The following is a 144,179-nucleotide window of genomic DNA, read 5'->3' on the forward strand; positions in this document are numbered from 1 at the left end:
CCAAGTGGAGAGCATAGCACATTGGCTATTTGTTCACGAGCTCTGGGCACCGCAGCACAGGCCTGCAAAAGGTGATGGAGAAATGACCACACACCTGGAGTTGGAGAGCTCTCACACTGGCCCCTGCCAATTCTTTTTCTTGAGCTACATAATTTTCACTTGTTTGTGTTTTTGTCTGCAATCTTCCATGATTTAAAATTATAACAATAAATCTTCTCATGCAGCATATCACTTATAATTATTTAATTTTTACTTTCTGTGCATTGGTGTTTTGCCCCAATGTATGTCTGTAAGTGTGTCAGATCCCCCAGAACTGGAGCCACAGGCATCCATGAGCTGCCATGTGGGTTCTGGGAAATGAACCTGGGTTCTATAGAAGAAGTCAGAGCTCTTAACTACTGAACCATCTCTCCAGCCCCCACAAACTTTATTTTAATCATATATTTTCTCTTCTTCCAACTCATCCCAGATTCTTCCCACCTCATAGCCACCCAACTTCATGGTTTTTCTCCTTCTCAAAACATAAAGTAAAGGGGGCTGGAGAGGTGGCTCAGTGAACAGAAGAACAAGCACTGACTGTTCTAAGGATCCCAGCAACCACATGGTGGCTCACAACCATCTGTAATGAGATCTGGTGCCCTCTTCTGGCCTACAGGCATACAAGCAGGCAGAACACTGTATACATAATAAATAATAATAATAATAATAATAATAATAATAATAAACTTGCCACCACACCTGGTTTTTGAAAAGAGTAAAAAAATACAGGGAGGGGCAACTGGAATTGCTATGCAAAAAAATGTAAAAAAAATTAAATTTTTAAAAAGTGAAAATTAAAAGAAACATACAAACAAACAAAAACCCCAGCAGGATAGACTCCATGTTTTTGTAAGTGCAGATTTTGTTTTGCCTTGTTTTGTTTTAGTTGCAGAATTTATACTTTCTCCCTGCTAGGAAAACTCTGGAGGGGGAACGTGAGGCATATTTCAGTGCTTACAACCGTGAGCCCTCCTCACAAGAATGATGCCACCTTAGATCAAGTCACTTTACCTATGTAGGACTTGGTTTCTGCACTTTGTGCAGTGTTAGCAACAATGACAGTTAATGTTCTGTTCTATGGTGCTGCTTTGCATCATACAGGATAAGGTGATGGGGGTCATTGTGCCCTTGTACCCAGTAACTGCAGCATTGGTGTTACCAGCTGTGTTTACTATGCTGCATTTCGCTTTTATTATTTTATGGAATTTTTATTGTTTTTAGTGAACTATTTAGTTTTCTCTACTCCTTTCCATTCCTCCCTGCTTCTTTTCTATCCTCTCCCCAAATCCCCACACTCCTAATTTACTCAAAAGATCTTGTCTTTTTCTATTTCCCATGTAGATTAGATCCATGTATGTCTCTTTTGGGGTCCACTTTGTTGTCTAGGTTCTCTGGGATTGTGAATTGTAGGCTGGTTTTCCTTTGCTTTATGTCTAAAAGCCACTTCTATTTGTCTTTCTGGGTCTGGGTTACCTTACTCAATATGATGTTTTCTAGACCTGTCCATTTTCTAGATCTGCCCACAAATTTCAAGATGTCATTATTTTTTTCCTCTGTATAGTATACCATTGTGTGAATGTACCATGTTTTCTTTACCCATTCTTTGGTCAAGGGATATTTAGGTTGATCCAGGTTCTGGGTATGACAAACAATGCTGCTATGAACATAGTTGAGAACATGTCCTTGTGGTACGATTGAGCATCCTTTGGGTATATATCCAAAAGTGGTATTGTTTGGTTTTGAAGTAGGTTGTTTCCTAATTTTCTGAGATATTGCCATACTGATTTCTAAAACAACTATACCAGCTTGCACTCCCACCAGCAATGCAGGAGTGGTCCCTTTACCCCACATCCTCTCCAGCATAAGTTGCCATCAGTGTTTTTGATCTTGGCCAATCTTACAGGTGTAAGATGGAAGCTCAGAATTGTTTTGATTTGTATTTCTCTGATGACTAATGATGCTGAGCATTTCCTTAAGTGTCTTCCAGCCATTTTAGATTTCTCTGTTGAGAGTTCTCTGTTTATGTCTGTACCTCATTTTTTTTGGATTATTTGTTGACCAATTTCTTGAGTTTTTGTATTTTTCTGAGATCAGACCTCTGTCTGATGTGGGATTGGTGAAAATCTCTTCCCATTCTGTAGGCTGTTCTTTGTCTTGCTGACTGTGTCCTTTACTTTACAGAAGCTTCTCAGTTTTAGGAGGTTCCCATTTATTAATTGTTGTTCTCAGTGTCTGTGCTGCTGGGGTTATATTTAGGCAGTGGTCTCCTGTGTCAATGCGTTCAAGTGTACTTCCCACTTTCTCTTCTATGAGGTTCAGTGTGTTTGGTTTTATGTTCAGCTCTTTGATCCATTTGGACTTGAGTTTTGTACGTGATGTTAGAGATGGATCTATTTTCATTCTTCTACATGTTGACATCTAGTTATGCCAGCACAATTTGTTGAATATGTTTTTTTTCATTTTACATTTTTTGCTTCTTTGTTCGTAGGTGTGTGGATTGATATCCTGGTCTTCGATTTGATTCTATTGGTCCTTCTGTCTGTTTTATGCCAATACCAGGCTGTTTTTAGTACTGTAGCTCTGTAGTAGAGTTTGAAGTCAGGGATGGTAATGCCTCCAGATGTACCTTTATTGTATAGGATTGTTTTGGCTATCCTGGGTTTTTTGTTTTTCCATATAAAGTTGATTATTGTTCTCTCAAGGTCTGTGAAGAATTTTGTTGGGATTTTTATGGGGATTGCATTGAATCTATAGATTGTCTTTGGTAGAATTGTCATTTTTACTATGTTAGTTCTACCTACCCAAGAGCATAGGAGATCTTTTCACTTTCTGGTGTCTTCTTCAATTTCTTTCTTCAAAGATTTAAAATTCTTTTCTTACAAGTCTTCCACTTGTTTGGTTAGAGTTACTCCAAGATATTTTATGTATTTGTGGCTATTGTAAAGACTGATGTTTCTCTGATTTCTTTTTCAGCCCATTTATCATCTATATAAAGGAAAACTACTGTTTTTTGAGTTAATCTTTTTTATGCTACATTACTGAAGGTATTTATGAGTTATAAGAGTTCCTTGGTAGAATTTTTGGGGTCACTTATGTAAACGTCCCACAGAGGTCGCTGACACAGGCCTGCTCTAGCAGAGGTCAGTGACTCAGGCCTAGTCCCATGGAGGTCATTGGCTTGACCTGGTACCACAGAGGTGACTGACTCAACCCAGTCCTGCCGGGGGTCACTGACTCAGGCATGATCTCTAGCAGGTCTCTCCCTCCTACCTGCTCCTGCAGAGTTCTGGAGATCACTGGATCAGGACTGCTCTCACAAAGGTTGCTGGGTCAGGCCCAGTCCCCATGTCTTATTTCTTAATATTAAATCAGGCTACAACAATATGCATTCATTGAGCTATTTGAGGTTTAACCTATATTGCGTAAATTCTGTATTGGTGACTCAGAGGTTAAAAGCACATACTATTCACAGCACCTGAATTTGGCTCCCAGTGTCCTCACTTGGCAGCTCCCAAAAGTCTGGAACTAGAAGGATCTGAGACCCTGTTCTGTGCTCCCCCACATAGTTCAGCCTTGTGTACAAACCCACACATTAGCATAATATAGATCATTTAAAAATAATAATTAAAAATCAAATTCAAGTTGGACTGTGGTGGTGCACACCTTTAATTCCAGTACTTGGGAAGCAGAGGCAAGGGGATTGAATTCTGTGAGTTCAAAGCCAGCCAGGTCAATAGAGTGAGTTCCAGGACAGCTGGGGATACACAGAGAAACTCTGTTTTGATGGTCAAAAACAAACAAACAAATATCTAATTAAAGATTATTTATTTTAGGAAAAAGATAAAGTAAGCGTGATAGGCTAAAAGGACCAACACTGGTATTTCTGTATTCCCAGTATCTCAAGAATTGGACTTTATGCTGTTTGCCTTCCTGCATTTGCAAATACACACCGCTGATGCAATGGTTTCTCAGTTTATAAACCATTACTGATAAACATGAAGCGTTAATGGTACTAGATAGAAGTGATATAATTAGAGTCAGGCAGTTTAAGAAGCTTGAGAATTATGTGCATATATACAATGAAATATGATCACATCCACTGTCCATTTTCCTCCTCAAGGTCCTTCTGTATCTCTAACCAAGTAACCCATTTCCTGCAAAACTTCATTTTTTGATAACACACTAAGTGCAATCAGTGCTGCCCACATGTACATAGGTGTGGGGCTGTCCACCAGAGCATAGGAAACCATGCCACACCCTTGAAGACAATGATTTTCCCTCTCAGAGTAGCATTCAACTCCCAGTAGCTTCTCACTCAGGCAGGAGACCTGGAGAGCACCTGACTCATTAACACCAAAGTTAGGTGGCTTGACTTTGTTTAGATCTCGTGCAGTTTCCATCAGTTTATCAGTTTGATAGCCTTGTCATGTCCAGAAGTTTCAATTCATCACAATCTTTCTCTGGATCCTTCTGCCTTTCTACCTCCTCGCCCACAATCCTCAGTGAGGCTGTTGATAAAGATGGCCCACTTAGGGCTGAGCTCTCAGTCTCTTATTCTCAGCACCCTGAGCACTTATGAATCTACACTGATGGTTTCCCACTGCAGAAAAAAAGCCTCTCTGACCAATGCTGGGAGCAGCCCAGGGCTATGGACATAAACATAGTTAGAAGGCAATTCGACAACATGACCAGTTAGAAAAATAACAATATCACCTTCTATCTCAGGACCTATGACCTCCCCAGTGGTGCTAGAGAGTTTTATGTCAACTTGACACAAACTATAGTCATCTGACAAGAGGAAACCTCAATTCATAAAATTAATTCATAATATCAAGCTTTAGGCAACCCTGTAGGGCATTTTTTAAAATTAGTGATTGATAGGGGATGGTCCAGCACACTGTGGGTGGTGCCATCCCTAGTTTGGTGATTCTGAGTTCTTTAAGAAAGAAGGCCGAGCAAGCCACATGGGGAGTAAGTCAGTAAGCAGCACCCCTCCGTGGCCTCCACATAGGCTCCTTCCTCTAGGATCCTGCTGTTTGAGTTCCTGTCCTGACTTCCTTAGATGATGAACAGTGACATGGAAGCATAAGCCAAATAAACCCTTTCCTCCTCAAGTTGTTTGTTCATGGTATTTCAACACGGCAATAGTAGCCCTCACTAAGACATCAGCCACGGAACTTTGGCTAGGATTACAGCACCAGGCATGGTGGTAGCCTATAACAGTCATGCCACCATTTTACCAGTAAGCATATCTTGCCCATTGCAGGCAAGTTTCCCCAAACCAATCTGTTCAGTTAATTTATGTTGTCACTGTTTACATTTTTGCTATTATTAAAAATATGTTTTTCTGTAAAAACAAAAAAAATAAAAAATGTTTTTTTAATTGAAACAGAATTGTAGCACTTTTGCCCCTCACATGTCACCCCACTCTCAGGTTTATGGCCTCTTTTTTATTTATTATTGGTACATACATATGTGTGTGTGTGTGTGCCTATGTGTATGCAGAAATATATATACTACAACTTGTTTGTTCCATTCTTATTGGTAGTGTATATATGATTTCAAAGCTTATCACTCTAGGTTTGAGAACCAACAGGAGGGCTGTAGGCCCATATTTCTACATGGTGCGGCAGCCAAGCCATAGGCCCCATCTGAGGTAGTCACATAGCCTTCCAGACAGGCTGCAGCTGCCCTAACCAAAGGTCAGGATGTTGTTTTGCTCCTTTCTTTGTAATTTGGAGGATGCCTGATAGAGATGCTGATTCAAGCCTACATGCCAGCTAGCATACAGAGCGCACAGGTAGTTTTGGACATGACTGAAAGCCATTCACCTAGTTACCTAGGAAATAGAATGCTAATGTATTTCCCCTTGGTTAAGTTTTGGTATAAAGACTGTTAGGAGAATAAACAGAGGAATTCTTCAGGATATGAACTCAGGACTTCATGAGGGATCACTGAGAATCTCCTTCCCGATAAAGCCATGTGTGTTGTGTTTTTATCCCTGTGCTTCCATGCCGGTCCAGAGGGAAAAGTAGTTTATGTTGGGGCATCGGACCCCGACAGAATGCTTATCACTGGGAGAGGCTAAATCTTTTTCCCCAACAGTCTTGAATTGCCTGTTGTTCTTTGCTTAGGGCTGGGACCCAGTGAGAATCACCCTTTCCATGTCAACGTGTCTGTTGACATCCCCATCATTCCAGTCTTGTTTATAAAACCATTTCTAATAGAAACTGTTTCACAACAGACTTCCTGGTACTCTACCTCCCCCTTCCTTGATGTTCCCTGAGCCATAGATGCAGGAACTGTGATGCAGATGTATCCATGGGAGGAGGATTCCCCATGAACTGTTCGTCTTTACATTATGTCCTTTGTGGTTTTCTATGATGGTCTCCATTTTCTGTGAAGAGTTATATAGCATGGCTCACTTATCTGTGGGTAAAAGGATAAGATTTAGAACGTAGTAGGAATTGGTCCAAAAATCAATGGAATTAGATTCTTTTCTGAGGTCCATAACCTCACTATCCCTTGGAAGTTGTCTAGGTTTCCAGTACCAGGTGTGATTTCCCTTCTGTTGCATGGGCCTACTAAGGAGACCCAAGGCAAAGAAGGAAATTAAAATAGTAGTAAAAATATTTCCGATACAAAATGTCTAGGCTCAGATGGATTCACCAGATTTTCAAAGAGCCACAACCAGTCTTTCTTAAACTGTTTTTAAGAAAAGAAAGAAACAGAAGAAGCACTCCAAACTTGTTTTATGAAGCCAGCATTACTCTCATTCTCTAACCAAGGAGAGATGCAGCAACAATAACAACAGCAATACTAGACCTATATCCCTGATAAAAACAGATGGAAAATCCCTCAGTAAATCACCAACAAACCAAATACAAACACATATTAAGGAAATCATCCATCACAAACAAGTTGACTTCATCCCCAAAATGCACTTTGTTCAATACACACAACCCAATAAATAAATCATAAGATGAAGCAAAAATATCACATGATCATCTCAATAGATGCACAAAATATCTTTGACAAAGATCCAACATGTTTTCATATACTACAGAGACGTAGTAATACAAACAGCATGGTACTGGCCCAAAACAGAGATGTTGAGTAAGGGTATAGAACAGCTGGCAAGATGAAAGTCTGCACAGCTATGGCCCAATGATTTTTGATGAATGAGACAAATATGCACAGAGACAGCATCTCCAACAAGCAGCACCAGAAAAACTCAATATCTATATGTAAAGAAAGAAATGACAAACACAACACAACCCAATCAATTCCAGAAAGATTAAGGACCTCAATGTCAGACCTAAAACTCAGAATCCATTCTATTTCAAAGTAGAGAGTACCTTCTGAGGCTGGTATAGGCATAAGTAAGGACTTTACAAATAGACCCTGGTCACTCAGGAAAAAAAGACCAAGAAATGGAACCTCGTGAAATTTAAAATCTGTGCAGCAAAGTAAACTGTTAATTGAGTGGAGGGTCAGCCTAAAGAATTGGAGAAAATCTTTGTCAACTGTTCATTTGACAGAGCATTAATGTCTAGAGTATACCATACATAAAAACATCAAATACAAGAACAATCTGTTAAAAAAAATGGGCTATGGAACTAAACAGAGAGTTCTCAAAATAAGAAATATAAATGGTTAGGAACTATTTCAAAAAGTGTTTAAAATCCTTAACTACCAGGAAAATACAAAATAAAGCCATCTTAAAATTCAGTATCAACCCCAGTCAGAAAGTCTACCATAAAAATTGCAACATAAGGACAAAAATAGACCTGAGCATGACCCAGCTATAGCACTCCTGGACATTATTTACCCTACTACAAAGATGTGTGTACAACCATCTTCAATCACAAAAGCTAGGAAATGGAATCAAACTAGGTGTAGTGGTCTGTCCTGTCTCTTTAAAAGACAAGTCACACCCACTCCCTCCCCCATCCATTGAGGAAAGAAGATCTTCAGCTTCCAGCCTGAGTCCTTTCCTTCTCTCTCTTGAAGAGGCAGCTTCTCCCCTTCTCCCTCTCTGTTTTCCTTCCTCCCTCTCCCTCTCCCTCTCTCCCTCCCCTCCCCTCCCCCTCCCTCTCTCTCTCTCCCTCCCCTCCCCTCCCCCTCCCCCCCCCCTCTCTTCCTCTTTCTCCCCTTTATCCAACTTCACTCTGCAAGACGTTTCTATCCATCTTGGCCTCTCACCTGCCACATGGCTTCCTGTCTGGGACCCAGCTGCTTTTGTGGCCTGCCGTGGTCTCAGGACCCACTGCCCACTGTTTGCCACCACTCAGGGATCTACAGCATGGTCTTATAGCCCACTGTCCACTGCCTCTGATGTAGGTGGACCTTCTTTCTATATGTTGCTTTCATTGGTTAATTAATAAAGAAACTGCTTGGCTTGATAGATCAGAACATAGGTGGGTGGAGTAGACAGAACAGAATGCTGGGAGAAAGACACAGAGTCCGGCAGATGCCATGAAACTCTGGCCTGAGATGGATGTTGGTTTAAACTCATGCTGGTAAGCCACAGTCAAGTGGCAATACAGATGATTAGAAATGGGTTAAAAGAATATGTAAGAGTTAGCCAAGAAGAGGCTAGATATAATGGGCCAGGCAGTGTTTAAAAGAATACAGTTTCCATGTAATTATTTCTGGGGTAAGCTAGCCAGGATCCAGGTGGGAACACAGCCCGCGGCTCCTCTCAGAGCCTACGGAAATTCGACAGTCCCACATTGGTATGCTATTTGTAACCATAGAATTTTCCACGCCCTGCCTGGTCCCACAACCAGTCATTCTGAGGCTTACTATTAATTATAATTCCTTGGTTGATGTCTCAGGCTTCTTACTAACTAGTTCTTACATCTCAAAGTAACCCATTTCTAACCATCTGTATATTACCTTGTGGCCCGTGGCTTACTGGCAATGCTCTGGCATTTTACTCCTCCATCAACTCCTGGCAGCTACCCTACTCTTCTTCCTTTCTCCCTGTCTCTTTGCTTGGTTTTTCTGCCTGGCTCTATTCTATCTGGCTATGGGCCAAATCCATTTCTTTATTAACCAATGGTAATAAGACATATTCACAGCATACAGACAGGTATCACACAACAATGGCAATATCAATAATGGGCATATTTTGTTTGAAGGAGAAAATGTCATGGGGTCACATACTATTCAAAGTATTACATGCAACTAATGGCTGCTGGGAGAAAGAAAACCAGTCTCTGCCAAGGATGAGACTCCTTATTAAGAAAGGAATATGTGTGTCAGTCTCATCTTACATGTGTGTCTGTATTCATGTGTGGTGCATGCATGTGGAGGTCAGAGGTTGACCTTAAGTATGTCTTCCTCTATTGCTTTCTGTAAATGGAGGTGGAACTTTTTTTTTTATCTCAACCACCTGGTCCAAAACAAACACACAAAAGCTTATATTAATTACAGAATATTTAACCTATAACTTTTAGGTCAAATAATAATATTTTATTTTATTATTAAAATATTATTAAATAATAACGCTTATTATTAACTAGCTCTTAATATTATTTAAGATTAATTATATTTATTTATATTTAATTATTATATAATAATTATATTTATTACAACTTAATATTAATTATTTAAGATTTAAATATTAATTATTTAAGATTAATTATATTTATTACAACTTAAATTAACGCATTTCTATTCATCTACTTCTTTGTACATGATTTCGTGTCTTTAGCTGTTCTCTAGCATCTTGCTTTCCTGGAAGCTAGCTCTTCACTCTCTCTCAACTCCACCCTTCTTCCTCCCTGTATTTCCAGTTTGGTTTTCCTGCCTAGCCTCATTCTGCCTTGCTATAGGTCAAATCAGCTTTATTAGCAACTAATGAGATTAACATATATTTACAATATATAGAAAGATTATCCCACACCAGCTTTCCATTAACTTTTTTTCCCACTTTTGTCTTTGACACAGGGTTTCTTTATTTAGTTCTGGTTGCTCTAGAACTACCTACATAGACTTAGACTGGCCACAGAGATCCTCCTGCCTATGCATCCCGAGTGCTGGGATTAAAGACATACGTCGCTACGCCTAGCTTACCACCATTGTTTTGGAGACGGGTCTGTCACTGATCTGAGAATGCAGTGCTTACACTGGGCTGGTTGACCAGTAAGCTCCAGTAATCAATCTGTCTTTGCCCTCCCAAGCACTGGGATTACAGATGCCCACCAGCATGCTTGGCTTTTTACATGGATACTGGAGATCAGAACTCAGTTCCTTGTGTTCACACATCAAGAAGTTCTACCAACTAAGTTATCTTCCTGGTCCTGAATCTGGTTTTAAAGGTACAGAGTTTGAGCCAGCGCATCAGTTGGTCCCTCCAGGAACTATCACCGACACCTGCCCCCAACCACACACTCACACCAGGAAGACGAGCATTCTGTCCTTGTTGAAACCCAGCAGAGGTGTGCTAGGAGGAGGCCAGGCATGCCTTCTGTCTTCAGAGATCATAGTTTGAATGCTTAGAAAATGGAACAGTAGAACCTGACCATATAGAGGACACCCTTTAATCTCCAATGATGCCTTAATTGTATCACTCTGTGCTTTTGCTGGGAGTTGGAGAGGAGTCTTGCCTTTGTCCTCTAGGAAGCTCTACCTGGCTGCAGGGCTGGCCCTTGGAACACATAGTCCTTTTAAGAACATCCCACGTGAGAGAGATAGTCATCTGATCTCTCGGCCCAATCTAAGAAAAGAGGTGTGGGAGGGTTTTGGAAGTCCCATTTGGGGTTGTCTTTGTTTTGTTTTTGTGATCCTGGAGATTGAATCCACGGATTCACACATACTAGGTAAATCCTCTGTTATAGCGACCTCTCTTCCCATAAGCACTGAGTCAGAAAGGAATGGATCTGAACCAAGAACACCTAGAGGCAAGAAGATACCAGGAGAAAGGGCTTCTGAGAACACAGGCAGCAAGAGAAAGGTAGAGAAAGAAATGAATTGTTGGCTCAAAAGCTAAAAGATATTAGGGGGAAGAGGTAGGAAATGAAAATATGAGAGGGGGCCGGGGGATAAAGTGAATAACTGGGACTCCAGAGAAACAGGGAGAAGCCACCCAATAAAGACACAAAACAGGTTGGGGATATAGCTCAGTTGGTAGAGTGTTGACCTAGTGTGCATGTCCTGGGTCTCATCCCTACTACCACAAACACCAGGCATGGTAATGCGTGCACAACTGGGAGAGGCAAGAAGGAAAGAAGTTCAAGATCATAATCTGCCAACTAAGAGTTCAGGGCAAGCCTGGGGTGCATGTGAGTGGAAGAAAAGAAGGGGGAAGGAAGGAAGGAAGGAAGGAAGGAAGGAAGGAAGGAAGGAAGGAGGGAGGGAGGGACCGATGGAGAGAAGAAAGAGGAAGGAGGGAGAAAAGGTGGGAAGAAGGAAGAGGGAGCAGGGAGGGCATAAGTGAGAGGAAGGAAGAGGGAAGGAGAGAGAAAGGAAGGAGGGGTAGGGAGAGAAGGAAGAGGAAGGAGGGAGGCAAGAAAGAATGGAGGAGGGATGGAGCGAAGACACAAAGCACAGAGGACACATGGAGATGGAAAGAAAGACAGAGGCAGAGAGAGATGCACAGCTAAAGAGACATAGATAAAGAAAGAGACTTGGAAACATGGAAAGATCTCAATAATAAAGAAACAGAGATTCAAATGCCAGAGACATTTGAATGGACGACAGGGACACAGAGAATGGGGAAAGCAGGGAGAATGCAATTGGGCAGAAATAGCGTGGAAGCAGGGAGGGGAGGTATAAATCAATCAGTGGAGCAAGCCCCATGCCAGCTTGGCCTCAGATGCCCTGGGAGCAGCCAGCACAGTTGATTCTCTGGTTCCTGTTTAGTGTCAGGCTAATGCAAATAAAATCTCACTTAACACCAACAACAGGCTTCAACACCATGAGTACAGTCCGTTCTTCAGTGTGCTGGCTGGATCCCAGATTCATGCAACTACAGCTAATCTACACACTGCAGCTAATCTCATGAACGGCTCTTCCATGTAAATAAACCCTGTTATATCCACCACTTTACAAATGGCTTAACTTAGTAGCTCAGATCCCACACTGAGATAATGTAGGCAGAACCTGTCACCGTGACTCCTGTGCTGAGGGAGAGCTGAGAATGCTAGAGACGTTCTCTCCAAGTCTGTAGACGTGGAAGACAGCCTGACCTCCTGGTCTGCAGACATGGAGAGAACCTAGAATCTAAAGATCTTCCAAAGAAATCTACGAACGCCCCAAGACTCCAGTCCACCTGAAGAAAACTGTGTCCAAGTATATTTACATTTCTTGAGCACATGGCTATTGTTACTTCATTAATACCTATTGTGGGCCCCTCCATGTGCTGGCACTTTCTCGACAGTGAGGGGTCTATATAGGTAAATAAGAAAAAGCAAGCAGCAAGAAATTAGTGAACTGAGCCAGGCACACTCCTGTAACACCAGCATTCAGGCGCACAGTTTCAAGACCAACATGGACTTCCTATTTAAAAAAATAACAGAAATAAATAAATAAATAACACTGCCCTACACTGGCAAGATAGTTCAGACTGTAGAGTACATGGCATGAAAGTATTAAGGATCACTTTTACTATGGTGACCATTTCCACAATATTAATCCAAAGATTGTAAGAGTCAGAGGTGGTAGAGGGTTTAAAGGAAGCAGAATTTTCCAGACACACCATGGCAGATGCACATATGAATGCAAAAAGGCTGTGACAGCAAGCCAGGAGCTGCACAAGCTAAGCCAGACAAACTCCCAGCGTGGAGGGGCCGTGGGCGCAAAGTCCCACCCATTGCCAAGAACCTATTCACAAATGATGTCTGCTGGGAGAGAGAAAAATGTTTTTCTTCAGTGAAGTGACACTTCAACCACACTCTAGGGCAGTCCCATGCTCAGGAGGAGTTGATCAACTCAAATCAGACTCCATGTTTTTAGTTTTGTTTTTTTTTTAAGATAGAAGATGGAGTTGGATGGGTCGGGAAGGGGAGGAAGTCTGAGAGGTTGGGGCTGACTGGAAAGAATGTGATTTTTAAAATACTTTGTTAATGAAAAGAGCAGACAAAAGCACCTTGGCCTGAGTACTGCCATTTTGACTGCAGACTCCATCTTACCTGTACGGTGAAATAAGCTTTAGGTTCCCAAACCCTAGAGGAGCTGACAACTTTCCAATGGCTGACTAATCTCCTTAAACCATAGACATAGTCATCATGCATCTTTCGTTTTTTAGAAACTTTATGGCTGCTGCTAACCACAGAAAGAACAAATGAATCTGATTGTTTGGACTTCAAGGCTGACGTTGTATGATGGTTGACAACGATGGAACACATGAGGAAGCCCCAAATCTCTACATCCTGACTGGTGAAATTGTAACTGTAACTTGGCAACAAGTGTGGATTTTAAGCTTATCAATGCCACTTCTGCCCCCGCTCGGGGCTGTCAGGAGAAACGAGGCTCCCGAGTCCTTGTCTACAGTCACTGTCCATCAATGACCCACTTATGTGGTGGGTCATTAAAGTCTTTGGAGCCCATAAGTGGTGTCTCTCTTCTTCCTCATGGCGCATAGCAGTTTATGTGCAACAATGAAATTCTCAAAGAATAAATTGTTTCTTAAAAAGAAATAATTGATTGACCACAATTGGCTTCCAATGGAAATGGTCTAGAGGATTGCCAACCTGTAATTGGCTGAAGGTCCAATGCTGTGATTGGCTGAGACTCAGTTGCTTAGTTACCCCCAGAGTAGATTCTTAGGTAGTTATTTTATTTGCCCACAGTGTAAGGTAGGGCTCACTCTATACAGAGACCAGGTTTAATTAAGTTTTATCACCCTGGCACACATGGATGTAGGCCAAATTTATTTATTGTGACTTTCAAGGATGGAAATGGAATCATTAGCAGAGCCCCTGCCTAGAATCCCCCAGTAAAGGGCTGGGGTGTGACTCAGTGGTAGAGCACCTTTCTAGCATTCTCATGGTCCTGGGTTCATTTCATCTATAGTGCCACAAAGAAAAAGAGCATTCATTGAGTTTTCTACAGAAAAGCAAGGTAGGACAGCACCAACAAGTTAGGGTAATAATTTTGAACAATCCCCCCCATGTGTGTGTGTGTTTATTGCAATTATGCTATCAATCTCCATCTTATTCACTTCAAACTCGGTCTCCCATTGAGAAGCCCAACCAACACTCTTGTTCTTCTCCGCTTACTAGTGCTAGGGCTAGAGGTGCACTTGGACACACTCAGCTATGTACATGAGTGACGAGGATTTGAACTCGGGTTCTCATGCTTGCATAGCACTCTCTGTTAACCAGAGAGACACATTTCCACCCAGTTTTTACTCTCCCTAGCATCCAACGCCTTCCCCAAAGCCAATTAAGGACAGGAGAAATAGCAACTAGGTGTCTAACAGTGAGGTTTTTAAAGGGTGGGCAGTTGAATGTCCCATATAGGTTTCTATGCTAACTAGATCTTTGGGATGGCCCTATTTGGAGACGGTGGAACTCTTTGGAAGTGAGGCCTTGTGAAATGTCCTTAGTCCTTGGTGTATCTTTGAGGAGACTTTGGGAGCCGTCTCTTTCTGTCTCCCTGTTCATGAAGTGAGTCACTTTCTGCACCAAATGTCACTGCTGTACAGCATGTCCTTCAGAGGGTCCACAGCAATGGTTCCACCTGCTTACACTGGGTCCTTCAAATCTGTGAACCAAAATTAACTTTTCTCCCTGTGTGTTAGTTGTCTCAGGTGTTGCGGTCATAGTGATGAAAAGCCAAGAATGGATCATCTGAGCTCCGCTGGGGCTCTCCTGGGGCTGGTGCTCCCCCTGCAGGGCAAGTCCTGGAACTGCAAGAGTATCTGAGGGAAGAAAGGATTCTGGAGACAACAGCACAGGTTCTTAGACTGGGAGAATGTGGTTTTACCTATTCTATAAAGATTTAGGCCACATCTATCCTAGAAAGGTAGCTCTGGCCTATACTACTAGCGCTCATGAGAATGAGGCAATAGCATTTGAAGACAGCCTGGGTTACACAGCGTGACCCTGTATTTATTTACAATACGTCTCTATAACAAATTTTCCAGGGACCCAGCAATGTGGTAGGTTTTTTGTTTGGTTGGTTTGTTCTGTTTTGTGACAGGGCTTCACTAGGCAGAATCTCTTGGGAAGAAATTCTTCATGAGGGATTGTCTGCATTGGGTTCTTCTGAGTGGGGAGATAGTCTTGATTATTAATTGGTTTATTAAGACCCTGGCTTGGGGACCTGAACTATATAAGATTAGAGAAAGTTAGCTATAAGCAAGCAAGCAAGGGTGTGTGTGTTCGTTTCTTTCTGCTTTTGACTGTGGATGTGATGTGAACCTGTCTGAAGTTCCTGCCTTGACTTCCCCTCTGGAACCTGGAGTTGAACGCAGAAGAAACCCTTCCTCCACTGTGTCGCTGTTTGTCGGGGAATTTTATTATGGCAACAGAAATGGAACTAGAACAGAGTGTCTTCTTGGTTTAACTGCCAAATGTCACGCTTAGCTTCTTGCCTGCCCCCTAGTGGACATTCAGGAAGCAAGTCAAGTCAATGTTGGAAGACTGAAAAAAAATTCCCTCCCTTCAAGGGTGTTGAAAATTTTTAAGCTACCATCAAGTGGTTTTCTGTTTAATGTGCTTTGTGGGCAAAATAAAGCCCTTTATTCATGGCAGCTTCTTTGTGACCATTACAAAAGGGTTAGCAAAATATTTACCCTATGAAATGGAAAATCACTTCATAAGAATGAGTGCTGCCAAAGGAGTTTTTCAAGTGAAACTTCTTTGTCTGTTGTAAAACTCTTTATAAGCCACAGCATATTTATGAGGTTTCAGTCCTGTGCACAATATAGAACTTTCCAGAGAGTTTAAAGGGCTTTGTAAACTTCTAAAAACCACAAAATGTTCTACAAACACCAGAAGTTTTACATTGCAGAGTGATCTGTTGTAAACACCAGGCAGGTGCATGAAAGCGACAGGTTTGGTTTTTTTGTAATGAAATAAAATTCATCTACATTAAATCCCTTTTTAATTGTAAAGCGTTCTCTAGATTTTTATTAAATTTAATTTTTATTTATATGTGTGAGAACATATGTGTGTGTGTGTATGTGTGTGATGTATGTGTGTGCATGTTTGGTGTGTGTATGAGTTGTGTGTGTGTGTGATGTGTTGGTGTGGTGTGGGTATGTGTGTACATGTTGAGTGTGAGTGTGTACATCTGTAGTATGAGGTGTGTGCATATGTGTGTGTGATATGTTGTATGTGTATTGTGTGGTGTATGTGGGTGATGTATATTATGATACGTGGTATGTGAATACTTTGTGATGTGTGTGTGGTATGTGGCATGTGTGATGTGTGTATATATGTGTATGGTGTGTGTGTGTGTGTATGCATGCACTGTTTTTTTCTTAATGTGGGTACTGACAATCCAAACTCAGGTCCTTATGCTTGCCCTACAGATGGTCTCATCCCCAGCACCACCATCCTCCCAGCCTCCTCCACTCTCTTCCTTCCCTCTCCTTTTCTTTCCTCTCTTTCTGTCTTGTTTTGCTGTGGCAGAGCCAGGTCCCCTGCAGCTGTATTTACTGGCAATCATCAGTCGCCATGCGTGGGTATAGGTAACTAAATTCCAGCCCTCTGCAAGAACAGCAAGTGCTCCCCTCTTCTGAGATGCCTCTCCAGTACCGAATTGCTAATGGCAGTGCCAACACTAAGTCTACGGAAATGTTTCTCAACCCTGAAATCCTAAAACTTCCTCCTAGGTCAACCATGGTGTCTGGGTCCAGTGGGATCTGGAAACAACGTTAGACTGATGGACAAGAGACATTACTCAATCTAGAACAAGAATCAGGGAGCTTAAGAGGCTCTCATACATTCTTCCCTCCCTTTTCTTTAAAAACAAGCCTGTGGCAGAGCTCTAAACCTCCTCTTGTTTCTTTTCACTCTACCTCCCAGGTACCCATGCTCACCTAGAACTCCAGTGTCTGCCACCAGAGGGCCCCAAAGAGCAGCGTACCTCACATAGGTCTCTCTCACCATCTGCTGACCCAAGCCCTCACTTCCTGAACACACGGTCATAAAGTAGCAGCGACCATCTACCGACCCAGCCCCTACCACCTGAGGACCCCTCTTACTGGCACCACAGCTTCTGAGAGTGGGGAGATAGAATGCAGACAGCCTGGAGGTGAAATGGGAGGAACGGAGCGTGAAGGATTAAGGGACTTGAGGCCAGGGTAAGGGAGGGAGTACACAGAGGTATGATTAAGCTATAGATCTTTGGGAAAGCCACAACTATTACTTTAGCCACTACTGCAGGGGAAGATTTCTGAAGTATATATACACTGTTGAAGCATTTAAATGGAGGAGATACCCATACTAGACACCATAGGCTATCCAGTTGAAAAAAGCCAAGGGTAGAGGCTTGAATTGGAATGGCCCCTTACGCTCACATATTTGAGTGCTATGGGAGTGGCACTATTTGAAAGGATCAGGAGGTGTGGCCTTGTTGGAGAAAGTGTGTCATGGGGTGGGCTTTGAGGTTTCAGAAACCCATGCCAGGCCCAGAGTCTCTTGTAAGGAGCCACCTGAAGAAATCGCCATTATAAGATGGCGCAGGTGGTCCTGCAGCTTGGAGGTAAACAAATCCTTTAAAGTTGCCGAGTGGGCCTTGGTCTGTTTTTGCATAACTGAGCCTTGGTTCCCTGGCCTGTCCCGAGGCCCCGAGCTTCAACGGAATGGTATTCACCAATCAAAACAATGCCCAGTCTCTCCACCCTAGAAAAGCAGCTGCCGCTTGGGCTTCTTTCTCTTTCGCTTTCTCTCTCGCGCGCCTGCTCTCCCTCTCTCTGTCTTCTCTCTCTCTCTCTCTCTCTCTCTCTCTCTCTCTCTCTCTCTCTCTCTCTCGTTCCCCATTTCCCCTTCAACCGAGTGGCTCCAATAAAATATGATCAGAAAAAAATCCTTGATTTCATGGTAGTCCTTGCTTGCTGGCCAAGCAGCATGCCACAGTCTCTCTTCCTGCTGCCATCAGAGCCGATGGAGAACTCTCAGCTACTGTCTGCCAGTGTGCCACCATTCTTCTTGGCATGACAATAATGGACTAAACCTTTGAAACTGTAAGCCGGCCTAATCAGATATTTTCTTTTAAAAGAGTCGCCATGGTCACAATGTCTTCTTAGAGCAATGGAACACTGATCATGTCAGCAAGTGATGGGGTGGCCTTGGCTTGCCTCTCTGAAGGCAAGGATTTCATAGACCCCCAGACAATACGGGTTATTGCCATTGCTCTTGGTTACCCTCCAGACTTGATGGATGGAAAGACCCTATTGCTGAAGACACTACATATTAGAATCATAGAACATGGAGAAATCAAACTGGTATCCACCAGGAAGCTCCACCCCCACTGGCTAGGTGGAAGGTACTATGCACTTTACTGGAGAGACATGACATCATCCGTCTTACTCAGCTGTGAACCCTGTGAGCGACAGTAGTGACCAGCCTGGAAAGACATGCCCACTGCGCACTAGGAAAACTAATGTTGTGGGTGTTAGCACTCGGGCTTTTACACTGGCCTGCTCTCAGAGTCCTAACAGAATTCATCATCAATTGCAGTCAGTAAGAGCACTTCCTGTGCACATGTCCTTGTTAGTATTCAGGCATTTACACTGGTCAGCTCTCAGGGTCCTGACGGAATACCTACCTCATCAACTGAACTTGCTATGTAGAACTCTCTCTCTCTCTCTCTCTCTCTCTCTCTCTCTCTCTCTCTCTTTCTCTCTCCCTCCCTCCCCCTCCCCCATGCTCGATGTCCCCCTTACAAAAGGCAAGTTCCTCCTGTCCTTTGCTCTCCTTTCCTCAGTTCTGCCCCTCAGAGGCCACTTCTGAGCCTCCTCCCCTCCCCCCAATAAACCTCGCAGGCGAGTTCTGTTGTATGGTCTGACTTTCCTTCCCTTCACCACTTTTAAACTAAAACAATGGGAGTGACCCACTGGGTTTAACAGTTTATGGTTGAATGTAAGGTCCACTTCACAAGAAAAACACCCATGCCTAGCACCAGTAAGGATGCCAAGAACCCATGTTCATGTAGATCATCGACCCTAGGGGAGAACCTACTGCTGTTCTGCTAACTGGATAGAGAATTAAACCCACTCCTAAAGATGTGTTGTATAGTCACATATCAGACTTTGAAGCTCCTCCACCAAACACTCATCTTCCGCCCAATCCACTGCTCCATGCTCCATTTGTCCATCCTGAAGCCCTTCATGGTGTTCAGACAGAAACACTCAAGAGCATCCCAAGGCTTTCCGCTGGGAAAGACCCATCTTCACTGGCGTGGCAGAGCAGGAAGACATGAACACACACATTGTTTTACCTCCTCCAGCGACTAACCCCCGACTCATTGCTTTCCTGGAAGATGGGACAAATGACAATAATAGGTTTTATCCAGCAAAAGCCACAGCTGCTCCATTAGGACCTCCCATTTCACCTCATGTTCACCCAGGACTAGAATAGGCTGAGGCCCTTGTAGGCTGTGACAGTATCTCCATATTTCCCCTCAGCAGCAGAGTCAAGGCCCAGACTTCACAAGCTGACCCAAGTGATGGGTCCTTCTTCTCACTGGATCACACTTTCTGGTATTGGGTTGTCTGGGTCTCGTGAGATTAGAACCCAAACCTGAGCTCTGTGGTTTCACGTGACCATCTCTCTCATACCCTTCCCTGAGGGCCTGGTCTCAGCTTTTCCGAGAACCTTCCTAGGTTTGGACACTATGAGATCCACAGACTCCAGATATGAAATGCTGCTCTCCACGATAGAGGCTACAGTACATCTACCAGAACCTATCTCCCTACCTACCTTCCCTCTGATCCTTCTCAAAAGAATTCTAAAAGCTTCTCTAGTACCACACCATGACTAGAAGAAGAGAATTCCCAACCTGATCTGGAGATTCCTGTTGAACCATGGGGTTGCAACCCTTTGCTGCCTGTGAGCACCACTTCCTTCCTCCCACCTGCTGCCTCCTCACCCTGACCTCCTCCACATCTCACCCCTTAGAAGGATTTGAGAAAGGTTGCAGGGTCTGTTTGGAAATGTTTTCCAGCAAAGGCAGATGCCACTGTCCAGGAGAGAGACAACCCTTGACCTGGAGACACCCCGGATCCAGACTAGCAAGATGCTGAGGAGTGAGGCTCAGAAGGAGAAAGCAGGGGGAACATTGTGGAAGACAGGTGGAAAGATTGTAAGAGCCAGAGATTCAAGGAGTTTGTTGTGAAATCGTGTTTCCAAGGAATGGCAGAAGCTACACATATAATGTCTCACCAACATGAACAAGGACAACGATAAACATGCTATTAGCAGAAGGGGAAACCCCACAAGGTCTCACACTGCACAGAGAACTACAGGTAGTTAAGGAAAGCTAGAGAAATAGCCTTCCCAGGAAAGAACATACCAAGTCTTTCACCGCCAAATGGTCAGCCCTGAACACACACAGACAAGAAACACTTTACAGACTGAGCAGGGGTAGTTATGTCTTTAGAACTATATATGTGCATACATAGACATATATGCAAGTAACGACAATTAATAAAACAATTGAACAAGGAGGGGCACATGGGAATGTTTGGATGGAGAACAAGGAAGGGGTAAATGATGCAAATATAATCTCAAAAAAATTTTAAAAAGCTATTTTAAAAATAAACCAGAGCTTTGCGGCCCCCCACGGCCCTCCCTCTTCCAGTCCCGTTTTTCTTGAAGGGTGGGCTTTGCTGTTGTTTTATTTTTGTGGTTGGTGGAGGAGGGTTTGTCAGGAATCTACCTTGACAAAGCTCCTGGTAACTCTCCCTAGGCTACAGGGAGCCCAAGCAAATATTTAGTATCTCGGATTTAAGACTGACAGCCAGCTGCCCATTGGTCAATGGTTGGTTATAGTAAGAGGCTGCTTGTTTGCTCCCAGCCACTCAGTCCCGAAATAACCACACAAAAAATTATTAATTAAATCACTGTTTTGGCCTATTAGCTTTAACTTCTTATTGGCTAGCTCTTACATGGTAATTTAACCTATTTTTTATTAATCTGTGCATCGCCATATGCATGTGGCTTAGCGTCAAGGTTCCCTCCAGTGTCTGTCTCTGGTGGGGCTACATGATTTCTCCCTGACTCTGTCATCTTTCTTCCAGCATTCAGTTTAGTTTTCCCTGCCTAGCCCTGTTCTGCCCTGCTATAGGCTCAAAGCAGTTTTTTTATTCATTAACCAATAAAAGCAACACATACAGAAGGACTTTCCACATCAGTTGGTTGGAAATATCATCATAGTTGTGAATGTTAAATGAACAGTACTTCTCTTAAGGGTGCCTGTGAGTCCCAACAGTGTGGTATATGGAGGCTGAGAGTTTCAGGTGGCTCCAAAGAAAGTGTGACTCTGGGCCACTTCTGTCAGAAAGTGACAAGACAAAAAGAGGGATCAAGTGTGAATGTATTTTGGAAGAACTGGGGCAAACCTGGACCCTGGAGAGACTGGAATTAATTCTGGGCATCATCAAAAAGTGAAACAGATTAGAGATAGGTCTGCCACACAATGGGTGAGCTGAATGAGTGGATGTTTCATCACCTTATTTGTGTATTTACTCATTCTTCCCTTGGCAGAACAAGACAGTATGTTGACCCTTCACAAACCTGGCATGGCTATGATGGAGAACTTCTCACTGAAAGACCTTCTGGAAAAATCCCTAGGTATTTGAGAATCAATAGATTACATACAAAAACAGATGTGGAGGGATGTCTCAGTGATTAAGAGCTCTGGTCGCTCTTCCTGATCTTCTAGAGGACATGGGTTCAATTCCCAGCTTCCATATTCACAGCCATCTATAACTCTAATCCCAAAGGATAAGATGCTCTCTTTTGGCTTCCATGGGCACAAGACGCTCATGACACAGATATACATACAGACAAAACACCAACACACACACCGAAACAACAACAAAACAAAAAGGCAACAGTGTTTAAGCAGAATGTGGTGGCTCAAATCTTTAATCCCAGCACTCAGGAGACTGAGGCAGCTGGATTTTAGTGAGTTTAATACCAGCCATGGCTACACAGTGAAACCCTGTCTCAAGAAACAAGTAACCCCCACCCCAGAACAAAACACAGCAAGGACACCCCCAGAAGCAGAGAGAAGGCTTTGTGTGTTTGTGAGATCCTTGGAGAACCTAAAGGGGACCGTAAGAGAATCTAAGTAAACTCACACAGCCCAGAGCCACGGGCTGAGAAGGTCCTTGCCTAGAGAGGAACGTTTTAAGAAAGAAAATGGGGAAGGCATATGGAGGTGTGTAATTATTCCCTGAAACATAGGAACCTGGAAAACATGGTGTGACATGTTTTTTAAGACAGCTGACATAAAAGATCACACATTTATTAGTTTCATTTTTATGAGACAAGTCAAGCAAATCCATTGACACAGAAACCAGATTCTGCAGGGGCTATGAGGAGGGGGACCTTGGGAGATTTCTTAACAGGTCAGGGCTGGAGTCGGGGAATGATTACGTGTGACAAAATACCTGGAATTAGATACTGTAGTTGTACAGCATTGTGAATAAATTAAAAGACGATATAATGTAGACGATAAAATACAGTCAGTCTTAAATCTGGATGTAGGTCCACATGCCTATAATGCCAGCACTTGGGAACTGGAGAAAAGCAGGTCCAGAGTTCAAGTCATCTTTTGGCGTATATAGGATTTTGAGGTCAATCTGAGTTCATTAGACTCTGTCTTGAAATATTAAACTAAACGAATTAGTCAGTTTTGTTATACAAATTTCATCTTAATTGAAAAATATATAAGGGAGGGGAGTTGCCATAGCAAAGCTTGCTCTGGAGTCATGGTGTGATCTTGGTGCCCCACCACTTGCAGTGTGATGCTGTGTATGACCTCTGTTACTCATCGGTAAAGGGAATCATGCCTCTAAACACACACATGGGAATACGATGGAGATGACTCAGGAGAGACCATCTACAGCCCATTAGCACAGATCACAGAGCACAGAGTGTGGATAAGTCGGGACTGCAGCAGTTAAAAGCATGAGAGAAATGACTCAGAATAAGTTGTGGTCTCCAGAAGCCTCTCTGTTCAAGAAATGCACTTGACTGTCTATTTTGTTTTGTTTTTCTCAATTCCATTCACAGACGAGAACATGACGCATAGTTAGGCAGAAGTGAGGACTCTTGAAAACACTGAAATCCATTGACTCTCTTTCCTCAGTCCGTTCAGCGGGGCAGGAAGTAAATCTGGTACTTTGGGGGTATTTTGCTTACACCACTCTCCTTGGGCCTGAGGTCAATGTCCTTAGGAGCCACGGAACTGGACACAGAGAAGTTCTGAAGGATGGTGGTGAAGAAAAGGAACAATTCGTTGCGGGCAATGCCTTCGCCAAGACAAATGAGCTTTCCTGTGGGCACAGAGAATGAGCCATGTGAGCCCCAAGGCAGTGTACAACCTTCAGACTGTCCCTTCCCTAAACCCAGACAGCTGTATCCACTACAACGAATAATGTAAGTTTAACTCTTAACCTGCAGTTCTGAGAGACTATAAAGAAATCCTCCACACCTCAAAAATTAAGTATGAAATATTAGGTGGATGACCCACATTCATTTATGACAGAGTTGGATTTCCAAAACATCCATTGCCCCAGAGGAAGTATGGACCAACCCGGAGTTGGGTATGGATACTTGGGTGGAGGGATATACATTTATAGCAAGATATCATTAGTATTCTTAACTTCTCTCATGAGGACAATGGTACCCAGCTCATAAGGCTATTATGTGCACAAAAATAGATATTTGTACTGACTCTTCAATTGACACCTGACTGATATTAATAATTCTATATGAGCAAGGCATGATGGTACATTGCTGTAATCATAGCATGTGAAAAGTTGATGCAGGTGGATCGTGAGTTCAAAACTGCCTCAGTTGTATATCAAGATTGCATCTTAGAAACCAACAATAAAAGAAGGAAGGGAAGGAGGAGGAAGAGGAAGGGAGGATGAGAGAGGAGAGGAAGGAAAAGGAAGACGCTCCGGATCTCCCCTACTTTCCCCCACCCCTTTCTGGTCTCAGCACTAGAACTTCAACATGCTCCCCAACACAGTTGCTCATACAATTGAGAATGGACAGGGGCACATGATGAGGGCTCTATGGCACCCATCAGGTTCTCAGGGGTGTAAGGAGCCCTCGTTGGTTTGTAATGTCGGGCATGGAGCAGCACAGAACAAGGGAGCCTGAAAGCCCAGGCAGAGGCTCCACCACCTTCCCTGTACCTCCGTGATTCTTAATCTGCAGCTGGCTGCCTCAGGCCTCCAGGTGGAGGAGGGATTCCCAGCAACCCCTGTGCCCTCCAATTGTTAGGGAGCTGCCTATGTAGGGGTGTCTAGGGAAAGCACCTTATTCCTTTGGGCACCTCCTTTCCAGAATTTAGGTGACATGAGTTTGGAAATTTATGGAGTATCTCTCTGAGATGGTTCTCCTAGAACTGGTTTTGTGACCCAGATTTTTCCAGAGCAGCTTTTAATGACTTATCTCACTCTCAACACAAAGTCCCCATGCCTGGAGCTGGCAATTTGGACACCGTTCTTGTCTCTTTGGCTCTAACACTTTTGGGCTATATTTTTTTCTTGCTGGCCAGGGCTGCCAACTTGTATCTCTTCACCCACCAGATATTATTTTTCTTTCATTTTTTTCCTTTTCTGCTTATTTGTGTCTAAATTTTCTATTGTTTATCTCCCCCTCCTCCTTCTCTGTCCCTGTCTCTCTCTCACTCCCATCCTCCCCTCATCATTCAGTACTTGTTCATTCAGTACTTGCCTCTGTATGTCCCTTCGGTCTATTTCTCATTCGGGTCCTCTCCCTTCATTTTCCATCCTCCCCTCCCCCCTGTTCAGACACCTCTCCCTCCCCTTCTTCTATTATCTCAGTTCACTATCCATCTCCCATAAAATGTCTCTTCCTGCATGGTCTTCTTGTGTCCCAATTTCAGTTCTGCTGTTTGTCCTGACCCCTGACCAAAAAAAAAAAAAAAAAAAAAAAAATCAAAGTTACGGAAAGGGCTTCTCTTTGAGTGACAAGTCCAGATTATTGACTGTCACACCAGAGGAGTCAAAGAAACAAGAACTGGAAACAATTGGTCAATTGGTCAACCCACATCTATAAGAAGAACATGCTGTCTACTTCCTTGGAGCTCAGCTTAGGCCTTGCAGCTCTTACACAGGCCTGGGCCCCAAACAAGGAATAAAATCTCCCGCAATAGGCTGCATCTTCCAATAACAATTAACAGTCAAGAAAGCCTCCCACAGACCGTCATAAGACAGGTATTTCTCAACTGAAACCCTCTTCCCGGGAGATTCTAGATTACCAGGTTGACACTTAGGACGAACAGTACACCTTGTCCCAATCTCACTGTGCCTCTCTATGTTAAGATCTCTGCTTCAGTTCCATTATCTCTCCATCTCCTAGATGCTTCCAGATGTAATCCTCTGCATTCCCGCTGTGCTGTAAGCTTTCAACTGTGGAATGGAGAAATGCACTTTACACATCCCCACACTGAATGAAGATTCAACTGGACATTTCAGGGTGGAGCTGAGCCCTGGGTCACTAAAGTCACTAGGACACTCAACTCTAGATACTTTTTGCCAGAGATATATGGTTTAGTGGTAGAACACCTGCTTAGAATCCCCCAGTGAGGGGCTGGAGTGTGGCTCAGTGGTAGAGCCCCTGCCTAGAATCCCCCAGTGAGGGGCTGGGGTGTGGCTCAGTGGTAGAGCCCCTGCCTAGAATCCCCCAGTGAGGAGCTGGGGTTGGGGGCAAGGCTCAGTAGTAGAGCTCCTGCCTAACATTTGCAAAGCACTAGGTTCAAAATTAGCAGACAAAGAAAAGTTTTAAGGAATCCTTTCTTTGACTTTCCTTTCTCCCCAAAGATAAGGAATTTATCCACATAAATGGAGTTTTTCATGACTAGAACTTGTTAAAAATGAATTCAATTTGGAATAAGGTTGCCTATAGGTATAACAAAAAGTAACCTAACTTTCATTAGTCGTGAAATACAAAATGAATCTGGATTATACTGTGCCAACAAGTAGCTTTCTGCCAGTAAGTAACTGGGTCAGAGCCAAACATAGCAGCAAACCAATCCCAGGATGCCAACTATTATAGCATGGCCAGGTAGGAGGAAAGTGGAGCTGGCACAAATCAAGTTGTATTCATACGCTCAGCTCCCCATGCTTCGCTTCCTACCTGCACTACTGAGAACTTCTGTGGTTCAGGAGATTATCCATCATGGACGGTTTCTTGGCTCAAATAAATGCTAGTAATTTTGATTTCTCTTACAATTAAACAAGCCAGAGTACTTACTGCCAACAGAGACAAGCATGTCAAAACATGTCCCATCTCCCCAGTGCTCACAGCTAAAATCAATGCCTCCCCAACCATCAAGTCCCTACCCAGCTCAAAGCAGTGTTCATAGACGATGTTGGTTGGTCGTGCTGCTGTTTCTTAAGAAAATGCATTTGCTCAGGTTTAGGGATTTTAAATATTTCCCCCAAAGTCCTCCTGATGAGGGCTCCTTTAATCAAGAGCCCCTAGTGGGATTGTAGCCAGGGTGAATAAGATGAGGCAAAGCAGCTGGAATAGACTCAGTAAACATAGACCTAGTCCTGACTGTGTCCTGGAGGGTGAGCCTGCCTTCTAGTGTCTGGAAAAGGAGGCACAGATCCCTCTCACCTATAGAGAAGGGCATAAAAGCATCATTTTTCTTCAGAGCCCCATTGGCATCCAGGAAGTGGTCGGGATTGAAGGTGTCTGGTTGTTCAAAGTACCGTGGGTCATGTAGAGCTGCACTCAGGATGGGGTACACTTCAGTGTTCTAGGAGACATTGTGAGAGGGAATGGTATTAGCATACCCTGGCTCCCATATGCAGTCAATCAATAAAAACTAGGGGACCCTGGGAAGACACAAACAGGCTGATACTATTGTTAAAGGGAATACAGGGGACTCAAGGCATAGAAATGCAGCGTCACAGTTGGTCTCACCTTGGGGAGCAGGTATCCTCGGAACAAAGTGTCTTTGGTGACTTTGTGCGGCACTCCAATCGGGGCGAGATCTGAAAATCTCTGAATCTCATGGATGACAGCCTCAGTGTAAGGCATTTTGGTGCAGTCCTCTAGGGTTGGTGGGCGGTGTGAGCCAATCACCTGATCGATCTCCTTTTGGACTTTCTCTGCACAGAAAGGGGAGACAGCAGACAATGTTTGCCCCCTTCACAAAGGCAATGCACAGTGACCCTGTTTTCTGTGAGCCATTAGCTTAGGAACAGGGCAGAGGCAGGAGACTCTGTTGAGAGAAACACAGTGCACTCTTGGACACGCACACCTGCACTTCTCTCAGGTATCTGTCTCTCCAGCCATGCTTAGAGCTATGTTAGAGGCTGTCTCCAAAGCTCCAACTTTGCTCATAACAGAGAGAAAAGGAAAACCCACAGTAAGGGCTATTTTCATCTATCAGTCTGAGGGCTTGAGGAATAGATAGTAAAAATTCTCCCCATTTGAAATGTAATAAACTGTATTCCTACATAGCACGTGCTCACACACACATACACACACACATCTTTGCATGAAATTCATATTTAAAAATACACGGAGCTGAAGAGATGGCTTAATGGTTAAGAGCACTGGCTGTTCTTGCAGAGGACCCAGACTTAATTTCCATATAGCTGTTCACACCCTCTTTGCCTCAAGTTCAAACCACCTGACACCCTCACACAGACATACATGCAGACAAAACAACAATGCACATTAGTAGAGATAAATTTAAAAATCCAGACCAAGAATCTGAGGCTATAACCTCAGGAATAAAAGGGAAATAAATTAATCTATGTATAATTGAATACTAAATATTAATACATTGGCCAAGGAATACATCAGCCAGAAAATGCACTTGACTTGCATCCTGACAGTCTGAGTTTGACATCAGAACTCATGTGAATGTGCAGGAGAGACCCAACTGCAGAAAGTTGTCCTCCCACCTCCACACATGAGCTGCAGCAGAAAACTCACAACAACATCACATCAATTTTAAATTCTTACAATGTGAGTGTGTAAGTCAGCCAAGCAATGGATGAGTCAGTTAATAAAGGAAAGATTGCTGGGTGAGTGAAATGAGCAAAGCAAAACTAGACATCTACATTCCACTTCTCACTCACTGTATCAACCAATTAACAAGTCAGTAAATGGTGCATACAGAAATAAATCAATGACTACAACTAACCAAAAATCAAGCAAATATGTGGATGAATAAATGAGTAAATATAGGAATAAACAGGTGGATGTGTTGAATGATGAATAAATCACAGATAAATGAGTGAGTTATTAAATAGATACATGGAGAAATTGATGGACACATGAAGGTTGTCCTTCAAAGGCCAATTGGAAGGATTAAGGAATGAGATTTGTATATGAATGAACCAATGAATCAATGATCAAAGAATAAAACTCACAAGCAAATTAATTCAAATAGATTAAAGAAATATATGTCCTTGGGTGAAACAGAGATGAAAGAACCAAGGATTAATAATCTATGGATATAGAAAAGTGGGCAGATGACTACATGAGTGGGTGAATAGTTGTGTAGAGTGAAGAGTAGGGAAAATGGATAAATGGTTGAATGGATAATAGATGGACGGAAAAATTAATAGAATGAATAAATGGATAAAAAGGTGGATGAAGAGAAAGACAAGTAAACAGAGGAATGCAAAGACAGAAGGAAAGAAGGAGGGAAGGATGGACAGATGGATGGATGGATGGATGGATGGATGGATGGATGGACATTTAAGATACAGCAGAAAACAATGGAAAATGGGCCAGCTGAGTGTTCATTCATGCACCACCCACAGCACAGCCCTAGTTTAGAAATAGGCCAAAGCCTTCAGGGCTCCAGATATAAGAGGCCCATGGCTCTCTCATCCACACAAACCTCCACAGCCAATAGGGATCTAGAAGATTCCCCAAATGGTTGTCTGTGGCACACCTGCAACATGGGGGTATTTGAGCAGGAGCAGGAAGCCATAGCGGAGTGTGGTGCTGCTGGTCTCGGTGCCAGCAAAGAAGAGAGACATCATGGACATCATGAGGTTCTGGTCATGGAACTCTGTGTGTTGGTTCGACTTCTCCTGGTTCCAGATGAGAGAGAGAAGAGAGGGTCAGGGGTGCCTGGAGCCTTGCAGGGAGAGGCACACACATCCTGGGAACTGTCCTTTTGTCTCCCATTATTTGGACCACATGGCATTTCTCAGTCCACGACAATATCATTTGATCTCTGTTTGTTCGGTATTCTCTTTCTACTTTGCTTTCTAGTAGTTTATCAAGGTTTGTCTTCCAGATTCTTTATTAGAACCTCTGTGGTCTTTCCTGCTTTTTGTCCTTTGCACAGTGTTTCTTCCCAAGCCTTCTTTCTCCCTACTTCATTTTCTCCCCCACCCTTTCTCTATTCTTTCCAGATGCTTCTGCATCTCCTCCACTTCATTTTTTCTCTCTCCTCACCATCCTCTGTCCCCTTTTCCTCCACTCACATCCTCAGCCTCACTCTTACCCATCCCCTCTCATATTCATGCAGGATTTACCTTCTCCATGCGTAGAAGGTAGGTATCAATGAAGTCTCTTGGGTTGTTGGGGTCCAAGATTGCCTGGTGTTTCTCCACACTGTGGCCAATGTAGTCGAGGACTTCCTGCAGGTTTTTGCAGATATGCCTGTGGGTACCAGAAAAGTACTTCAGGAAACCAGAGAAGAGCTCAAACACCTGCAACAAAGATGGTCCTGGAGGTCACCTGGAGCTATCAGGTCACAGGAAGTGGGCAGTGTTCCTAGGTCCACAGATATCACGAAGGAACAAACACACATATACACACCTCATTTATGTACACCATACACATGCATGCCTTGAACTGTATCTTCAAATCAGTCTCTAACCTTCATTTTACATTCTCTGTATCTCCCTTGTCCTTTCCTCTGCTCTCTCTCCCTTTCTGTTTTGTCTTTATTTTTTTAATTTATGGGCATTGTATTCTGGACACACTTATGCCAAACTTACTTTAAACTCAATGTATAGCCAAGGATCATGGCAAATTTCTGATAGCACAGCACTCACTTTCAAAATGTTGGAATCTCACATATTGTACACCATAATATCCTAGAGATAAACCCAGGTGCTCACTCATGAAATATGATATCCTCTGTCCTCTAAGATACAGTCGTCTCACTGACGTCATCATTTTCTCATGTCTGGATGACTATGTATTTCTATATTCAGGTTTCCACCCTACTAAACATCCCTCTCTTCCTCCCTCCATCCAAGCCTAAGGTTCATTCCTTTACATGTTGTCTTTGCCTTTCTTCCAGCCCTTAGACACAGCCTTCTTCCCTCAAAGAGCAGCCTCTTTTTTCCCCTCTACCCTGGATGCTCCTCCCTTCCCGCCCACTGACCTGGCTGGACAATGAACTGATGAGTGAGAAGGTCTGATAGATCAGGTCCAACAGGTGCAGGAACTGGCGGTCTTTGTAGTCAAAGTGCTCTCCAAAGACAATGGAGCAGATGATGTTGGCTGTGATGCACTGGAAGAGGAAGGTGGGGTCCAGGGGGGCTCCTGGAGGGTGAGGATGCAGGACAAGAGACAGGAGATACAGAACTATGGGAATATTCGACTTCGGCCCTATCTCTGTAAAGTTGTCCCTTCCACTCAATGAACACCAACAGCTGCTACCACATTTGCACATATGATGCACATATGAGTCTGGGTCCTTCACTCAGAGATGCATGTATGCTTTTATTTAACTCCCCTCAGTACTATACAGATTTTGGGATGCTATTCATATACACAGAAGGGGAGGCACCTTCACCAAGGAAATTTGTAGAAGGCAGCAGCCACATTCTCCATCATCAAGATGGCGCTGACATCCGGCTTCACCACCAGGTGAACGCACACGTGTTGGTATCTTTCCACTTCTATGTCCCCGCCTACTCCCGAGGCATCACCTGGGACTGGGAGCAGCGGACCAATCCAAGAGTGACACGTCCGAAGCAGGGTCTGTTTCCTATATAAGGGATGGGTTCCATCTTATCTGGGTCTCCGCCATGTGGCTTATGCTCTAGCTCCCAAGAGGATTAAAGCTATTTCTGCAGAAGAATCCTGTGTCCTGCATGGTTCTTGCAGGCGAGACGGTAGCGCGGGACAGAAATTCAGTGATTCGTGGCTGGGACAAGAACGGACAGACCAAGACGTGGAGTGTGTGTAGTTGTCTCCACACTGCACCTCCTCTCAGGACAGCATCCTGACTCTGAGCTGATAGTTAACTCCCCCTGACAGGAATGGTGCAGAGAAGGGTTCAGGGATGGTTGGGTGGATTTACAAGCTCTGAACACTCCTCTCATATCAGCCAGTCTTCCTCCATCCCTTCTCTGACTTCTGAGCTCTGTGATGTTCCAGAAGTCATCAGCACCAGCTGTCTGCTGCCTTTGTGTGCCAGGCTCACTCATGGACCCTGGTGGTTGGAGAACTGTTGTCAGTCCAACATTATTGGGCCACTTTTGCCCTTCACCCTGGGACTGGCTTGTCTGTGGTCTCTGATCCTGTGTGGATCCTTCCCTGGGGCTCAAGGGCTTCACTCTCAGCCTTGAGACTCACTTCTCTTCCTCTGGGTCTCTCCATGTCTCACTTCTTTCTCCCATTATTCTTCTCTGCACTTTTCTTCCCTCCCCCTCATCCACACTGACCTCTCAGATCTCCTGAGAAAGGTCAATAAGAGATGAACAAATACCCCGTGTAAAGAAATAGAGGAGCAAACAACACTCATGTCATCAATGTGCCCTTGATATAACAAACCTTAAAGTACCCAGGGGTCCTCTGAGTTCTACCAAAGTCAAACTTCCGTGAGCCTTTGTGTTCACTCTGCTCACCAGCGTGCACTCACAAAGAAGAAAACACAGTTCCCTGCTTAGACCATGTCTGCAGGTCCTCCTGCTCCATTCCCTTTCATTTACCTAGGGTCCGCATTTATCTTTGACTAAGATTACCAGTTCTTAACCTGTGGGTCATGACCCCCTTGAGGTTCAAATGACATAGGGGTCTCATAAGACCACCAGACAACACAAATATTTACATTACAATTTATAACAGTAGCAAAACTACAGTTATGAAGTAGCAATAAAAATAATTTTATGGTTGGGGGTCACCACATCATGAGGAACTGCATTAAAGGGTCAGAGCAATATGAAGACTAAGAACAGTTGAATTAAGATTATTGGGATGATGGTGAGACAAAGGTTAAGCCAACATAGCCTTGACCTCTGTATGCAATAGATGACCTTGAAAATCTCACCATCTTGGCTCCACCTCCTGAGTGCTGGGATTGCAAACACGTATGATATACTCACTGTATGTGATATTGAAACACTCTACAACTTACCTATACACACACACACACACACACACCACTGTCTTGAGACAGGACCTCACAATGTGACAGGACTGTCATTGAATTGATGGCCACCATTTTTTGCCTTCTGAGTTCTGAGGGGACCAGTGTGCACCACCATACCCAACTGACACAGAAAATTAATCCACGAATTAATTTTTCTAAACCAAAGAGATCACTGTGGCCAATCTATGTCTCTGAGTTTATTTATGCACAATCTGAAACTCACATTTATTTTTTGTCTCTGTATTTCTCTATCCACACCTTTGTCCATAGCTACTATTCAAACACACACACACACACACACACACCATCTCTCCTCTGTATGTAATGTTCTTTCTCTACGTTTGTCTGTCTTGACTGTCTGTCTGTCTGTCTCTCTACCTTTGTGTCTCTTTCTCTTTCTTAGACTCTGCACTCAGGTCCCTGTGTCACCATCTTCCTTTCTGCTCATTCTCCAGGACTCACCCTGGGATTTCCTCAGCTCCTCCACCAGACATCGGGCCTCCTCCTGAATCCGCACCTCCACACTCTGCTTCCCCATCCCTAAGTCCTTCATGGTGGCCAGAGAAAATCACCGCAGGGCCTTCCAGCGTTCCCCATTGGCAAAGATCACACCTAAGAACGTAGGGGAAGGATGAGTGAGTTATAGAGGAAGTTCATAGAGACCTTTGTCCTTTCCCACCCCTTGCCCTTCCTTCTATCAGATTCTCCTCTCTCTGTGCCCATTCACCATTCCATCTCATCCCAGACTTTGAGACTCCCACCATAGTCCTTGAAGATTGGCTGAACCACAGCAATTGTCCCCCGGCCAGAGAAAGCCTCTGCTTGGTCCACCAGAGCCTCCCTTATGGCCTCTGTCCCACACAGCATGACCACGGGCCTCGGTCCCAGGTGCACTGTGAACACATCACCATATTTTTTTTCGAAGCTGCCAAGCATAATCGCACCAGGATTGTGGTTAGTCAATGCAGATGTTGTTACACTGTGAAACACACACAGATTGGTAAATAGGAACGCCTCCTACCACCCTTCCCTTCTGGGGACCTACGAATTGAAGAGTTAATTCATCAGGTAAGCAAGGTCTGCACTGATTGGTTGGATATTCTACTCAGGATAGCAGTACAATAGAGTTGGGGTGGGGCTCTAAACACATGACTTTAATCCTAACCTTGGGGAGGTAGAGGCCAGGAAATTAGTAGTCATGTTTGGGTATTTATCTAGTTAGAGGCCAGTGTGGGCCTCAAAAGAAAATAAATAGGTATGGATCTAGATATAGATATGTGATGTGGGATTTCTGTCTGTATGCTGTGATTACCATTAATGAATAAAGAAAACTTGCTATAGAGATTTGCATTGGCATGGATCTTTGTTTATTGATACAAACTTAAGGTCAATTTTGTTTTATGTATATTTCTGCTCTTGATTAAGATATTGTGATTGTATAGCTCATTTTAAAACGTACTATATAATTAAGAAATACAGGTTAGTAGATAATCATCTATAATAGTCAAGCTTGTAGTCATGTTAGTTAGATTTTCTAGATATATAGAGATATATTTCAGTTAGATAGGTATTCTTCAATTCTTTCAGAGACCTTCAAAATATGGCATTTAAAATGTTTTAAAAACTTAGGATTTTTCATGACAATGAGACACATCTGCTCCTGGTAGTACCAATCTACTTCAAGAGAAAGATGGGCATCAAAGAGGCTCCTTATGGAGTTGGTTGACCATTTGGCAAGAAACTGCTCTTGCCTAGACTGCTTGATAAACTGGACATGCAGGACCCACGGAGAAATTACTGCCGAATTTGCTTAAAGGTGAGATGATTCTTTAGGGTTCCTGCTTCATGAAAGAGTCTGCCAGACATTCTGCGGGGCACAGAAGAAAGTAACTGACAAACTGCCAATATAGGCAGAACTGTCATTGAAATTTCCTGCTTCATGGAAATGTCTGCTGGATACTATGGGCCTGAAGGCCAAAGGTGGATGTCCCAATGATACAGAAGAACTTTGGATGACTGTCCAGGTAGCGAGATGTCTCTATCAATTCTAGAGTTTTGGAAGTTGCTTACAAAGCACTTCCTGTTTACTTAGATGATATTATATCACTCTGGAGTCTTTGATGGAGCTGAAGAATTTATATAGTTTTTCTTAGTTATTATAAAAGATAGATATAAATATTGTAACTGTAATTCTTCCTTGATAACTGTTTTGTTAGATGTAATTTTACTATGTTAAAGTTAAAGCCTTTCTTTTTGTTTAAACAGAAAAGGGGAAATGATGTGGGAGGTCCTTCTGTCTACATGATGCTTTTATTGGCTAATGAATAAAGAACTACATTGAGCCCATGGAAGGGAAGAACAGAACTAGGCAGGGAAAGCTAGACTGCATGCTGGGAGAAAGAAGGGCAGAGTCAGAGAGAAGCCATGGATTATTCACCTGAGACAGATGCTGGGAACATTACCGGGTAAGCCACTGCCATGTGGTGATACACAGATTAATAGAAATGGGTTAAATTAATGTAAGAGTTATCCAATAAAAAGCTAGAGCTAATGGGCCAAGCAGTGATTTAATTAATACAGTTTATGTGTGATTATTTCGGGTCTGAGCTATTCGGGCAGCCAGGAACCAACAAGCAGCCTCCCTCCAACAAAAACTGGCTTGACCTGTGATAGGGGAGAGCAGAGCTAGGTGGGGAAAACTAAACTGAATGCTGGGTGAAAGAAGGCAGAGTCAAGGAGAAGCCATGTAACCCTGCTGGAGACAGATGCTTGAATTTTACCTGGTAAGCAAGCCACAGCCACATGGCAATACACAGATTAATGAAGATGGGTTAGTTTAGGATATGAGGTAGCCAGAAATATGCTTAAGTTATTGGCTAAACAGTATTGCACATAATATGGTTTCTGTGTGATTATTTCAGGTCTGAATTGCCAGGTCACTGGGAAACAAACAAATGGACTCCTACAACAGATATGGATACAGATATAGATATAACCACAGAACCTTGCTTGTACCATACAATTTGGCTGTCTGTACCTGGAATATCAATCAAAAATCTTGCTTCCTGTGGTCTTGCTTCCTGACAACATTCAGAGCAAATGGCCCTGACCCATCCACTGGGTTACAAGGAAAGGAAAGTGATAGTCACCTAGTAGTGGTCCTGAATGTGAGTCATGACTGCAGTATGAACAGTTGGGAAAATGTCTGGCAATGCAACCATCAGGGCATCTACAGGGAATTTGTCCCAGGAACATGACAACCTTCCAGTGCTGAGAGCCCTTGAGGAGCATGGTGAGGTGTTTGCAAACAACCCTCCCTCGTCCTCTTGTAACCTTTACTCTCTCTAGATTGCACTGCAGCTAATCGAAATGAAAGGCTATGAAAACGGTCAGTTTCCAGTGTTGTCTAGGGGAAAATGATAAGAAAAAGTTCTGCACATGTTTGATGTTGACCTATTCCTTTTTCTGTGCTGGGGGACAGCAAATCTTATGCATCAATGTCCTAATCATCCACAGATCAGATCAAAGATATTTGAAAATTGAAGGAGGATCATGAGTTTGAAATAAACCTGCAGAAAATAGGGGGACCTTGTCTCAAAAGTTAAATAAAAATAAATGAATACACTTTTGATCCATATGGGCAGTCTGTTATTAAAGAGTAGCAGGAAATTGGGATTGTTGCCACACTATCAGCTCTCTCTGCGGGAACTGGAGCCAAGGATGTGAACTGATTATCAATAAACAAGTGGTAATTGAACATAAAATCTCACTAATGAAGACTAGTTAAGACAGCACCAGGATCAGCTCCTAAGATGGTTTGTGTGTTTATGACTGTTAAGCTTTCCCTGCCTACCCCACCTCCTGACTTGCCACTCCTCCCCTTTGTCCCTGAACACAGCAGGCTAATCCCTTGTGCTGGCAGAAGCTAACCTTATCTGTTGATGCCTCTTATATTATCCTTTTTCTTCTGGAACAAAGAAGCACCAGATAGGAAAATTGTAAACACTTGGCACACACCTCAACTCCTTTCACACTCCAAGCACAGTGCCCCACACGATTCCAACATAGCAAGGACACACCTGTCGATCTGAGCACCATCCATCACCAATCAGCATCTCACCTTTCACTCAGCAACCTTCCCACCTGCCTGGAAGAAGTCTCTTGCTTCTCCCACTGAGTGATCTCCAGGAGCAAACATGGGGCTAATCCCATAGGGAACAGGCCCTGTGCGTGTCTCACCTGCATGAAGGAGTTGAGAAGGCCTCCTCTGTCCATCTGCAGGAGATTCCCCAAGAGGGGCAGGGGACGGGGTCCTGGAGGGAGATATCCACGAGACTTTGTGTGGCCTCTAATCAGGAGTAGCAAGAAGCCCATGAGGAGAGTGAGGAGAAGCAGGACACTGGGCTCCATGGTTCTGGCCTAAGCACCGTCCACTTCACTGCACACTCCAGCAGGACTTTTATGCTGGACCTGGATCTCCACCCAGTTGAGCAACTCCAACTGTTCCTGCCTTCTGTCCCATCACTCTCCAGTAGTTTGAGCACACACACTTCCTGTCTGGGCTGCTGGAGACTTATTCCATAGATGTTGGCAAGGATGATGAAACAGATACATAGGACATAAAGAACATTGGGAATAATTCATTTTGATTTCCGGGACTGAGTGTGTCCTTATCAGATCAGTTTTGTCTGTTTATTTACTAAGATGTGAACCTGTTGTGTGCTGCATATGTGAAGGGATATTTCTTATGTCAATGTGCATGTGTGTGCTTTTCTGTGTTCCTCAAGAGGTGTGTGTGTGTGTGCGTGTGTGTGTGTGTGTGTGTGTGTGTGTGTGTGTGTGTGGTGATAATGTGCCTTTATTGATTTGTTTTCAAGACAGGGTTTCTCTGTGTAGCCATGGCTGTCCTGTAACACACTCTGTAGACCAGGCTGGCCTCCAACTCAGAGAACCTCTGGCCTCTGCTCCTGAATATTGGCATTAAAGTACATACTGGCATTGGGGAGGTACTCTGTGTGTTCTTTGTGACTTGAGTGACAAGAGTACAGTCGCGTGTTACTGTGTGACTCTCCGTGTGTTTGTACATACATAGCCCAACCCCAGTGCTGATGTGATTTCTCCAGAGTCCCCATGTCACTCTCTTGCCTGTGACAACCAAGGAAGGAAGAAAATGGAGAAGTAGGGAGATACAGGAGGTGTGAGGCTCAGCAGTCAGGTGGAGAGAGAGGCTCCAGCCTGACCGAGGAGCAGTTGGAGCCTCTGGGTCTCTGATCCCTGTGACTGGTGATCACTTCCTCCTCCTGGCTGTCTCACAGCACCTGAAGCTCTCTGGTCTTCCCCCTGACCCACCTCTCTCTAACGGTGTCTCTATCCCCTGTAGACTCAGAGCTTCAGGGTGCTGAGACTGTCTAACTCTGTTTTCCTACTGAGGCAGAGTACCAGGGAGCAGAGCAGAAAACTATAATTAGGAGACATTTTACATTTGTGCTTCTGGAAGCAGTTATTTCCCAGAACAACACACTGGTGTCTGGTGAGGCATTTGCTGCTGCATTATAACATGCCAGGGGCAAGCAAGTGCACCTAAGACTGGGAATGCTGAAAAGGAAACTGGACACTCCATAGAGGACCCGTTCCTATGACAATGATGTCAATCCAGTCAAAAAGTGTTGTGGTTAGAATGTGAAGGATCTCCCACGACTCCATGTGTTTGAATGCTTGATCTCTACCAATAGTATTTTAGGATGTTCTCAGACTTGGTAGGAAGTTACTTGAGGGAACCTTTCCTTCACACCCTCTTCTCTCCCCTTCTCACCTGCCACATGCTCACACAGCAAACCTAGGGGTTCAGCTGCCTCACCTTCCTGTCTTGAAACTGACTCCATACAAATCCTTCACACTTGCTTCTGAGCAGATATTTAGCTACAGTGATAGACAAAGCAACTAATGCAGAAAATCAGTAGCAGGAGTAAGGTTGCCATGTGATAAAACTCACCATTTTGTTCCTTGCCTGAAATTCTTTAGTAGTTTGGGACGCATTTTTGTTATGACGAGTTATTATTGATCACATGGCAGTAGCAGAGAAAGAACAGAGAGAGGGACAGAGAGACAGACACAGAAACAGATATAGACAGAGAGACTGAAGCTATTCTACTCTCATACAACATCTTACCTCTATCTAGAGATTGAAGACACAGAGGCAAAGACAGAGAGGCTGACTTGAACTGGATCCAGGGCCAGAAGGTAATGATTTTGCCTGGCTGCCCTTACTTGAGTTCATCTAACCTTTGCTGTTGCTGGCATGAAATCCAAATTCTTCTAGATTTCAACAGAGACTGAAAACCATCAGCTCAACAGGCAGTTTCCAGGACCGCAGCAGCATGTGGGACAGCTGAGGCTTATGGACTCTTGCATGGACAGCTACCAAATTCTCAGCCTTTCCATTATGGAACAGTCATTGTTGCACTAACCTGCCACTGATTGTAAGCCAGTCTAATACATCCCTTAGATAGATAGATAGATAGATAGATAGATAGATAGATAGATAGATAGATAGATAGATGATAGATAGAGATTAGATAGATAGATAGATAGATAGATAGATAGATAGATAGATAGATAGATAGATAGATAGACAGGCAGACAGACAGACAGATAGATAGGCAGATATGCAGACAATGATTAATTTAATTCTGTCGGTGCTGTTCTTTTACAGAACCTTGGCTAATGAAGTCATTGGTGTGATTCTTGTAAGAAACATAAGGGAACCTGAGATCAGTGTTCAGAATCACATAGCTCAGGGTGTATCATCTGAGGAGGCCTCTGCCTATAGAGAGGATGCTAAGAAAGGATAAAAGCATGTGAAGGTGTTTGACTGTGGCCTGCAAAGCACAGGAACCTAGATAATACTGTGTGAAGTAAAAAAGACGCCAGACACCAAAGATCACACACTATGAGACTCTGTTTACATGAACCATACATATTAGGCAAACCCATAGACATAGAATTCAGACCACATACAGAGTCCATTGGTGTATATCATAGAGCACTGGAAGCTAATACATGGGAACTGTGGCTGTTAGGAGCTATAGGGGACTGACTCAGCATGAGATGTGGCCTCCAGAAGTCTCTCTGTTCACACATCAAGAAAAGCTATTGATTTCTCCAGTGCCATTCTCAGAGCAGAAGGACACACCTCGGAGCTTTGCAGAAGTTGCAGTAAGATGGAAGGGTTTGAGCAGTGACCTACAGCCTGGTTTGCAGCAGGTCTCACAGAGGAAGAAAGATGGGGCCATTCTCAACAGGAGTGGGGACACCAGATCATCTTAGCCCAGTCAGCGGGCCAAGAAGCAGATCTGGTATGTTGGGGGCACTTTGCCGAAGCCACTCTCCTTGGGACTGAGGTCAATGTCCTTAGGAGCCACTGGACTGGACACAGAAAAGTTCTGGAGGATGGTGGTGAAGAAAAGGAACAATTCGTTGCGGGCAATGCCTTCGCCAAGACAAATGCGCTTTCCTGTGGGCACAGAGAATGAGCCATGTCAGCCCCTGGTCAGTATACAACCTTCAGACTATTTCTGAACCTAAACCCAGACAACTCTGCCCATTGCAATGGAGAAGAATGAGTTTGACACTCCCACGTAACTCAAGTGAAAATGGTAAGAGATTCCCAAAACCTTAAAGAATTAGTGCAAGGGCCAGTGAGATTGCCACCTGCCGTCAGTCCTGAGTACTTGAGTTCAATCCCTAGGACCCACATACTAGAAGGAGAGAACAAACTCCCACAAGCTGTCCTCTGACACAAATATAGTACTCAGTCATGATAAACTTAATAGGAACAGACCACCCAAAGGAAGTTCTTAACTTCCAGCCATTCAGCTGCCAGTATAGGACCCAGCCAGGATAAATTTAATAGAGGCCTGAGTCTCAGAAGTTTACCCTGAGGCAATACCTAGTTGCAGGAAGGACTACAAACTGAGATTACCCAGGCACCACCCAGGAAATTCCTTACGTTCCAACCATATTAGATAGGAACACCTGCCAGCATACATTCACCAGGACACCCCTAGACAAATGTCAGCCAATCAGGAGTCCTGAACCTTAGAAACCCCTCACCCCCACCTTTACTACTATAAAAACCCAACTCTAACTAAACTCGGGGCTCTCCTGTTATTCCAATAAATTGGACACACAAAGAGACTTTATACAAGTTTGCAAACTTGTATAAAATAAAGGCTCTTTGCTTTTACATACGGGACTCAGTTTCCTTGTTGATTTTTCGGGGCCTTCGCAAATCTGGGTTTATCAATAAACACACACACACACACACACACACTATAGCACATATGTATACACATACATCCATGTACACAATGAATAAATAAATTGTAACATGTGTGCAGTTTGTTGGTGGGTGTCTCATGGTCACTTCTGACAAATTTTGTGAGGTTGCCAGAGTCCTTTATCCAGAAACGTAAGGACCTACTTAGAGTAGGAATGAACTGTTTATGTCTACACATCTATAATACAACATCTTTAGTGTTCCCTCCTTTCTCATGTGAGGGGATTGGTCCCTATCTCATTGGCTGCCCTGAGAGTGAAGGTGCTGTTTACAAAGACTCCTAGATTAACAACTGGATGATATCAAGGGCTCTAGATGAGCCAGGCATGGAGGCACATGCCTGCAAGTGCAGCACTTGGGAGACCAGGGCAGGAAGATTATGGACTGCATACCAAGAGCTCTCTGTCTGTCCCATTTCTCTGTTCCCTCTGTCACTTGTGCGCACCCCCTTTCTCTCTTTCTCTCTGCCCCTATGCTTCTACAGTTTGAAATCAAAGAACGTCAACAAATTCCCAAACACAATTAATTGTTCATACAATTGAGAACGGGCAGGAGCACATGACGAGGACTCCATGGCACCCACCAGATTCTCGGGGGTGTAAGGAGCTCTTGTTGGTTTGTCTCCTTGGGCATGGAGCAGCACAAAGCAATGGGAGCCTGAGAGCCTAGGCGAAGGCTCCACCACCTGCTCTGCGCCTCACTGATTCTTACTCTGCAACTGGCTGCCTCAGGCCTCCAGGTGGAGGATGGATTCCCAGCAACCCCAGTGTCCTCCATTTGGGAAACTGTGCCTGTGTAGGAGTATTGAGGGGAAGCACCCTGTCACTTGAGGCACCTCCTTTCCAGAGTTCAGGTGACATGAGTTTGGAAATTCACGGAGTAGCTCTCTGGTTCTCCTAGAACTGGTTCTGTGATCCAGATTTGTCCAGAGCAGCTTTTAATGACCTATCTCACTTTCAACTCAAAGGCCCCATGCCTGGAGCTGGCGATTTAAACACTGTTCATGTCTCTTTAGCTGTAACATATTTTGGCATGTTCTCTCTCCCTCTCTCCCCCGCTCTTCTCTCTGCCAGTGTCAGCCTACATGAACCCATGCCTATCACTGCTATGTGTCCTTTGATCTATTCCACCCACTCATGTTTTTATAAATTCCCTGGATACCTCTTAGCCCCTCCCCATTCTGTCTAAGGACTCCTTGTCATATGTTCCTTCTGAGCTTTCCCTCATGTTCCTCTGTTTATTTCTAGTTGTGTCTTTCTCTCACTTCCTTTTCCCTCCTCTTCCTCTCTTCCTGTTTTATTCCTTTCTCCCCTCCGGTTCCTCACCCTTCTTCTCTCTCCTGCCCACGTTCTGATTCTTACCACACATCTCCTCCTATTGCAGCTTCCTTGTGTCTCTGTGTGCCTCTCTTTATTGGAATCTGTCTTGATGTCCTTACCTCTCTATTGTTTATTTGTCTTTGTCCCTCTTCTCTACATTCCTGCCTTTCTAGACTTGGGACTATTATATGGACAATTCAGGAGGCCAGGGTGACTGAAGTCACTTGGAACTCAAGACTAGACAATTCTTAGTTGAGACATGGCTCAGCAGGAGAACACTTGCCTTAAATCCCTCTGTGAGGAGATGAGGACAGACATGCTCAGCAGGAGAACATCTCTAGAATGTGGGCTCTTTGGAAGAGAACTTGCTAACCATAGTAACATACACAGCCCTGGGCTCCATCCCTTGCATGAGGGTGGAGGGGACAACTAGAGGGTAAGGAATTGTCTCTAGAACCTCTCTTTCTCCAAAAGATAAGAAACCTGAGCACAAAGATTCCATGTTTACATCCCATAGAGTCCATTCAACTGAATTAAATTTGGCTGGAGGCAGCTTCTGTATGTAACAAACTAAACAAACACAAATGACATTTGAACCACACACTAACTTGAGGTAATATTCTTCCAGTGAAGAACAAATCTCAGTCACTCACAGTGTAATGGTTGTTCTGTCTCTTTAAGGGACAAGCCACGCCCACTCCCTCCCCCATCTGCTGAGACAGGCTGATCTTCAGCTTCCAGCCCGAGCTCACTCTCTTTTTTCATCTTCCTCTTGGAGGGGCAGCTTCTCTTCTGCCCCTCTCCCCACTTCTCTGCTTCCCCTTTTCTCGGTCTCTCTCTCTCTCTTTCTCTCTCTGCCCCTTTCTTTCTTCCCCCTCCATAACCCCCTGAATAAATATTCAACCTCACTCTGCATGTCATGTCTATCCATGTCTCTGTTTCCTGCCTGCCCACCATGTGTCTCCCTGCCTGGGGACCAGCAGCCATCTCTGCCTGGGACTGGCTGCTCCCAGGGCCCGCTGTTTGCCGCCACATGGCCTGCTACCACCATTTGGGACCTACAGCATTTCTGCTGCCAACTGCCACCAGGGATCTTGCAGCATTTAAAAAAAATCATAAAACACAGCAGTTAACCTACCCCAATCTGCCAACTACAACAGCATAACCAAGTAAGGTCAAAGCAGAGCTGGCACCCATCAAGTTGTGTGTTCATGCCCAGCTCCCTCTGGTCTACAGACACCATGTGCTAACACTGCTGGGTGCTGTAACTGAACTTTGTCTGGTTCAGGAGATTATCCATTATGAGTGGATTCTTGGCTCAAATACATTCTACTAATTTTGATGTCTCTTACAATTTAAAACGTCAAAGAGTATTTAATGCCAACAGACAAGTGTGTCAGGACATACTCCATCCCCCTCATGCTCACATGTAAATGTCTCCCTAACCTCCCAGGGGGACAGAATCCAGGCTCCCCCAATTCCCTAAGCGTTTCTGACCATCCAGTGGGGTGTGTTCCTGCTGCTGGGCTTTCTTTACCCATCCCACCCTGCCCCCAAGCCCACCTTTTCACCTGTGAGGTCCTTGGAACCCTGCAAGAGACCCTGTTCCAGTGTTGAGGGGACTGAAGAGGTGAGTCAGTGGCCACAGGGCCCAACAGCCAGAAGCGCCACTCTCTGGGACCTTCCCAAGGAGATAGAATCCAGCCCCCCCCCCAATTCCCTAAGCTTTTCTGGCCATCCAGGGGGTGTGTTCCTGCTGCTGGGCTTTCTTTACCCCATCCCCACCCTGCTCCCAAGCCCGCCTTTTCGTCTTTGAGGTCCTCGGAACCCTGCAACACAGCTTGCTTCAGTGCTGAGATGATTTCAGAGGTGAGTAAGCACCCACAAGCCTAGATAGCTGGACGCCCCCACTCTCTGGGGCTTTACCAATGGGCCAGAACCTAGAGGCCCCTCCACAACTCCCTAGCTTTTCTTGCCAGCCAGCTGGGAGTATCCCTGCTGCTGAGCTTTTCCCCAACCCACCCTGCCCCCAAGGGTGCCTTTTTAGCCTGTGAGGTCCTTGGAACCCTGCAACACAGACTGCTTCAGTGCTGAGGGGACCTAAGAGAGGGCAGAACAAGAAAAACTCCCAAGTACACAGTCAGCCACAGCAAAGATTGGACCAAGACACCATGACTCTTTTGACCTCGTTTGAAGGAAGAGATGGGTAGGCACCAATGCAAGAATTCCTCCAACATCCTGAAATGCAACATGATAACACCAGAATCCATCGAACACGCAACAGGAAGACTTGAACATCCTAACCCAGAGAAGTAAAAAAACAACTTTAAATGTAACCGTATAAAAATGAAGGAGACCAGGCTGGGCGGTGGTGGTGCACGCCTTTAATCCCAGCACTTGGGAGGCAAAGGCAGGCGGATCTCTGTGAGTTCGAGGCCAGCCTGGTCTACAAGAGCTAGTTCCAGGACAGGCACCAAAAACTACAGAGAAACCCTGTCTCAAAAATAAAAAAAAAAAATGAAGGAGACCCTTAAACAGGAAGTGAAAAACTCCCTTAAAGAAATAGAAGAGAAGACAAGCAAAAAGTTAGAAGAAATTAATAAATCCCTCAAAGATACCCAAGAAAATCAAGAAAAAGAATCAACCTGGTAAAGGAAACAGTTCAAGACTTGAAGACTGAAATGGAGGCAATAAAGAAAACACAAACCGAGGGATGGCTGGATATGGAAAATCTGGGTAAAATAACAGAAACTACAGACACAAGTATAACCAATAGAATACAAGAGATAGAAGAAAGAATCTCAGATTCTGAAGATACTGTAGAAGAAATAGACTCATTGATCAAAGAAAATATCAAATCCAAAAAATTCTTAACACAAGACATCCAGGAAATCTGGGACACCATGAAAAGACCAAACCTAAGAATAATAGGAGTAGAAGAGGGAAAAGAACTCCAGCTCAAAGACACAGAAAATAAACTCAGCAAAAGTATAGAATAAAACTTTCCCAGCCTAAAGAAGGATATTCCTATGAAGGTACAAGAAGCTTACAGAACACCAAATAGACTGGATCAAAAAAAAATCCCCTCACCATATAATAATCAAAACACAAAACATACAGAATAAAGAAAGAATATTAAGAGCTGCAAAGGAAAAAGGTCAAGTAACATTTAAAGGTAAACCTATCAGAATCGCACCTGACTTCTCAATGGAAACCATGAAAACCAGAAGGTCTTGGATAGATGTGCTGCAGACACTAAGAGACCATGGATGCAAGCCCAGATTACTATACCCAACAAAGCTTTTTTTCACCATCGATGGGGAAAACAAGATATTCCATGACAAAAACAAATTTAAACAATACATATCCACAAACCCAGCCTTACAGAAAGTACTAAAAGGAAAACCACAACACAAGGAAGTCAACAACACCCACAATAGCACAGATATCTGATAACCCTCCACCAACACAACTCAAAGAAGGGAAATACACAAACAATACCACCAAAAAATAACTGGAGTTAACAACCACTGGTCATTAATATCACTTAATATCAATGGACTCAATCACCTATAAAAAGGCGCAGGTTAGGAGAATTGATATAAAAACAGGATCCAACATTCTGCTGTTTACAAGAAACACACCTCAATCTAAAAGACAGACACTACCTCAGAGTAAAAGGTTGGGAAAAGGTTTTCCAATCAAACAGACATAAGAAGAAAGCAAGTGTGTCTATCCTAATATCTAACAAAATTGATTTCAAACTAAAATCAATCAGAAGAGATGGAGAAGGACACTTTATACTCATAACAGGAACAATTCACCAGGATGAAGTCTCAATCCTGAATATCTATGCCCCTAATATAAAAGCACCCAATTATGTAAAAGAAACATTACTAGAACTCAAATCACACATCAAATGGAACACACTAATAGTAGGAGATTTCAACACTCCTCTCTCAACAATGGACAGGTCAATCAGACAAACACTTAACAGAGAAATAAGAGAACTAACAGATGTAATTAATCAAATGGACTTAACAGACATCTATAGAACTTTCCAACCAAACAGGAAAGAATATACCTTCTTCTCAGCACCACATGGAACCTTCTCGAAAATTGATCACATACTCGGTAACAAAACAAACATCCACAGATACAAAAAAAAAAATGGAGTAACCACCTGTGTCTTATTGGATCAACATGGAGTAAACTGAGAATTTAACAACAATACCACACCCAGAAAGCCAACAAACTCATAGAAACTGAACGGTCAACTACTGAACCACACCAGGATCAAGGAAGAAATAAAGAAAGAAATTAAAGTCTTCCTTGAATTCAACAAAATTGAAGACACAACATACACACACCTATGGGACACTATGAAAGCAGTGCTAAGAGGAAAGTTCATAGCACTAGTTGCCCACATAAAGAAAATGGAGAAAGCTCACATTAGAGACTTAACAGCATACCTGAAAGCTCTAGAAAAAAAAGAAACAAACTCACCGAGGTGGAGTAGAAGATTGGAAATAATCAAACTGAGGGTTGAACTCAACAAAATAGAAACACAGAAAACCATACAAAGAATCAATGAAACAAAGAGCTGGTTCTTTGAGTAATTCAACAAGATTGACAAACCCCTATCCAAACTACTCAAAAGGCAGAGAGAGAACACTCAAAATAACAAGATCAGAAATGAAAAGGGGGACATAACAACGGACACTGAGGAATTCAGAGAATCATTAGGTCTTACTACAAAAGCCTGCATGTCACAAAATTGGAAATTTTAAAAGAAATGAACATTTTTTTAGATAAATACCATATACTAAAATTAAATCAAGACCAGATGAACAATTTAAATAGACCTATAAGTTGCAAGGAAATAGAAGCTGTCATCAAAAACCTCCCAACAAAAAAAAAAGCCAAGGGCCAGATGTTTTTAGTGCAAAATTCTACCAGAACTTCCAAGAAGAGGTAATATCTATACTCCTTAATGTGTTCCACATAATAGAAACAGAAGAGTCATTGCCAAACTCTTTTTATGAAGCTACCCTGATACCAAAACCACACAAAGACTCAACCAAGAAAGAGAAGTAAAGACCAATCTCACTCATGAACATTGATGCAAAAATTCTCAATAAAATACTGGCAAACCAAATCCAAGAACACATCAAAACAATAATCCATTATGATCAAGTAGGCTTCATCCCAGAGATGCAGGGCTGTTTCAACATATGAAATCTATCAATGTAAATCCATCATATAAATAAACTGAAAGAAAAAACCATATGATCATTTCATTAGATTCCAAAAAAGCATTTGACAAAATTCAACACCCTTTTATGATAAAGGTCTTGGAAAGATTAGGGATACAAGGATTATATCTAAATATAATAAAAACAATATACAGCAAGCCAACAGCTAACATCAAATTAAATGAAGAGAAACTCAAAGCCATTCCACTAAAACCAGGAACAAGACAAGGCTGTCCTCTCTATATATATCTCTTCAATCTAGGGTTTGAATTTCAAGCAATAGCAATAAGACAACATAAGGAGATCAAGGGGATTCAAGATGGAAAGGAGGAAGTCAAACTTTTGTTATTTTCAGATGATATGATAGTGTATATAAGTGACCCAAAAAACTCTACCAGAGAAATGCTACAGCTGATAAATACCTTCAGTGATGTGGCAGGATACAAGATCAACTCAAAAAAATCAGTAGCTCTCTTATACACAAAGGATAAAGAAGTTGAGAGGAAAATCAGAAAAACATCACCTTTCATAATAGCCACAAATAGCATAAAGTGTCTTGGAGTAACACTAACCAAGGAAGTGAAAGATCTATTTGACAAGAACTTTAAGGCTTTGAAGAAAGAAATTGAAGAGTATACAAGAAAATGGAAAGATTTCCCATGCTCTTGGGTTGGTAGGATCAACATAGTAAAAATGGCAATTCTACCAAAGGCAATCTATAGATTCAGTGCAATCCCCATCAAAATCCCAACAAAATTCTTCACAGACCTTGAGAGAACAATAATCAACTTTATGTGGAAAAACTAAAAACCCAGGATAGCCAAAACAATCCTATAGAATAAAAGTACTTCAGGAGGCATTACCATCCCTGACTTCAAACTCTATTACAGAGCTACAGTAATAAAAACAGCTTGGTATTGGGCATAAAAACAGAGATGTTGACCAATGGAATCTAATCGAAGACCTGGATATTATTCCACAAACCTATGAACACATGATTTTCGACAAAGGAGCTAAAATTATACAATGGAATAAAGAAAGCATGCTTAACAAATGGTGTTGGCATAACTGGATGTCCTATGCTGATGAATCAGTAGGATTAGCATAGTAAAAACAACCATCCTTCCAAATAAAATCTACAGATACAATCCTGTCCTCATTAAAATTCCAAGGGAATTTGTCATAGATCTTGAAAGGCAGTTCTCAGCTTCATGGAGAAACACACACATACACAACAACAACAACACAGGATAGCTAACATAATCCTGAAGAATAAAAGAATTGCTGGAGGTCTCACCATTTCATATTTCAAGTTGTACTACAGAGTTGTAGAAATAAAACAGTATGATACTGTCATAAAAAGACATGTTGATCAATGGAATCAAATCGAAGACTCAGACATAATTCACATACCTATGTGAAAGGTTTCCATACCCCGATATTAGGTCTCTTTGCTGACACAGTAACCTAATCAAGCCAAATTAATAAGGCCAAGTTTAATAAGCAAAACAAATTAACTCCCTGGTGATTCTTGGGGAAAGAAAGCAGGAGAGAAATCTCATGGCAGGTTAGGGTCCAGGTCTTAAATATCCTGTAGGGTTGGTTTTGAGCATCTCAGAGGGAGGAGCCACCCTTTGGTGGCCTTGCTCAGAAGCTGGGCTTGGAGAGGGAGGAGGGGGACCGAAGTGAACTTCAATAAAGAAGCAAGAAAAAACTGGAGAAAACAGACAGCAGCCTCAACAAATGGTGCTAGTCAAATTGGATAGCTGAATGTAGAAGGATGCAAATAGATCCTTACTACCCTGCACAAAACTCAACTCGAAATGGATCAAAATCCTCAACATAAAACCAGATACACACTGATGGGCAGTGGTGGCACATGCCTTTAATACCAGCACTCAGGAGGCAGAGGCAGGTGGATCTCTATGAGTTCAAGGCCAGACTGGTCTACAAAGTGAGTTCCAGCACAGCCAAGACTGTTTCACAGAAAACCCTGTCTTGAAAAATAAAAAAAAAACTAAATAAATAAATAAACCCAGATACACTGAAGCTAACAGAAGAGAAAGTGGGGAGCAGCCTTGACCTCATTGGCACAGATGCCAACTTCCTGAACAGAGCACCAGTAGCACAGACACTAAGGTCAACAATTCAAAAATGGGATCTCATGAAACTGAAAAGCTTTGGCAAGGCAAAGGACACCATCATTTGGACAAAGTGGCAGCCTACAGAATGGGAAAGATTTTTTTTTTAGCAACTTCACATCCAGTACAGGACTAATATCCAAATTATATATTGAACTCAAGAAAATAGATTTAAAAAATGAAAACCCAATTAAAAATGGGGTATAGATATAAATAGAATTCTCAATAGCTTAAACTCAAATGACTAAAAGACACTTAATGTTAAATACCCTTAACCATCAGAGAAATGTAAATCAAAATGACTTTGAGAGTCTATCTTTACCTATCAGAATGACTAAGATCAGTAACACAGTAACAATTCATGCTGTCGAGGATGTGGAGCAAGGAGAACACTTCTTCATTGCTGCTGGGAGTACAAACTTATACAGTCACTATGGAAATCAGTGTGTCAGTTTCCCAGAAAGTTAAGAATCGACCTACCTCTAGACCCAGCTATATCACTCTTAGGCATATACCCAAAGGACGCTTAATCCTACCGCACGAACACTTGCTCAGTCATGTTCATTGTTGCTCTATTCATAGTAGTCAGAATCGGAAACAAACTACATGTTCCTCAACAGAAGGATAAAGAAGATGTGGTACATTTATACAAAGGAGTGTTATTCAGATGTTTTAAAAAATGACATCATGAAATTTTCAGGCAGATGGGTGGAATTAGAAAAAAATCCTGAATGAGGTAACCGAGACCCAGAAAGACAAACATGGTATATATTCAATTACATGTGGATATTAGACATTAAATAAATGATTACCAAGCTACAATCCATAGACCCAGAAGGGTTAGATACAGTCAAAACGACTAGGATGGAGACATGGATCTCCCTGGGAGGGAAAAATAGAGTTCATGGGTGAACTAGGCGCATCAGAGGGGACAGGAATGGGAGGATCAGGTGGGAGGAGAGATGGGCTTGAGGGATAGAGTGTGGGGAGAGTCAGTTAGAATTGAGGGACTTTGAGTGCTGGTGTGAAAACCTAGTGCAGTAGAAACTTCCTAAACTATATGAAGACAATCCAAATGAAGTCTCTGAATAATGAGGGAGACAAAGCTCCAACACTCAGATATTGTCAGTAAACGAAGCTTCTAGTACCAGGATGAGTTACATTCAATTAATTGTTGGCCAACGGGGTCCCATGGAAAACCCCAAACAATCCAAGGCTGCTGTCAAGAGACACAGGATAAAACCAAATGCTACAAGATCCGAAAAGAAAAAAGTAACAACAAAATGACCCCTAAAGATATTCTGCTACACTCATAGATCAGAGCCTTCCTTATTCAGCCATCATCAGAGAAGCTTTCCCCTGCAGCAGATGGGAACAAATTCAGAGACCCACAGCCAGATGTTTCACAGAGAGAGAAACCTTGGAACACAGAGCTCTAAATGGAATGTCTTTGTGAAAACTCTCCCCTCAGAGCTCAGAGCACCCAGAGGAAGAGGATGCGGAAAAAAGGTAAGAGTCGGAGGGGATGCAGGACACCAAGAGAACGAGGCTCTGAACCAACTGAACAAAGCTCATATGAACTCAGACTGAGGCAGCAGGCACAGGGCTGCTCGGGTCTGCACCAGGTCCTCTGTGCACATCTTATAGCTTTCAGTTTAGTGTTTCCATGGATTCCTGAGTGTGTGAATGAGTGGGTCCCTGGTTCTAGTGCCTTCTCTTGGGCTCTACTCCTTCTTTTGGTTTGCATTGTATGTCAATGTGATAGTTTTTGTTTAATCTGATGTTTTATTTTGTTAAGTTTGGTTGTTATCTCTTAGAAGCCTGCTTTTTTCTAATGAGAGACAGAAAGGAGTGGATCTGGGGGGGGGGAGACTTTGAGGAGTACAGGGATGGCAAAACAGTAATCAATATATAGTATGGGGAAAGAATCTATTCTTAATAAAAGGGGGAAAAGAAAAACAGCAGAAGTCTAACAGGAAAAAGAACACACTGGGTGGCTTTGATGAAACTGAGAAAGAATTGGTGGATTTTTATCACTGCACTTTCTACAGTGGGGAAAGTGTCTTCTGCTCTTTTGAGGACTTTATGTGGGAATTACTACATTGGCATCTTGGACATCCTGACCTGGGAATATCTGTGCTCCCATCCCCTCAATTAATTAATCTGTTGTTTATTGTTGGCAGGGGCGGGAAAGATCTTGTTTTGCATTTAATCCATTTTTTTCTCTGTGAACATCCTTTACTCTCTTCTGTTAGGCATATAGTCATACTTAAAGACAAATGTTTTCACTCGTTTAAAAAGATTTTCCCCGAAAAATAAAATTGGAAAGAAAATCAATTGCCCGAATTTAAAGGCTTTTAAATACGTCTCCAAAATCCTCCTGAGGAGAACGCTCCTTAAGTCAGTAGTCCCTTCATGGGACAGTAACCAGGTTGAAAGTGATGGTTTGGGCAAATTTGGCAGCCAGTATAGCACTGAGTAATCACGGACCTAGTCGTGTATCCTGGAGGGTGAGCCTGCCCTCTAGTGTCTGGGAAAGGAAGCACAGGTCCTTCTCACCTGTAGAAAAGGGCATAAAAGCATCATTTTTCTTCAGAGTCCCATTGGCATCCAGGAAGTGGTCAGGATTGAAGGCATCTGGTTGTTCAAAGTACCGCGGGTCATGGAGAGCTGAACTCAGGATGGGGTACACTTCAGTGTTCTAGGACACATTGTGAGAGGGAATGGTATTAGCATACTCTGGCTCCCATATGCAGACAGTCAGTCCTTAGGGAACCACAGAATGCTGGGAAACCACAAACAGGCCTAGGGTGGTGATTAGGAGAGTGGAGGATGACCATGGGGCATAGAGATGTGGAATCGCAGCTGGGCTCACCTTGGGGAGCAGGTACCCTCGGAACGAAGTGTCTTTGGTGACTTTGTGTGGCAATCCAATAGGGGCGAGATCTGCAAATCTCTGGATCTCCCGCATGACGGCCTCAGTGTAAGGCATTTTGGTGCGGTCATCAAGGGTTGGTGGGCGGTGTGAGCCAATCACCTGATCAATCTCCTTTTGGACTTTCTCTGCACAGAAAGGGAGGCAACATAGAATGTCCGTCCCTTCACAGAGGCAATGCACAGTGACCCTGTTTTCTGTGAGCCAATAGCTTAGGAACAGTGCAGAGCCAAGAGACTCTGTTGAGAAAGACACCGTGCACTCTTGGACATGCACACCTGTGCTTCTCTCAGGCACTTGTTTCTCCAGTCATGCTTAGAGCTATGTTAGAGGCTTTCTCCAAAGCTCCAACCTTGCTCATAACAGAGAGAAAAGGAAAACCCACAACAAAGGGCTATTTCATCTATCAGTCTGAGGGAAGGCTGGAGAGAGAGAGAGATGGTAAGAATTCTCCATATTTGAAATATAATGATATAATTTGTGTTCCTGCATAACACACACACACACATTTGAATGGGATTTATATTTTAAAATTCAAGGAGCTGGAGAAATGTCTCAATGGTTAAGAACACTGACCACTCTTTCAGAGGACCGGGGTTCAATCCCCAGCACTCACATGGCAACTCACACTGTGACTCCAGGTCTAGGGAATCCAACACCTCACACAGAGATACATGCAGACAAAACAACAGCGCACACTACTAAAAACAATTTTAAAAATCCAGACTAATCACCTGAGGCTATATCCTCAGGAATAAAAGGAAAGTAAATTAATCTATGTATAATTGAATACTAAATATGAATACATTGATGAATACTTTGGCCAATAAAATGGTTCAGTCAGCAAATGCATTGATTTCCACCCTAACAGCCTGACTTTGACATCAGAACCCATGTGAAAGTGCAGGAGAGACCCAACTGCACAAAGTTGTCCTCCCACCTCCACACATGAGCCGCAACAGAAAACTCACAACAACTCACATCGATTTCAACTTCTTAGAATGTGAGTGTGTAAGTCAGCTAAACAATGGATGAGTCGGTTAATAAAGGAAAGATTGCTGAGTGAGTGAAATGAGCAAAGCAAAAATGGATTCCATATTCCACTTCTCACTCACTGTATTAATCAATTAATGAGTCAATAAATGGTTCATAGACAAATAAACAATGAATACAACCAACCAAAAATTAATCAAATATATGAATGAATAAATGAGAAAATATTGGAAAAAACAGGTGGGTGTGTTGAATGATTAATCACAGATTAATGAGTGAGTTATTAAACGGATACATGGAGGAATGGATGGACACATGAAGGGTGAATTCGAAGGTCAATTAGTAGGATTAAGGAATGAGAATATTTGTATATGAATAAACCAATGAATCAATGATAGATAGCCCACTCAACTAGATCTGATCAAAGGATAAAACTCACAGGCTGATTCATCCAAATAAATGATTGAAATATGTGCCCTTAGGTGAAGCAGAGATGAAAGAATGAAGGATTAATAATCTATGGATACAGAAAAGATAGGCAGAGGAATACATGAGTGGGTAAATAGTTGTGTAGAGGGATGGATAAATGGTTGGATGAATAATAGGTGGATGAGAGATGAATAGAATGGGTAAATAGATGAAGAAGTGGATGAAGAGAAAGGCAAGTGAATAGAGGGATGTAAAGACAGAAGGAAAGAAGGAGGGAATGATGGATGGATGGATGGATGGATGGATGGATGGATGGATGGACATTTAAGATACAGCAGAAAACAATGAAAAATGGGCCAGCTGAGTGTTCATTCATGCACCACCCACAGAACAGCCCTAGTTTAGAAATAGGCCAAAGCCTTCAGGGCTCCAGATATAAGAGGCCCATGGCTCTCTTATCCACACAAACCTCCACAGCCAATAGGGAGCTAAAAGATTCCCCAGCTGGTTGTTTGTGGCGCACCTGCAACATGGGGGTATTTGAGCATGAGAAGGAAGCCATAGCGGAGCGTGGTGCTGCTGGTCTCGGTGCCAGCAAAGAAGAGAGACAGCACGGACATCATGAGGTTCTGGTGATGGAACTCGGTGTGCTGGTTGGACTTCTCCTGGTTCCAGATAGGAGAGAGAAGGGAGGGTCAGGGGTGCCTGGAGCCTTGCAGGGAGAGGCACACAAATCCTGGGAACTGTCCTTCTGTCTCACATTATATGGACCACATGACATTTCTCAGTCCTTAATATCACTTGATCTCTGTCTGTTCTGTCTTCTCTCTCTACTGTGCTCTCTGGTAGTGGTTTCTCTGGCACAGTTTCTCTTCCAGGCTCTTTCTTCCTCTGAAGTCTTTCCTGTTTTTTGTCCCTTGCCCTGTATTTCTTCCCCACCCTTCTTTCTCTCTATTTCACTTTCTCCTCCTTTTATTTTCATCATTTTCCAGACGCTTCTGCATCTCCTCTACTCCATTTCCTGTCTCTCCTCCCCATCCTCAGCCCCCTTTTCCTCCACTCACATCCTCAGCCTTCACTCTCAGCCATCCCCTCTCACTCACACAGGACTTACCTTCTCCATGCGTAGAAGGTAGGTATCGATGAAGTCTCTAGGATTACTGGGGTCCAAGGTTGTCCGGTGCTTCTCCACATTGTGGCCAATGTAGTTGAGGATTTCTTGCACGTTTTTGAAGATTTGCTTGTGGGCACCAGGAAAGTACTTCAGGAAACCAGAGAAGAGCTCAAACACCTGCAAGAAAGAAGGGTCCAGGAGGTTCTCTTGAGCTTTTAGGTCACAGGCAGTGGAAGTGCTCTTAGTGTTCTGTTGCTGCACCATGCCCAGAGAAGAGATAACCAAGGCAACTCTTACAAAAAAAAAGCATTTTTGAGGGCTTGCCTACAGTATCGGAAGTTAGTCTATTATCATCATGGCAGGAAGGAGACAGGCCTGGCATGTGCCTGTAAGTTTTCATCATGACATACATGTAGACAGACACGTTCAGTCTACATACATGACATACGTGTAGTTCAGACAGTTCAGTGCCTAAGAACTGACATCATGATGTACAAGCAGAAGGGCATATGCCTGAGAGCTGACTTCATGATACCCACGAAGACAGGCATGTGCCTGAGAGCTGACATCACGATGTACAAGCAGTAAGGCATGTGTCTGAGAGATGACACCATGGTATACAGGCAGATGGGTAGAACTAGAACCCTGGCTTTGCATGGGATTTGGAAACTCAAAGTTCACCCCTAGCAACACATCTCCTCCAATGAGGACACAAATCCTAATCCTTGCAAACAGCTCTTCAAGCATGCAAATACACTACCCTATGCAGGGCAATCTCACTCAAACCACCTCATGCCCCTATGTCCCCATGTTAAAGGGATAAGTGCACAACACACACATAACTATACACATCTCTCTCATATGTATACACTATACACACATGCATGCTTCTGAACTTTGTCTCTAAATCTGTCTCTCACCTTAGCCTTGCATTCTGTGTCTCCATTTTTCTCTCCTCTGCTCTCTCTCCCAATACCCTGTGCTGAATTGTCAGTGTGTGTTTTAATTTGGGGTTTTGCTTATGTATACAAGGTCTCATACTTGCATGAGTGGCCTTAAACTCAGTATAACAAAGGATCACCCTGAATTTCTCATCTCTCTGCCTCCATGTTCTGGAACTGCATGAGTGGTGTGCCACCACACCCAGGAAATGCCCAAAAGGACCTCACGCATGAAAACCAAGTCCTCTACCCTCAGAGCTACAGCTGCAGCACCCACATCAACATTTTCTGCATGTGTAAAGGACTCTGTATTTCTGCATTTGCATCTCTGCCCTGCTCCCCATCCTATCTCCCACCTGCTTGCAACCTCTTTGCCTCTCAAAGTTGTCTCTGCCTTTTGTCCAGCCTGAGATGCTCCCTTCTTCACCCACCCAACAGCGGCTTCTTTCCTCTGCCTTGGATGCTCCTCCCTTCCCGCCCACTGACCTGGCTGGAGAATGAGCTGATGAGTGAGAAGGTCTGATAGAACAGGTCCAACAGGCGCAGGAACTGACGGTCTCTGTAGTCAAAACGCTCTCCAAAGACAATGGAGCAGATGATGTTGGCTGTGATGCACTGGAAGAGGAAGGTAGGGTCCAGGGGGGCTCCTGGAGGAGGATTCAGGACAAGAGACAGGGGATATAGAACCAGGGAACATTTGCCTTCGGCCCCATCTCTGTAAAGCTGAACCCCCCACTCACCCACCACTCAATGAACAGCAACAACTGCTACCACATTTGCACATATGATGCACATATGAGTCTACACTCAGAGATGCATGCATCCTTTTATTTAACTACCAGATTATGTATATATAATATACTATATATATATATATATAATAGTACACAGATTATGAGATGCTATTCATATACACAGAAGGGGAGGCACCTTCACCAAGGAAGCTCAGCTAATCATGACTGGAGCTAGGATGCTGGGACCGAGAGGTGGAGTGTGTGTAGTCAGTCTTCACACTGCTTCTCCTCTCAGGACAACATCCTGACTCTGAGCTGATAGTTAACTCCCCCTGGAGGGAATGGTGCCGAGAAGGGTTCAGGGATGGCTATGTGAATTTACAAGCCCTGCACACTCCATACCCACTCTGCCAATCTTCCTCCATTCCTCTCTGACTTCTTCCATCCCTTCTCTAACATCCTCCATCCCTTCTCTGATGTCCTCCATCCCTTCTCTGATGTCCTCCATCCCTTCTCTGACTTCCTCCATCCCTTCTCTGATGTCCTCCATCCCTTCTCTGACTTCCTTCACCCTTCCTCTCTCACTTCTGAGCTCTGTGGTGTTCCAGAAGCCATCAGCCCCTGCTGCCTTTGTGTGCCAGGTTCAGTCATGAACCCTGGTGATTGAAGGGCTGTTGTCAGTCTAACAGTATTGGGCCACTGTTGCTGCTCACCCTGGGGCTGGCTTGTCTGTAGCTTCTGATTCTGTGTGGATCCTTCCCTGAGGCTCAAGGGCTTCACTATCAGCCTTGGAGATAGTTTCTCTTCCTCTGGGTCCCCCCATCACTGACTTCTTTCTCCCATCATTCTTCTCTGCAGCTTTCTTCCCTCCCGCCCTCTGCACTGACCTCTCAGATCTCCAGAGAAAGGTCAATAAGAGATGACAAATACCCCGTGTAAAGAAATGTAGGTGCAAACAACGGCCTTTTCACCAATGTGCCCTTGATATATCAAACCTTAAAGTACCCAGGGGTCCTTTGAGTTCTACCAAAGTCAAACTCCAATGAGCCTCTGTGTCCACTCTGCTCACCAGAACACTCACAAGGAAGAAAGCACAGTTCCCTGCTTAGACCACCTCTGCAGGTCCTCCTGATCAATTCCCTTCATTGATCTAGAGTCCGCATTTGTCTTTGATAAGACCTTGGGGGGCAGGAATAAGGGGGCAACTACGATGGTTGAGTCAAAGTGGCTTTGAACTCTATGTGCAATGGAAGAGGACCTTGGAACCCATTCTCCTGCTTTTACCACTGATGTGCCAAGATTACAAACATGCGGGACCATGCCCACTGTATATGATGCTAGAAGCTCTACAGCCCAGCCACAGTCACATTCTAAGACAGGACCTAAAAACATAGACAGGACTGGCCTTGAACATATGACCATCATGCCTCACCTTCAGAGCTCGGAGAGGACAAGTGTGCACTAGTTGACAGAAAATTAATTCACAGATTGATTTTCTGAAGAAAAGTGACCACTATGGTCAGTACATATTTCTGAGTTATTTTAGACACAAGACATCTGACATTCCTTTCCCTGCCCTTGTCTTTCCACCTCTGCCCTTATCTTACCCTCCCCATACATCGTGTGTGTGTGTGTGTGTGTGTGTGTGTGTGTGTGTGTGTGTGTGTGGTGTGTCTCTGTCTGTCTGTCTGTCTGTCTGTCTGTTTCTCTACCCTTCTATGTCTGTTTCTCTTTCTTTGGCTCTGCACTCAGGTCCCTGTGTCACCATCTTCCTTTCTGCCCATTCTCTGGGACTCACCCTGGGATTTCCTCAGCTCCTCCATCAGACATCGGGCCTCCTCCTGAATCCGCTCCTCCACACTCCGCTTTCCCATCCCAAAGTCTCTCATGGTGGCCAGAGAGAATCGCCGAAGGGTCTTCCAGCATTCCCCATTGGCAAAGATCACACCTAAGAAGGTAGGGGAAGACTGATGGGTTACAATGGAAGTTCAAAGACCCTGAGTCCTTCCCCACGGCTCGGGCTCCACCTCTCACATATCTTCCCTGACCACTTCCTCCACTCCACCCTGTCCCATATCTCACCATATCCCTGTACAATTGGCTCAACCACAGCAATTGTCCCCCTGCCAGAGAAAGCCTCAGCTTGGTCCACCAGAGCCTCCCTTATGGCCTCTGTCCCACACAGCATGACCACAGGCCTCGGTCCCAGGTGCACTGTGAACACGTCTCCGTATTTTTCTCGAATCTGTCAAACATAATCACACCAGGATTGTGGTTAGTCAGTGCAGACGTTGTTACACTGTGAAAACACCTAGACACAGACTGGTAAATAGTTACACACACACACCCGGCCACCCCTTCCGTTTGAGGACCTAAGAGGTGAAGGTTAATTCACCAGATATTCAGGATCTGCACTGATTGGTTGGATTTCCTAATCAGTACACCTGTAGAGTAGGGCGACAGGGCAGCACATGTTTATAATCCTGGCACTAGGAGAACAGAGACCAGACAAGCAGTAGTCATCCTTGGCTACACATCCAAATTGAAGCCAACTTCAGCTACACATGACCCTAGCTCAAAAAAGAAAGATAGATACAGATATGTATGCAGGTATACATGTAGTTCCACGCCCATAGTCTTCAGACTGGCTGTTTACCGCTGAACTCTGAATCGAACCATGCTGTCACTAAGGCTGTCCAGTGCCTCCTGACAACATCCATAGAGAACGGCCCTGACCAACCCACTGGGTTACATGGGAAGGGAAAGTGATAGTCACCTAGTAGTGGTCCTGAACGTGAGTCTGACGGCAGTATGAACAGTTAAGAAAATGCCTGGCAATGCAACCATCAGGACATCTACAGGGAATTTGTCCCAGGAACATGACAACCCTCCAGTGCTGAGAGCCCTTGAGGAGCATGGTGAGGAGTTTACAAACAACCCCCTGCCTTGCCCTCTTGTAACCTTTACTCTCTCTAGATTGCAATGCAGCTAATAGAAATGAAAGGCTATGAAAATGATCAGTGCCCAGTGTTGTTTAGGGGGCAATCCTAAGATAAAGCTCTATACATGTTTGATGTTGATGTATTTGTTTTTAGATGGGGGTCACAGTACTGAATCTTATGCAACAATGAACTAACAATCCTCAGATGATATCAACAATGTAGATGAAATTCGCCAACTCAATGTTGACACAAAAGCAAGCTTTGATTCCATCTGCTGCACCTAAATGATGTTCAAACACAGGTGTGGTTGATGGTGTGTCAGGATAGTGGGAAGGTAGTGACTACAAGGGGCTGAGACAGGGACCAGTCTTGATGTGAGCCTGTCTGCACATTGATGATAAGAATATGTTCCTCTTTCAAATTTATTGAGGTGTGCTTTTTGAAAGATGACCCACTTCAACCATATCTTAACTCAAAATTTAATAGTCGGAGCTGGAGAGGTGGCTCAGTGGTTAAGAATACTGCCTTTATTGCAGAGAGTTTAGTCCTGCCTCCCATGTCAGATAGCTAACAACTGCCTGTAATGCCAGCTTCATGGGATTTGACATCCTCTAGCTTCTTCGGATATCGGACATGCATAAGGACCACTTAAAAACACACATAAATACATGCAAAACGATGATGATGAAAATAAAAATAGATAGAGGGTCGGTGGATGGATGGATGAATGGATAAGTAAATAAGTAGGTAGATGAGTGAATATATAGACAGACATACAGATCATTTGAAAGCATTGTACTTTGGGCACATCAGATAAGAGCACTTGGTCACAGTTGTGATGACCATGGTTTGTATCTCAGCACCAATATAACAAGACAGTGCATTCATGCATATCTATGACTTCTGAGCAAAGTGTTGGACAGTGAAGATAGGATTTCTGGGACTTGTTGACTTCCAGACCCAGTTTCAGGGAGGGATCCTTCCTCAAAGTAATTAGAAGAATTGATGGAGAAGGACACCTGGCACCCTCCTCTGGTCTCTGCCTCCATGAAAAGGCGTGTGCACACAGTTAGAAATATACTCATACAGACAGACATACAAACCAACTCACTCATAAAATTGCATGTTTTAGAAGTTAGGTTAAGGTTACTTTAAATGCTGTGCACTGCCCTCTGCAAGCCCCCTCCTGGTTCCCTACTTCTGCTCTTACATCCCTAAGAACAGTTTCACCACAACCCAAGTCACAACATTCACTGAAACATACCTCACTTAATACCCTGAGCCTTCCCCAGGCCTCTCACTGTACCCATGCTGCTGAAAATAAGATCAAGGTCCCTATCATGATGGCACAGCTGTGCCTGACAGGGTCCCATCAGTCCTCTGCTTCTCCGTTCCTCCCTTGTTCCTCTTTTCCACCAGCCCCATGTTGTTCCCTGACCCTGTTCCCCTTCAGGTCCTTTCTGCAGCACCTGACTATCTCAGTGCCACCATCTGTGTCTCTCAGAATTTTTGTTCACAAGCAAAGCAAGACATTGTGTCACCAACTCCCACCATTTGCTGAAACACCACACTGTTTTGTTTGATTCATTGCTCCTGTCCATCTGCCATGTCTGTCTGTCACTGCCAGGGTAATGTTCTGTAGGCGTGGTGACCTTATCCGCCTCTGAGATGTCACAGCTAGAATGTTCCCCCAGGACAAAGGGACCAAATAAATTATCAGTGATTTGGTAAATAAGACAATGTATGAGCAAAGGGAGTTGTCATTTAATAAACACGGAATGTCACACCCTTGAGACCCATGCATTCTTGTTGTCACCAGAAGAGAAAGGCAATATTCAAGAATACTCAAAACTGAGGCACAATCCCACGTCTTTCTGACTTTGATGAATGGAGAAGAATTTATACCAATCCTCCTCCCCATTACCAGGACACACATGTGTTCATCCCTTCTCTTTTCACTAGTCAAAACATACTGGGCGATTAGATGGCCCAAGAAAGACCTGGAACAAGTCTAATTATTCTCAAAATAATATTGTGGATTGTTTTATTCTGAGACAGAATCTTTTATCCCAAGATGGTCTCAAGTTCTCTCTGTAGCTAAAAGATGACCTTGAACTCCTGATTCTCCTGCCTCCACCTCCTGTGTGTGTCACAAGACCTGGAAAATGCTCAAAAGTTTATCTTAATTTCTGTATGCCTATTTACAAAAGAGGTGACCTGAACTCTTAACCTAATTCTGAAAAGTTTCAGCGGTAGTTACATCATGAGGTGGCTTTATTCCAGGAGCATTTCGGAGACTTAGGAGCTGCAGATCTGTATGCACCAGATCTCAGCCTCTCCTCTCACTGTTTGTTCCTATGCCTGTGAACCTTCCCCAAGCTGAACCTTATTTTCGGTCTCAGCTCATTTTCCAAATGTCGAGAAGGGGCAATTTATATAGAGCACAGATTTTTTTTCTTACATTTTTTGAGACCGGGCATTTTTAGTATGACATGCATCTGAAAGGAGTTTCTTCCCATGTTATCCATGTTTTTTTTTAAAAAAAAAAGGCAACAAAGCATGAATCTGAGAAAGAAGGGGCTGAACTCACTTTGATGATAACCCCAGTCCTGTGACAGACACATTGATCCATTCATAAGGCAGGTCTCAGAAGAAGAAAGGAGGAGGCAATAGTGATGGCCAAGGTGATGATAAGAAAAAGAAGAACAGAGGAGAACAAAAGGAAATGGGGGAGGTACATTCTGAAGGTCCTTCCTCTATTGGCTGAGGATGCATTTGCTTGGCAGAGTGCTTGTCTGGCATGCGCCAGTCACCCAATAAAAAAGGCTGTAATGTAGCACCACACCTAGAAAAATACGTATGTCTAAAATGATGCTGAAATAACACTCCTCAAAATAGTAACACCATAACACAGAGTTTAATTATTAAAGACAAATGAATTGTTATTAAGACACCATAGAATACTGGTGACTTTAGGTATGGAGGGTCTAGCAAAAGAATGTCATCATTAAGACCCCAGTCTTTGTAACAGACACACCATGATTAAAGCCCACACAACCATCTGAGAACACAGCTGCCTAGAAGAGTTCTCAGCTTCTTGAGCCACCAGAGAAGCTTCCAAGAAACATTCCAGAGGGCTTGCCAGCTGCTGCCTCAAGTGCATCCACACATGGGTTGGACCTTATGGAGCTGACACAGCCTTTAGCAGCTGTGTTTGAGTCAGGCTTCGGCCTCATCCATGACACACCTGAGAGAGCCGAGCTGCTTGCTTCTGGGCTTCACTACAGGACATCACTACCACTTGGCATCCAGAGCCATCCGTCTGGACCACCTGCTCTTTCTTCTTGCCTGTTCCATATGTTATGCCTTGAACATGATTAAAGTGTCTTCTGTGCACTCTCTGCTGGAAGTTTGATCCCCGATGTGGTTGTGTTGAGAGGTGGCAGAGCCCTCGGGAACTGGAGCCTAATGAGAGGGATTGGGTCTTCAAGGTAGAGCCACAGAATAGGTTAATGCTGGTCTCACAGAGAGGTCTGGATTCTCAGAGAATGGATTATTATAAAACAAGGCCAACCCACATGGTTATCGTCTTCTACATGTGACAGGTTTTCCTGCCCTCTACTGTATTGTGACACACAAAAAGGGTCGCTATCAGAGGTTGGAAGAATTGGCTACTTGATCTTAGACTGTCACTATTATGAGCTGGATAAGCCTTTAATTTATAAAGAACTTAGCCTCTGGACTTCTGTGGCAGCAACAGAAAACAGATGAAGACATTAGGGGACTTCCTCTTGCCTGCTTAGTTGAATCACTTCAGTTCTTACCATCCTTGGCATCAGTTAAGCCGGCTCATCCCCATGACCTGAAGATTCAGTGCCGGCCTCTCCCCTGTCACACCATGGGCTCATCCACCTGGCTCCACACTTTCCCTAGCACCAGCTGCTGATCAGGAATGGTTTTTTCTAGAGTGCCATCATTCTAGAATGTCTTTGTGATTTATTCAAGTCCTGCCACTTACATGGGTCTGTTTGAACTCTCAACCAATCTTAAAATTCCTATTGCTTTGCTTGTATCCAATGTCACCCAGGTGAGCAGATAACTTGCCAAATTAATTTTTATGAGTTTATTCTATATCTTCAAACAGACTCTCAGCTTCTGAGGGCCAAGGAAGGCAACTTGGCTCCCTGACATTGCCACATACATTGGATCGCTGATTTGAACAGTTCTCTAAGGAGCTTCATAGAGAGTAGGAATTCCCTGCCCAGTGCACATCACCTAGCCCCTGGGAATCTTGTTTGCAGATGACATGATGACTGTCCCTACAGGGAAAAGATGCAGCATGTCGTGCTATCATGACAGGATATCACCAACCCTCACTGTGAGTTCTGGGCGTAAGGATGCTGGGGGAGGTGCCACTTTCTTCAGTGATGTAGCTGTACATAAGTTGCTCACATGACAGTAAATAGCTCCCACATCCATAATTACTCAAGCAACCCTAATTACCTCCCTCCAAGTAGGACTGACCTTTAGACACAGAGACGTGGACAGCAAAATAAGAAAAAAAAGGATCAGATTTTCAGAGAATGCAAAAATATTGAATAGGAAGCTAAGTGGAATGGTCTGGCATGTGTGAAGCACATTTGAAAAACACTTATGGCCAGATGTACCACACATCTGTCAATCCAGCACATGAGATGTTAGCTCAAAAGGATTATTAGCCCGAGAAAAGGAGGATGATCTTATTCCCCCTCCCCCCAAAATGAAATTGTCTCAAATTTTAAAATTCAAATGGTCCAAATATATCACCCACCATTGGCCCAGGTGGGTGAAATATTAAAAAACCAAGGGGTAGCAGGAAGTTGGGATTGTTGCCACTAAATCAGCTCTCTAAACGGGAAGTAGGGCCAAAAATGCTAAGTGATTCCTAATAAAGAAGTGGTAATTGAAGATGAAATCTCTCTTGTGGAGACTGTAAAAGATGGTGCCAGGGTCAGCTCCTTGAATGGTCCATGTGTTATAAATATAAAATGTGTTTTATGTTATAAAAACATAAAAATAAGCATTCCCTACCTATCCCACCTCCTGACCTGCCTCTCCTCCCCTTTGTTTCTAAATACAGCAGGCTAATCCCTTGTGCTGGTAGAAGCAAACCCTATCTACTGCAATATCTGACATTTTTTCTTTCTCTTCTGGACCAAATTGTAAGCCCTTAGCACACATCTCAACACCTCAACTCCTTTCACATTACAAGCACAGTGCCCCACCCAATTCCAACGTGTCAACCGACCTGAGCACCACCCACCACCAATCAGCATCTCACCAACGCTAAGCCACAGGGCACAGGCCCTGTGCATGTCTCACCTGCATGAAGGAGTTGAGGAGGCCTCCTCTGTCCATCTGCAGGAGGTTCCCCAAGAAGGGCAGGGGACGAGGTCCTGGAGGGAGATGTCCATGAGCCTTTGGGTGGCCCCTGACCAGAAGCAGTAAGAAGCTCATGAGAAGAACAAGGAGAAGCAGGACACTGGGCTCCATGGTCCTGGTCTGAGCACCATCCACTTCACTGCACACTCCAGCGGGACTTTTATGTTGAACCTGCCTCTCCACCCAGTTGAGCAACTTCAGTTATTTCTGCCTCCTATCTCATCATTGTCCCATAGTGTTAGCACTCATACTTCCTGCTTGGGCTGTCAGTGACCTGCTCGCTCCCTATTCCATAGATGCTGGCAAGGACAAAGAAACAGGTACATAAGACAGAAAAATATAGTGAGTCAAGCATCTTGATTTCAGGGGGTTTATGCACACATGTCAGCTCAGCTTTCTCTGTCTATTTACACAGGTGTGGACTGTCTGTGTGCTGCATATGTGAAGGGTTATTTCTTATGTGAGTGTGCATGTCTGTGCTTTTGTGTGTTTCTCTAGATTTGTGTGTGTATGTTGTTGTTGTTGTTGTTGTTGTTGTGGTGGTGGTGGTGGTGGTGGTGGTGGTGGTGGTGGGTCTGTATTGATTGGTTTTCCAAGACAGGGTTTCTCTGTGAAACCATGGCTGTCCTGAAACACACTCTGTAGACCAGGCTGGCCTCCAACTCAGAAAACCTCCTGCCTCTGCCTCCTGATATTAATATTAATACAAGTACATCCTTGCATTGGGAATCTACTCTGTTTGTTCTTAGTTTTGCATGTGATTTGAGTAACAGGAGTAAAGTTGTATGTTACCATGTGACTCTCCGTGTGTTTGTACATACATAACCCCAACCCCAGTGCTGATGTGATTTCTCCAGAGTCCCCATGTCACTCTCTGGCCTGTGACAACCACATATGGGAAAAAATGGAGAAGTAGGAAGATACAGGAGGTGTGAGGCTCAGCAGTCAGGTGGAGAGAGAGGCTCCAGCCTGACCGAGGAGCAGTTGGAGCCTCTGGGTCTCTGATCCCTGTGACTGGTGATCACTTCCTCCTCCTGGCTGTCTCACAGCACCTGAAGCTCTCTGGTCTTCCCCCTGACCCACCTCTCTCTAACGGTGTCTCTATCCCCTGTAGACTCAGAGCTTCAGGGTGCTGAGACTGCCTAACTCTGTTTTCCTACTGAGGCAGAGTACCAGAGAGCGGAGCAGGAAATTATAATTAGCAGACATTTTACATTTGTACTTCTGGAAGCAGCTATTTCCCAGAACACCACACTGGTGTCTGGTGAGGCATTTGCTGCTGCATTATAACATACCGGGGGCAAGCAAGTGCACCTAAGACTGGGAGAGCTGAAAAGGAAACTGGACACTCCATAGAGGACCCGCTCCTATGACAATGACGTCAATCCAGTCACAAAGTGTCGTGGTTAGAATGTGAAAGATCTCTCACGACTCCATGTGTTTGAATGCTTGATCTCCAACCAATAGTATTTTAGGATGTTCTCAGACTTGGTAGAAAATTACTTGAGGGAACCTCTCCCTCACACCCTCTAGTTGCCCCTTCTCACCTCCCCCATGCTCACACAGCAAACCTAGGGGTTCAGCTGCCCCACCTCCCTGTCTTGAAACTGACGCTAAATAAATTAGCCACAGTAACAAAGCAACTAACACAAAAAATAAGTACCAGGAGTGGGGTTGTTATATGATAAACTCACCATTTACTTTCTTCTTTTAAATTCTTTGGTAGTTTGAGCCCCAGCATTGACATGGGAAATTGGAACTAATTACATATTAGTAGCAAAAAATGAATTGCATGTGGGAGAGAGAGACAGAACCTGGCTATGAATGTTAGCCTAATCTAAGTAACTTGTTATCACCAGCCACGCCGATCTTTAAATATTGTACAACTCTTAAAAAAATCGCCACCAACTAAAGACCAACTGATCAAATAAGTAAGCTGGAAAGGAACATTCCACAACCAAAATATAACATAAAGGCAACGCCTGAATCACATTTAAAACATCTCATTTCTTCCTTTGTTGTTGTCTTAACTTAACTATATTATAAAACATAACACAGAGAAATTGACCAGGTCCACAGTCTATACACCGCAGTGAACATCTACTCACTTAGAATGGGCATTACAAAGCTGTAGAGCTTCACATTGTCATTTTATTCTTTTGTTTTGTTTTGTTTTGTTTGTTTTTCAAGACAGGGTTTCTCTGTAACTTTGGAGCTTGTCCTGGAACTTGCTCTGTAGACCAGTCTGGCCTCAAACTCAGAGATCCACCTGCCTCTGCCTCCTGAGTGCTGGGATTAAAGGCGTGTACCACTACTACCCAGATCCTTTTTTAATTTTCATTTTATGTATATAAGTGTTTCATCTGAACATATTTATGTTCAACACATGTATGTCTTGTGCCCAAGAGGTTAGAAGAGGGTACTGTATGTTCTCAAATTAGAGTTGTAGATGGCTGTAGCCATCATGTTGATGCTAGGAACTTAACCTGGGTCTTCTTCAAGAACAGCAAGTGCTCTTAACTATTGAACCCTCTCCTAGTTCACATATCACTTCTTGATGTAGTTATAATGGCATTTAAATTTCAATTTGAATTTTAGAAAGAATATTCAACCATTAGTACTCTGTTTCTGCTCCTTCCAATATAACCCACCCTATACTCTCAGATAAAAAGCATTCATTTCATCCCAATACCCTAAACTCTAAATTTAATTAAAGCCTTTCCCATAGTTCACCACTTTTTTTTTACTAACTTTGTTGGTCACCATTCAATTGTAAACTACAAACTAGTATAAATCTGGATATATAATGTATACACACTGGGGTCAAGTTAAATGCATATCTGTGTCTTAGAAGAGAACCCTCATTCTCTATGGCATAAATTGTATCTCATCTTGACATTTTGAGAAAAGAAGTGATGAGAGATGAGGAACCTAGAAGGATGTGTTGAGTCGTTTGCAGGGAAGAGAAAGAGGGTCAAGAAACTGAAATAGAACCAGCCATTTGGATAACACTGACATCTAATGAACTACATAGACAGTCAAAGGCAAGACTGCCTGGAGATGGGCTCGGTTGATAGACTATATTCCTTGCATCCATGAAGACTTGAATTTTACCTTCATCACTGCATGAAGTGAGTGTGATAATGAATGAATATATACAGTCTCAGGACCCTAAAGTTTATTCTTGACTAAATCAGGATCATATTCTAGTTATAGACCTTTCCAAAGTATCTCAACACAAGAAATATCAGCTATCCAAGGCCCAGAACCATCAACATTATCTACCCTCACATATGTCAGTGTCGTTGTGGTCCAGTACCCAAGGTGTATTGTCATCCTGATAGACAAGTGGATTCAAAGCAACCTAAAGCTTCAAAAGATGTCCTTTGTTCTTTCTCTCTTGGTGTGAAGGTCTCATGAAACCCAACCTACCCTGTATCACAGTGTAGCCAAGGATGCAATGGCTCCTTTATTGGTGCTGAGCACATAGCCATGAATCTCAATGATTATATTATATGCTGCTGGGCGTTGAACTCAGGGCTTCATTTACACTGGGCAAGTCAGCATTCCCCAACTCTGCCAAATCCCCAGCACCCATTTTTTTTTTGTTTTGACTTTCTTTGTTTTTAGGAAACATAATATCACTATGTAGTACAGGCCGAACTTGAATTCCTGATTTTCCTGCTTCCACATCCCAGCACTTAGAATGCAAGTGTGTGCCAATGTGTCAAAGATATTTGGGGTTTTGCTCTGCCACCCAGGCTGACTGTGAACTTATGATCTTTTCTCTTGAGTGACTAAGATTACAGACTTAGGCCATGTGATCTTATGATTTTGTTGTTGTTGTTGCTGGTGGTGGTGTTCATACTGTGTGTAAAACTCTGGTGTGTACTTTTGAAGTGATAAAAAATTAATTTGTATCATAATTCCAAGATTTTTGAATTATATAGAAAATGATTTGTGTATCTCTGCTATTTCAAGAATATATAAAACTTCCAAGTTTGAATTTGATTCTCCATACCACATTTTAAATTGGTTTGTTTATCTGTCTTAGACAAGTTCTCCCTATGTATCCCAGGCTCATCTTGAACTCATAAAGCTATTCTCACAGGCTCCTAGTGCTGGTATTACAGATGTGTGCCATCATATCTGGCACATTTCATGTTTGTAAAGCAGCTTTTCTATTGCACAAAGTAGTTCTAATTCACTGCATGACCTTTGACAACGCCCCAATCTCTCTTTCTATTTCCTCTGTATATTAATAAGGGAAGGTGATATACCTTCCCAAAGTGTAAATTGTCAGCTACTGCATGGAACATACCTCATGGCTCCCACCAAGAATTCTGGGTTGGAAAAATGGCCCATGTTCAGTATCAGATCACCCAACTTGGCAAGAACAAAGGTCTGGTTTCAGTTCAGTCTAGGGTGGCACCATTCCAAGGTCAGGAGAGTGCAGGTTCTGTGTCTGAAATCTGCATGCCTTTCTTCCCTTCCTCTCTGGTCACTGGAATGTAACTCTGCTATTAGGTCATGTCCTAGATGTAGACAGGCACTGTATAAATGTAGAAAGAAGAGTGTTCTCTGTGTGTGTGTGTTTGTCTCTGTTTCTCTCTCTCTCTCTCTCTCTCTCTCTCTCTCTCTCTGTGTGTGTGTGTGTGTGTGTGTGTGTGTGTGTGTGTGTGTGTGTGTGTGTTTCTCTCTCTAGTAAAGAGATGTGAAGTCTTGTTTTTAAAAGAGAGAGAGATCCAAGGATAGGCCCATGCTTCTCATTTCAGCAATTGGGAGGCTGAGATTAAGCATCAGTCCTTGCCTGGGTAACTTAGCAAGACCCTATCTCCAAATTAAAATTTTCTAAAGGGCTGGTGATGTACCATAATGGTAGAGCTCTTGCCTGGCCTCTGACAGTCATGGATGAATGATCCTGGATGTGCCTTAGGGTTAGGATACTTTACAAGCAGGTCCTAGGTTCCATCTCCATGCAGGAGAAAGAGAGATGATGTATAGAGGGAGCAGGAGGGACAAAGAGATTAATCACAGAGATGGGTGACACAGAGATATAGAGAGAAACAGAAAAAAGAAAGAAGCCTTGAGTCTGGGAGAAGAAGAAAAGAGTAAATTAAGGCCAGAGACTCAGAGACTCAGAGAGAGTATTGGGAATACCACTTAGTCCCTGCAACTGTGAGAATCCACTGGGCTATGTTGGTTCACCTCAACTAGATTTGGGATCATATTAACCATACCCCTGGGGGTGCCTTCTTAAGAGAACTACAGATTTTTAATTGATAGGGAATCCCTACCCTGTCTATGGGTACCATCCTTTTGTGGTTCCCAATCAAAATAGAGAGAAGACTACATGTTGAACACAAGTACACATCTACCTCTGGCTCAAGACCAGGAATACAGTGTGACATACAGTGTAACCTCTGACACACTCCTGTCCCAACACCTTCCGTGTCATCATAGATGGTACCTTCAAAACATCCCTTTCTCTTCCTGTTGACCCTTGTCAGGCCCTTTGTCACAGCAGTGGACCAGCCATTCCTCCTGAAAATTTGTATTCTTTGTTGTCACTGTGATACACCTAACCATACGGTTCTTGGGCCTTTGGAGATGATTTATGGAAAGAACATGAAATTATAAAGAAGCCCAAAAGTGGCCTGTATTTGGGTGCTCTGGTGGGACTTTGGAAAACCAGAATAGTAAAAGAAAGGGAAACAATAGTGGGAGCCTTAAGAGAGCAAGGCTAAAAGCTATTCAAATAGTCTAGAGAAATCTGGTTTGTGCTTTGTGCCCTGAGAACTTGAGTGAAGCTGAATTCTAAAAGAATGGACTCCAGAAGTAAAACATGTTTCTTTTTACAGATACGATATCATACTTACTAAATGCAATATAATGACAAAAAAAGAATGGACTCTAGACTGAGGGCCATGTCTGGGTCTGCATCCTGTGACAGAGTCAGTGTCGATGTTTGTGGCCCGTGTTACCAGCAAGGGTTATGGAAGATCCTGGTGACTTGGCTACCAGAGAACTGGTTCTGCCTCTTGCAGGCCAAACCATTAGAAGAGGCACTCCTCGGAAAAACTGGGTCAAATGGTGTGGGCACTGAAGAGTTGGTCCTGACCATCCATGACGCTAGGAGATATGTCCCTCCCCTTCCCTGCCTCCACAACGGGAGAGCCCATCCCACACTCAGTAGAGCTGCTCTCACCCCTCACTATACGTGCGGGAGAGCTGGCCCTGACCCTCGGCTAAAGGGGTCGGTCCCAGTGGAGGTCCAAGCTGACCAACTCAACTACCCTGACCCACATCTGGGCTCTGAGTTGGCGTACCCCAATGTCTACCCCATGTATGACCTGCTGGAGCACATGAAGAGTATAATCCCATGGAACCATACATGCAAGGCCTCCATGGCTTGAGGCACTAGCAGGATATCAGAGAGGTTTCAGTGAGGGTTCATTATTGATGGTGTACCAGAAGTCAGAGGCCTTAAACCAGACCAACAACTCATTGCAATGAACATTCACAAGTAAAGCTGTGCGGTATCCTGCGAGACACACTGCAGCTCTCAAGGCCATGAGGACAAATGAATATGTGATGGAGAAGACAGAAAGATGGAAAAGTGAAATGTTTTTCTTCATTTTGGGGAGTGGGGAGGCTACAAGGATGGCGAGTAGACATGAAAGGACTGGGAAATGAATGGGCTTGGGGGGCATGGTGTGAAATTCCCAAGGGATCAATAAAAAAGAATTATGTTAAGAAAGAGAAAAGACGGGACTCATTTATTTGGTGAAGCAGTAGAGCAGTGACATGGTTACCGCCTACCGCTCTGATTCAAGTCCACGGTAATAAGGAGCAAAGTGGAACAGGAAGACAGGGGAAGTGCAATTTTCCAGAAGAAAACTAAAAGAAGCATGAGAGAGTTTGAAGTTGCAGACTATGTGGGTTCAGAGGAGGCAGCTATACTCGTTAAGGAAATCACCAGCATTGAGGACAAACTTGTGTGAAGAACCAGTCTGCCTCCATCTTAGGCTTACAAGGCATCTCATAGCAAATACAAACTAGCTTCATTCCTGATTATGCTTAAACCTCTGTTTCTCAAGGATTCAACCATACCTCACCTGCAACTTTAACTACAAATGATTCTGTACTCCCTGTTCCTGGAATACCAATCGTTTATTTGTTTCAAACTGTTTTATAACGGCCTTGCAACCTACCTTTGTTTCAAAAGGTTATAAGACCCTCGTGATGAACTTATTAAGACCACCTGTTATGTTCTACTCCTATAACCCTGCCTATTTTCCCTCCATCCCTGAGTTCTGTAAAAAGCCTTGTCTCTCAGGTCTAATGCTGATATCTTGAACCCTGCATTAGGGAGAAGCAGCCTGTGTACATGAATAAAAAAGCTTGCTTTAATTCATTTGGCCATGATGATTTGGTCAGTGGTCTTTCTCCTCCCATCTTTGGGATTAATGGTGCTCAACACTGGGGCAATAGAAAAGCTGCCCTGAGGGCAAGACTTCACCCACTGTAGCTCGGGTTTATGAAATGCAAGGTTCCTTTCTAAAACAAAAATGTCACCTAGTAAGTGTTACCCCAGGGTCAGAAAGCAGTGACCAACAGTTCTTCAGGCCACAGAACCCTGTGGTCCGGGGAGCAAGGCTATGACTAATCTAGCATTAGAACTTGGCCGCAGCATCATGTGGCACTGGTTTGGCAGGCATGAAAGACGCAAGAGTCATGGAATCCTGGAGGCTTCCACCAAAGTTCCAGAAAACTGCTGAGGTCCAGCACCAACTGGTATGGTTGAATTCCCTTTATGAGTCCTTGCCTCATAAGCTACTACATGAAGCAGGGGAGGTGAAGCCTAAGTTGAAATAGAGACCCCTAAAATGCTGGAGATGTTGGAATCACAGAATGTCCACTGAGGAAAATGAAAATGAAATTGAAATGTATGCCCTGCAATGCTGAAGCATGCATGAGCAACCCGTATATGGCAGTTCTGTTGAACTTGTTCATAATACGTTTCATGGTCTAAGCTGATGAGGATGACTGACCAGGTCTCTTCCTCAAGAGGGCACCAGATCTCATTACAGATGGTTGTGAGCCACCATGTAGTTGCTGAGAATTGAACACAGGACCTTTGGAAGAGCAGGCAGTCAACCCAAGAAAATAGTCCTGATGCTGAGGTGACAGAGCTGGAGAGACAGGGCTGTCCCAGACCACTGAAGCCCAGGTGATTCCATCACCCTTCCCAGGTGTTGAATATACAATTTCAGAATATGGAGTGGGGGAGGGGTCCTGTGGTTATGGGGGCATTTTCTCAATTGAACCTCCCTGTGCCCAAATTACTCTAGCTTGTATCAAGTTCACATAAAAGCAACCCACACAGGGACACAGCAAGAAGAAATCAGCTGAAAGACCCACACCCAACAGAATCAAAAATGGATACAACCCACCAGACTTTGTGATGTATAAATCCAGCTACTTGGGGAATGAGGTGGGTAGATTAGGAAGTCAAGAACACCCTGGGCTGCATACTGAGACTGTGTGTGTGTGTGTGTGTGTGTGTGTGTGTGTGTGTGTGTGTGTGTGTGTGTGTAAGTGTGCATGCATGTCCCCACTGGGAAAACATATCAACAAAATGTGGGGAACATTGGATTATCATTCAGCTATTATAAAGGAATGCATTGTTGACACATGCTGCAATGAAGATGACCCCTGAGAACCTTATGTTAAGTGAAAAAATCAGCAAGCATAGGGGTCAAGGGATTGCATTTATACTCAATTTTCCAAATAAGTCCATCCATGAACATAGAAATGATACACCAGTGGCGCTGGGTTTCTGAGAAAGGGCAAATTTGGGCTGACTCATTGGAGGTAAAGAGATTCTTCATGAAATTACAAAACAATGTTTCTGTAATCACAGCCTCCTAGAGATATAGTCTGTGGCCCCTCTTGGGATTGAGTAGCCAAAATGATCTACATACCAAGTTCTAGACCACTCAGACCTACACAGTGAGACCTTTTTATTTGAGTCCTTTCTCCAACAAGTGCAGAAAGGAGCACATGGCAGTGTGGTTGAGAAGTGGTAGAACTTGATTTTAAGCTAAGGCTTTTCAAAGAACTAGGATCAGAGACTTAATGAAGATACTTTGGAGGTACATGACAAATAGGTTGGGAAAGAACAAGCCCTCTCACTTGAGGAAGGAGAGGGAGGTTGTGGGATGTGAATGGTAAAGAGGGAGCTGGCATGACTGATCTTGCCCTCACGTCCCCGTTGTACACACTCCTCTAACGTTGGTCTCAGTTTTCCTCATCATAGAGTTAAAATTCACATTAATTCCCAAAGGTATTCTCTCAACCCTGAAACCACAAGAGTTTCTCCTTGGTCAACTGTGAAGACCATCTAGGTCAGCAGTTCTCAACCTGTGGGTCACAACCTCTAACACAAGGGTTGCCTAAGACCACCAGAAAACACAGATATTTACAATTCATAAATACAGCAAAATGACAGTTTTGAATAACAATGAAAATAATTTTATAGTTGGGAGACTAGAAGACCCAGAGATCCATCCACTAAAGGACTGGGAACTGAGCTAAAGATCCCAAGGTGATCGGATGCCCTCTTCCTGTATACCACAGGCAAGAGGCAGAGCTCCTGGACATGGGGCAACTTCCCAATCCAGTCAGCTTTGGTGTGGGTCCAGATTTCTGTGACTTGGGCAGCCCAAGGACAAGTTCTGCAGTGTAGTGATCAAGAATGAGGGCTCACATCGGGCCAGCCTCTTACACAAACACATATTTTTTTTTCTAGGAGGTGAGGGAGAAGACAAGATTTGAGAAGTACTTGTAGAGTACCCAGTTATCCAATGGTGTATTTTGGTGCTCATTTGCATAAATTTAGATGATACACCTTCTTTTCTATTCTGCTCATCAATACAAGTAGTATGAATCTCTCTGTCTCTCTATCTCTGTCACTCTGTATCTCTGTCTCTCTCCCATGTATGTATCTTTGCTACTCTGTTCCATCAAATCCACCTTCCAATATTGTACATTCTCTCTAGTCTGTCTTTCTCCAGGTGTTTCTCGTTGAGTATATTTTCAAGGGTTGTGGAACTATTTCCTCTGTACTGAAGTGTCCTTCCCTGGAGGGAGAATCAAGAATCATAAGTTCAGAAAGGTGTCAGATTCAAATGATTATAGAAGCAAATATTGCCTTCAAGGCTGGTAGTGAGTGCTAAGGTTGCCAGTTTAATGAGTTGTCCCTCATAGTAGGGTGGGATTTGGGGTAATTCAGTTACCTTTGAGTCACCCAAGACCCTGTGAATTTAAAATCCTCTCCATGTTCCTGTAAGTGATTTCAATAAATCATCGATCTACCAAGACAGACTCAGTTGGGGTTTTTTGTTTGGTCTATCACCTTTCACATATCTGATCTGAATATGTTTGTTCACATCTCCCTAGGAAAGTCACACAGTGTCAAATAAGCCAATTTTTGAGGGAACTGTGAAGGGCAGAAGAATCTCTGCTAACACTCTGTGGTGGTTTGAATAGGTGTGTGGTCCCTATAAGTGTTTCTGAATGCACAGCCTATAGTGATTGGCACCATTAGGAAGTGTGGCCTTGTTGAAGGAAGTGTGACACTCTCGAGGCAGGTTTGAGTTATCATGCATGCTCAAGCCATACTCAGTGTGACAATCTTCTGTTGCCTGCAGATCAAGATGTAAAAACATCAGTTCCTTCTCCCGAATCAATTCTGCCTGCACACTGCCAAGTCACGCCATGATGATAATAGACTTTACCTCTGAAACAGTAAGCCATGCCCAGTTAGATATTTCCTTTTATAAGAGTTGCTGTGGTCATGGTGTCTCTTCACAGCAACAGAAACCCTAACTAAGACAGAAGTTGGTACCAGGAGTGGGGAATTGCTGTGAAAGCCTGACCATGCTTTTCTTTGTAGTAATACAGACTTTGGTACTTTGAGTTAGGAAAACAACGAGACGCTAACAGGCCACACTAAAGGAGTATGGAAGACAGTAGTCTTGAGGACGATTTGAACTGTGGGGGCCTGGCTCAAAAGGTATCAGAGAAGAAGAATTTCAGTATGTTATCTAGAGATCATTCTTGTGATATTCTGGTGAAGAATGTGGCTGCTTTTTGCTATTGTCCAAAATGTCTGCCTGAGGCTAAATGAAGAATTTTGGATTACTTACACTGGCAAAGGAAATCTCAAAACAGCCTTGTATAGACTCTGCCATGTTGTCATTTGTGTTGACTCTTAAGAAGATTTGTAATGAAAATGGGCAAGCTAAGGAAGTAAAAATACAAAATCCACAGACTGAGGAGAATGGAGACACCAAGAAATGGAATGGAGCTAAGTCCTGTGTTCAAGGAGATAAACAGATCATGAAATAGAATAAAGGAAATGGAGACCTCAGGGCAAGACCCCACCCAAATAAGCTTCCAATTTGTGAAAGCTTAGAGCCAGGTGTGGTGGCACATGCCTTTAATGCCAGCACATGGAGACAGAGGCAAACAGATCTCTAAGTCTGAGGTCAGCCAGCTCTACAGAGCAAGTTCCGGGAATGACAAGTTTAAGCAGTGAAGGAAACATGAACAAAAAGTTGAAGATGTAACTGAATGAGGAGCCATGTTCAAGCTCAGAACTTGGCAGATTCAGCCATGTGATTCTGGCTTTAGAGCCAAGGATAGAAGAAATGAATTATGGAATCCTCCTTGCTACTAAGGAAAATGTCTGAGGCCAGTCTAGTATCGTAGGTTTCCCTGCAGAAGGTTCAAAGAAGCTATTTCATGAAGCTGTAAAAGTGAAACCTGGACTGCCCTGAAGGCCCCAAGATTTTGGAGATGCCACTTTCATGAGAAACCAGTCAAAGATAGCTGCTAACAGGAAGTGGAACCAGCCCAAAAGAGAGAAGTATATTGTGGTCAGCAAAGCTGAAAGGAGTTGAAGATCTGAAGAGCTCTTTGACATCACATTTGGAGACACAGAGTTTGGAGTTGCCCAAATGGATTTTTTGGTCTTACTTTGGTCCAGTGTTTCCACACTATGCTCCATTTCCTCCGTTTTAGAAAGGATATATATGCCATTTTATTAGGAGTATGTGATCTGTTTTATTTTGATTCTATAGGGGGTTATAGTTAAGCAATTACATGAATCTCAGAAGAGACTTTGAATACTGGACTTTAAAACATTGTTGATAGACTATGGGGACTTTTGAAGTTGGACTTTATTTAGTGTCTATATTTCTATGGGACCCAGGGAGTGGACTGTGATAGTTTAAATAGCTGTGGCCCCCATAAACGCATGTGCTTGAATGCTTAGCATTTAGGGAGTGACACTAATAGGAAGTATGCCTTTGCTGGAGAGTGTGGCACTGTGAAGGTGGGCTTTTAGATCTCCTCTATGCCCAAGTCAAGCCCACTATGGCAGTTCACTTCCTGCTGCCAGTGGATCAAGATGTATATATCTCAGCTCCTTCTCAGAAACATGTTTTCCTGCATGCCACCATGTACTACCATGATGATAATAAACTAAACATCTGATACTGTAAGCCAGCCCCAATTAAATGTTTTCCTCTATAAAAGTTACCATGGTCATGGCAAATGGATGGATCTAGAAAACATCATATTGAGTGAGGTAACCCAGAGTCAGAAATACAAATATCATATGTACTCACTCATAAGACATAAAGCAAAAAGAAACCAGCCTACAATTTTCAGTCCCAGAGAACCTAGACAACAATGAGGACTCTAAGAGAGACATACATGGATCTAATTGACATTGGAAGTAGAAAAAGACAAGAGCTCCTGAGTAAATTGGAAGCGTGGGAACCATGGGAGAAGGTAGAACAGGAGGGGAGAGAAAGGGAACAGAGGAAATATATAGCTCAATAAAATCAATTCATTTTTTTTTTTACAAAAAGAGTTACCAGGGTCATGGTGTCTCTTCAGAGCAATAGACCAAGATTAAGACACATAGCCTATGGGGCTTATAGGAAAGCAACATGTTTGCATTAGATGGTAGAGGAATCAATTACCTCTAAAGATATTCACATGCACCTGGAAGTATGTTCTGGATGACACAGTGAGAGACCAATTGGGATGAGGTCACTGTAACTCTGGAAGGGTAGCAGCATGAATAGGAAGCATATTTTACCCAGTGTTCGAAGGCTGGAACACCGGTGGCTGCTAACCACACTATCAGTTTCTGCCTGTAATTTTCCTGAGATGGACAGACAGGGGAAGAGGCACATGAGTAAGCACTAATAACAGTGCTCAACAAAGGTCCCTAGAATTGACAAGGAAGCCAGGCATTGTGGCTCACACTTCTGATCCTAGCATTCTAAAGGGTGAGACTGGAGAGTAGTCATGAGATTGAACCTAGCCAGGGCTACTGCAAGCTCAAGAAAACCTGGACTACACCAACATACACATATATAAACACATACAGACACAGACACACACACACACACACACACACACACACATACGTCACTGAGGTGAGTCTTCAGAACTCTTCACAATGGGACTGGGAAGATGGCTCCACCAATAAAGTGTTTGCCACGCAAGCATAAGGACTAAAGTTCAGAACACACAAGTCACATAAAAGCCAGGAATGTTTGGCTCCCTGTGTAAATCCAATACTTGGAAGACAGACATGGAACCTCTCGGGGAAAGATAGCCCTGGGTCCAGTGAGATCCTGCCTCAATGAAGAGGGGCATTATCCAGGAAGATCTGATACTAACTTCGGGCCAGCAGGCAAACGTGAATGTAGACTTGAACTTCTACTCACAGGTGCACCTACATACATGAAAACCACACAAACACACATGCATGTATACAACACACATGTACCAAAGAAAGAAAGGAAGAAAGTATCTTAGTTAGGGTTTCCATTGCTGTGAAGAGACATCAAGACCACAGCAAATATTTTTTTGTTTGTTTGCTGTTTTTTATTTTTTTCAAAACAAGGTTTCTCTGTGTTACAGCCCTGGCTGTCCTGGAACAAGCTCTTGTAGACCAGACTGGCCTCGAACTCATAGAGATCTGCCTGTCTCTGCCTTCTGAATGCTAGGATTAAGGGTATGCACCACCACTGCCCAGTCCACAGTAACTCTTCTCAGAAACACATTTTGAGTTTCTCTAACCAGTTAGCAGGCAAGCTTCCTGAAGGTAGCCTTCTCCAACACCCCCACCCCATCGATGAGACCCTGCAAGCTACAAATCGCATTCTGTCCCCAAACCCTCCTATACCTTCAACTTCAGTGGAACTCTGCAACACAGCCTGCTACTACACAGAGAGGACCAAGGTGTGAGTGACCACCTACCAGGAGGGACACCTCACTCTCTAGGCCCTCCTACAAGGGCAAAATCCTGGGCCCCTCCTCCACCTGCATCAGCTTCTCTAGCTAGTCAGTATGCAGGTTTCCTATAGGTAGGCTGTTCCAACATCCCCATCCTATCAATTAGACCCTGCAAGCTACAAGTCCCACTCCACCCCCAAACCCTCCTATCCCCTGCAATCTCAGAGGAACTTTGGAACACAACCTGCAACTACAAAGAGAGGAAAGAGAGAGGAACTCTGAAGCTGTGACCAAGAGAACAGACCAAGAGAGCAGTCCAAGAGTGGCCTAAGAGAGATCACAGTGGCTCCCTGAGCCACAGACAGCGACAGTACAGAGCAGACCAAGAACAGTTCCCAAAGACACAGACAGCAACTGAAAGGATTGGACCAAGAGGCAAAGACCCTGCTGGCACCAATTGGAGGAAGAGATGGGTATGTGCCAATTCAAGAAATCATTCAACAACTTAAAAAGCAACATGGTCACACCAGGACCCAACACGGTAACACCAGAAGCCAGTGGTCACACAACATGAAGACTTGATCACCCTAACCCAGAAGAAGTAAAAGAAAATGATTTTAAATGTAACTTTATGAGGATGATGGAGACCTTTAATAAGGAAATGAAAAATTCTCTTAAGGAAATGGAGGAAAAGACAAACAAAAAAAAAACGGAAGAAATCAATAAATCTCTCAAAGAAAACCATGAAAACCAAGAAAAAAACAGTCAAACAACTGAAGCAAAAGTACAAACAGTTCAAGACTTGAAGACTGAAATAGAGGCAATAAAGAAAGCATAAGCTGAAGGAATTCTGGATATGGAAGTTTTAGGTAAATGAACAGGAACTACAGAGGCTAACATAACCAAAAGGATACAAGAGATGGTAGAGAGAATCTCAGGGGTTAAAGATACTATAGAGGAAATAGATTCATCTGTCAAAGAAAACATTAAATCCAACAAATTCTTAACAAAAAAACGTCCAGGAAATCTGGGACACTATAAAAAGACCAAACCTAAGAATAGCAGAAATAGAAGAAGGAGAAGAACTCCAGTTCAAAGACACAGAAAATATATTCAACAAAATCATAGAAGAAAACTTTCCCAAACTAAAGAAGGATATTCCTATGAAGGTACAAGTAGCTTACAGAACACCAAATGGACTGGATCAAAAAAAAAAAAGGACCCTCACCATACAATATTCAAAACGCAAAATGTACAGAATAAAGAAAGAATATTAAGAGTTGCAAAGGAAAAAGATCAAGATCAAGTAACATATAAAGATAAACCTATCAGAAATATACCTGACTTCTCAGTGGAAACAATGAAAGTCATAAGGTCCTGGACAGATGTGCTACAGACACTAAGAGACCACAGATGCAAGTCTAGACTACTTTACCCAGCAAAGTTTTCAATCACTGTTGATGGAAAAAAACAAGATATTCCATGATACAACCAAATTTAAACAATACCTATCTACAAATTCAGTCCTACAGAAACTAATAGAAGGAAAACTCCAACCCAAGGAAGCTAGTTGCATCCATAAAAACACAGAAAACAAATAACCTCATACCAGCAAACCCCCAAAAAGGGAAGTACACAAACACACTACCACTGAAAAATAACAGGAATTAACAATCACTGGTCATTAATATCTCTTAATATCAATGGACTCAATTCACCTATAAAAAGACACAGTATACGAGAATGGATATGAAAATAGGAACCATCCCTCTGCTGTATATAAAAACATGTCTCAACCTCAAAGATATACATTACCTCAGAGTAAAGGGTTGGGAAAAGATTTTCCAATCAAACAGACCTAAGAGACAAGTGGGTGTAGTTATCCTAATATCTAACAAAATAGACTTTAAACTAAAGTCAATCAGAAGAGATGGAGAAGGACATTTTATATTCATAACAGGAACAATCAATCAAGATGAAATCTCAATCCTGAACATCTATGGCCCAAATACTAGACCACCCACATATGTAAAAAATAAACAAACAAAAAAATTACTAAAGCTTAAATTGCAATCAAACCCCATACATTAATAGTAGGAACTGTCAACACCCAACTCTCCACAATGGACAGGTCAACCAGACAGAAACTTAACAGAGAAATAAGAGAACTAACAGATGTCATAACTCAAATGGACTTAACAGACATTTGCAGAACATTCCATCCAAACACAAAAGAATATACCTTCTAGAAGAAGCACCTCATGAAACAATCTCTAAAAATTGATCACACACCCAGTAACAAAACAAACCTCAGCAGAAAAAAATTGGAATAACCCCCTGTTTCTTATCAGATCACCATGGTTTAATGTTACAATTTAACAACAATACTAATTGCAGAAATCCTACAAACTCATGGAAATTGAACAGTACTCAATTGAACCACCCCTGTGTCAAGGAAAAAATAAAAGAAGAAACTAAAGACTTCCTAGAATTCAACAAAAATGAATGCACAACATACCCAAACCTACTGGACACTAAAAAGAAGGGCTGAGAGGAAAGTTCATAGCTCCAAGTGCCTACATAAAGACAGTGGAGAAATCTCACACTAATGACTTAAAAGCACACCTGAAAGCTCTAGAACAAAAAGAATTAGACTCACTCAGGAGGAGTAGATGACAAAAAAAACTAACAAATTGGGAGTTGAAATCAATAAAATAGAAACAAAGAAAACAATACAAAGAATCAATCAAAAAAGAACTGGTTCTTTGAGAAAATAAACAAAATAGACAAAATCTTATCCAAACTAATAAAAAGGCGGAGAGAGAACATCCAAATTAACAAAATTAGAAATGAAAAGGGGGACATAACAATTGACACCAAAGAAATCCAGAGAATCATTAGGTCATACTACAAAAACCTGTACTCCACAAAATTGGAAAATGTAAAAAAAAAAAATGGATAATTTCTGGATAGGTACCACATATCAAAATTACATCAAGACTAGGTGAATGATTTAAATAGACCTATAAACTGAAAGGAAATAGAAACTTTCATCTAAAGCCTCGCAATCAAAAACAGACCAGGGCTGGACAGTTTCAGTGCAGAATTGTACCAGAACTTCAAAAAGTAGCTAAAACCTATACTCCTCAAAGTGTTTCACATAAAGAAACAGAAGGAACATCGTCAAACTCTTTTTATGAGGCTACAGTTATCCTAATAATGAAACCACACAAAGACTCAACCAAGAAAGAGAATTACAGCTCAATCTCACTCAAGAACATAGAAGTATAAATACTCAATAAAATACTGGCAAACCGAATCCAAGAACACTTCAAAAAAAATCATCCACTATGGTCAAGTCGGATTCATCCCAGAGTTGAAGGGATGGTTCAACATACAAAAATCTATCAATGTAATCCACCATAGAAATAAACTGAAAGAATCATATGATCATCTCATTAGATACTGAGAAAGCATTCGACAAAATCCAATACCCCTTCATGATGAAGGTCTTGGAGAGATCAGGGATACAAGAAATGATCTAAGTATAATAAAAGCAATATACAGCAAGCTGATAACTAGCATCGAATTAAATGAAGAGAAACTCAAAGCAATTCCACTAAAATCAGGAACAAGACAAGGCTATCTGCTCTCTCCATGTCTATTCAACATAGTTCTTAAAGTTCTGGCTAGAGCAATAAAACAACAAAAAGAGGTCAAGAGGATTCAAATTGGAAAGGAAGAAGTCAAACTTTTGCTATTTGCAGATGATATGATAGTATACATAAGTGACCCCAAAAACTCTACCAGGGAACTCCTACAGCTAATAAATATCTTCAATAATGTGGCAGAATACAAGATTAACTCAAAAAATCAGTAGCCCTCCTATAAACAAAGAAGCTAAGAAAGAAATCAGAGAAACATCACCCTTTACAATAGGCACAAATAACATAAAGTATCTTCGGGGTAACACTAACCAAAGAAGTAAAAAACCTGTTTAACAAGAAATTTAAGTCTTTGAAGGAAGAAATTGAAGAAGATACTAGAAAATGGAAAGATCTCCTATGCTTTTGGATGGGTAGGATCAACAATAAATATGGAAATCCTATCAAAAGCAATCTATAGATTCAATGCAATCCTCATCAAAATTCTAATACAATTCTTCACAGACCTAGAAAGAACAATAATCAACTTTATATGGAAAAACAAAAAAAAAAACAGAATAGTCACAACAATCCTGTACAATAAAGGAGTTTCCAGAGGCATCATTATCCCTGATATCAAGCTCTATTATAGAGCTACACTAATGAAAACAGCTTGGTATTGGCATAAAAACAGACAGGCTGATCAATGGAATCAAATCAAAGACCCGAATATTAATCCACATACCTATAAATGCCTGATTTTTTACAAAGAAGCTAAAGTTATACAATGGAAAAAAGAAAGCATCTTCAACAAATGGTGCTGGCATAACTGGATATCAACATGTAGTAGAATGAAAATAGATCTATATCTATCCCCATGCACAAAACTCAAGTCCAAATGGATTAAAGACCTCAATATAAAGCCACCACACTGAACCTGATAGAAGAGAAAGTAGAAAGTAGCCTTCAGTGCATGGGCACAGGAGACCACTTCCCAAATATAATCCCAGTTGCATAGAACTGAGAGAAAGTAAATAAATGGGACCTTCTGAAACTGAGAAGCTTATGTAAAGCAAAGGACACAGTCAATAAGACAAAAAGGCAGCCTACTGAATGAGAAAAGATCTTCACCAACCCCACATCAACAAAGTACTGATCTCCAAAATATATAAATAACTCAAGAAATTAGACATCAAAATTCCAAATAACCCAATTAAAATGGAGTACAGAATAAACAGAGAATTCTCAACAAACAAATCTCAAATGGCTGAAAAACACTAAAGGAAATGTTCAACATCCTTAGCCATCAGTAAAATGAAAATTAAAACGACTCTGAGATACCATCTTATATCAGTCAGAATGGCTAAGATCAAAAACACCAATGATGGTTTATGCTGGAGAGGATGTGGAGTAAGGGGGACACTCATCCATTTCTGGTGGGAATGCAAACTTGTACAACCACTTTGGAAATCAATATGGCAGTTTCTCGGGAAGATGGGAATCAATGGACCTCAGGACCCAGCAAAAACACTCTTGGTCATATAACCAAAGAATGCTCAATCATACTACAAGGACATCTGTTCAATTATGTTCATAGCAGCATTATTTGTAATAGTCAGAACCTGGGAACAACCTAGATGCCCCTCAACCAAAGAATGGATAAAGAAATTGTGATACATTTACACAATGGAGTACTGCTCAGTGGTTAAAAAATAAATGACATCTTAAAACTTGAATACAAATAGACGAAACTAGAAAAAAACATCCTGAGTGAGGTAACCCAGACACAGAAAGATGAACATGGTATGTACTCACTCATAAGTGGATACTAGCTATAAAGTAAAGGATATTGAGCCTATAGTTTATGATCCTAGAGAAGCTAAGTAACAAGGTGAACCCTAGGAAAAACATATATAGAGCCATCTGGAAAGAGGAAATAGACAAGATCACCTGACAAAACTGGGAGCATGGGGATGGGGGGAAAGAGAAGAAGGGAGGGAAAGAGGAGCAGAGAAGGGGAGGGGGAGGGGAACTTGAGGGAATGGGATAATAGAGATGGAGGGAGGACAGAGATGAGAGCAAGGAAAGAGATATCTTGTTTGAGGGAGCCATAACAGTGCTAGCAAGAAACCTGGCACTGGAGAAATTCCCAGGAATCCACAAGGATGACCCCAGGTAAGACCCTAAGCAATAGAGGAGAGGGAGCCTGAACTACCCTTGCCCTGTAGTCAGATTGATGGATATTTTAAATGTCACCATAGAACCTTAATCCAGCAACTGATGGAAACAGAGGCAGAGACCTACATTGGAGCACTGGGCTGAGCTCACAAAGTCCAGTTGAAGGGCAGTAGGAGGGAGAATATGAGCATAGAAGTCAAGACCATGATTGGGACACCCACTGAACAGTTTATCTGAGCTAATGGGAACTCACCAACTCCAGCCGGACAGGGAAGGAAGCAGCATAGGACCAAACTAAACCCTCTGAATGTGGTTGACAGTTGTATGACTAGGGAAGACTGTAAGGCCACTGGCAGTGGTAACAGGATTTATCCCTACTACTTGTACTGGCTTTTTGGAAACCCATTCTCTTTGGATGGACATCTTGCTCAGCCTAGATATAGTAGGGAGGGCCTTGGACCTTCCCCCAAAGCAATATGACTTACCCTCTCTGAGGAATGGATGTGGGGGTGAGGTAGGGAGGAAGGTGGCAGGAATGGGAGGAGGGGAGGGAGTGAGAACTGGGGTTGGTTTATAAAATAAAAAAGATTGTTTTCTTTTAAAAAAATAAAAAAAGGAAAAAAGCTATTCCCATCCTCCCCTTCTCCCTTCTCTCCCCCCATCTCCCCTTAACCCCACCTACACCCTACCCCCGTGCTCCCAACCCCTGCCCGGCACTTTTGTCAACTTCCAACATCCAAGAGGATAACTATATGTTTTTCTTTAGGTTCACCTTCTTATTTAGCTTCTCTAGGATCACGAATTATAGGCTCAATGTCCATTATTTATGGCTAGAATCCAATTATGAGTGAGTACATACCATATTCCTCTTTTTGGGTCTGGGTTACCTCACTCAGTAAAGTGTTTTCTATTTCCATCCATTTGCATGCAAAATTCAAGATGTCATTGTTTTTTACCGCTGAGTAAAACTCTAATGTGTATATGTTCCACATCTTCTTTATCCATTCTTCTCTTGAGGGGCACCTAGATTGTTTCCAGGTTCTGGCTATTACAAATAGTGCTGCTATGAACATAGTTGAACAAAAGCTTTTGTAGTATGATTGGGCATCTCTTGGGTATATTCCCAAGAGTGGAATTGCTGGGTCCTGAGGTAGGTTGACTCCCAGTTTCCTGAAAAATCGCCACACTGATTTCCAAAGTGGTTGCACAAGTTTGCATTCCCACCAACAATGAATGAGTGTTCTCCTTACTCCACATCCTCTCCAGGATAGGTTATCATTGGTGTTTTTGGTTTTAGCCATTTTGGCAGGTGTAAGATGGTATCTCAGAGTTGATTCCATTGATCAACCTGTCTGTTTTTATGCCAATACCAAGCTGTTTTCATTACTGTTGCTCTATAATAGAGCTTAATATCAGGGATAGTAATGCCTCTGGAAACTCCTTTATTGTACAGGATTGTTGTGACTATTCTGGGTTTTTTGTTTTTCCATATAAAGTTGATTATTGTTCTTTCTAGGTCTGTGAAGAATTGTATTAGAATTTTGATGAGGATTGCATTGAATCTATAGATTGCTTTTGATAGGATTTCCATATTTATTGTTGATCCTACCTATCCAAGAGCATAGGAGATCTTTCCATTTTCTAGGAGGGGTGGATGTGGGAGCAGGGAAGTATATATCTTAATTAAGGGAGCCATTTTAGGGTTGGCAAGAGACTTGACTCTAGAGGGGTTCCCAGGTGTCCAAGGAGATGTCCCCAGCTTGTTCCTTGAGCAGCAGAGGAAAGAGGGCCTGAACTGACCTTGTCCTATAGCCACACTGATGACTATCTTGCATATTACCATAGAATCTTCATCTGGTGATGGATGGAGATAGAGACAGAGACCCACACTGGAGCACTGGACTGAGCTCCCAAGGTCCTCATGAGGAGCAGAAGGAGGGAGAACATGAGCAAGGAAGTCAAGACCATGAGGAGTGCGTTCACCCACTGAGACGGTGAGACAGATCTAATGGGAGATCACTAAGGCCAGTTGGAATGGGCCTGATGGAGCATGTGATCAAACCGAACTCTCTGGATGTGGCTGATGGTGGAGGCTGACTGAGAAGCCAAGGACAATGGCGCTGGGCTTTGATTCTACTTCATGGACGGGCTTTGTGGGAGCCTTGTCTGTTTGGATGCTCACCTTCCTGGACCTGAGGGGAGTGGGGAGGACCTTGGACTTCCCATAGGGTAGGGAACCCTGACTGTTCTTTGGCCTGGAGAAGGAGGGGGAGGGGGAGTGGAGGGAGGGGAGGGGAGGGAAGTGGGAGGAGGGGAGGAGGTGGAAATTTTTAATAAAAAAATAAAAATAAAAATAAAAAAATGAAAAAAAAGAAGAAGAAAAGAAAAACATTTCATTAGGGTGGTTGGCTTACAGTTCTAGAGGTTCCATGCATTATCAGCATGACAGGGAGCATGGCAGCGTGCAGGAAGACATAGTTCTGGGTCTGAGAGTGCTACATCTTGCAAGCAGCAGGAAGTCGAATGATTGTCACACTGAGGGACCTCAATATTTGTGTGCACAGTGACACACTTCCTCCAATAAAACCTTACCTCCTAATACTGTCATACCCTTTGAGGGCCATTTTCTTTCAAACATCACAGGAAGGGAGGGAGGGAAGGAGGGAGGGAGGGAGGAAGGGAGGGAGGGAGGGAGGGAGGGAGGAGGGAAGGAAGGAAGGAGGGAAGGAAGGAAGGAAGGAAGGAAGGAGGGAAAGGAGAAGGGGAAGGAGGGAGAGAGAGTGGGAGATAGAAAGGAACTCTTTTCTAAGATGCTGGTTGTCACTGTCAACATAACACCTAGGACCGCCAGTGGACTCTTTAAGAAGATGCCTAGTCTAGTGTTTCTGTTCTACTTGTGAGAGAGATTTGCTTATGGAATGGCTGGTGGGTGGACATTAACCCAGGCCCCTTGTGTTTTATCAAGTGTGAGCTGTGGATATGATGAAGATCCCAGCCCTTTTTTCACACTGACCTCACTGTGTGACCTTGGATAAATCACTTCCCCTAAAGGTGTTATATTCATTAATAAAATAAAGAGTTTTGATTTGACACGGATCTTTCCGAGTCCAGTTTGAAGAGATCAGCACAGGAATCCAGGAGGGAGCTTTTGTGTCTGTGGAGACCTCTGCTCCTTTTCTCATCCAAGAGTTTATGTGAAGGAGGAGTCAGTGGGAACCTGATGAGCACTGGGGCTCAGTGATTCCTGGCACCTCTCACATGCTTAGTAATGAAGCTGTTCAGTTCTCAGCGGTTGCTGTTCAAGCAGGTATGGGGCCCAGGGAAGTGCTTCAAGATGCCAGGAAGGAGTTCACACACCCAGAGGAAGGCATGAACACCCTAAAAACATGTTTTGATCCCATAAATGGCTAGCGCTTAAGCCTGTGCCTTGCACAACACATCTCAAGAACACCTCAGAAACTTGGGGAGTGTGTTCCCAGCTGAGTGTAGGTGGTCATGTGGGCACACACACACACACACACACACACACACACACTGCTACCTCTACAGCTCCAGTTACCTAGAATCACCGCAAGATCACTACAGCCTCTTCTCCCACAGTCCATCCTTTGGATGCCTAAATCTATGCCCGGTATGACTTGTTACCCCACTTGGAAGGTAAAGTATTTTCATGGGAGTCTATGGATATGGGAATAGGCAAACTGGAACCAGAAATGCTTTCTCAGATTTCTGTAAACACGTAAACAATGTATTTCCTTGAGAAAGGAAAGGATTTTGTATATTTTTTTCAGATAGAGTTTCATGTATTCTAGACTGGCCTCCTTGTAAGGAACTGAGGATACCTTGAACTCCTAAGCTCAGGCCTCAACCTTCCAAATCCTGGAATAACAAACTTGCCCCAGCACAATCACTTCGTGCAGTTCCATGGCTCCGCCCCAGGGCTCCATGCAGCTGTGCACACTCTTCCATCTGATCATGCCTTAGCACATCTCCTTTTCCTCGGTCGCTATGGATCCTGCTGGTTACCCACTGAGTGAATCCACACTCAGATGCACGGACAGACTAAAATAATCTCTACTTCTCTGGGAATCTGACCTCTGAGGCTTTCTTGCCTCTGTTTTCTAGACCCCTGGTCTCTTCCCAGAATCCACCCACACTGATTCCTGGCTCATGGTGGAATCTCTGACCTTAGCTAGTTATTCAAAGAACTGATGATAGTGAATCTTTCGCTCAGTGAACTTAGTGAATGTACAAATTTGAGATCCTAGAAATTAAAGCACTCACTAAAAATCATAAAGCAGGTAATGTTGGCCATGGCAGAGTAAAAGAAGCTTAGAAAGGTCCCTGGGAACAAGAGGTATACCACCGAGCTCTAGGTGTACCCTACCCTGTCCCTCTGACTGGCTCTCACCTGGCTTGGGCCATATCCTGCTTTGCCTGTATTTCTGTAACCGTGCTGTGTCAATTATTCTCCAGGCATCTGCCGTGGTGGGACTCCCTGTGCATCTCTCTCTCTCTGATCTCATCTCTGACTGTCTCTTTGAGAGTCTGTCCTCCTTCATGCCCTTTGCCTTAGTTATTTTTCCATTGCACTACTAAGACAACATGACCACCTCAGTCGAGATATGTGGGATTCCCTCTGTATGCTATGAATATGTTTTATTACCACTGGTTAATAAAGAAGCTTCTTGTGCCTATAGCAGGGCAAAATATAGCTAGGCAGGACATCTCAACTGAATGCAGGGAGAAAGAAGGTGGAGTCGGGCAGACACTATGTAGCTGACAAAGGAGAGAGACATCAGAACCTGACCAGTAAGCCACAGCCTTGTGGCAATCCAGAAGTCAATAGAAACTGGTTAATTTAAGATGTAAGAGCTAGCTAGGAATACACCTGAGTCGTTGGCCAAACAGTGTTGTAATTAATATAGTTTTGTGTGATAATCCAGGTCCAGGTGGCCAGGAAACAAAAGCACAGTCTCCATTTATAGGATTTATCGGGGCTTACATTTTCAGTAAGTGATCATCTTGATGAGTCCGTGATCATCTTGTTCAGGAACATGAAATCAGGTGGACATGCTGAAGAAGTAGCTAAGAGCTTAGATCTCATCCATATTAGGAGGTGGACTGAGCACTAACTGGGAAAGGCTTGGGCTTTGGAAACCTCAAAATCCACCCCCAGTGACACATCTCCTCCAACAAGGCCACACTTCCTAACCTGTCCCAAACATTTCCACCAACTGGAGACCAGGCATTCAAAGATCTGAGCCATGGGGATTATTCTCATTCAAACCACCACAGCCAGTTACTCTCACATCCATCTGTCCTTCCCACCAAGACATTTGTGTCTCTGTTGACTCTTTCTAGTATCACATATTTTAGTTCTATTTTTTCTGTGAAATTTCTATATTGAAATATATCCCTGGATCTTTAGCTTGTCATTCTCCCACACGTCTGAACCTGTCTCTATGTCACTCTGTCCAGATCTTTAGCAATCACACTCTCCATTTCTATGTCTTCACCATGGTGACCTCCTGCACAGACCCCTGGGACTCAGCCCAGGTTTTCCGAACCTGTGCCACCAGACCCAGAGTCTCCAGTCTGATTCCATTCTCCATGCTTAGTTTTCTGATACAAAGTCCTTCGTGGTGATCAGACAGACTGCTTGAGGAAGTTCCAAGTCTGTCTTTGTCCAAAAAGTAAAATAATATTAAAACAATTATACCTAAGAGTGGGGTTGGTGGGATCATATCTGCCCCTACCTTTGGGACTATGCCACTCAACACTTTCTGGAAGATGGATCAATAATGGTCATGAGTCTCTATCCATGGAAAACCTCAGCCTGACCCATTAGGGCATCCCATATCACCTCATGGGCTAGAATAAGCTAAGGCCTATGTAGGCTGTGTCAGTATCTCCATATTTCCCCTCAGCTGCAGAGTCAAGGCCCAGACCTCACAGGCTGACCCTAGTTATGGGTCCCTCTTCTGACTGGATCACACTTCCTGGTGTTAGGTTGTCTGGGTCTCATCAGGTTAAAACCCTATCCTGAGCTCTGTGGTTTCATGTGACCATCTCTCTCATACCCCTCCCTGAGGGCCTGGTCCCAGTTTTTCTGAGAACCTTCTCAGGTTTGGACACTATGAGTTTCACAGACTCCACTCGTGATTTGTTGCTCTCCACACTAGAGACTACAGTACACCTATCAGAACTTATCTCCCTGCCTACCTTCCCTCTGTTCCTTTTCAAAAGAATTCTAGAAGCTTCTCTAGTACCACAGCATGGCTGGAAGAAGAGAATTCTCAACCTGATCTGGAGATGCCTGTTGAACCATAGACCTGCAACTCTTTGCTCCCTGTGAGCATCGCTTCCTTCCTCCCACCTCCTGCCTCCTCACCCTGACCTCCTCCACATCTCACCCTTTAGAAAGATTTGAGTAAGCTCATGGGGTTTGTTAGCAAAATATTCTCCAGCAAACCAGAAGCCATTGTTCAGGAGAAAGACAGCCCTTGAGCTGGAGTCACCCCAAGTCCAGACTATTAAGATCCAGGAGAAGGTAGAGCGCCATGGTCCTACCTTGGCATGCTGCACATTCCCCTGTTTTTCTTGAAGAGTTGGCTGCTCTGTTTGTTGTCCTGTTTCTTGTGGTGAAGAAGGGTGTGCCAGGATTCTACCTTGGCAAAGTTCCTGGTAACTCTCCCTGGGCTACAGAGGGCTTGATGAGGCAGGTGGAAATCTAGTATCTCAGAGGTGAGTTGAGAGCTGCCTGCTGATTAGCCAATGGCTGCCAAGAGACATCTTTCTAGGTGATGGTGTTAAATGAATGGCATTTCCCACAAGCACCTGCTTGTCCCAGTAGTGTGGTGTGTAGTTTGTTTTCCTGGGACATTGCTCAAAGGGTGGTACCCAGATACTTGTGTCAGAGCGTGGCATCATCAAGCTCTCTGTAGGCCAGGGGGAGTTACCAGGAACTTTGTCGAGGCAGAGTTGTGACACACCCTCCTCCACCAGCAACAGAAACATGAGCTGGGGTCCACCTGGACATTTGGGGATGAGGATTTTCTCTGGTTGCCAGAAGACAGTATAGAGACTGGAGACAGATGAGGTCTGTGCATAGGACAAGTTTAAAGAATGACTGGTTGTGTCACTTTATTGAGATGTTTATTTACTTATTGGTTACTGTTCCCCGGAATTAAACATCTGGCATCAGCCACCTGCCGTTCCGGGTTCTCACAGTGGAACAGAGAACAAGGCAACAAGTTGTCCTTCCACAAACCTGGCATGAATGTGATGGAGTTGGCAGTAAGAAGCCCTTCCGGAGAGAACCTTCGTTACCAGACAATCAGGAGGTGACATGTAAGAATAGCAGGGAGATCAGGAGACTGGGCACCATGGTGGCTGCTGTTGCTGGGCATCCAGTAAGGGTTTTCTTATTAGATTATTAGAAGCAGAAAGACCCACCCTAAGTCTGGACCACTTTTTCTGCTAGCAGAACACATTAAAGAAGGTATTGTGCTTTTGCTAAGAAAGATCATGACAAAAGCATGTGAAGGTATGTAACTGTGGGCTGCAAAACACAGGAACCTAGATAATACTATATGAAGTAAAAAGACACCAGACACCAAATATCACAGTTATGTGACTCTGTTTATGTGAACCATACATATTAGGCAAGTTCATAGACACAGAATTCAGACCATGTACAGAGTCCATTAGATTAGCTCATGGAGCACCAGAGGTATTACATGGGGACTGTGGCTGTTAGGAGCTGCTATAGGGGACTGACTCAGCATGAGATGTGGCCTCCAGAAGTCTCTCTGTTCACACATCAAGCAAGACACTTGACTGATTTCTCCAGTGTCATTCTCAGGGCAGAAGAACACACCTCGGAGCTTTGCAGGAGCTGCAGTAAGGTGGAACAGTTTGAGCAGTGACCTACAGCCTGGTTTGCAGCAGGTCTCACAGAGGAAGAAAGATAGAGTGGGGACACCTGGCCACCTCAGCCCAGTCAGCGGGCCAAGAAGCAGATCTGGTATGTTGGGGGCACTTTGCCGAAGCCACTCTCCTTGGGACTGAGGTCAATGTCCTTAGGAGTCATGGAACTGGACACAGAGAAGTTCTGGAGGATGGTGGTGAAGAAAAGGAACAATTCGTTGCGGGCTATGCCTTCGCCAAGACAAATGCGCTTTCCTGTGGGCACAGAGAATGAGCCATGTGAGCCCCAGGGCATCGTACAACCTTCAGACTGTCCCTTCCCTAAACCCAGACAACTCTGCCATTGCAATGGAGAAGAATGAGTTTGACTCTAACCTGCAATTCAAGTGAGAATGTTGAGAGATTCCCAAAATGTTAAAGAATTGGTTTAAGGGCCGGTGAGACTTCTTAGCATGGAAAGTCACCTGCCATCAATCCTGATAACATGAGTTCAATCCTCTGGACCCACATGTTAGAAAGAGAGAACCAACTCCCACAAGCTTCCTCTGATATGAACACACCCATACCCACCATAGCGCACATATATATGCATACAACCATGTACACAAGGAATAAATAAATCGTAACATGTGCCAATTTGTTGGGAATTTCTCATGGTCACTTCTGACAAATTTCTACTTTTTATTAGATTATCAAAGTCCTTTGTTCCTGGACTGTAAGAACCCACTTAGAGTAGGAAGGAGGTACGAATGTGTACATATGTATAATGCAGCATCTTTAATGTCCCTCCTTTCTCCTGTGAGGGAATTGGCTGCCCTAAGGGTAAAGGTACTGTTTACAAAGACTCTTAGATTAACAACTGGATGTTGTTAAGGGTCCTATATGAGCCAGATGTGGAGGCACATGCCTGTAAATGCAGCACTTGGGAGACCACGGCAGGAAGATGATGGGTTCAGAACAGGCTGGACCACATAGCAAGATTTCTGTGTGTGCATTCCTTCTGTCTCTCCTTCTCTAAACCCAAGAATGCTTATTAAAATGAAATCAAAAATCTCTGTCTCATATCAGAAGAGCCACCTGATATGAGACAGAAGAAAAACAAATATTTATGGACTATTATATTACCACTAATCTCATAATCCTATGGTTTTATTTTGACTCTTGAACTGCATTTCTTAAGGTATAAGATTTATAAGATTAATATATACATTTAAACTTTTTGCCATGATATTAATGATCTTATAGAGTACTAATTAATTCTATAAAAAAGTCTTATCTACCTCCCTGTACATGATATCGGGTTTCAGACTCTAACAGTTTTCTTCAGTGAACCATGCATAACAGCAGCCTTTGGAGTCTCCATAAGGAGGGTAGGGCCCAAAAACTATGATTCCCTCAGGACTATGATAACACCACTAAGCTGAAAAACACCACCTAAATATCAGCTTTGGACTACAACTACTCAGAACAATTTTGCGATGTCTAGTTGAGATGATCCAGCCTAACAGACTACTCTAGCCAGGACTTGAGACAAGTCCTACATTTCCCATAACGCAGAGACTGTTCAACAAATAACACACCACCTCTCCCAGGACTTGACAATTAACCCAAATTTTTCTTTTCGGAATCCCCTAAAGATGCCATCACCCCCAAACATCAGGAAGTAAATTTAAAAACACAACGCCTTCATTCCCAAGAGGTGGGGAGGGTGGTTTTTGGTCTTTCATTGGGTTATGGATATTTGTTAGTGTTTACAGGGGTTGGTTATAAGTTGTTACTACTACTGGTAATGATCAAGGAAAAAGCTAAACAAAAAAAATTAGATTCAAGGTTCTTGTTTTGAAAGAAAAAAGGGGGATATAGATATGATAGGATAAAAGGGTAGATTATTGAATCTACTTTTTAAAAGCAACTACTAGTTTTAAATGTTTTTCATTAGATTGGACTTTTGCATATTGCATACAAATTTTGTGTATTGATACAAATTTGAGATTAATTTTGTTAGAACATACTGTAAATACATTTCTACTCTCATTGATTGTAACCCTTTGTGATGGGAAGGGGAAGCGGGTGGTGAGGTGGCTAACTGGGTAAAGGAGTTTAGTGCCAAGCCTAAGTTCTTCACTTCTATCCCTTCGACCTTGTGGAAAGAGAACTGACTCCCACAAATTGTCTCCCATCCTATATACGTACAATTTTTAAAAAGGGGGAAAGAGCCGGGCGGTGGTGGTGCACGCCTTTAATCCCAGCACTCAGGAGGCAGAGGCAGGCGGATCTCTGTGAGTTCGAGGCCAGCCTGGTCTACAAGAGCTAGTTCCAGGACAGGCCCCAAAGCTACAGAGAAACCCTGTCTCAAAAAACCAAAATAAATAAATAAATAAATAAATAAATAAATAAATAGAAATAAAATAAAAAAGGGGTAAGGAGTGGGTTGAGAGGCCTGAGTTAGGGTAAACAATGGGAGGAAGAGCCAGTGGCTGTCTGCCTTGCTTTTCTAATCTTCAGGTTGAACCCCAATATCTGTCTCTGGATTATTAATCATGCTATACTCCTCTCCCTCCCTCTGCTCCCCACCTCCACTCTCCCTTCCTTCCTTTCTTGTTCAGCTTGATATCAACAAGTTCCCAAACACAATTGCTCATACAATTAGAAATGGGCAAGGTCACATGATGAGGGTCTATGGCACTCACTGGGTTCTCAGGGGTATAAGAAGCCTGTGGTGGTTTGTATCCTTGGGCATGAAGCATCACAGAGCAATGGGAGCCTGAAAGCCCAGACGAAGGCTCCACCACCTGCCCTGTATCTCAGAGATTCTTAATCTAAAACTGGCTGCCTCGGGTCTCCAGGTAGAGGAGGGATTTCCAGGAACCCATGCCCTCCAGTTGCTGGAAAACTGTGCCTGTGCAGGAGTGTCTAGGGAAAGAACCCTACCCCTTTGGGCACCACCTTTCCAGAATTTAGGTGGCATGAGCTTAGAAATTAATGGAGTATCTCTCTGAGATGGTTCTCCTAGAACTGGTTTTGTGACCCAGATTTTTCCAGAGTAGTTCTTAATGGCTATCTCACTCTCAACAATGACCTCATGCCAGGAACTGTCAAATTAGACACCGTTCATGTCTCTTTGGCTCTCATATCCTTTTAGCTTGCTTGCTCGCTCATTCTCTTGCTTGTCTGCTTGTTTGCAGCTTGCATTCCACAGCAGTATACCTGAACATGTGCCTGTAACTATCATCCCTATATGTGCCTTTTTATCTATTCTTTTCTGCTTGCTTTTTCTAAACTTCCTAGCCAACATCCTAAGCCCTCCTCCTTCTCTGTCTAACCATATCTAGTCATGCATTTCTTCATGTCTTCTTCTTACATTCCTTTTCTCCACATCCCTGACTTTCTAAACTTGGGATTATTGTAAAGATAGTTTACTTATATCTCATGCCCACATTGATGTGGTATTCCCTTCTGTATGCTGTGAATACCATTAGTTAATAAAGAAACTGTCTTAGGCCTGCACAGGGCAGAATATACATAGATGAGGAAAACTAAACTGAATACTGGGAGAAAGAAGGCAGAGGAAGAGAAGCCATGGAGCTGCTGCCAGAGACAGACATACCAAATCTTTGCCAGTAAGTCACAACCACATGGCGATACACAGATTAATGGAGATCGGTTAAATTAAGATGTAAGCATTAGCCAATAAAAAGCTAGAGCTAATGGGTCAAACAGTGATTTAATAATACAGTTTCTGTGTGGTTATCTTGGGAGTCTGGGTAACTGGGACATGAACAAGCAGTCTTATACAATAAATTGACACACAAACGTGGTTGACTAAATCCATGTAAAAGCTAAGAAAGCTTGGAAAGGAATTCTAGACACTAAAAAACAAAGTTTAGCTACATTTTTTTCCAGATGGGCTCTGCTTGCTGTTGGCATGCTGCAGCTCCTATAAGAAAGGTCTTCCCCAAAACAACAGTCTACAGAATGGGAAAAGATCTTCACTAACCCCACATCAGAAAGAGGTCTGATCTCCAAAATATACAAAGAACTCAAGAAATTGGACACCAAAAGATCACATCATCCAATAAAAAATGAAGTACAGACCTAAACAGAGAACTCTCAACAGAGGAAACTAAAATGCTGAAAGTCACTTAAGAAAATGTTCAACATCCTTAGTCATCAGAGAATGCAAATCAAAACAACTCTGAGATTACATCTTACACCTCTAAGAATGGCCAAGATCAAAAACACTGATGACAATTTATGCTGGAGAGGTTGTGGGGGACACTTCTGCATTACTGGTTGGAATGCAAGCTGGTACAACTCCTTTGGATATCAGTGTGGTGATTTCTCTGAAAATTAAGAAACAACCTTCCTCAAGACCCAGTAATACCACTTTGGGGTATATATCCAAAGGATGCTCAATCGTGCCACAAGGACATGTGCTCAACTATGTTCGTAGCAGCTTTGTTTGTCATAGCCAGAACCTGGAAACAACCTAAATGCCCCTCGATCGAAGAATGGATAAGAAAAATGTGGTACATTTACACAATGGAGTACTACACAGCAGAAAAAAATAACAATAGCTTGAATTTTGCAGGAAAATGGATGGAGCTAGAAAACATTATTTTGAGTGAGATAACCCAGACACAGAAAGACAATTATCACATGTACTCACTCATAGGTGGTTTTTAAACATAAATCAAAGAAAGCCAGCCTACAAACCACAATTCCAGAGAACTGAGACAACAATGTGGACGCTGAGAGGGACTTGCATAGATCTGATCTACATGGGAAGTAGAAAGTAGAAAAAGACAAGATTGCCTGAGTAAATTGGGAGCATGGGGACTTTGGGGGAGGATTAAAGGGGGGGGACAGGGAGGGGAGCTGAGAAAAATGTAGAGCTCAATAAATTTCAATAAAAGAGAGAGTGAGGTCTTCCTGATTCAGTGCTGTCTTGAAACAGTGACTTCCTGGTCCATACCGCCAGCATAAACTCTGGTTCTTTTTTTGGGTTGATGCCTGCCACCACTTTGGATCTGGATGCTTATGTGCCCACTTGGGGTCGGGAGGATGGTAGCTGAGATCATGCCCACTCAGCACTACCCGCCTGGGCAGTCAGCGGAATATAGTCTGCTAGGAGTACACAGACCAGTAAGCATGGTAGATTCCCGCTGCCATGCACAGAGATATATTGAGACCATGCAGTGTGCTGCATAGCAGATTTAGCTTTTACTCAGATAAAAAAGGGTTTATATGCTGCACGGTGCTACCCAGAGTTTAGGTGGTAAGGATGGCTCCCACTTGGCGGTCCCAGAACCTGTGGTGAACTACCTCCACCATATTTAAAGCCTGAGAGAGGCAGAGCCAGAACCCAGGGCCACTGAGACCGAGCTGCTTAGCATTTTAAAAAGTACTCTTAGAGAGAAAATTATTTCAGATACACAATAGGACAGATTAAGACATAAAAGACCTCTGAACAAGACACCATGTGTTTGAAAAATGTACATAGGCATGGGAAAGAGAAGAAAAGGTGTAAAGAGACAGTAAATGTAATATAAAAGAGTACAGACAGTCATAGATTAAAGGAATAAAGATAATAAAATAAATATTAAATTGTAGAAAAAATAAGAAGAATAAAAATAATAAGCCACATAAAGATGGAAAATTCACAGAGTATGGATTATTGTATTTTCTTTGAATTTTTTTGACTGTTAAAGAGCTATATAACAAGAGATATTTCATTGTATGGGCTGCTAAGATAAACCAGCATATATACTTTAAAAGTATCTTGATTTCAAAATTTGGGTCGAATGATATGTTGCTTTGGAAAAAAAGTTCTTCTTTTGTTTCTACAGAGGGTGAGAACCTGCGGAATCCTTCCAGACTAATGTGGTTTGATGGACCAAGATCCCCTGAAAGGTTGTCTTGAACACCCCTGAAAAAAATACCTTGCCCAATAAATATCAGGAAACAGTTTGGAGAGAACCACACCCATATCCCTAAATGATTGTTTATAAATGTTTATTTACATTTAAAAGGGGATATGCTACAAGATCTGCATTGGTATGGATCTTGGTTTATTGATACAGATTTAAGGTCAATTTTGTTATACTGTGTATATGTATTTCTGATCTTGATTAAGGTGTTGTGTTTGTTTAACCATTTAAAAGTGTAATGTATAATTAAGAAATATAAGTTAATAGATAATCATCTATAATAGTCAAGCTTGTAGTCATGTTAGTTAGGTTTTCTATATATACAAAGATATATTTCAGTTAGAAAGGTATTCTTCAAGTTTTTCAGAGACCTTCAGAATATGGCATTTAAAATATTTTTAAAACTTAGGACTTTTCATGACAATGAGACACATCTGCCTCTGGCAGCACCAATATGCCTCAAGAGAAAGATGGACATTGAAGAGGCTCCTTATGGAACTGGGTAGCCAGTTGGGCAAGAAGCTGCTCATGCCTGAACTGCTTGATGGTATGCTGTATGAACTGGACATGCGGAACCCACAGAAAAATGACTGCTAAAGTTGCCTAAAGAAGATGAGACAGTCCTTCAGGGTTCCTGTTTCATAAAAGAGTCTGCCAGACATTCTGAAGGACACAGAAAAAAGTGACTGACAAACTGCTAATATAGGCAGAACTGTCTTTAAATTTTCCTGCTTCGTGGAAAAGTCTGCTGGATACTATGGGCCTGTTGGCTGAAGATGGATGCCCCAATGGTACAGAAGAACTTTGGGTGACTGTCCAGGTAGTGAGATGTCTTTGTCAATTCTAGAGTTTTGGAAGTTGCTTACAATGCACTTCCTGTTTACTTAGGTATTATTAAATCCTTTTGGAGTCTTTGGTGGAGTTGAAGAATTGATAGTTATAGATTTCCTTAGTTATGATAAGAGACAAAGTAGATATAAATATTGTAACTATAATTCTTTCTTGATACCTATTTTGTTATATGTAATTTTACTATGTTAAAGTTGAAACCTTCCTTTTATTTAAGCAGAAAAGGGGAGGTGATGTGGGATTCCCCTCTGTATGCTGTGAATACCATTGGTTAATAAAGAAACTATCTTAGGCCTGCACAGGGCAGATAATACGTAGGTGGGAAAACTAAACTGAATGCTGGGAGAAAGAAGGCAGAGGAAGAGAAGCCATAGAGCTTCTGTCAGAGACAGACATGCCGAATCTTTGCCGGTAAGCCACAGCGACGTGGTGATACACAGATTAATGGAGATGGGTTAAATTAAGATGTAAGAGTTAGTCAGTAAGAAGCTAAAGCTAATGGGTCAGTGATTTAATTAATACAGTTTCTGTGTGGTTATTTGGGGAGTCTGGGCAGCCAGAAACAAATAAGCAGCTTCATACAACACCACATGTCTATAACTCTGAAGACAAAACATGAAAGGAAGCCATTATATTGGACAGAGCCAGGAGCAAGGCTGCAGACAGGGTGACTGAAGTCGCTTGGACACTCAAAACTAGACCACTCTTAGCTGAGACATGGCTCAGCAGGAGAACACTTGCCTAAAATCCCTCAGTGAGGAGATAGGGGTAGACAGCAGGGAGGTTTAGCAACAGAGAATCTCCTAGAATGCACTAAGAAGAGGCTGGAGGTGGGGGCTCTTTCAAAGAGAACTTACTTAACACATACTCAGCATGAGGACATGAGAGAAGGGTGACAACTAAAGGTTAAGGAATTCCTCCTAGAACCTCTCTTTCTCTAAAAGATAAGAAGCCTGAACACAAAGTTTACTCGTTTACATAGAGGCCATTCAACTGAATTAAATTTGGTCAGGGGCAGATTCTGTATGTAACAAACTAACCAAACACAACAGGCACTCCAACTACACACTACTTGAGATTATATTCTTCCAGTCACTCAGTCACTCAGAGCAGTTGACCTGCTCCAGGCTGCCAGCTACCTCAGCACGGCCAAGTAACGCCAAAGCAGAGCTGGCACCCATCAAGCTGTGTGTCCATGCCCAGCTCCCTCTGGTCTACAGACACCATGTGCTGACACTGATGGGAGCTGTAACTGAACTTTTTCTGGTTCAGGAGATTATCCATTATGAGTGGGTTCTTGACTCAAATAAATGGTAGTAATTTTGATGTCTCTTACAATATTTTAAAATTTATTTATTATGTATATAGTGTTCTGGGCACGAGATCTCATTATAGATGGGTGTGAGCCATCGTGTGGTTGCTGGGAATTGAACTCAGGACCTCTGGAACAGCAGTCAGTTCTCTTAACCTCTGAGCCATCTCTCCAGCCCGTCTCTTACAATTTAACAAGAGTATGCCGAGACAAGCATGTCAAGATATGCCCCACCTCCCCAGTGCTCACACCTAAAACCAATGCTTTCCCAGCAATCAAGGTTCTACCCAGTTCATAGCAGTGTACAAGACCCTACCGAGTGTACAAGACCCTACTCAGTTCATAGCAGTGTACAAGACCCTACCCAGTCATAGCAGTGCTGTTGTTTCTTAAGAAAATGCATTTGCTCAGGTTCACAGGTTTATAAAGACTTTCCCAAAGTCCTCCTGGTCAGGGCTCCTTTAGTTCAAGAGCCCCCTAGTGGGACGGTAGCCAGAGTGAAAGGGATGGTTAGGCAAAGCAGCTAGAACAGTCAGTAAACATGAACCTAGTCCTGTGTCCTGGAGGGTGAGCCTGCCCTCTAGTGTCTGGGAAAGGAAGCACAGGTCCCTCTCACCTGTAGAAAAGGGTATAAAAGCTTCAATTTTCTTCAGATCCCCATTGGCATCCAGGAAGTGGTCAGGATTGAAGGTGTCTGGTTGTTCAAAGTACCGTGGGTCATGGAGAGCTGAACTCAGGATGGGGTACACTTCAGTGTTCTAGGAGACATTGTGAGAGACAATGATATTAGCATACCCTGACTCCCATATGCAGACAGTCATATTACAATAAGATTATTGATTATTGTTTGCAAAAAGAACTAGGGAATGCTGGGAAAACACAAACAAACTGGTACTAGGATTGAGGAGAATACAGGAGGCTCAAGACATACAGATGTGGCATCACAGCTGGTCTCACCTTGGGGAGCAGGTACCCTCGGAACAAAGTGTCTTTGGTGACTTTGTGTGGCACTCCAATCGGGACGAGATCTGAAAATCTCTGAATCTCGTGGATGACCGCATCTGTGTAAGGCATTTTGGTGCGGTCATCAAGGTTGGGTGGGCGATGTGAGCCAATCACCTGGTCGATCTCCTTTTGGACTTTCTCTGCACAGAAAAGGGGAATAGTGGGTCTACTTTGCCAGCTTTGTAGCAATGATATTTTATTCTATGAGCCAACAACCCAGGAAAGAGTGCAGCAAGGAGACTCTCCTGAAAAACTCAGTGCACTTGAGGGTACAAACAACTGTTCTGTTCTTAAGTGACTGTCTCTCTGTACCCATGCTTAAAACTATATTAAAGCTCTCGTCCGTGAGCCTCAACCCCATTTCAGTGGGGTGTTAAAAAAAGAAAGAAAGAAAAATGGACAACAAAGGCTACTGCATAGGGAGACTTCGGGGGAATCTTATTGATGCAAGAGTGTAAAGGAGAAAAACAGTAAAAATTCTCACCTTTGATAGGGAATGAATCATCTCTTTACACACGCACACATACACACACACACACACAGAGAGAGAGAGAGAGAGAGAGAGAGAGAGAGAGAGATACACATGCACACATATACACATACATATAAACACACACTCGTACTCACACATGTGCCATAACTGTACATGGAATGTTATACTAAGAAGTCAAGGCTGTATCCTCAGGAATAATATGGAGAAGTGGGTAGATTAGCAAATGATTCTATCAACAGATACACGCAAAAATGGATACATAAGAAAATCAATGGATCAATTAGTTAATAGATGGACATATTCATGAGTCAATGAAACAAATAAACTAAACACTGGATTATGTATTCAACTTGTAAATCAACAGGTGATTCAAACGGTGGATAAATGAAGAAAGGGATAAACAAGGGAAAGATGAATTCAAAGGCCAGTTAGCGAAAGGATTAAAAAATGAAACCAGTTGATAGAAGAATAAATGTATGAATAAACCAATAACAAACAATTTATTCAGTTCTATAGATCAAAGGAAAAACTGAGTTGGTTAATTAAAATAAATGAATGAAATGGTTGGTTGGGTGATTAAAGGATCTATGAGTACACTAAAAATTAGACAGTGGATTGATACATGGTTGAGTGGGTGGGGTACTAGGTGTGTGTGTATTTATTACTGATAAGTGTTTAGAGATGGGTAGATAAAAGGATGGTTGAGTAAATATGTGTTTGGATAAATAGATGGATGGGAAAATGAATGAAGGGATTGGTAGGTGATAGCTGGCTTGGTGGGTAGACAAATAGGTAACTGAATGAACAGAATAAGTAGATGGATGAAGAGGTGCATGGATAGAAAGAGGAATGAAGAAATGAGTGTAAGGATTCAGGAAGGACAGATAGGTGGATGGGTGGGTAGGCGGATGGATGAACAGATGGATCAATCTTTAAGTCATAAGAGAAAACAATGGAAATGGACCAGCTGAGAGTTCATTCACACACTACCCACAGCTCTGCTTTAGGTTAGATGTAGGCCAAAGTCTTCAGAGGTCCAGATATAAGAGGCCCATGGCTCTCTTATCCACACAAACCTCCACAGCCAATAGGGAGCTAGAAGATTCCCCAACTGGTTGTTTGTGGCGCACCTGCAACATGGGGATATTTGAGCATGAGAAGGAAGCCATAGCGGAGCGTGGTGCTGCTGGTCTCAGTGCCAGCAAAGAAGAGAGATAGTACAGACATCATGAGGTTCTGGTGATGGAACTCCGTGTGTTGGTTGTTCTTCTCCTGGTTCCAGATGGGAGAGAGAGAGAGAGGGTCAGAGGTGACTGGAGCCTTGCAGGGAGAGGCACACACATCCTGGGAACTGTCCCTCTGTCTCACATTATATGGATCACATGACATTTCTCAGTCCTTAATATCACATGATCTCTGTCTGTTCTGCCTTCTCTCTCTACTGTGCTCTCTGGTAGTTTAGCATGGTTTGTCTCCCAGGCTCTTTCTGCCTCTGTGGTCTTTCCTGCTTTTTTCTCTTGTCCTTTGTTTCTTCCCCACCCTTCTTTCTCTCTATTTCACTTTCTCCTCCTTTTTATTTTCATCATTTTCCAGACACTTCTGCATCTCCTCCACTCCATTTCCTGTCTCTCCTCCCCATTCTCTGCCCCCTTTTCCTCTGCTCACATCCTCAGCCTTTGCTCTCAGCCATCCCCTCTCATTCACGCAGGACTTACCTTCTCCATGCGTAGAAGGTAGGTATCAATGAAGTCTCTAGGACTGTTGGGGTCCAAGGTTGCCCTGTGCTTCTCCACACTGTGGCCAATGTAGTCAAGGACTTCCTGCAGGTTTTTGGAGACTTGTATGTGTGTACCAGGAAAGTACTTCAGGAAACCAGAGAAGAGCTCAAACACCTGCAAGAAAGAAGGGCCCAGGAAGTCACTTGGAGCTATTAAGTCTCAAGAAGCAAGCTGTTCCTAGATCCACACATCCATGAGACCCCGCCTTCTCTCTTTCTGTCCTCGCCCCTTTCCTTCCTTTATCTTCCCCCACTCCTTTGCTCATCTTCTCTGTTCCTTTGTTTCCCCTCTCATGCACATACACATACAGCATGCTGTCAGTCTGTCCCTTTGGATATTTCTCCAGTACTTGTCTTGTATTCTCTATCTCTCTTTCCTAAGCCATCATTTTGTTGTTGCTGCTGTTGCTACTACTGTTGTTGTTGTTTCAATCAGGGTTTTGTGTCTTTCAGACTATCCTCAAGCTCAATACTTATCCAAAGGTGACCCTGAACTCTGATCTCCCATGTACTGGGATTGCATAGGTGTACCAGCCATACCTGGTTTATTTTGTGTAGACAGCTCCTGTATCCTCTTAGCTACAGCCAGAGCCCCATGTCTTCATTTTCTCAAGGTTGAACGGCTCTGTATTTCTGCATCTGGGTCTCTCCACCCTGATTAACAACAACCCTCCCTCCCTTTGTTCATTCCTACCTCTCTCCATCCCTCCAGGCCTCAGTATCGTTCCCTCTTCATGTTGTCTCTGCCTTTACTTTCAGCCCTATGACGTTCCCTTCTTTGCACACAGAGCAGCCTCTTTTCCCCCTATACCCTGGATGCTCCTCTGTTCCCACTCACTGACCTGGCTGGAGAATGAGCTGGCAAGCGAGAAGGTCTGATAGAACAGGTCCAACAGGCGCAGGAACTGGCGGTCTTTGTAGTCAAAGCACTCTCCAAAGACAATGGAGCAGATGATGTTGGCTGTGATGCACTGGAAGAGGAAGGTGGGGTCCAGGGAGGCTCCTGGAGGGTGAGGATGCAGGACAAGAGACATGGCATCAAGAGGAACATTTGGCCTGGCTCCATCTCTGTAAAGTTGTCCCCACTACTCAAAGAATAACAACAGCTGGTACCCCCATTTGCACATATGATGCACCAGGTCCTACACTCAAGATTGCACACACCATTTTCCTTAATTTCTTCTCAATATTCTACACAAGACACAATGCTATTTGTAAACACAGAAACAGTCGCTAACTTCAACAAAGGTAACACAGCTACTCATGAGAGTGGGGCCAGGATTCAGACCCAGGGAGCGGAGAAGGAGAGCATGTATAAGTCAGTCCTCCCAGGGGAACATTCTGACTCTGAGCTGAAAGCTAACTCCCATTGGCAGGAATTGTGCAGAGAAGGAGTCGGGGGTTGCTTTCTGGATTTAGAAATCTATCATCTGTGAGTCTTCCTCCAATCCTTCTATGATCCTAGGCTCCTGTGGTGTTCCAAGTACCAACATTACCTGGAGACTTTGAATTCCAGATTCTATCATGGGCCCTCACGGTGGGAGGGATGTTGGCAGTCCAGCAATACTGGCTCATTATTGCCCCTCTCTGGGTCTTGTCTGTGTCCCTGATTACTCTGCAGATCCTTCCCTTGTGTTTGTCGGTCTTTCTCTGTCTCTCTGATTTCCTATATAAATGTCTTGCAGCATTTCTGTCTCTTTCTCTTTTCCCTCCCTCAGCTACTTTCCTCCCTGCTCCATTCCCCTCACTCCTTATCCGTTGTGTTTTCTCTTCTGCTTGGTCCCTCTAGCTCTATCTCATCTTCCTGGTCTCTGTCTTTCTCCTTCTTTCTTCTTGGTCTCTTGATTCCTTCTGTTCACTTCCAGCCTCTGCATGGACAGCTCCGTGTCTCCCGAAAAATCTTAGGCAATGATAAACACCAACATGACAAAATAAGGTGCTAAAAACAGACCAGATCACCACTATGCCCCTGTTAGGAAGTTTCTATAAGTATCCAGACATGCCTGTGACTGCCACAAAGTAAAAAACCCCATTGGGCCTCTTTGCTCACTGCCGTACTCCCCGTGACATCCACAAGAAAGACACACAGTTCCCTGCTCCCATCACCTGCCTTGGACATGGACCATGTTTTAAGACTGGTTAATGTAATCAAGATGGTCTTGAATGCCATATAAAGTCAAAGATACCTCAGCATCTAAGCTCCTGCCTCCACCTCAGGTATACCAAGATGACTAGCATGTGGCACCATGCCAACGTTGTGGTATTAGGGACCAGATTGGGAACTGTGTTTGAGTTGGCCAAGCTGCTTCACGTCTGAGCTGCACTCTCAGCATCAACCGCTTTTTCTCTTTGAGATAAGATCTTATGATGTAGTCAAGATGGCTTTGAATTTATGATCCTCCTGTCTCAGCCCCCTGAATATTGGGATGATAGGCTGTGCCATCATGCCAGACTAACACATAGTCTTAACCCAGGCATTGATTTCCCTGAATGTAAGTATCCAGCATGTGGGTCACTCAATCTCAATCAAACACATGTGAGTTATTCTTGGAAACTATGAACTTCACATCACTTTCCTGTATTTTTGTATTTCTTTACCCCCCCACCCTCTCCAGTGTGTGTGTGTGTGTGTGTGTGTGTGTGTGTGTGTGACTTTCTCCGCCCATGTATATCTAGTCTCTTCCTTAGGCTCTGCACTCAGGTCCCTGTGTCACCATCTTCCTTTCTGCTCATTCTCCAGGACTCACCCTGGGATTTCCTCAGCTCCTCCACCAGACATTGGGCCTCCTCCTGAATCCGCTCCTCCACACTCCGCTTTCCCATCCCAAAGTCTCTCATGGTGGCCAGAGAGAATCGCCGAAGGGCCTTCCAGCGTTCCCCATTGGCAAAGATCACACCTAAGAACATAGGGGAAGGATAAGTGAGTTACAGAGGAAGTTCACAGAGGCCTGGGTCTTTCCCCACCCCTTGACCTTCCTTCTATCAGATTCTCCTCTTTCTGTGCCCATTCACCATTCCATCTCATCCCAGACTTTGAGACTCCTACCATAGTCCTTGAAGACTGGTTGAACCACAGCAATTGTCCCCCGGCCAGAGAAAGCCTCTGCTTGGTCCACCAGAGCCTCCCTTATGGCCTCTGCCCCATACAGCATGACCACGGGCCTCGGTCCCAGGTGCACTGTGAACACGTCTCCATATTTTTCTCGAAGCTGCCAAGCATAAAGGCACCAGGGTTGTGGTTAGTCAGTGCAGACATTGTTGTTACACTGTGAAAACACCTAGACACAGACTGGTAAATAGGTACCCCTCTGCTGGTCACCCTTTCTCTTCTGAGGACCTAGCAATTCAGGGTTAATCCATCACCATGAAGGTCTGCATTGATGTTGGGTGTTCTGAGCAGTACAACATTACAGTATAACTGTGAGTGTGGGGCTCATGCTATAAGCTCAGTACTGGGGGAGTAAATGAGGGGAATCAGGAATTCAAGATCTTCTCTGGCTACTGTTGAGCTGAGCCTGGGGCTACACGAAATCTTGTCTCAAAAAAATAAACAAGATATAGATATGGTATAGGAAAACTGAGAGTGATGAATTTACACTAAAATAGGCTCAGCAATAAACTTGGTTAAGAAATACTAAGTTGCAGAAGGTAGGGTTTAACTGAAGCAGTGCTGCTGCCTCTAAGATGACTCAGTGATATGTGGCTAAACTAACCAGACTTGTTAGAAAATGGACAAAAATAGTTGCATCTTGAATATAATTGTACTTTAGGTTTGCTGCAGTTTAGGCTTCTGAGAGTATATTATTTTTAATATTTGTTTGTTAAGAATGTTGGGTATTAGGCTCTATTCCCATATCAAAGAACAAGGTTCTGCTTGGCAGTTCAAAGGGGATACTGCTGGCTAACAACCACCGTTAAGTCCTGGTTCTTTTATCAGAAAGAGTATAATTCTGCCAGGAGAACAGATGACCTGGGTGTGGTGGTTTGAATAACAATGGCCCCATAGGTTCCTATGTTTGATGCTTGGTCACCAGGGAGTGTCACTATTTGAAAAGATTAGAAGGGCTGGGAGGTATGGCGTTGTTGGAGGAAGTGTGTCACTGGGGGGTGGGCTTTAAGATTTTAAAAACCCATGCTAAGCCCAGAGTTTCTCTCTCTGCCTACAGACCAGGATGCGGCTCTCAGCTACTGATCTAGAATCAACCATGACTGCTTTCATGGTCCTGCCATGATAATAATGAACTAAACCTCTGAGACTATAATCAAGCCCCAATAAATGCTTTCTTACAAGAGCTGTCTCGGTCATGCTGTCTCTTCACAGCAATAGAACAGTGACTGAGACACAAGCAACATGATTCCAAAGGAACAACAATGGTCAGCTTTAAAAGAACTGGTGACAATATCTTTACTATAAATCTTCACTTGTCCAAAACGGCCAGATTTACAGTTCTTGTCTCTGTAAAACATGTTTAGCTGCTCAAAGTCTGATGAAACCTAAAAGATATTTACAAATGACAGCACATGCAGATTGCTTGTGTCCAAGATCTACGGAAGCTATTAAAAATTTCACATCGAGGCGAGTTTCTCTAGGATGTTGGCAAGAACCAGCTACTGCATTACTAAAGAACTTTTTTTCCTTATTTCTCAAGTGTTTGAAATAAATTCTCACTGGTGAGGGGAGGGGACTTAAGCTGCTACTTTAGACACAGATATAGGTGTAGACACAGATATGAATATGATATGGATATAAATAAATATATAGATCCTTGCCCATACATCTTCGGTCTGGACAGCTCTGGAATCTCAATCAAGAACCATACTTCCTGTGATCCAGCCTCAACCTGTTCAATACTTCCTGACAACATTCAAGAGATAGTTTTGACCCATTCACTGGGTACATGGGAAGGGGAAGTAATAATCCCTGGTGATGGTCTTGAATGTGAGACATGACTACAGTATGGACTGTTGGGAAAATACCTAGCAATGCAACCATCGGGGCATCTACAGGGAATTGGTTCCAGGAATATGACAACCCTGCAGAGCTGAGAGCCCTTGAGGAGCATGGTGTTGTGTTTGCAAATAACCCTCCCTCATCCTCCTATAAACTTTACTTTCTCAAGATTGCACTGGAGCTAATAGAAATGAAAGGCTATGAAAACGGTCAGTGCCTAATGTTATTTATGAAATAATGCTAAGAAAAAACTCTATACATATGTGATTTACAGGTGTTTATGTTTTGAGACAGAATCTTGCTGTGTAGGCCAGGCTGAGCTGGAACTCTCTATGTAGCTTAAGTTGTCTCAAATTTGTCATTCTCCTGCCTCAGAAGTGCTGGAGTGACAGGTGTGAGCCACACCTGAATGTATTTCTTCTAAGTATTTTCAATCCACAGTTGGTTGAATCTGTGAGTGGAGGCTCTGCCTTTATCGAGAATCAGCTATAATTTTTGAAGCTGAGTATAAGCATACAGAGAAATTTTACCTCCAAATGCTTATACAACAGCAAAATTACATACACTTATTCACCAAATGAATGAACCAGATTATTCCTAGAAGGAAGACTTCTTACTAAAATGATACACAGAACAAACAGTGGTGAGTCCACACCAGGTAATCTTGTCCACTGATTAAATAAAAATCTGCCTATCAGATCAGTGTTAGAAATCATCGCAAACTTAATGTTGGCATGAAAACAACTTCTGATTACATCTGCTGTTATATCAATGAGGTTTGAGCACAGGTGACGTCAACATGCTGAGACGGAATTGTGAGAAGATAGTAACAACGGGGAATAAAACAGGGACTAGAAAGGTTGAGAACCACTGTTTCAGAGTGATCAACTTCCACAATATCATAGCTCAAAAGTGAAAACTGGGATGGCTGGAGAGATAGCTCGGGGGCTAAGATCTCATACAGAAGACCCGGGTTTAGTTCCCAACACCCACATGGTAGCTCAGAACTATCTTTAACTCCAGTTCCAGTGGATCCAATGCCCTCTTTTGACCTCTGCATGCACCAGGCATACACATAGTACACAGACATATATATGTACAGACGAAACACACATAAAATTTAAAAAAATCATTCTAGGGTGCAATTGAAGCTGGAGAGGTGGCCTGGAGCACTTGTTGCTATACTATACCCAGGTATAAGCCTGGTGTCCCAAGCACACCTGCAACCCCAGTTCCAAAGTGGAGGTGGAGACAGGAGGATGGTGGGGCTTGCTGATTTCCAGCCTAGCTGAGAGAATGCCAGACCCAGGTCAAGGAAAAGACCCTGCCTCAAAGGAATGATAGAGGACAACCAGTGCCCCCATCTGGCCTCCAAGGAATAGGTGTAGGCATCCACACACAAAGTAAACACACACTTAGACACACACTAATAATAATAATAAAATAATAATAATAATAATAAATTACACTTATTTCCAAATCCTAGGCAGTCACTTTCAGAACTTCCTCTACCATAGGACCTGCCTCCTCTTCTGAGTCCTGACTCAGAAAATCATGATTCTTCCATGAAAAATAGAAACTTCTTTTCTATCCCTTTTTCTTTCAGATACTGAGCAAAGATTGGGCATGTTTCCCCCAACACTCTGAGATTTCCCTCTTTTTCTGAAGCCTACCTACTCACTTTTCACCGTGTGACTGCTTACAAATGGCATAGATTCCTCTATTTCTCTCACCCGTCTTCCTCTTTCAGCAGCTGCCAAGATTTACCACTTGCCTGCCCTGCTGGTTTTAATTTCAAACTCTAATAAGACTGCACTTGAGTTCCCCCTCAAGTCTGTTTTATGTGAATAAGATGTGATTCTAAAGAAGTTCCTGTGAGGATAGAACAGGTGATCACACTCCAGGACCTTAGGAGTGAGGAAACCCAGACAGTGTCTCTAGCCACCCTAACAGCTATCAGAGCACTTGAAAATAAATCTCAGGTTCATCGCACTTGAATTAGGCCTCAGAGGCCATACTTAAAAGCCTTTTGAGGATCCCAGCAAGCAGACACAGATAAGTGTTTTTGTGAACCTACCAAGGGAGTATAATGGATTTTGTATGTGTATTATGCCTGCATGTAAGTGCATCACGTTAATTCAGTGCCCTCAGAGGGCAGAAGAGGGAGCCAGAACCCCTGGAACTGGAGTTACAGATGGTTGTGAGCCATTTATTTTGGGTGCTGGGAATCAAAAGCAGGTCCTCTATGCAGCAGTCAATGCTCTTAACTGCTGAGCCAGCTCTCCACCACCACTTCCACCACCCATGTCCTTCTAATGTCTTCTCCTAAATGAACATTTCTTTCCGGAGTTATGTGACTGATACCAGTCCCTGATCCCTGATCCACTGATCCACTGATCCCTGTGGAACAGCTTTGGAAATGTTCCATCACCAAATTTCAGCCCATCTCCCAAATTATTTTAGAGACACTATTCCTAAGAAGAGAGTGTTAAGGAGCCTAAAAATCAGTTTAAAATAGACTCCACCCTTATCCCTTATCCATCCTCCCTCCTCTCTCCTCCCTCCTCCCTCTGGTCCTGAGAGGAGACATGATATGGAGACATGATATTCTTACCTGCTCCAAATATTGACTCCTCCCTTAAGAGTTAATTCATCTGGGCCTATCAATCACCCAGCACAGAGACAAGCCCTGGGAAAAGCTGACTCATAAATCATGATAAGGATAAGGGAGGAATCATCATTCCCTTATTTCACTAGGGAGGACTCATCATTCTCTTATTGCACTAGTGTGCTTCTCCTTCCCTGACCTTGGTGCAGCCACTTGCAGAACTTCCATTAGCAGCTTTTCTAGCGCTTACTCAGAAAATCATTCCTCTTTTGTTGTGCTGTGAAATAATCCTTCTGTATACGCTGTGTGAATATATGTCGCTGTGATTGGTTCAATAAACACAAAAGCTGACTGGCCAATAGCTGAACAGGATACAGTTAAGCTGAAAAGTCAGACTGAGAATGATGGACTGAGGAAGGGCGGAGTCAGAGGAGTTGCCACCAGATGCAGAGGGAACAGAAGAATGTGCCATGCTTAATAAAGGTACCACCATGGGGCAGAGCATAAATAAGGAACATGGGTTAACTTAAAATGCAAGAGCTAGTTAATAATAAGCCTGAGCTATTGGCTGAGCATTACTTAATTAGTCAATATAACTGTGTGGTGATTTGGAAGCAGCTGCCAGTGTGGAAAAACTTCACCTACACTATTGGAAGGCCTTGTTGGTAAGAGGTTGCAGTCTACCATGGTCTGGCAGCTCTCTCCAAGCTTGGTAACATAGAGGCCTCCCTCCCCAATGAGACTTCCTGCTCTCCAACTGCCCTTACCTATAGAAGGGCTCTAGGTCTGGATGTTCAGTCTACCTCTAGTGTGACCCTTGGCATAGTTCCCTGCTAGAGCCCTCCTGCCTGCTGACCATATGGTAACCAGACACTGTGCAGGAGTTTTGCCATAGGACCATACTCCACATATGATAACTAGGACTTGCATTAGGAGCTTCATGACAACACCTAAGCCATCTCCCCAAGAGCTCTCAAACTGTCTGACCCTGCTCACTTACTTCTGCTCCCTCCCACTTTGTAGACCAGCAGCCAACGATCCCCAAGAGAGAAAGAGCGTCACACTTGTCCTTCTCTTTTCTTTTTAATCTCTTTTCCTGGATCTCTACCAAAGGCTGGGTGTGCCTTCCCTGGCACCCTGAGCCTGCTCTCTCTCTCCCTGATGCTATTCTGCCCTACCCTCTTTCACTATGTGGCAGCCTACAAACAGCATGACCTTCCTCTTCCTACCCATCTTCCACCTCTGGCAGCTGCCAAGATTCACAACTTGCCTGCCTTGCTGTTTCCCTCTCAAATGCTAATAAAATTGTCCTTGAGCTTCAAAACAATTTTAAAAAATAAAGACTTAGAAAGGCAGTTGAATATTTAGTCCGAATGTTGGTAGTTACTGGAGGCCACAGCTTGGGTTTGTTTCTCTACTCCTGGCCAACAGTATTTCATCATACTTAAGATGTCAATCTCAGCTACACTCGTGATAAAAGCCCACACTCACTTCCAGCAACACAGCTGCCTGGGAGAGTAGGCCTCGTTTCTTTAGCCACAACTAAAGCTTCCAGAGAACATTCCAGATTGCATACCAGCAAACCCAGCAAAAACAAGCAATTTGAAATTGAACTGGAACTCACGGAGCTGACATGGCCTTTAGCACCTGAATTTGAGTCAGGCTCCAAACTCATCTACAACCCATTTGAGAAAGCTGAGCAGGTTGCGTCTCTGGTTCGCCATGGAATATCACTACCACTTGGCTTCCAGAGCCATCTATCTGGAGCTGCCCTTTTCTTCTTGCCGTTTCCATGTTATATGCGTTGAGCATGGTTAAAGTGTCTTCTGTGCACTCTCTGCTGGAAGCTTGGTCCCCAGTGTGGTTGTGTTGAAAGGTGGCAGAGCCCTCGGGAACTGGAGTCTAGTGAGAGACATTGGGTCTTCAGGGCAGATACACAGAATAGGTTAATGCTGGTCTCATAGAAAGGGCTGGATTCTTGGAGAATGTATTATTATAAAACAAGGCCATGACATGTGGTTAGCCTCTTCTGCAAGTGACAGATTCTCTTTTCTCCTCTCTACCATGTTGTGACACATAAGAGGGGTTCCCACTGGAGACTGGATAAAAGAAGTGCTTGATCTTGGAATATCTGTTCATGATTATATGCTAAATAAACCACCTTGCTTTTAATTTTCACTTAATTTTCATTGTGTGTGTATATCTGTGTGTGTCTGTGTATATGTCTGCGTGTGTCTATGTGTGTGTGTGTGTGTGTGTGTGTGTGTGTGCTGTGTGAGTATCTATGTGAGTCTGTGTGTGTCTTGTGTTATGTGTGTGTATGTCTGTGTCAGTCTGTGTGTGTGTGTGCATATATGTGTATGTGTGTGTCTGTGTATATGGGCAGGGCAGTACTCCCAGAGGTTAGTGGAAAACATCAAATCCTCTCGAGAGCTGGAGTGACAGGCAGTTGTTAGCTGTCAGATATGGGTTCAGGGAATCAAACTGGGTCCTCTGAAAAAGCAGCAAGCATTTTACCACTTAACCACTGAACCATTATTCCAGACACATAAATCTCATTATTTTATAAAAGACTGAACCTCTTTTCTATTGTTATAACAAAAAAAAATCCACTGGGAGAGTCTTTCTTGCTGGCTTAGGTGGACTATTTCCCAGATTACCATTCTTGGTTTCAGTCAAGCCATTCCTCCCCATGACCCCAGAATTCAGCACCTACCTCTCCTCCATTACATCATGTTTTCATTCACCTGGGACTATTTCTTCCTCTCCTGTACCCCTTTGCCCCTCAGAACAGCTTCTTTCCCCATTTATTCTCCTTCCAGAGAGTCTTCAGGACTCTCATCAGATCCTATCTTTTATGTAGACCCTTATGGACCCTCAGATGATCTTAAAACTCAATTGGGGGCAGGACTGGAAGGATGACTTGTTATTTAAAAGCACGTGCTTTTCTTGCAGAGGACCAGGGTTCGGTTCCCAGCACCCACATGGCACTCATACCATCTGTAACTCATTTCCGGGCATCCATAGCCTTTAGAGCATCAACTACGCACATGGTACACATGTATATATGCAAACAACATGCATAAACATAAAATAAAACTTAAAGAGGCAAACCATTTTGCTTTGGCAGTGTTCTGTATCACCCAGGTGAACAGGTAATTTATCTAATTAACTATCTCAAACCAGGCCATCAGGTATCAGGGATACAGCTCTACTCCCCAACCTTACCACTATGATGCAATGTGGTGGAACATGGAACTCCTTACCATTCAAAATATATAGTTAGAAAGGAAACCAGCCATCACATTACAGCTGGTAGAAGCCCTAATTTCCTGCCGACTGCACAATATTTAGACCCTGTGTGATTGTATGTTTTTACCTTCTTTTAATTTTTAAAATAATTTTATTTTACATACCAATCCCAGTTCCCTCTCTCTCCCATCCTCCTACTCCCCTCATCTTCTCCCCACCCCACCCCTCATCCACTCTGCAGAGAAGGTGAGACCTCCCATTGGGAGTCAACAAGGTCTGTCACATGTGTTTGTATCTTAATGATGTTAGCTGACCCCATGCAGCTGAAGAGATGGCCCAGAGATTAAGAGCACTGACTGCTCTTCCAGAAGTCCTGGGTTTGGTTCCCAGAAGGCACATGGTGGCTCACAACTATCTATAATGAGATCTGGTGCTCTCTTCTGGCCTGCAGACATGCAGGCAGGCACAGAACACTATACACATAAAAAATAAATCATTGAGAAAAAGAAACCCCTGTCTCTGCAGGAAATAAATGCAGCACGGTCACACTGTGACAAGATACTACCGCACCTCACTGCGGGTCTGGGGGCAGTTAGTGGTACTGGGGATGGGTGTCAATTTCGTTAGTGTTGTGGTCACTCATGAGATGCTCATGGTCCAGTAAATAGGCCCCACCCATGCTTAGGCAGGGTCAGCATCTTGCCTTTTCCACACCAACCTTCTCAAATAAACCGAGAGCCTAGAAAGCATCTGCCTCTTCATACTAAGTGATCTCCAAGCAATAAGTCACACATGAGACCGTTCTGAATGGCCCTAATTAAATTCAGTGGGGAAGAACAGGAGGATATCAAAGTAGGAAGGATCTTGTTGGCAAAGCGAAGGGTTCCTGTGGGAGAAAGAGGGAGGAGAGTGGGGAGGGGGCCACAAATGACAGAGATCCGGCATAAGCATAGGTTAAATTGTCAAAGGATTTTTAAAAACAAAATCAATAGGGTGTTGACTTGGGCTTTCCAACGTGTGGGAAGCACATGTTTCAAGCATGCATGTCAGGGTAGGGTGACACACACTTGCCATTCCATTTAGGAGACTAAGACAGGAAAATATGAGTTGGATGCCAACCTAAAAGACACGGGGAGACCATGTCTCAAAATATAAATTAAAATAACTAAATTTGCCATCGATGGGGGGTTGTTTTAGAAATCAGGGGGTAACAAACACAAGGTTCAAGAGGGAGATCTCCACAGCCGTGGGGAGGGGCAAAAGAGTGGGATTTACAGTCACTGCTTCAGCTCCCTCTGAACAACCACAGACGCTGACTCATTATTAGTACGCAAGAGGTAATTAATTACACATGGAATCCTGAGTGGGAAACATCAATGTGGAGCCTAGTGAATACAGTGCTAGCTGCTGGGATAAACTGACAAGCTCTCCCTACCTGCCCCTACCCTCACCCTACCTCTCCTCCCCTTTGTCCCCAAACACCTCAAGCTAATCTTTCTTCTCTTTTGTTGGCAGGAGCAAAGCCTATTGTTGACGCCTCTGATATTGTTCTTTCTGTTCTGGAACAGACAAGCCCCACAGAGTGAAATTCTACACGCTTACACCTCAACACCCGGATTCCTTTCACACTTCAAGCACAGTGCCCCCACACAATTCCAACATAGCAAGGGCACACCTGTCGATCTGAGCACCATCCATCACCAATCAGCATCTCACCTTTCACTCAGCAACTTTCCCACCTGAGGTTATGGCCTGGAAGGAGTCCCTTTCTCATCCCACTGAGTGATCTCCAGGAGCAAACACAGGGCTAAGCCATAGGGCACAGGCCCTGTGCGTGTCTCACCTGCATGAAGGAGTTGAGGAGGCCTCCTCTGTCCATCTGCAGGAGGTTCCCCAAGAGGGGCAGGGGACGGGGTCCTGGTGGGAGGTGACCACGGGCCTTTGGGTGGCCCCTGACCAGGAGTAGCAAGAAACCCACAAGGAAAGCGAGGAGGAGCAGAACACTGGGCTCCATGGTCCCGGTCTGAGCACAGTCCACTTCACTGCACACTCCAGCAGGACTTTTATGCTGAACCTGGCCTTCCACCCAGTTATGTAACCTCAGCTGTTCCCGCCTCCTGTCTCATCATTGTCCCCGAGTATGAGCACCCATACTTCCTGCTTGGGCTGTCGGTGACCTGCTCACTCCCTATTCCCTTACACCCACCCTGGATGTTGGCAAGGACTTCATGAAAATAGATACACAGGACATTGGGAACAATGTGTTTTGATTTCTGGGGATGAATATATACATGTCAGTTCAGTTCTGTCTGCTTATTTACTCAGGCATGAACCTGTGTGTGTGTGCACTATGCATATTTTTATTCTTAAAAGTCACTTCTAATATGAATGTGCAGCTGTGTGTTTCTTTGTTTGATGTGCTTGGTAATCTATTCTTGCATGTCCAAGGTGTGTTTGCATGTATAATCTTCAGTTATGGAGGCCTTTCTGTATGTTCTTAGCTTCATATGTGAATGTGTTCACATTTAAGTGACTAGTGTTGCATGGTCCTATGTGTGTCTCTGTGTGTCTCTGCAGTCCCCAGCCCGAGTCTTTGAGGGGCTGCAGATGTGATTTCTCCAGAGTCTCCATTGCATTCTCTGGCCCATGACAGCCACAGATGGGAGAAAAAGAAGGAGAGGGAAAGAGAGGCAAGAGATTCAGGAGTGGTGAGGCTCAGGAATGAGGAGGAGAGAGAGGCTTACACCTGGCAGAGGAGCAGTTGGGGCAAATGGGTGTCTGGGCTGGCAAGCTTTTATGTGAACTTGATACAAGCTTGTGTCATTTGAGAGGAAGGAACTTCAGCTGAGAAAATGCATCCATAAAAATCACACTATGGGAAGCCTGTTGCACAATTTCTTAATTACTGATTGTCATGGAGGGCCCAACCCACTATAGGTGGTGCCACCCCTGAGCTGGTGGTCCTGGGTTCTATAAGAAGGTGGATTGAGCAAGCCATGAGGAACAAGGCAGAAAGCAGCCCCCTCCATGGTCTCTGCATTGGCTCCTGCCTTCAAGTTCCGGCCCTGACCTCCCAAGACAATGAACTGTAAAGTGGGAATGCAGGCAAAATAAGTCCTTTCCTCCTCAAGTGGTACTTTGTCAGGTTTGATCAAGGAAGACTCCCTGAAGAATCTCCAATAGGAGCCAATGGTCCAGACGATCCAACGCTTCAGAGGACCTCTCTGTTGGAGTTTCCTCTGAGTTCTACATCCAGAACAGCCTAAAGACTGCTGGCTAAGATGATCAAGCCTCACAGAATACTCCAGTCAAAACTTGACCATAATCCTCAACTTTCTATACAGCCCCATAAGATTATCAGCACCCCCAATAAGCAAAAAGTAGCCAAAAACTATGCCCACATTCCCAAAAAATAGATTATAGACATTTGTCTTTGTTTAGAGTATTGATTACAAGTTGTCATAGATAATGGTCAAAAAAAAAACTAAATGAAGGAGATTAGATTCAGAGTTTTTGTTTTAAAAAGAAAAAAGGGGAAATACTGTGGGACAATAGCCTTGTACCCTGTAAAGATGTGTCACTTGTAATGGTTTAATAAAACACTGATTGGCTAGTAACCAGTCAGGAAATATAAGCAGGACAACCAGAATAGGAGAATTCTGGGAAGAGGAAGAGCTCAGCCTGTAGTCATCACCAAGACGCAGAGGAAGCAAGAAGAGAATGCCTCACTGATAAAAGGTACCAAGCCACATGGCTAACACAGGCAAGAATTATGGATTAATTTAAAATATAAGAATTAGTTTATATGAAGCCTGAGCTAATAGGGCAACCAGTTTATAACTAATGTAGGCCTCTGTATATTCCTCTGGGACTGAACAGCTGTGGGGCTGGGTGGAACAGAAACCTCTGTTCAACAATTTCCCAAACAAAGTTGCCTACTGGGTACCAAATGCTCAAGCACACATTTTGGGCAACATTCAAAACCAACCTGTAACATAAAGGCAAAAGCTTTAGGGCCTTGTCACTTGTTGAAGATCTCACTTCTTAACACTGTTATAATGACATTTAAATTTCAACATGAGTTGTAGAGATGACATCCAAACTGGTGCTTTCTGCCCTACTCCCCCAAAACACACATACATAGATACATACATGCATGCACACACACACACACACACACACACACACACAAATGCACACATAGACACAAACACACATACAACCTTCATATCTTTCCACACATAAAATACATTCAAACCAATAAGCCCCAAGTTTTATTTTTCTGACAATCCTTCACACAACCATTTACTTCTGTACTTTGTTATTCATCATTCACCTGGGAAAACAGAAACTGGGACAAACTTGTGTAGTTCATGTATATGGATCATGGGAGCTTGTACATATGTGTATGCCTCAGATGAGAATTTTATCTTCTCTGTTGTAACTTGTTTCTTATCCTGATATCTACAAAACAATTGATGACAAATGAAGAATTGGAGGTCACATTGACTCATCTGCAGAGGAAAAGGGGGAGAGAAACTGAGCAAGAACCACATAAACAACACTATTATTTACAGAATCTTTCAAATTAAGGAGGCATCATAGGACAAAATTGGCTGGAGATGTAGCTCAGTTGGTAGAATGCCTGCCTAGCACACACAGAGTTCTGGGTTTAATCGTCAGCATTGCATAAAGTGAGTGTGAGCATCACACTACAGGAGCTCATTACAGGACATTATAGGACAAAATTAGCTGGAGATGTGGCTAAGATGACAGAGTCTTTGCCCAGAATTCAACAAGCTCTGGATTTCATCCTCAGCATGGCATAAAGTGGGTGTGATGGCACATGCCTACAACTCCATCACTCTGAAAATGGATCATTTAAAAATACATAATTTTCACACTTTCAGAAATAATGGCTTTCCCCAAGTATTTTCAGCAAAATAAATTTCAATTATCCAGGACCAGAAACCATCAACATCGTCATAACTCAGTGACTAAGGATGACTCCACACACATGGTCTTCCTGATAGATCAGCAGGTCTAATCTTCCACCATAATGTCTTCTTTTAGAGTTAGTGTCTAATGTAGCCCTGCTTGATCTTGAATTTACTCTGTATCCTGGGATGATGTTGAGTTTATGATCCCCCTGCCACCATCTCCCAGGTGGTGAATACAAGCGTGAGCTACCATGGCTTTTTTATCTTAAAGCGTGCTAAGGATTAAACCCAGGGTTTTGTGTATGCTTCAGAAGCCAGAACTCTACCAACTTACATCCACAGCCCCCATAATTTTCTTTTTTTGTTGTTGTTTTGCTTTGTTTTTGGAAAAAGAGTTTCACTATGTATCCCAGGCTGGCTTTGAACTCCTGGTCCTCCTGCCTCTGTCCCCCAACTGTCAGGATTACAATTTTGTACCACCATGCCCAGCTATTTGTTCTAGGTCTCACTTTAGAGTTCAGAATGGCCTTTAACTTGTGGTCAACTTGCCTCAATTTATGAAGTAGCTGGGCTTATAAGCTAATGTCACCAGGCCTGGTTATGTTTTTACCATTGTTGGTTTTTCGTGGAATGCTTGAAATCTGGTGAGCATTTTGGCAATGACAGCCTGTCTTAACTGGGAACCTAAATTTTCTCCAGAGATGTTCTTTGTTTTTCTTTTACTCTTCTTAAAAAATCTTGGATTTATATTTAGAGTTCATGAATCCTCCTACTGAAAAAGTGTGTTTCCATGATTCTGATGTTTCAAGAATATCTGAAGTTTTCCAATAGTTGATTTCCAATTGAATTGATTTAAATTTACATTTGATGGACTATATCACATCTGAAAGGCATTCAGTGGATGGTCTCTTTGTTTGCTTGTCTTAGACAAGGTCTCCTTCTGTATCGCAGGCTGATGCAGTTCTAATCCACTGTGTGGCCTAAGATAAAGGTTCTTAACACCCATGTACTTCTGCTTGTAGGTAAAGATAATATATCTCCCCTAAAGTGTGAAGACTGTGACAGTTACTATATGAAATACACTTCATGGCTCCCATTGGGAATCCCGGGTTGGAATGATGACCCAAGTTCAGTGCCAGATCACCTCGCTTGAAAGGACCAAGGTCCTGGAGTCATTCAAGTCTATTTTGGCACCTTGCCAAGGTCAGAAAAGTACAGATGCAATGCCTGAAATCACCATGTTTTCCTGACCTTTCTTCTTCCTCAATCACTGAAGTATAACCCTGCTACCAACATCAAATAAGCATTGGCTGACCATCACAAAAAAGATGCTACCTCCCTTTCCTCATTCCATCTCTCTCTCCAGTAGAGAGAAATGAAGTCTCATTAAGAAAGAGAGTATTACTGAAGGATGCTTCTCGTCTCTGCATTAGGAAGCCTGAGATTAAGCATCAGCCATTACCTAAGTAACTTAGAGTCTATGTTCACAGTGGCAGAGCACTTGCTTGGTGCCTCAGTTACTTCTCTATTGCTGTGAAAAGACACCATTGGTGTAGGAGGTTCTTCTGTTTATGTGTTGCTTTCATTGGCTAATGAATAAAGAAACTGCCTTGACTTGGTTGATAGGACAGAACTTAGGTAGGCAGAGGAGACAGAACTGAATTCTGGGAGGAAGAAAGCAGAGTGAGCCATGAATCCTCTGCCAGAGGTGGACATCAGTTAGAATATCCAGTAAGCCACTGCCATGTGGCAATACACAGATTAATGGGTTAAACTAATATGTAAGAAGTTAGAGCTAATGGCCAAGCAGTGTTTTAATTAATACAGTTTCTGTGTGGTTATTTTCTGTGTAAACTAGCCAGGCAGCCGGGACAAACAAGGGGCCCGCTCCTTGTAACACACCATGACAAAGGCAAGTTATAGAAGAAGAGTGTATTGGGGTTGCTTACAATCCCAGAGGGTTGGAGTCTATAGCCATCATGACAGAGAGCCTGGCAGCAGGCAGGCAGGAACTAGAGCAATACTTGAGAACTCATATCCTTATCCTCAAGCATGAGGCAGAGAGAGCGCTAACTGGGAATGGTTGGGCTTTGGAAATCTCAAAGCTCACCCGCAATGGCATGTCTCCTCCAAAAACCATACTTCCTAATCCTTCCCAAACAGTTCCACAAACTAGAAACCAAGCATTCAAACCTATGCGTCTATGGGATCATTCTCTTTCAAACAACCATGCCTGGACTCTGACAATCAACAGTGAGGAGCTGGGGACTCAGTGGTCTGACACTAGTCTGGCATAAATGAGACCAAGTTTAATCCTCATTACAGAGGGAGAGGCAGGGAAGTAGGGGAGTGAAGAATGATTTGTATGAAAATGTCATAATTAAATCCATTATTTTATACACCACATAAGGTAGGGAAAAGTTGAAGAGGGACTGGGGAAATAGCTCAGTCAGAAATGTACCTGCCTCACAAGCGCAAGGACCAAAGTTTGGATCCCCAGCACCCACATAAAGCTAATCATGAACATGGAGCATATACATGGAACCCCAGCATTATCAGGGTGGGTCAGGTAGAGACAAGTCTCATCAACCAATCAGCCAGCCTAGCGGAAATGGCGAACTGCAGGTTCAGTGAAAGCCTCTGTCTCAAACTAATTAACTAATTAATTAAACAAATTAATTAAATGGAACAACAACTGAAGAAGATGCTAGCATCACCATCCGGCCTCTAAACATAAGCATGAACACACACACAAACATATACAAAACTTTTTACAGAGGAAAATAATTAAAGCACATTGTAAATGTTTAATAGTGTACACAGACTGGCCACAAAGGAAATGGTGATATAAGTCACATGATGGGGAACTTTTGCCAATCACATTTCCGCTTAAGGTGTGTCCCCCTGGGGCCACACAAAACAAATAAAAGATCGAAATGCCTGGCCACTTCCTCTCTTTGGTTCCCTGTTCACCTGGTGTTCATGGGATCTCTGGTCGTGTAAGTTTTCCCCTTTTTCCCAATTATTAAAAGCTATATCTTTTTGTATTGAGTTGGCCTTGTTAATTATCGATCGACCACGCCCCTTCAGTCATGTGTATGTATCTTTGCTTTGGGGTTTCCCATTTGTAAGTCTAGGGACAGAAGACCCACACCAGAACTTCAGAACAATGAAACATTTGGTGTTCATGGTGGCAACTTTAGGGAAACAAATGTAGCACTAAGCACATAAAAGTGTATGAGCCAGTCATGGGGCACATGCCTTTAATCCCAGCATGTAGAAGGCAGGGCCAGGTGGATCTCAGTGAATTCCAGCCCAACCTGAGCCGCAAAGTGAGTTCTAGGACAATCGGGGAGACACAGTGAGACCATGTCTCAAAACCAGTGAAAGTATAAATCTGTTCAGTTCTCATACTGTGGATTAGCATCATCCAATGACACATCTAGGAAGTCACTAGATAGTCCTCAGGCTGTGGATGCTTCCAAATCTTCTCTGAATGCCTTGAAGCCAGAGGTATCAACACAGCAATACCCTGGAGAAAACAGAATAAAGTGACTACAACCACAGCACAGTCCTGAACCTAAGGTTCAGAGGTCATTGTGGAAGAGAAGGGGAAATGGGATAGGACTTCCGGCTGCTCTGCATTACTATTTGACAACCCGGAGCAAGGCACCCAACCTGTCAAATGAGGCAACTGGGAAAGAAACACAAACCCCAGCTGAATGGGATTGGCAGGCAGAGCAGCCATGGTGAACCAAGTGGAGCAGCTGATGGCGGCAGGCAGTGATGTATGTGGGTGGGTGTGTGATCAAAGTGACAGTAGCAACAGGAAGGGAGGGGTGGAGAACCCCACCCCATAGCAGTTTCTGGAGAGGGTGAACCAGAACTGATAGGAGCTCTTTGGACAGCAAAAAGGTGGGTAGGCACTGACCTGATTGTGAACTAGTTTCCTTCCCTCTCCCACTAGATTTTTGACAACTCTTCTCTGATTAGCTCCATTTTTCACCTTATTTTTGTATATACATACATACATACACACACACACACACACACTCAGTCAATCGGGACCCAGATGGTTCTATAAATTTGGGTTAGGTGACCTCTGGAGGGGTAAAGTCACTGAACAATCAGAGGAGAATTCCCCCACTCCGCAACCTAGCCAGAGCCTTGGGCAAGTTCCTGGCTCCTGGCTGAGGGCTGAGCTTCCAGATGCTCTATCAAGAAGAAACAGCGCAATGAAGACTCACAGAGACAGACAAGTCTGAGGATTGGTGCTCCAAAGTTTCTGTCTCAAGCAGGGAGCCCGCTCGGGATCCCACCACTTCATCCTGTGGGACTCAACCTGTGGCTACAGGCAGCAGGGCGCATTCCTGCCTCTGCCTCTAAGACTCCATCCTTTGACTGAAGATGAGAATTCATTCCTGAGGCTGGCTCTAGCCCTTGAGACCTGCCCAGAGACAGAAGACCAGGAGTGCAGAGATATGATGCTCACAGTGTCTCATGGTGGGTGTCCTTCTGTCACCAGGGGGGGTCTCAATGTTTACTTTCTCCTTTAAATGCTTGTTCCCATGGGATAAATAAAGTTCCCTTGTTGTCCAGTCATTGTCTGCTCACTCCATCCTTAGGAAGAGAATTGACCACCTCACAACCTACAAAAGACATCCTCACATTTTAAACAAAGAGTTTGGAAGGCATAGCTTTATCAAAGCATTTAAGTTGGTAGCCCACTCTAAGCAATTCTATAATCACCAATGGCGGTGCCATTGGACGATGCAGGAAAGTTGGTGGAAACAAGAGCGATGTTGGACTTTGTTTCTGAGATGAGAGGTCTCATTTATACCATACTGGCCGCAAATTTGCTTTATAGCCAAAAATGATCATGAACCGATCCTCAACTGATCCTCCTGCCTCCACCTGCGGGAATGACAGGCGGGCACCAGCACCAAGTCTATGACTTGGTATTGAACCTGGGGCTTCACACATGCTGAGCAAGCACTCTACCAATGGAGCTACAGCCCCTTCCTTAAACCTCTTTTTTAAATAATCAGTAAATTGACAAATGTACACGGGAGCAAATATTCCAAATTACAGGACACATCTCAAATTACAGCAAACTCCAGTTCCGAAGGCGGAAGGTGTACGCCACGGCACACAGCAGCAGTGCCTCTTAAGGGGCTGTGCTTTCCCCCAACTACAAGGTTCCATTTACCAAGTTTTTCATGGTTTATGTCACTAGTGTCAAGAATAGGCTACATCTGCTCGAGCTGATCCAATGGGTCCCATAGACTGTCTCATCCCCAAACATTCCAATCTATTTCCAATGCCACTGGTTACCTTTCACAACTTAATGGTAAACCCATATTGCTGAAGGCACCACATTCTCATGGTGCAGAAGAACATGGAGCAATCTAGCTGGTTCTCATCTGGAAGCCTCACCCCGACTTACTAGTGCTCACAGTGCTAGAAGGTGCTATGCGTGCTACTGGAGGAGAAGAGCAATCGTCAGTCTCACCCAGCTATGAGCCCTGTGAGGCACAGACACAGATGAGAGAAACAGAGAGAAGGTCCGACTGTGACTTGAGATCCAGAGGTGGATGCAGAACAGGTAGAGAAGACAGTAAAGCAGGGATCTGATAACACAGGAACACAGCTGTTAGGAGACATGTCTCCATGGACTCCTGCATCTCTCTGACTGAGGTGGTCACTCTCTCCCTGTCTTGTTCTGCCTTTATCCTTCCCTGTCTGAGCGCCTTTTTCTACCTCTTGGGGCATGATGTTCCCTATTGTCCTTTTCTCTCCATCTCCCCCCCCACCAATCTCCCACCCCTGTTTCTTCTCTCCTCTGCATCTCTGTTATTCATTAATCCTCTGACCTCAAGGAACTGCAATGTTTATAGTGTAACTGGTGTCTGGCAGGAAGGGGTCTGTCTCCTTTATCATGGTAAACCTGCATCCTGCCCATCTCAGCAGGACTCAGGCCCTAACTCCCCATTGTGGGGCAAATGTGTTCACATTGTTGTCTCTTTCTCTGTTAAAATGACCAACCAACTGCTTGCAGAGGTAAACAAGCCTGTTACTGGTAGTCCTGATTAGGGAGGAGGAGACCAGATAGACAGCGCTGTTTCCGAGTCTAAAAGTCAAGGCTTCCAGAAACTGGCACACACAAACTTCTCTGACCCCATGGGGGAGGACCAGCGGTACATGGGACCTTTGCACACTCATGAGCTTGGCAAGACATCACCATGGACTTTTAAGAACCCACGACCTTGTTCTTACTGGACAGCTCAGGTCCTCATTCCACACCCGGAGAGCATAGAGCATGATGGGAAAGCATCACATCCTTTGCACAGAATAATCTGTTTAGTCATTCACTGATAGAATAGTGTGTTGCTCCCCGAACTGGACTTGAAAGAGAAGGGACTTGGTTCTAGGAGGAGCTGGCTGGAGGGTGTGAATGTGATTAAATTACAGGATATGAAACCCTCAAAGAATTAATCTTTCAAGTGAGGAAAATACCTAAGGTGCTGCTGTCCTCTGACATTTCTCGATGGCTACAGTAAAGCAGAGAGTGGGTGACATCCTGCCTCTGGGCCACTGTAGTCCAGAAGTGAAGTCGGGTGTCACACCTGATCAGTCTGCCTCAGAGCCTGCTAACGGAGAATGTGAGGCAGACAGACAGACAAAGGACAGTGAGAGGTGAGGAGAGAGGGCTCTAGGGGCTCCATGGGTGGATAAACATCAAACAGACAGGGCTAGTGACAATACACTGATATCTTGAGCTGGGGATGTAGCTCAGTTGGGAGAGTGCCTGCTTAGCACACAGGAAGTCCTGGGCTTGATCATCAGCAAGGCATAGCCCAGCCATGGTGGCTACATAGTGAGTGCTGGGCAGCCTGGGCTAATGAGTCCCTGTCCCCAAAAAGAGAAGTAACAGACTTCTTAACCTGCAGAGCAAATGCTGCTCATGGGAATTGGAAATAACTCACTGAGATGAGGGAGCAGCCAACAACAGCTCCCCAGATTCAACATCTCAGCTTTTCTTCCACTGATGTGTTCATCCCTACCTCCCCTGTACCTGTTCCAAAGGGGTCACTCTAGGAAGTGCTTGTAAGTCATAGGAAAACACCATTTTTTAAGTCTGACAAACCAGAGTCCAAATCACAGTGTGGTTGTTTGTTTTGTTTTGTTGAAGAGACCAAGGTAAGTGTCTACTTAGATCTGAGTCTTAAATTTTCTCATCTGAAAAACTGAAGGATGCTAATGGTACAGGTGCATCATGAGATGGAAATCAGTGCCGGGAAGCACACCACCTGGCATTTTTGTAGGTGCTCAGTAAGCACCTGGTGTCATGGAGAGAAACACAGAGACATGGGAAACTAAAGACAGCCTGAGAGAGATGCAGGGACAGGGTGAGAGAGCTGGGGACAGGGGGAGGGAATTGGAGACAGAGGAGAGAGCTGGGGACAGGGGAAGGGAGCTGAGGAAAAGGTGAGGGAGCTGAGGAAAAGGTGAGGATGTTTTGTCAGCATGTCACTTTTGTGTGTGTGTGTGTATGTGTGTGTGTGTGTGTGTGTGTGTGTGTGTGTTGACCACAGATGCCCAAAGAGGGAAACTTAGCACCTAGAACTGGAGTCTCAGATGGTCTTGAGCCACCAAGTGAGTGCTGGGAATCAAATCAGGGTCCTCTGCAAGAGTAGCCAGGGCTCCAGGTGGTGGTGTCCCAGGCCTTTAATCCCAGCACATGGGAGGCAGAGACAGGTGAATCTCAGTGAGTTCCAGGCCAGCCTGTGTACTAAGTGAGTCCTGTACAGGACAGTCAGCAATGCTACACAGAGAAATCCTGTTGGGCATTGGGGAGGGGGGTAGCCAGGGCTTTTAACTGTTGAGCCATCTCTCCACTCCCTGGCTTTGGAGTTTTTAACTGTGATCAGTGATATGCAGTGTTCTCTCTCAACGCTGGGTGAGCCGGCCACAGTTCCCATCAACTACACAATCACGATGCGGCATCAGTGTGTCCTACCATTGGGTACGTCTTCCACCTCCAATGAGGTTATGGGGCATTGGTTGCCCCATTCTAAGACAAGACACATCTGCAATTCATTGGCTGAGCTGGATAGACAAGCTTTACTCACCTTGCAAAGGGAGAAGTCTGCAGGAATCCTGCTGGGAGGGAGCAGACCTCATAGCCCATGCTCTCACACGCTCTGTCCCTAGGGCTGAGTAGGCCCTAGAGCTTTGGGGACAAATGCCAGGAAGCCACCTCTGTGTGCTGCCCTGGGTAGGCAGCCTTGATCATCTGTGCTAACTCCTCCTGCAGGGGACCACAGTTCTCTCACTGCTCCGCTCCATCCTTCATGGCCCTGGCCAGTTCCAGGACCTGCTTTATTCCAACCTGAGAAGTTTCTAGATACAAATGGGGCTTTTAAGAGGAGCCTGGCCTTCCTGTCCTTCTCTGGGCAGTGTCCATGCTGTGTGTCTCTGGGGAGAATGCCAACCCTCTCTGTTCTTCCTCAACATAAGTCAGTTCCTATCTTCTGACAGATGGTACAGCTGGGCTCAGGAGGCTAGAGGAAAGGGAAACCCAGATCTGTTCCAGTCACACTTGTTCCTGAGCATGCCCAGTTCATTCAGGAGCTGCAAATAATGCCAATGGAAACACCCAAAGGTGTCGGTGAGAACAGTATCCATTTGCTTTTTAAAAAAATCTAAATGCAAGCATGTTCTGAACAATCTAAATGAAAGCCCATCTAATCCAAAACAGCTTTTTCGTAACCACTTTTTGTTTTAGTTATGTAAAACTTCTACACCAATGTAAACATTGGGAAATAGTTTAATCTTAACGACTGTGAAATGCAAACACTTGTTAAAAAAGAAAGAAAAAGAGAAGAAATGAGGGGCTACAGAGATGGCTCAGTTGTTAAGAGCACTGGCTGCTCTTCCTGAGGACCGGGTTCGATTGTCACCCCCATATAATTATCTATAATGCTGCTGGCTAAAAATTATCGGTAATGCTGCTGGCGAAATAGCCCTCAGCAGCTCAAGAAACAAGGAGGAGGCGTGGAGCCAGCAATGGATCATACAATAGATTTTTTTCTAGAGGGAGTAAAATGTAATTCTCTGGGGTAAGAGAAAAAGGGAAACACACACACACAGGCACACACATACACACACACACACAGGCACACATATACACACACACACATGCACACACAAACACACACACGCACACGTACACACACAGAGGCGCACACACACGCACACACATGCACACACACATGCACACACACACAGGCACACACATCTCCAGCACGTCAGGGTCTCTCATGTCTTTTTCTCCTACAGTTTATACACCCCAGAAGCATCTTTCAAGCAGTATAAAAATCACAATGTGGATACTTTCTATTTTTCAGGTGAAGGACTGCAATGAGTACAGGTAAAAATCAGAGTGGTTCTCATTTCTCTTACATGATTAAAACTTTCACAGATTATATGTGAAAAACAAGCAGGATGGTGGTGATGCACACCTTTTATCCCAGCACACGAGAGGCAAAGGCAGGTGGATCTCTGTGAGTTTGAGGCCAGCCTGGTCTACAGAGTGAGTTCCAGGACAGTCAAGGCTACACAGAGAAACCCTGTCACAGAAAAGGAAAGAAAATGATTTCCAAAGATCTACATACATTCCTATCTAAGCAACTTGTTATAGATTAACAGAGTTTAAGCAAGCAAGGAATTTTTCTCAACCAGTTCTTTTACTGGCAATCTGAATTTTAGGGTTACAAAGAAAGGATCGATCATTTTATTATTTATCTCAAAAGGTAATTTTAAAAAATCTGAAAAGAATCACAAATCTAGACTTTTATATATGAATACAATCACTTCTACCTTAAATTCTGAGGGTGCATACCCACCCATGAAGAGTTTTTCATTAAATCATATTAGAAATCTGAGGACAAAATGGGTACAAGGAATTGATCATCACCTTTGATCATGAACCCATCCTAACAAGAAAGGCACGTGACCAGCAATAGCCAGGCTGCCATTGTTTTTGTTCCCTCAGTGAGTCTCTTGTTTAACTAACAAAAATGTGCATTTCTAAACTTGAAATTGTTCCCCAAGGATTTCTACCTCAAAGCCATTAACAAAAACATCTCAGCCTAATCTTACTAACAATCTACATCCCTAAATTCTTTCTAAGGTGGTGGTTGATTCATCTGTTGCAATAGCAATGCTTTGAGAAAGGCAATCACTATTATTGCAAGTACCAGTAACATTGCCCAATGAGGGGCTAGAAACACCCTATGAGCTTTCATACAACTCATAGTTTATGAGGGACATGGCTGTTGGCATATGCCCAAAGTGGGCCAGTATCTTAAAGGCTGTTGGCTAAAGGAGTCCCCACAGCACATGGTGACTGACCGTGAGGGTAACAAACAGAGCTATGCTCAATAGCAGTTTGAGGTCCTCAGGACACACAGTCCTCAGATTCTGTCTCTCCAAGGCTCACCCAGCCTGTTTACACTGACCCCCAGATTGTAGTCCAGGTGTTCCAGAGCTGCTTGTTGTTCGTCTCCCATGACTCCCTGACACTGCAACCCCAGGTTCAAGAGATCTGATACTCTCTTCTGACCTCCAAAGGACGGGAACATAGTACAGGTAAAAAGAACACAACATAAATGCAGGTAAACACTCAAATGCATGAAATATTTTCTCAAAGTCAAGAGCCAGGAGTCGTGGTACACACCTGTAGTCACAGCCCTTGAGAGACTAAAGAATCGCTGCAAGTTTATGGCCAGTCTGGGCTACAAAACAAAAATCTGTCTCAAAATCACAATACAAAAGCAAAAGCATAAAGAAGGGGATGATGTAGTTCTGAAGTGGAGCCCCTGCCTAGAATCCCCCAGTGAGGGGCTAGGGTGTGGTTCAGTGGTAGAGCCCCTGCCTAGAATCCCCCAGTGAAGGCCTGGGGTGTGGCTCAGTGGTAGAGCCCCTGCCTAGAATCCCCCAGTGAGGGGCTGGGGTGTGACTCAGTGGTAGAGCCCTTGCCTAGAATCCCCCACTGAGGGGCTAGGGTGTGGTTCAGTGGTGAGCCCCTGCCTATAATCCCCCAATGAGGAGTTAGGGGTGTGGCTCAATGGTAGAGCCCCTGCCTAGGATGTGTCAAGCTGTGGGTTCAATCCTCACTACTGATTTTTTAAGCAGAATACAAAATGAAAGCACAAGCTCTCTCCTGAGGGCAAGATCTACAACCTAGAGGCAAATATGAGTTAGGGTTTCATTTGTGTCCTTCTTAATCCTGTCTAAGTAAATATACACATGAATATTTACGCGTGTGGGGTACATGGGTCTGTACATATGAACATGATATTGAGGCCACGGGTTGTTGACCTAAGATGTCTTCCTCAACTACTTCTCACCTCATACCTGGTACCATACTTGTCACAACGCAGAGCCATTACCAGATGCTAACACCTCCTGGACTCCCCAACCATAATCCAATAACTTCTGGTACGTTATTCAGTCTGTGACAGCCTGTTATGGCAACATGAAACAAACTAAGTCTAATTTTTTTTAAAGCAGGGTCTCACTATGTAGCCCAGACTTGCCTCCAATTCATGAGCCTGTTGCCTCAGCCTCCAAGATGCTGGGATTATAAACACACACTACAATGACCTGCTTAAGCCAGCCTCAAACTAAAGCATCCATCCCACACTGGCTCAAAAGCCACCTCTGCTCTGTTCCCAACCCCACATTCATATCATTGTCTTATCTAGAGCTGATCAGATCTTCCCCCACCCTGACCTGTCTCTGTGTCCCTCCATCTGTGAGCTCCATCTCTGAGCTCTGTCTCTTCCACCATCTCTATTCCTCAACTGTCCCTGCCTCTGTCTCTAATATATATACATATATATGTATTCTGAGATACACACACACACATACATACACACACACATATATATATGTATATATATAGACACACACACACACACACACACATATATATCCTGGATAGGCATGAACATACGGCCATACCCTAGATAGATAGGGCCACCAGTAATAGACCAAAGAAACAACTCCACCTAGTTTAGCTTGGTGAACCAATGAGTTTACCGGGGTGACTTACAGGCAGATAGATGAGTTACTGACAGCAGCGTGGATAACAACTGCAGCACCAAGAAGTCAACCCCAGCATTGACTGGGGGAAACCACACCACTGGAGCTCTACACAGGCTGCAGGCAGCTCCATGAAGAGTCCCCTCTGGCAGCAACTATTTGCTGCTTCTATAACTTTGGCTAGAAGCTTTGTGACTCTGACAACTTTTGGAGCATCTTGGGCGTAGTAAGTTTCAGTAGCTTTGGGCATCGTCGTCCTATAAACCTTCCTCCTGGAGCATTTGAATTCATAGAGAAATGTTATTCAGCAAGTTCCACCTTTTTCTGTGACCCCCTCCTTCCTAACTGTCCCTCAGTCTCCTTGGATCCCTACTTCCATGGTCAGCAGAGAACTGAGCATGTCCTAAAGAGTCTCTGTCCCCTGTCTATCTCTTTCCCTCACTGACACATTGTGGCACTTCTCACCCTCCTCTTTGCTGCCTCCTGGGACCCTGGATCTACAGCCCCACTATGGTGCTTTGAAAGAAAATGGCCCCCAAAAGGAGTGCCACTATTAGAAGGTGTGGCCTTGTTGGAGTGGGTGTGGCCTTGTTAGAGGAAGTGAGTCACTGTAGGGGTGGGTTTTGAGGTCTCCTTTGCTCAAACTAAGCTCAGTGTTACAGTTCAGATCACTTCCTGTTGCCTGTGGGTCAAAACACAGGACTCTCAGCTTCTTCTCCGGCACCATGTCTGCCTGCACACCACCATGTCACACCGTGATAATGGACTAAACCTCTAAAAATGTAAGCCACCCAAATTAAATGTTTTCCTTTATAAGAGTCGCTGTGGCCATGGTGTCTCTTCATAGCAACAGAAACTCTACAAGCCATCTATCATTGAAGTTCATTCTGCAGGTCAGGGAGACCCAAGTCCACCTCCCATGCTAACGTCAACCACCATCTGGCTATGACCCGCTGTCCTTCTGTGACCCAGCTGTAGCACAAAGGCTGCAAAGGAGCTGCGTCCTGTTTTCATAGGTGACATCTGGGCACAGGTCCTTCCCTCCCACATCCACTGTCTATGACAGAATACGACCCCAGCAGAGCCACACAAGGCACCAACCATTTGTCTTTTTACATAGACAAGCAATCTCCTGCTGGGAACAGATTACTGGAAAAAGAACCAAGATGATCGAGTGCTAGGCACAGCTGTCTGAATGAGATCAACTCCATACAGAGGGAACAAGAGATGCAAAAACCCAGCCCCATTGATTGAGTTCAGAGAGAGCCAGAGGGTCAGGGTTGCTGGCACAAAGTGAATGTGCCTGGGCACCAGGACAAAGGAGAATGGATTGGTCATAGAGACTGGAGCATGGAAAATTATGAGTAGAGAAGAGATTTGACTGAATATGGGTTTTGGTTTAGGGTGCTAGGCATCGAACCCAGGGCCTCATGAAGTTCAGTAGGTGCCACTGAGCTACGTGCCCATACCTGTTTTGTGTTTGTTCTGGTTGGAGTTTTTCTTTTTGTGGTGGGGTGTGGGGAGACACAGCTGCTGAGGCAGCCTCTCATACAATCTAGTCTTATCCTCAAACTCAGTCTGTGACAGAGGATGACCTTGGACTCCTGATCACACTTCCTCCACTTCCCAAGCTCTAGAACCAAAGGCAGAAGCCACCACATCTAGTTCACACCATGCTGGAGATGAAACCTGGGCTTTAGGCTTCCTGGACAAGCGCTGTTGAAAACTGAGTTACATCCCTAGTGCAGTTACTTTGTTTCTATTTGAAACTGGGTCCTGCTCAATAGCACAGGCTGACCCTAGCAACAGCACCAACACTTTTTTTTCCTTTTTTCCTTTCTTTTTTCTTTCTTTCTTTCTTTTTTTTCTTTTCTTTGGGGGGGGGCTTTGGTTTTTCAGAGAGTCACCTGCCTCTGCCTCTGAGCAATGGGATTAAAGGCCTGTGCCACCACCCAGCTGCCAACACCAACCCTCTTTTGATTTATGGTTTAGAAAGAACTTTCTATCTCTCTGTGCCCAGAGAACTGAAGGTACCTGCAGAGGAAGAACCCCAAAGTCACTCCCAATGTCTCCCTGAGACCCACCCCAAGGATCACACTGAAGCTAGATTCCAGGTCGTGGCTCCCACACATGTTCTTGCTGTGAGCCAAGGAATGTTCAGCAGACACAACTTGACCCTGCCTCTTAGGTAACTCAGTTGCCTCGCAAAGGGCGCCTGGCACAGGAAGTGACTTGGAAACCGGTTTTGTAGCATCTGCCCTCTGCTGCCCCTGTCAGCTGTGACTTTATTGCAGGAATGACTTTTGGATTGTTTTCCTGCCCTGGCTTACTTACTGACAATCTGTCCTTCAAAATAATCCCAGTGTGACCAATTATACGGTCCCTAGTTAGTGCAGTCTAGTTTGATTTTACACCATGTGTTCCCTTTAAGGAAAAGCAGGGCTCACAGCACAAGCAGGCCGCGTCTTAGAAGCACAGCTCTCCCAGAACGCAGAGAGCCCACCTTTATTAACTGTTCATTCTGGGCCAGATGGCGTGGAAAATATTTTGTGGTCATCCGATCCTGGGATTGTTTTCATGTTTTTTTTATTTTGTGTTCCAATTATTTATCGTGTGCTAAGGTTGCAGGCAGAGATCAGAGGACAAACTGTGGACTCCGTGCTCTCCTTTCACTGTGTGTGTCCGAAGGCTCAAACTCAGGGAGTCAGGCTTGGCAGCAAGCGCCCACACCCACTGAGCCATCCCGTCAGCCCCTTTCCATCATGTTTAAGAGATCAGTTCTCAGACTCCGTGTTACAGATGTGGAGGATGAGGTCAGAAAGTAGGGAAGTCAGACTTTGTAAGGCATTTGTCACAGTTCTGCGCTGGGTCTTGCTGTGTTGAGGGCTCGCCATTTAAAACTCCAGAGACCACTGTGGAGAGAGACACTAGCATTTCTAGCACTGAGGAGGAGTCAGGAGGAGCAGGAGTTCAAGATTACCCTTGGCTATGAAGCAAGTTCTGGGCTACATGAAACCCCATCTAAAAATAAGTAACTACTGACAGAAATGCCTTGTTCTCACAGTTGTTAGGAAACAGACAACAACCAAGATAAGGGGTGCCGCAGTATCTCAGAAAGAAAAGAGGGTGCACAGGCGATGGTGAAGGCGGAGACGATGGGAACATCGAGGGGAAGCCTCCCTGACAAGGGGAGGAACCGAATGAAGACCTAAGGGACGTGACAGTGGGAAAGACTTGGACCTTTGAGGGAAAGTATTCTGTGAAGAATGAACAGCCAGCACAAAGGCCCTGAGATGAGGGCCAGAGCTGTGGTGCGCCCAGGATCCAGGCTGGACTTGAGTGGCAGGGAGGAGAAGAGGAGGGTGAGACAGACAGAAGGACCCAGGGCCTTATCAGTCATCGAGTAGTGGGCTGCAGGCTGTAGACATCAACGGGGTCCCTCAGACTGCAGAACCCACTTTTGTTTTTAAGATGAGGGTCTCATGGAGCCCACACTAGCCCAAAACTTGCTGTGTAGCTAAGGATGGTTTTGAACTCCGGCTTCTGTTTCTCAAATGCTGGGATCATCACAACATGAGCCCCCAAACCCTGCTTACAGGTGCAGGGTTTCATCCATGATAGACAAGCATTCTCCCAGCGGAGCCCCAACCCCAGCCCTGGAGCTCACTGTCACTATAGCATCGCTTTGTCTTCCAAACAACCCGGCAAAAGTCCCTCCTCACCCTGGGTAAACACCATACAGCATGCGCCCTATGCTCACACTGTGTGTGGCCACTATCTGCAAGTGCTAGAGATGGGTAACGTCACCCTGCTTAGAATTCCGGGGGACAGTTCTGGGAGGGGGAGGAACTGACTCATCAAATACTTGCTGCCAAGTTCACGCAATAAACGTAAGAAGAGGAAAGAACAAAAGCGGGGGCCTCTGTGTTGATGTTCCTATGGGCGGGTCTCCTTGGAACAGTCTTTGGAGAGTAGATAAACACCCCAGACAATAGGCCTTTAATCTGCTGGGGAATTTATCTTGGAGCAAAGCCTTGAGGTCAGAATTGTACTCTGGGCTCACCGCACTACCTGAGGCTGACTGGACTGCAGCCATGTTATCTTCCAAAAGACTTCAGCCGTCACTCCATCACTCTGTGCCTTCCTGGGAGGACACTATGCTTTAAGAGGACTTGTTCCTAAGAGGGTCATGTCCTGGAAGTTTGGTCCCAGTGTAATGGTGTTGAAAGATGGAAGACCTTTAGGAGACAGGAGAGAGCCAGGACAGGGATGTCAGAGGCAAGAGGACCATCCATGAAGTTGAAGCCAGCTAGGGCTACATAGTGAAACCCAGTCCAATAACAGGGGGACGGAAACAAGAGATACAATTAAGTTACAAGAGGGTACCTAAGTTTAGTTCCCAGCCCCTACATGAGTTATCTCACTACCTCCTGTAACTCCAACTCCAGAAGATCTAATGCCCTCTTCTGGCCTCTGAGGACATCTGCACTTACTTGCTCAGTAGTAGAATGGTATCTTCCTAGAATCCCCCAGTGAGTGACTAAGACACGGCTTGGTGGCAGAGTATTCATCAAGTTTGTTCAAGGCTCTAAGTTCATTTCCCAATATAGAATGATAACAACAACAAAAAAAAAGACACCCCCAACCTTGAGGACACCTGGATCTTGAACTTTGGTCTCCAGAAGATGAGCCAATATTTCTGTTACAGACTCCACCCAATAAATTGCAGTTTGCTACAATAGTTTTGAGGCAGAGCTGGAGAGTTATCTCAGGTTATCCCACTCAACGCTCACAGGCATTCCTTCACTATTCCACAAATGACATAGGAAGTCCTTCTGTCTCTGTGTTGCTTTTATTGGTTAATGACTAAATCTGTTTCGGCCAGTGACTTAGCAGAATAAGGCAAGGGGGAAGTTCCAAGCAGATAGAGGAGGAGAGAGTAGTTGGAGTCAGGGAGAAGCCATGGAGCCTCTGCCAGAGACAGATGCATAGCCAGAACCAATAGCCACGTGGTGATACACAGATTAATAGAAATGGGTTAATTTAACATATAAGAGTTAGCTAGGAATACACTCACGCTGTTGGCTAAACAGTATTGCAAATAATATACTTTCTGTGTGATTATGTCTTGGACTGGGCAGCCGGGAATGAACTAACAGCTTCCTGTCAACACACAAGCACTTACGTTATCTCTTGCCTTTGGGGAGCTTATATCTAGTGAAATATGTCGCAAATGCAGGGTATGAATAGGAAGAATCATGAAACCATTGAGTGGTAGTACACACTCTGGATTTCAACACCTGAGAGGCAGAAGCAGGCGGATCCCAGTGAAGTCACGACCAGCCCAGTCTTCACACATGTTCCATGCCAGGGCTGCACAGTGAGACCCTGTCTCAAAGAGAAAAGAAAGATCATGAGAGGAAACAGAGAAGGCAACAAAGGAGAGAGGAGACAAAACCTGCCCCCACCTGGACATGAACCTTGGACCTTGCCTCTAGAATTATGAGAAGAAATATTTCTAGTTTCTGATCCACTGTGATATTTGGTAATGGTGGCACAAGCAGACACTGTACCATGACACATACCTCATTCCCATAGTGGAAGTATCCATGGCTCCCACTGACCATGAGCAAGGGCCAATTTTTTTTTCTCTTTTGGTTTGTTTGCTTTCTGTATTTTGGGACAGGGTGTCTCAAACTTACTATGTAGCCAAGGATAACCCCAAATATCTGACCTTTCTGCCTCCACCTCCAAAACACTGGGATTCAGGCTCACACTACCATGCCCAATTTAGAGGTCTAATTTCTTACCATACCATTTAGTACAAGCTGACTATCTCTAACCCCAAAATTCAAGGTATCCCCAAAACTGAAGCTTCTTGAGTTCTGACAGAAGTCCTCAAGTAAGTAATTCCACATGGAACTGCATGTTATTGATCATGTATAAGAAATGGATATAAGTAAAATATTGCTTAAGATTATCTTCAGCCAGGTAGTGACAGTGCATGCCTTTAATCCCAGCACTCAGGAGGCAGAAACTAATGATCTCTGTGAGTTCGAGGCCAGCCTGGTCTATAGAATGAGTTACAAGACAGCCAGGGCCATTACACAGAGAAACCATGTCTCAAAAAACAAAAAACAAAAAAAAGAGATTATTTTCAGGCTATCTATAGATATATGTGGAACATAATAAGTTTAGAAATGAGCCTCATCTCCCAAACATTTCATCATGTGTGTGCAAATTTTATAAAGTCCAGATAAAAAGGTGGCTATATTTGTTACTTCAGGCAGATCTAAGTCCTGTGAGAAAAACAAAGTCAAACTAGAAGGCAGAGAGGAGGTATCTGGGCTTCAGCCAGGCATGAAACTGACTGTCAGCAACAGCCCAGATGCACCAAGGTCATAAAATAAAACACATGGGGACTGGATTCCATAGGTGACTCTCCAGTGTGACCTGCCCACCACTAAGACTCTTATCCCAAAAATCAAAGGATGGAGACATGATCAGACCTGCCTTTCAGTTTTTAAGACACAGCTCTGGGAACCAGAGAACTGGAGAGAGCTAGTACTCTTACAGAGGTACTACTGTACCTCTAGTGCTGTTCTTACAGAGCTAGTACTGTTCTTACAGAGGACCCAAGTTTTGGTCCCAGCATGCACACAAAGTGTTGTTGGTTGTTGTTTTACTCTTTACTCTTTTGGAGGGCCCACCACCCAGCTCCCAAATAAATGCACAGGGGCTTATTCTTATTGATGAATGCCTGGCCTTAGTTTGGCTTGTTTCTAGCCAGCTTTTCTTAAATTAATCCATCCACTTTTTGCCTGTGGACTTTTTCCTTTTCTTACTTCCCTATATCTTACTTTCACTCTTACTCTGTGGCTGGCTGTGTGTACGTGATTGGGTTCCTGGCCCCTGGTATTCTCCTCTCCTTATTCTCTTGCTCCTCCTTCCTTTGTCGGTTCTCCTATTTATTCTCTCTGCCTGCCAGCTCCACTCCTGTCTCACTATTGGCCATTTAGCTCTTTTTGGACCCTCAGATATTTTAGACACGCTTCACAGAATTAAACAAATGCAGCATAAACAAAGGCAGCACAACTTTACATCGTTAAACAAATGTTCCAGAGTGTAAACAAATGTAACACACCTTAAAATAATATCCTACGAGTCCTGAACCAATCACAGAGAAGCAAGATGTGACTGCCCTACTGAATAAGGTACTGAGTCACATGGCTAACACAGATAAGAATAATGGACTAACAATGGGCTATATAAGTTATAAGAGTTAATAAGAAGCCTGAGCTAATGGGCCAATCAGTTTATAACTAATGTAGATCTCTGTGTGATTTCTTTGGGACTTAACAATTGCAGGAACTGGGCAGAACAGAAACCTCAGTCAACAGAATGGTGCCCAATGTGTCAACAACTGCATCCCACAGAAAATCTTGAAAGAGCTTGGGAAGTAATTCTAGACAGAAAAGGATAGAGTTAAGCCCAGCTTATTGATAGCAGCATTTTCTCAGGTGGGCTCTGCATGCTAGAGGCAAGGACTCTCATTTAAGAGAGGCTTCCTGACTCAACTTTAGCTGTAAAACCTTGCAGCTCTTTTAAGAGGTCCTGCCACGAAACACTTAAATGGTGTTGGTGAAAAGCTGACCACTTGCTTTTTGGTTTTCAGCTATAGAAGGAAAAAAGCCATACTATTTTAAAAGGCAGGTTTTCTGGGCCATCCTGCAATGGCATGTTTGGAAATAAACATGGCTACAGCTAGTACCTCCACCATGAGTCTGGAATCTCAGAAAACTAAAAAAATGGACTGAATCCAGCTGTCAAAGCCACAGCTTTAATCCTCTCCATATTGCTTAGCAAATTAAAGACCCACATGATCAGAAAAAGAGAGATATACAGTAAAGAGAGATTCAAAGATGAAGATCTCTAAATGGTTTGCAGTGTGTTAAAAATATATGCAGGCTTGGGAGAGAAAAGAAAAAGGTTAAAGTCCTTAAAATAAAAAGAGAATAGTTGGGTGTGCTTTAATCCCAGCACTTGGGAGGCAGAGGCAGGTAGATCTCTGTGAGTTCAATGACAGCCTGGTCTACAGAGGGAGTTCCAGGACACCCAAAGATACATAGAGAACCTGTCTCAAAAAGCCAAAAATTAAAAGTAAAAATAAAAGAAATAAAGCAACATGAAGATGAAAAATACAGAGAGTCTGGATACTGTATGTTATTATGTTCTCTTTGAATTGTTTGAATGCTGAGAGAAGATTCACAGCTGCTAAAAGATATTTGCTTATAAATGTTGCTGAATTAATCCAAGATAGGTATTTTGAGAATACCTTGACTTCAAAAATTGAAGTCAAAAGATATGTTACTTTGGAGAAGAGGTTTTGCTTTTTTTTCCACAGGAAATGAGAAGCTGTGGATTCCTTCTGAGTTAAGAAAAGTCAGATTTGATCAATAAAGACCACCTGAGAAATGTCCAGTAGGAACAGAGGACCCAGATGTCTGAGTTCTACATCCAGAACAGATTCAAGGTGCTGCATGAGATAATCAAGCTTCACAGGATACTCTAGTCAGGACTTGATCATAATTCTAAATTTTCTTTAGATCCCCATAAGATCATCATTACCTCAACCAGCAGGAAATAGCCTGGAAAACTATGCCCACATTTCCAAAAAATGGACTATGGATATTTTCCTCTGTTTAAAAAAGAGGGAGGGAAGTGGTATGGGAGAATGGTCTGTATTCTGTCAATTATATTTTAAATAAACACTGATTGGCCAGTAGCCAGGCAGGAAGTATAGGCAGGACAACCAGACAGGAAGTAGAGGCAGATCAATGAGAATAGGAGAATTCTGGGAGAAAGGAGCCCATTTCTCTGCAGTCCTGTCCAGCCACAGAAGAAGCAAGATGTGACTGCCTTGCTGAAAAAGGTACTAAGCCATATGGTTAACACAGATAAGAAAAATGGACTAATATAAGTTATAAGAGTTAATAAGAAGCCTGAGCTAATGGGCCAATCAGTTATAGTTAACAATAATAATAATAATAATAATAATAATAATAATAATAATAATATTCTACAACAATGAGGCAGGTTTCAGCTGCCTACAACTCCAGTTCCTGGGGGATATGATGCTTCTGGTCTCCGTGGGCACCTGTGCTGCGGGAGCTCCTTTCGCTCCTTCAGCCAATAGCCACTGAGATACCAGCCCATTGGGGTGTGGTCTCTCTCTTTTTAAAAAAGCAGCAGCTGTCCTCCATTCTCTCTCTGGCTTCTGGCTCTGCTTCTGGCACCTTGACTCCTTTCCTGATCACACAGAGGGGCTGTTGTCTGAGATGGTAGTCTGTAAGTTTTTTCCCCTTTGAATAAATAACCATTCTATTAATCATAATTCCAAACTGGCGTGGGATTGTTTGTGACTAACGCCTTCATCTGGTGTCCAATGTTTGGTTGTAGAACCCCCCTTGCCCCTGCTCAGCTGCCTGCCACCAACTCGGCTAGGCATGAGCCCTCCCTCAGCTGCAGTCTGTGCCCTGTGTTTGGAGCCAGCAGTTCAATATAAACTATCATGCAGTGGCTTTTTCTTGCTGCAATTCTTTATATTTTCTAATTACACACCTCAGATTGACTTCAAACCCCCACATGGATTTAAACTCCACGCCTCCCAAGCTCGACTGGCTTGGGACAGTCTCTGCCCACCTGGTTTGCACTTTTTTGAGTTGCTTTTAAATCTCCCTTGCAAGTGCGATGCTTGAGTGGCATGAATCAGAATGCAAGTAGATGCCAAAAGCTGCAACCCCTCAGGACAACTTGGTCACATGGAGACATACACAGCTTTCGGGTTGCTCTTCTCTACCCCTGGATTCTGGGCTTCTGATTCCATGTATGGAATTGATTTAATTACATTTTCTTTGTTGAGCAACTTATATTTCCTAGTTTTTAACAAATACTAAGGTGGACACTGAAACAGGACCCCGTTTCAGTCACCTTTGCAGTGGTTCTAGTCGCGACTTGGCAACACTGCCGCCAACTAGATAATAGGTAATATGGCAGTTTTTGTTTCCAACGCAAATTTTACTGTTTTCTTTACTAATACAATGGATTATGTCATGCACGGTTTATATGACTATGGGGATACATTAATTTACTTGTTACTAGGTTTCAGTTTTCTTTTCCATATTCTATCATTAAGGAAGATACAAGTTTTGTGGACTAATAATGAACAACTAGTTGAAAGAATTAAAATTATTGAAAATCGGGGGTTATCTGAACAAGTGGATACTATGATAGACAAAATTGACTCCATATCCAACGGTATTAGGAAGTTACCTGAAAGGGTTCAGGCTGTTGAATTTGACATTCAGATGTTATCACAAAGTTTTGATAAGGTAACAGATAGACTGTACCTCCAAAATGGGAACCAAAAAACTGATACCTTAGTGAAATCCCTAGAAACACATGTAGGTCAGGAGATTCAGGATTTAAGAGAGACAATGATAAAAAGATTTGAAATGATTGAAGAAATTATTGGAGCCGGTGAACAGAGTAAGAAGGCACAAGGACAGGATACAATACCACCACCAGCTGTTAGAACTGGCTTACCCAGGGTTCTAACAACATACCCTGTAATTTATTCTGACAAAGGGTCAACTTCTAAAGGCTCAAAGGGAGTTAAAGAAGCTAGATGAACACCAATAGCAATGAATGATTTAAAAGAAATTAAGCAAGCTGTCGTTAATTATGGCTTGCACTCTGCATTTCTTAAGGAAATGATAAGGACTTGGGCTTCTAATGTCAGAGCTACCCCCCATAATTTCTCTCAGCTAGTGTCTGCAGTTTTAGATGATGGACCTTCCTTGATGTTTGGAATTTATTCCAGAGAATAATCCAAACATATGGAACAGCAAGGAAGAGCAAAAGGTATGGAGGTTTCCCAAGATCAAATTCTTGGTGTAGGAGCATATGCTGATCCACAGGTCCAAGCTCTTTATGACGAAGAAGTGCTGTCCTTATGTCACAAAGCAGCCTTGAATGCTTTGAATAGAATACAAGATCCAGCAAAAAGGGTCGAATCATATACCAGGGTTAGGCAGGGACAGAGAGAACCCTTCACTGACTTTGTGCAAAGATTAATTAAGGCTCTAGACATAGGGGTAACAGACCCAGAAGCTAGACAAATACTTCTTGAGGAGACATCAAACTACCAGGTGTTTTAATTCTGGTAAATTAGGACATTTGAAAAGGGATTGCAGGCAAAGAAATTCTAGGAATAATATCTCCTCTGGGAATGACAAAAGTAGGAGACCTCAGCCTTCAGGTATATGTAGGAGATGCGGTAAAGGCCGACATTGGTCCAACGAATCAGGTCAACAACAGACAGACAAGGCAACCCGATACCATCAGGAAACTCCTTGAGGGGCCTCTCGCAAGCCCCCAAGCCAAAAGTGGCCCAGTCATTCCCAGTTACAGTGGAGAACATGTCTCACCAAGAAAATTAGAAACTTCAATGTCTGCTGTAAAAAGTAACACTGGTCTAAATGATAGGTTACATGTGGAGGATGAGTCAAAAATCCAGTAGGACAGAGTAAACGTATATTTTGGCAGACTTCTATTAACGATCAAAGACCAAAGCTAAGAGTCTGTATAAATGGCATTTTTATTGAAGGCTTATTAGGCACAGGTGCGGATGTAAGTATAATTACTCCAGAATCTTGGCATCCGAATTGG

At 43.5% G+C, this 144,179-nt stretch overlaps 2 protein-coding genes and 1 pseudogene across 4 annotated transcripts; all 3 read right to left on the bottom strand.

The window, feature by feature from the left end:
- Nucleotides 1–23,324: 23,324 nt before the first annotated feature.
- On the bottom strand, nucleotides 23,325–33,516 carry LOC125404995 (cytochrome P450 2B1-like; annotated as a pseudogene). Its single transcript, XR_015738810.1, has 8 exons — nucleotides 33,342–33,516; nucleotides 33,043–33,192; nucleotides 30,586–30,746; nucleotides 29,726–29,902; nucleotides 29,134–29,275; nucleotides 27,141–27,328; nucleotides 26,832–26,973; nucleotides 23,325–23,506 (listed from the first exon to the last, which is right to left on the bottom strand). The product of XR_015738810.1 is annotated as a cytochrome P450 2B1-like (transcript).
- Nucleotides 33,517–39,520: 6,004 nt separating this feature from the next.
- Nucleotides 39,521–91,997, bottom strand: LOC125404700 (cytochrome P450 2B2-like). Of its 2 annotated transcripts, none has more exons than XM_087907564.1 (9): nucleotides 91,863–91,997; nucleotides 58,862–59,024; nucleotides 58,578–58,727; nucleotides 56,532–56,692; nucleotides 55,105–55,281; nucleotides 54,514–54,655; nucleotides 52,509–52,696; nucleotides 52,193–52,334; nucleotides 39,521–40,093 (listed from the first exon to the last, which is right to left on the bottom strand). In XM_087907564.1, the coding sequence occupies exons 2-9, from the start codon at nucleotides 58,965–58,967 to the stop codon at nucleotides 39,912–39,914; spliced, it is 1,248 nt and encodes a 415-aa protein (XP_087763690.1). In that variant the 5' UTR covers nucleotides 58,968–59,024; nucleotides 91,863–91,997; the 3' UTR covers nucleotides 39,521–39,911. The 2 variants fall into 2 exon arrangements, with proteins under 2 accessions (XP_087763690.1, XP_087763686.1); XM_087907560.1 differs by lacking the exon at nucleotides 91,863–91,997 and adding an exon at nucleotides 65,083–65,292.
- Nucleotides 91,998–92,914: 917 nt separating this feature from the next.
- On the bottom strand, nucleotides 92,915–117,457 carry LOC146895999 (cytochrome P450 2B1-like). Its single transcript, XM_087907569.1, has 9 exons — nucleotides 117,242–117,457; nucleotides 107,634–107,796; nucleotides 107,335–107,484; nucleotides 105,430–105,590; nucleotides 104,526–104,702; nucleotides 103,941–104,082; nucleotides 102,270–102,457; nucleotides 101,929–102,070; nucleotides 92,915–93,476 (listed from the first exon to the last, which is right to left on the bottom strand). Exons 1-9 carry the CDS (start codon nucleotides 117,410–117,412, stop codon nucleotides 93,295–93,297), a joined length of 1,476 nt encoding a protein of 491 aa, XP_087763695.1. The 5' UTR covers nucleotides 117,413–117,457; the 3' UTR covers nucleotides 92,915–93,294.
- Nucleotides 117,458–144,179: the final 26,722 nt, after the last annotated feature.

The sequence above is a fragment of the Myodes glareolus genome, chromosome 1 (assembly GCF_982192425.1).
Source record: "Myodes glareolus chromosome 1, mMyoGla1.1, whole genome shotgun sequence".
NCBI classification, from domain to species: Eukaryota; Metazoa; Chordata; class Mammalia; order Rodentia; family Cricetidae; genus Myodes; species Myodes glareolus.

What these genes read in the sequence shown, in the direction of transcription:
- LOC125404700 (XM_087907560.1), bottom strand. Translation starts at nt 65,253, where the DNA reads ATGGAGCCCAGTGTCCTGCTTCTCCTTGTTCTTCTCATGAGCTTCTTA. An exon ending in GGAGCTGAGGAAATCCCAGG is followed by an intron (nt 56,693 to 58,577) that starts GTGAGTCCCAGA and finishes ATCCTCCTCCAG; the next exon opens with GAGCCCCCCTGGACCCTACC. An exon ending in CAAATACCCCCATGTTGCAG is followed by an intron (nt 52,697 to 54,513) that starts GTGCGCCACAAA and finishes CTTTCTGTGCAG; the next exon opens with AGAAAGTCCAAAAGGAGATT.
- LOC146895999 (XM_087907569.1), bottom strand. Translation starts at nt 117,412, where the DNA reads ATGGAGCCCAGTGTTCTGCTCCTCCTCGCTTTCCTTGTGGGTTTCTTG. An exon ending in ACCAGTCTTCAAGGACTATG is followed by an intron (nt 107,485 to 107,633) that starts GTAGGAGTCTCA and finishes CTATGTTCTTAG; the next exon opens with GTGTGATCTTTGCCAATGGG. An exon ending in GAGGGTACCTGCTCCCCAAG is followed by an intron (nt 102,071 to 102,269) that starts GTGAGACCAGCT and finishes AATGTCTCCTAG; the next exon opens with AACACTGAAGTGTACCCCAT.